This window comes from Callospermophilus lateralis, chromosome 4 (assembly GCF_048772815.1).
Source record: "Callospermophilus lateralis isolate mCalLat2 chromosome 4, mCalLat2.hap1, whole genome shotgun sequence".
In the NCBI taxonomy this organism is placed as follows: Eukaryota; Metazoa; Chordata; class Mammalia; order Rodentia; family Sciuridae; genus Callospermophilus; species Callospermophilus lateralis.
The window spans coordinates 126389365-126533543 of NC_135308.1; the positions used below are offsets into that span (position 1 = coordinate 126389365).

The 144179-nt window shown below is 37.2% G+C and overlaps 2 protein-coding genes across 7 annotated transcripts; both read right to left on the reverse strand.

Moving 5' to 3' along the window:
* Positions 1-40302: 40302 nt before the first annotated feature.
* Phlda1 (pleckstrin homology like domain family A member 1) lies at positions 40303-42412 on the reverse strand. The gene is made up of 2 exons (XM_076853133.1): positions 41193-42412; positions 40303-40789 (listed from the first exon to the last, which is right to left on the reverse strand). Exon 1 carries the CDS (start codon positions 42410-42412, stop codon positions 41219-41221), a length of 1194 nt encoding a protein of 397 aa, XP_076709248.1. The 3' UTR covers positions 40303-40789; positions 41193-41218.
* Positions 42413-53648: 11236 nt separating this feature from the next.
* Nap1l1 (nucleosome assembly protein 1 like 1) lies at positions 53649-86816 on the reverse strand. 6 transcript variants are annotated; one of them, XM_076854887.1, is made up of 16 exons: positions 86654-86816; positions 76760-76796; positions 72068-72153; positions 70581-70683; positions 64549-64690; positions 64209-64289; positions 62953-63081; positions 61976-62047; positions 60886-61025; positions 59933-60078; positions 59818-59837; positions 58226-58348; positions 57480-57509; positions 56911-56961; positions 55876-55919; positions 53649-54593 (listed from the first exon to the last, which is right to left on the reverse strand). In XM_076854887.1, the coding sequence occupies exons 2-15, from the start codon at positions 76774-76776 to the stop codon at positions 55884-55886; spliced, it is 1176 nt and encodes a 391-aa protein (XP_076711002.1). In that variant the 5' UTR covers positions 76777-76796; positions 86654-86816; the 3' UTR covers positions 53649-54593; positions 55876-55883. The 6 variants fall into 6 exon arrangements, 5 of the variants coding, with proteins under 5 accessions (XP_076711002.1, XP_076711000.1, XP_076711001.1 ...); XM_076854885.1 differs by having other exon boundaries at positions 55848-55919; XM_076854886.1 differs by having other exon boundaries at positions 54507-55181.
* Positions 86817-144179: the final 57363 nt, after the last annotated feature.

Below are 144179 nucleotides of genomic sequence, written 5' to 3' on the forward strand. Positions count from 1 at the left end.
AAATCTTTGGGAGAATACAAATGAATTGTGTTGATTCTCTTCTTCTAATTTATTTTTAAGCCCCAAATTTTGTACTAGAGTGTGTTATTCTTAAGGACACAGTCTTTAGATCTGCTCCATATCCTGGTTTCCCTCACTCGCTTTAACTTGAGCAAGTTATTTAACCCACCTAAGAATCTCCATCTCTAAAGTGGGTCTTGAGTTTGTAAAGAATTAGCATAGTACTGAGCATAGAATAAGAGCTCAATAAATGCAGCTTACAAAATAGAGAAAGATGGGCTAGGGATGTGGCACTAAGTAGCAGAGCACTTGCCTAGCATGCATGAGACCCTGGGTTCAATCCCCAGCACTTCAAAGAAAAAGAAGAAAAAGAAATCCTCATTGAGTTTTTCCATTCTGCCGATTTGAAAACCACGTATCACAAAAACAGGATGGCTTATGTAGGATAAGGCCTAGCAGTGCAATAAAGACTCACCACAAAAATTCTATGCACAAAGTAGATTTTGTTGTAAGGAAAGTCTATGTAGCACTCATCCAAGGGGGTTGTTGATTCTGGAGGCGCATCTTTGCAAGTAAGTTTAACCCTATCACATTCCCCTGGACCAGATGGTGGCAACCTCCTGAGACATCAGTGAATGAAGATAAAAATCTGCCTTTAACTGAGGATTCAGGTGGGAATTTGCCAAGATAATCAACAATAACAGGCTTCCAAGGAAAAGGCTTTTGAATTCAAACCCAGCTAAGTGGCAGAAAGAGAGAGAGAGAGAGACAAAGGAAGTTGGAGACCATGGGAACTAGAGCCTGAGTTCCAGTTAACCCAGAGTCCCTAAAAAAATGTCAACCAAGTGGTGGAATCACACAGGTCTCCTTCATCCAGATTTCCACATCAAATCATTTCCTTCCAAAATAAAACTGGTGGGAAACGTTCAAGTAGCGTCTGATAATCTTGAAACAAAATACTAATGGCAATCGTTAAATATCTTATCCCAGCTGGCAGTCACAGACTTGGCGTAGAGAGACTCACCAGAACTTGCCCAAATTAAGTTTCATTATTAGGAATGTATAATTGCTTTCTGAATGAAAACTGAAAACCCCACAAGTAATGATGAAGCTTAAAAAAAAAAAAAAAAAAATAAGGAAAGAGGGAGGAAAAAACCCTCCATTCTGAGTTCTATCAGAGTCAGATAGAACAAAAATGCAAAACAAATTTCAGTATTTAACAAGCCATAAGAAATAAAAGGGGGAGGGGAATAAATAACAAAAAAGCCAAAGAGATAATTGCCAAGTTCTCACAGAACCTACAGAGAATGGGAGGAGCAACACAGAGGCTGACAGGAAAAGAATCTAGAAGGAAACTGTGGGAAAATGAGAAAGTGCCTGGAGGAAGAGCCACGTGTTAGTGGGCGGAGAGATGAAATGATACCCTGAGTTCTGAGAGGAAGAAAAGAGGAGTCTGGTTCAGAGGGAAAGGCCTCCTGGACTGGCTGGAGGTGGTGCTGAGGGCGCCCGGGCAGAGGCAGTTCCACTGACATCATGGCCAAGAGTGGGTGACTGTGACTGTGAACAGTCACAATGAACATAATCATAAAGATCTACTTCACCCCCCCACCCCACCCCCCCCCCCCCCCCCCCCCCCCCCCCCCCCCCCCCGGCAAGAGTTTTCTGTTGTTTTTGTTTCATCTGAGATAATCTGTAGCAAAAGTAACTCCATCTTTTTTTAACTTATGAGGGGAAGTGGCAAGAGCAGTTTAACTTGCCACACTACAGAGGCAGAAGGAGGGCACCTGAGGAAGGGTGTCAGTAAGTGGCTCAGCCAGGCCATGGCAGCTAGAAGCACAGAGACCTGACATCTGGCTCAGCTCCTCCACCTGCCAACCTAGAGCTCTGATGGCCCATCTTCCCCTGAGCTCAAGAGATCACCCAGCACCAGCCACGGCCCCTGGTTAGCAGCTCCCTAAGACGGTCACAGTCCTCAGTAAGGTCTGCAAGGCAGGGTGAAGAACACCACTTTCTAGTCCTTTCCTCATCCTTATTTACATTTTTCTTTCTTTTCCCCTTGGGTGAAAGGATGCAACTCCAGATTTTGCTGTTTGAAAAAATACATCTGCCAACTTGATACTTCTACCTGGCCATATAATAGATATCTCAGAATTATGTCCAAAATTGTGATCTTCCCCTATCCTTCCCATGCAAAAAATAAAAAAAATAAAAATAAAAACCAGAAACAACAACAACAACAGCACAACCCTGCTCCACTTGAAGTTTTTCCCTTTCATTTAATGGCAATTTCATCCCTCCTCTGGCTCTTCTCTGGGCTCACACCCCACGTTCCATCCCTCAGCAAATGCTGCTCACTTACCAGGACAAGATGCCCACATCATCAGTTCTTCTCACTACTGCCGTTATCTCTCTCCTGGATTTTTGCAATAGCCTCTGACCTGGTCTCCCTGCTTCTGCTCTTATCTTCCTACATACAGCAGAGCAGCCAGATGCTCCTTTCAAACTTTAAGAAAGGTCACAGCACCTTTCTCTCCAAACCCTTCCATGATGTCTAGGCTCAGTTGGAGTAAAAGCTCAAGTTCTTACAGTGGCCTAAAACGCTGCACCATCAGTGTGGTCCCTGTTATCTCTTCCTTCATCTCTTTCTACTCTCCCCTTCCTCACTCCACTCCAGCCACTGACCTCCTTTTACTCCCTCAAATCTGCTAGGTATGTCTGTGTTGCCAGCTTTAGGAAATAAAAATACAGGATGCTCTGTAATTTTTTAGCATAAATATGTTCGAAATGGTGCATGACACATATTTTTAGATTAGGTACTATTTACCTAAAGTTCACATGTAACTGAGCTCCTTATTTTACCTGGCATGTACTTATTCCTGCTGCCTGCAACACACTTCCTCTGACATTTGTGTGGCTTGCTCTCTCACCTACTTAAATCCTTTGCTCAAATGTCATTTTCTTGGTGAAGCTGGCTCTAGTTACATGAAAAATGATAATCTGGCACTTTCTGTTCCCTCTCTCTGATTTATTTTTCTCAAAAGCATAATTTATTTAAGTATTCTTGTTCTCCCCTGACTAAAGGGGGTTACACTCTGGGAGGGCAGGATTGGTTTTTACTGTTGTTGCTTTGATTTGTTCTTGCTATATCCCCCAGCACCCAGAACATTATCTGATCCCTAGTAGACCATCAATGAATGTTTGTTAAATGAATGCATGAACACATGAACTCTCAAAGCTGTTGATTAAAAAAAAAAAAAAAGGCCAACAATTTGCTACTAATTAATGATTGTAATACTTTACCCTCCATCCACTTTGCAAATACTGAAAGAAGACTTTTCAGCCTCCTCCAACAAAGCAGCCCCAAAGCAAATCACTTTTTTTTGGCTACCCACAAAAGGGATTATCTCACTTGATGCTGATTTTAAATATGAAAACTCTACACTTTATAAAAGGCATATAATGAGCCAGACACAATGCCACACACCTGTAATCTAAGCTTGGGAGGCCAAGACAGGAGGTTCACAAGTTTGTGGCCAGCCTTGGCAATTTAGAGAGACCCTGTCTCAAAAGAAAAAATAAAAGGGCTGGGGATATGGCTAAGTGGTAGAGCACAAGGTAGACTGGAGTTCAATCCCCAGTACCACTTAAAAAAAGGTATATCACTAATTAGTTTGTTCATTACAGCTTATAAAATACTTTCACTACAGGAACCTGTCAAAGGTCTTCAATGCAACAGTCCCAGATTCAAAAGGAACAAATGGTTTCACAATGGGAAAAAATGGATTCCATGATCATAAATTGCATTTGCAGACAGTAAAACCCAACTCATTAATGAAGCACAACCTCTATGATATTCACCCTGCTGAAAATGACCTCTTAAGAATCTGCCTGAAACTATTGATATTGTGACAAACAACTTATGAAAACCTATTAGCAGTGAATAACTCCCTGACTTTGTATACGTGTGTACATTGTGTGTGTGTGTGTGTGTGTGTGGTTTTAAGAGACAAGTAGCTTGATCACATATCCTGAATAAAGCAAGCCCAATTAATTATTGAACTGGTGTCGGCTTTATAATCATAAAAGTCTCTTTGGTGTTTATATTAAAGCATGAGAAAAGTATACATTTCTTTGTGTTTCAGAGCGAGACAATGACAGCCCTGATAATCTTCAATCAGAGGGGGGTGGGGGTGGGGAGTCATTTAGGAACTTGGCTCATTCACATACTACAAGCCAGATTCCTTAAGTGCTTCTAGAAAAGGCTGGTGAACACAGGTGTGCCTTAGACTGTTAGTGCAGCTGCAGATCTCAGCTTTGGTGTGTGCTGGAGTCACATGGGAGTGTTAATAATTACTTACTGATCCCTAGACCTAGAGTTTCCAATACAATTGATCTAGGGTGGACCCTGGACTCCAGCACTTTTAAAAGTTCTTTAGGTGAGACCAATGAACAGCCCAGATCAAAACTTCTCTTGTAAAGCCTCCAGAAAATGCATAGTGAAATAATCCCTTTTCATTTTCCTATGAGAAGCCACATCTCCAGGAGTTAAGAACTCTCCAGAATACAGTGAAGTAGATGAGTTTGAAGGGGGCAGGGGGCGGGGGGGACTGCTCAGATTTTATCTAAAATCAATGTGTACTGTTTGAAGGGAAAAAAAATAATCCAGGCTTTAATATAAACAAAGGAAGTTTCAGTGTGCAACAGCTCTGGGAAACTCCCCAATTTAACATCGTCTTTCAATGATTCTCTCATGCCATAACTGTGGCAGCAGAAATAATAACTGACAATGTGCTCTTTATTCACACCAAACACACCAGTGGACTTCAAAAGAAAATCAACATTTACAGTTTAATTACTGTTTATTCCCTGTATTCAAATCAGCTTTCTTTGGCCGCCCCCTTCCAAAGGCTTAGAAGGGGATTTAATCATCTGATCTAATTTTTCCAAAGAATAGAAAGATATCATTATGACAGCACACTGAAATAAAATAACTAAACAAATACTAAAGAAATTGCATGAAGGATAATTGTTTTGGGTGTTTTTTAAAAACTTCTGTAAGATAACATGATTCACTGTTTAAGACAATAAGTTAGAAATTGAAAAGACTGATTCCTACTTCTTTTTTTTTTCTTTTTTTGTTTATTTATACATGATATCAGAATTACAATTACAATTACAATTACAATTCTTATTACACATATAGAACACAGTTTTTATATCTCTAGTTGTATACAACGTATATTTACACCAATTTGTGTCTTTATGCATGTACTTTGGATAATAATGATCATCATATTCCACCATCATTTATAACCTCATACCCCTTCCTTCCCCTCCCACCCCTCTGCCCTATCTAGATTTCGTCTATTCCTCCCATGCTCCCTCTCCCTATCCCACTATTAATCAGCCTCCTTATATCAAAGAAAACATTCAGCATTTGGTTTTTTGGGACTGGCTAACTTCACTTAGCATAATCTTCTCTAACTCCATCCATTTACCTGCAAATGCCATGATTTTATTCTCTTTTATTGTTGAGTAATATTCCATTGTGTGCATATATGCCACTTTTTTTATCCATTCATCTATTGAAGGGCATCTAGGTTGGTTCCACAGTTTGGCTATTGTGGATTGTTCTGCTATAAACATTGATGTAGCTGTGTCCCTGTATGCTGTTTTTAAGTACTTTGGGTATAGACCGAAGAGAGGGATAGCTGGGTCAAATGGTGGTTCCATTCCCAATTTTCCAAGAAATCTCCATACTGCTTTCCATATTGGCTGTATATCAGTGACAAATCCTCAGAAAGGGAAATGAGGAAAACTACCCCATTTACAATAAAGCCTCAAAAAATAAAATGAAATACTTGGGAATCAACTTAACGAGAGAGGTGAAAGATCTATATAATGGAAACTACAGAACCCTAAATAAAGAAATCAAAGAAGACCTTAGAAGGTGGGAAGATCTACCTTGCTCTTGGATAGGCAGAATTAATATTATCAAAATGGGTGCTGGGATTATGGCTCAGCAGTAGAGCGCTCATCTAGCACTTGCGAGGCCCTGGCTTCAATCCTCAGCACCACATAAAATTAAATAAACAAAATAAAGGTATTGTGTCCAACTACTTCTAAAAACTAAATATTTAAAAAATATATATTATCAAAATGACTCCTACTTCTTTTTTTTAATTTTAATTTTATGTGGTGCTGAGGATCAAACCCAGTGCCTCACACATGCTAGGCAAGCACTCTACCACTTGAGCCACAACCCTTGCCCCTGATTCCTGCTTCTTAACTGAGCTTTGACTTGGGTCTATTCTAGGAGAATGGAGAGGCAGCAGTGATAGACCATCTACACCAGTGCTGTCCGAGAGAGAGGTGATGCCAGCCACTTAGGGGACGTAACTTTTCTAATGGACACATTAAGTGGTGAACAGAAACAGTGATAGTTTTAGTAATTTATCGAGTTTTAACTCAAGAGAGCCAAAATATTATCATGTAAATGTGAAGTCAATATAAAAAGTCAACAATAAGATTCTCTACATCTTTTATCTTTTTTATACTGGGACTTTGAAATCTGGTGTTTATTTTATACTCAGTGCATCTCAATACACACTAGTCACATTCAGGTCTCAACAGCCACACGTGCATCGCAGCTATGGTTTTACACTGTGCTGGTCTACATGAACGACAGCCTGAAAATTAAAGTGAGCATGTTCCCTTCCGGCTCTATTCTTTTTGGCAAAGAATCGTGAGCTGTGCTACAAAAAAGCTGGGCTTTGTGATAAATAGCACGTACTGGGCACTTTGTCCCTTTTACCTTATGTGTGTGTGTGTGTGTGTGTGTGTGTGTGTGTGTGCTCGCGTGTTTGTGAGGTCTTTGCTGGAAATGGAATGCATTGCTTGGCCCTTTCAGGACTATCATACTTCATGTAGCTTATCATTAGCCAAAAATAAAGACCCTGAGGCTGCTTCTCAGTCATCCCTGAAAATTAACAGCAATTTTCTCCAACATATAACCTATAGAGAAATAGTGACTTTAACACCTTCTTTCCCCTTGTTGGTAATATGGGTTAATCACACTTCAATGGATCACTCCACCTCTATTAACTGCCATATTTGAAAAATGTATACTCCTACTTCATAGGCATCTAAAAGAAGCTTAAGACCTTTTAAGATCCCAAGATGAACATTCACAATATTGTAACAAGATCCTAACAACAGCCATCAGCCTCTTAAACAATGCCAGGGACTGTCATTGTAGGCAATGTTTTTAGACACTTCAGCCTGTACTTCACTTTCAACAACCTATCCAACAGGACTTGTTCAAATATACCCTAAGTCAACTTCCCATAATATCTAGAAGAGACCCAGGCAATCTTTATCTAGGCCTCTCTCCCACACTCTTTGAAGCTACATTATTTCTTAATGACCCTTCAGCCATTGGTAAATACACTGCCTTCTCCAAATCAAACAAAGAGTCTCCATGTTCCCCTGCTAGCGGATGATGTCAGAAGAAACAGAGAGTGAAGGAAACGTTTATATTTATGCCACAAGTCAATACACTGTGGCCCTCACCTCAGCTTTAAAGAAAAGTAAATTAGATGACTAGAAATGGCATAGAGTTGGTCCCAAGAATGGGTTTCAAGAACCCAGTTATCAATTTTGTCATTTGCCAGAATCACTGGAGAGTAATCATAGTGTACTGTGCAAATATAATTTGCCTTCTTTGCAATGGCTTCAGTTTTTCCATGGATGAAGCTTTGCATTTTAAAGAAATTTTGGACATGCAGGGCCCTGATTAAAGGAATAAAGAATTCAGAAAGCTGAAGGATTTCTCTGAAAAATGCAGTCACTATTAGAATGGATTTATGTTTTATGTAGGCAATGTACATAAAACTAGAGTAAGAACCTGCCATGAACTTTCTTCATATGCTCACCCACCACAGCTCATTGCTGCTTGTGTGTCTTACCCATCGCTTTCTAACCACTGGGAATACCCTCGCCTCACAAGTGAACCATAAAGGTAGTGCAGTTTATACCTTATCATTGTTAGGTTTAGGTTCAGGAGGCCACAGTTTCTAAGACTCCTTTATTCCCAATCACAGAACCATTGCCTCAGTTGACCTTGTAATGTAGTTAGGGTTTCCAAAGGAATGCTTGACTGAATTCAAAGAAACACTTTTTCTTCTTAATTCTACTTTAGAAGGAAAGGGGCTTTTCATTTGAGGAAAAAGATCAATTGCATCAGAACAATTTTTATGTGAAATGTCTGCAGTTTTTCTAATTGGGATAAACAGACAAAACCTAAGGCTTTCCATTTTAACCATTTCTAAACATACAGCTCTGTGGCCTGAAGAAACAATCACATTGTTGTGCAACCATCAGCACCATCCATTCCAGAACTTTTTCATCTTCCCAAATGGAAACTCTGTTCCCATTAAACAGTTTCTCTTTACTCCTCCCAGCTACTGACCTCGGCCACTCCCCAGCTCCTGACCTTGGCCACCCCACTTCCTGTCTCTGCATTTGGCTACTCCAGGGACTCACATGAGAGGATTCCCACGATATTTGTCCTTCAGTGTCTGGCTTGATCCACTGAGCATAATGTCTTCAAGGCTCATCCATGTTGCAGTGTATGTCAGAACTTCATTCCTTTTTGAGGCTAAATAATATCCTACCATATCATATACCATATTTTGTTTACTACTTCATCTGTCAGCAGACAGTGGGTTGTTTCCACCTTTTGGCTATTGTGAAGGGTGCTGCTGTGGACCCTGGTGTACAAATATTTCTTTAAGTCCCTGCTTTCAATTCTTCTGTATCCACAGCCAAAAATGGAATTGCTAAATCACATGGTAGTTCTGTGCTTAATCTTTTAAGGAACCAACATGCTGTTTTTCACAGGCACTGTACTAGACCACATTCCCACCAGCATAGGAATATATTTTTAAGTTATAGCAAGATACAAAGAAACAGAAATGTAGGACTTCACTCACTGACAGTAAAAAGCTTTTATTTGTTTGTTCAGTACCCAGGATTGAACCCCTGAAGTGCTTAACCAGTCAAATCCCCAGCCCTTTTGATTTTTTTATTTTAAGACAGGGTCTCACCAAATTGCTTAGGGCCTTACTAAATTGCTAAGTCTGGCTTGAACTTGTGATCCTCCTGCCTCTGCCTCCTGAGTCAGGATTACAGGGGTGCACCACCATGTCTAGTCACTTAACTGCTTTTAACCACTGTTTAAGTTCACTCTGATAGATGGTTTTAAAAAAAAATATGGTAAAAACAAAACTTTGCCACTAATTCTGAGCTTTTCTCAGAACTTTGGGGTTGAAGGTGTCCAGGGTATGTTAGCATCAAACAGCCTTGCAGGCAGCTTTTTTTTTTTGGGGGGGGGGAGTCCTTTCCCTTACCATCCCCCATCTCCCCCTTTCTCTCTGAGCAGAAAGTAACTTTGAGAGAAATTATCAAAAAAGACCCATTTGCCCTTTGAAGTTTCCTCTCAAAAAACTCTGCTTCCTATCTCCCTCATAGCAAAGTAGAATTCCCACCATTTATTAACACACACACACAAAAAAAATGTTCAGAAGTTTCCATAGCATCTTGCTATTAAATGTTCATGAAGAGGCCTTTTTAAATTTTGAAGAGTATTCTATTTTCCTACCCCAGTTATCTCCCACTCTGATCAATCTTGCATCTGCCAACAATTAACTGAATTTAATTTTAAATACTAGCTACACAGACTACTTCTTGCTCAGCTTTGGTTCAGGATTACGATGTTACTGAAATCACTGTTAGTGATCAGAAATTAATTTCTTAATCTGCACGGAGCAAAACACTAAAATCATACAAGTTTGTAAATATTTGTCTTCAACCACTTGCATTTATATGTGTCTCTCCTTCAGCTCACACCTTCCATTACAACATGTAGTACTTAGTTGTATTCCATATTGTTAGTCCCTTAACCTCTGTAATTTCACTGTGTAAACTCCTTCGAAGCAGGCTCTGGATCTTATTTTTCTTCTTATTCTCTAGCTGTACCATAACCTAGCACTCATTTGCTGGTCCGAAGAAAATACTAGTCTAGCTGTACATTGCCTGAGGTTCTCAGAGGCTCCCATGTGGGCATTCAATTCAATACTAAGCAACAAACCCTTTCTCCTAAGGTTCAAATGAGTCTTACTTGAATTGCACACTTTATTCTAGACTTCTGACTCATTCATGCCAACATCTGAGCCACTGATCTGACCATGCTCACAGTGACTAGGTGAGGCAGGTGAGGCACGCTTCTTGCTGTCTTTCTTACACCTTGTTTCTGCAGCATTCCTGGAGTTATTTAAATCCATTTCTGCCTATCTTGAAATTTCCAGACAACATGCTACCAGCAAAGGAACAGCCAGGAGAGAGGAGACACTTGAAGGTGCTACCAGTAATTCTGCAGGGAGGATCCAATTTTGAGTGAGGAATAATTTGTCATCAAGTAACTTTATGAGAAAAAGGAAAAAAGCAGAAAATTCCAAAGTGCACATGACTTCATGATCACATGGAAACTAAACACCTCTCATGGCACCATCTGTGCCCAGCACACATGGAAAGGGGTTCTTTAATTCACAGTGAATCATGATGATGATGACCACAGTGACAATGATGATTATAGCAAATACAGAGCCTTGGATTTCTATTGAGCAAATACCAATTTTACAAGCACTTTAACTTGCCAACAATACCATGCCAACATGTTTGGGAGCAGTGCTGGTGTTAAAGCCTCATCTACTGCACTTAAGAATCAAATATTTTACCAATTAGACTGAGTCAAAGGGATACTAAGAATGCTCTCCATCTTCTATTTTTTCCTTGGAGAAAGCCTAGAAGCACCTATCTTATTACCCTTAAACTATCTGCTTAAGCCTCGTATTTCAAGAATTTGTATGAAATACCATGAGAAAATCACCCAACCCTAACATAACTATGCAATACATCATGCAAACCAGGTCTCTACTATCTGGGACAAATGCTAAACCAAGTAGGTTACCAAGAAAACAGGCATTAACTAAACTGTCTAGAGCAAGCTACAATCTGACCACACAGAAGGTTCTCCTACCTAGACCAGGTATTTCTGATAGACAATGCCATAAACGAAATATACACATAAAAAATAAGTTCTCAACCATTTGAAATACTATATAACTATGACATGTTTTTTAAGTTAGGCCAATTGCACTATAATTTAGAAATTAGCTTTATTTTGGTATACAGTTCTATGACTCTGAACAATTAAAAAGTTATATAATCTCATTACATTCAAGACTATTTCACCACAAAACTATACTATTTACTCAATCATTGTTCCCAACCCAGTCTGTCCCTATAGTTTCACTTGCCCCAAATGTTGTATCAAAGGATCAATCTTTAGCTTTTGAGTCTGGTTTCTGTCCTTTAGCATAATATAGTTGAGATTCATCCATGCTGTTGCATGTGTCAGTAGAACATTCTTTTTACCGAGAAATCATCTCCATGATATAGATTGATATGCCACAATTTGCTCATCTATTCACCAGTGAATAGACACTGGGCTGTGTCTAGTGATTATGAATAAAGCTGATGTAAATATTTACATACAGGTTTTTGTGTGGATATATGTCATCATTTCTCTTGTGTAATTATATAGAAGTGAGAATGTTGGATTATAGAGCAGGTGTATGTTTAACTTATAAGAAACTGCCAGCCAGTTTTTCAAAGTGTCCTTTTTTGCATTCCTGCCAGCTGTGCATGAGAATTCCACTAGCCCCACATTTCTTGCCAGCACTTAGTGTTTTCAGTTTAAAGCCACTAGGTATCTAACTGTGGCTTTAACTTTAACTTTCATGTCCTTAATGATTAGAGATGTTAATATCTTTTTGTTGATTTATCTGTCATCTGTATGTCTTCATGGGTAAATGTCAGTTTAATCTTTAGCCTATGTGATTTTGGATGTTTTTATTGCTTGTTCTCTTATTATTAATAGTGAAAGTCTGTCATATGTTCTAGATAGCTAAAGTATTTTGATGTCAAAAAAAGTGTGCCCATAATCTGTTTCACAACAATGGAAATATTAATACAATTGTGCTTCACACTTAAAAATGGCTAAGACAGTAGATTTCTTGTTATATGTTTTTGCATATATATATAATATATATATAAATTCATAAATTATTTATAAATTCAGAAATTATATATATATATTCAGAAATTTTATATATATAAAATTAAGTGCTCAACCATTTGAATTTTATATATAGTATATATAAAATTATATATATATGAAATTTATATATATAATTATATATAGATAGATTATAATTTATATATATACATTTTATATATAATTATAATTTATATATATATAAATTATGATTTTATATATATATATATATATATATATACAATTTCTGAATTTCACTCTAGGAGTAAGATGGTGATGTGTGCTTTTCCAGAAAATCATCCAAGAAACCAACTGCTAATATATCCTCCTACAGCAGGGACAAATGTATCCAACTCTAATAAGACCAGAGATCTTGTTCCAGCCCAGCCAAGATGAATCAGATTTGGAGATCCTGAAGATGATGAGGTACTTTGGAAAGTCTTGGTGAAAGGCACGATGGAATAGAGATTATTACCACAAAGCACTATGGGATATCTAAGATTGTTAGCACATGATATCCAAGGTTTTTGGTGCAAGGCACTGGGACATAGCCAAATTTCCAGGAATTTCAATTCGCTGCTTTCAAGGAGTCTAGCTGGGGTCACAAAATACAGAAAATGAATCATACTAAGTTGCATACAATGAGTGTCATAGGCAACAGGAGGTATAAAATATAGATTGGTGCAATGTATAACTAATTAAAACAAATTTTAAAAAAATAGAAGGGAGGCCAGTAGAATAGAAGAAGGGGAACAGGGGGAGGGAGTGGAGAGAAAGGGAAGGGATTGGGGAATGAAATTGATCAAATTATACTGTTTATTGTGTGAATGTATGAATATATTATAACAAATAAAAAATAAAATAAAACAAATAAATAAAATAGAATCCAGAGAGGCAGAAATGTCCCCAAAAGGCTTCACAGAGACTTCAAAAGTGGACATGCATAGAAAGCAGTGTGCTTTGGTTTTACTAGCTTGTCCCCTTCAAAACTTAATTGAAATTTGATTGCTATTAGGGTAGACTGGTTGATGAATTAATGATTTAATGAATTAATGAGTTGTTGTAGGAATGACTTGTCTAAAAAAAAAAAAATGAGCTCTCTCTGATTAGATTGCTCTTTCCTATTATGTGATACTCTCTGCGGTGTCATTATGCAGCAAGAAGGACCTCACCAGAAGCCAAGCAAATGTCAGCATCATGCTCTTAAACATCCCAGCTGCCAAAACCGTAAGCTAAATAAACCTCTATTCTTTATAAATTACCTGGCCTCCGGTTGTTTTCTTTTTTTCTTTTGATGTATTAAACCCAGGGCCTCCCAATAGATAAGCACACACTCTACCGCTGAGCTACATCCTTTGTTGGAACTTATGGAGCTCTTGCTAAGTGTCAAATACTACACCTGATAAAATGATTACCTACTACCACTTAGGGTTTTGATAATGACTAAATGCACACAATGTTCCTATGGCTAGCACCTAATACATGTCCTCAGAATTCTAGCTATTATCATTTCCCTTACAATATAGATGCATTTATTGCAATTTAAACTTTTTATTTTGAATTAATTTTAAGCATACATAAAAGTCACACACAAAATAAAAAAAAAACAGAGAATTTCCTGCTTCCCCTAATATTGTATATAACCATTGTACAATTATCAAAGACAGGGAATTAACATTGATGTTAATATTATTAACTACAAAGTAGGCCTTATTCAAATTTCATCAATTTCTGCTAATGTTCTTCTTGGGATCCAAGATCCATCCAGGATCCCACATTGCATTTTCTGTGTCTCCTTAGTCTCCTCCTGTGATTGTCCCCAGTCACCCCTGTTTTTCCTAACCTCAACAGTTCTAAAGAGTGCTGGTCAGAGATTTGTCCAATGTCCCTCTGTTTACGTTGTCAGCTGTTTTCTTGTGGTTAAAGTGAGCTTATGCATTTGGGGCAAGCATACTAGAGAAATGAGGTGTGTTCTTGCCACATCATATTAAGGTCTGGACTTTGTTTTCTAGATGAAGATTCTGAGGCTCATAAGAGGCTACACAGGCAAAGAGTGGCAAAACCTTGAGGTAAAAACAAGTCTGACTTTGTACTATTCACTTTCTCTAAATAGCAACACTCTGAGAAAGCATTAGGAATGGGATTTTCGTGGAAGCCATTGTTGAGGGGGATGCCAAACAAACGAGCTAGGACTCTATTCTGTACAGATCAGGTGGTTATTAAATTATCTTGACCAAGGGCTGGTGGAAGGAAATCTGTAAGACTGCTGAGACAGTGTAAATCCATGGTAATAAGTGCTCATCAGTTTTTCTCCAGATGTGGCCCTGGAGGTAGACATATCAGAAACTTTAAAAAATATAGATACCTGGATCACACGTGAGACCTCTGGTGAACTAGAATCTCGAGTGCAGGATCAAGTTTTTATGTTTTAAACATTTTTCTCATTTAAACATTTTCCCTAGGTGGTTCTTAACACACTAACTCATTCAAATATGGTTATCCCTTGGTCTTTAAAGGTTGGTTCCAGGACAACCACAATACCACCTCCCACGTGTGCTCAAATCTCTTATTTAAAATGCTGTAGCACTTGCGTATAACCTGTACACCTCCTCCCATAGACTTTAAATCAACTCTAGATTGCTTATAATTTGTAATACAATGTGTTATGTAAATTGTTGTGTTGTTTAGAGAATAGTGACAAGGAAAAAAGTCCATATATAGTCAGTATAGACTCAATATTTTTTTCAAAGATTTTTCAATCTAAGGTTGATTGAATTCATCAATGTTGAAAACGTGGATATGGAGGGCTGACTATCACTACAAATATAAGAGAACAAGATGGATTAGTTAAGGGTCAGCAAACTTTAGTCAAGGGCCACACATTAAATATTTTTGGATTTACAGTTTCTGTCACCAGGATCAGTTACATAACTAGCAGGACCCACCAGAAAATGAAAATGTAGGGTCCCATGTTTGAAACTGAATAATTTTAAGACCAGCATTAAACAAGCACTGGACCCTTCCAAGTTGAGGGCCCTTTAGGATTGCACAGTCATGCAGGTGAAGATAGACTTGTTATCTGTCCCAAATGTTTGATTCTGCCACTGTAGCACACAGAACATCCACAGACAAGTAAATGAATGAATGAGCACGTAGCTGCAGAATTGGGCCCAAGTGTGTTGTCTGCCAATGCCTGAGCTAGACCATTTTTCAGCAGATTTGCATATTCCCTTACTGTTCAAAAAGATAAGTAGAAAATTAAAAACACACATACACAAAATAAGATGAAACTGTATATTTGCTGAGTAAGCATGAATTCATAAAGAGGTTTCCTTAGCTAGGTAAAGTAAATTTTATTTTGTATCAGTATTCTTATTTTAATGCAAGAGAATGAACAAGTTGCATTGAATGAGGAAAAAAAATCAGGGGTGTTAAACACTAAAAGAACATCCTGTGGTTCAGGACTTCTCTGATCCAAGACTTGTTTCTGGTTTCTTAATCATGGGTACACCATAATTCCATTCAATTTTATTTCAAAGAAATCTGTAATCTGTTACATTCTACAAGGTTATCCAAAAAGTAAAAACGGTTTATTGTGTTCGAGTCAGAAATCAGATCACCGTATGGCAATTCAGACTCTTCTATCAGAACGATTTAGACAGAATTCAACTGAAATTTGAAAAAAGAAATAGCTACTTTCATCCAGCGATACTGATGGACTTTTCCCCTGATGTTCATATTACATTCCAGTAATAGCACCATGTGTTCTATTGTGTCTGACATGGCATTACTGTCCCCACCATGAAGCATTTCAGACCTTAGTCTTTCTCTCCACTAATAGAATCATTAAAACAACAACAACAACATGGGGACTGGGGTGTGGCTCAGGGGCAGAGCACCTGCCTAGTGTGCAGGACCTGGGTTCCATCCCCCGCCCTGCAAACATGAACAACCCAGCGTGGTACCCATAACCTTTATGAAAAGCAACCAGTTCCGACACATAGTAGGTGCTCAAAAATTGTTTGCTTTACCCTCTTTGGTGATTAAACCACACAAAACCAAGAATTAAAAGAAAGACATTCTGAGTTCATCAGAGGAGTTTTAAAAAATGCTTCCTGGCATTTTTTCCAGTCTTAATTGTTCTGGTGCCCATGGCCATGACTGTTTTAGAAAAACATATGCTGCACAGCTGCAAATGCAAACCTGATTACCTCTAAATTAATATCATGTAGGAGGCGACACTCGCAGCTGTGTGAGAGCCCCAGTGCAACACAATCCCCCCTCAACATTTGTAACTCTTTACTTTGTTATAAATATCTTTAAATAATCATCATAAAAATCTCTGCCCAGGGGGAAAAACAACAAAAGCAATGAAACTCACCACTGCCACTTCTTTGTTCTTGACTAGCTGCTTGGGTTAACCACCACGTGAGGCCAGGGAGTTTTTCCTTTATAATCCTCTGGCTCTGAGGACCTGGAGTCTTCAGCAGCTGAGGGATCCCAAAGGAAGGGCTGCAGAGTCCCTTTCAGCTGTCCAGGAGTGGGCATTTCCAGTGTGTGCACCTCACATCCAACACAGAAAGTTAGGAAAGAAAAATCGCAGCTGGGAATTTCTGCTTAAGGTTCATTTTTCAAGAGCAAAACTAATGTGCCATGTAACGGGAGGGCTGGGGGCAAGGGATCACTTTCTCGAGAGACAACAGTTCTTTTAACATTGAGTACAAGGAAGAGAAAGAAAGAAGGTTGTAGGTATCAGGGTCTGAACAACTTTTGGTTTGGCCCAAAAAAAGACTGATACCTGAGTTGCAAAGAACAATTTAGTTAATCAGCGTTTCATTGAACTTAGGTGCAACTAATCCTCCCCATGTTGTGTAAGAATCTTCCAGGGATCCCCAAAAAACAGTAATAGCATTCCATGCTTCCTACAAGCTTCCGCTCTACAATTGTGGAGGAGGCAAGACATATTCCTCTTAAGCCACGGAGGGCTGAGTGCTCACCGATATGGGAAAGGCTCAAGGCTAGAGGAGTGGAAGAAAAGGAAAGCAGGGGGAGAAGTTGTGACTGCAAGCAAATTACTTAACCTCTCCGAGTTCAGATTCTGTCCTCCCATAGAACAGACATAAGAATGCCCACTTTATAGGTAATTGTGAAGATTAAATGAGATGGAAAAAATGTCGGGCACAAAGGAGGTTCACAAATATTCACTGAATCTGAAGCAAATGTATGGAGAGTCTGGCTGTGAACATGAGCATGTGAACATGGCACTTTCCTTGGGCAGCAAGGAGCCTGAGCCAAACAGGCGCTGCAAAGGCTTTGTGTTGGGCTGTAGCTCAAAGCTCAAGGGCAGTCATGGTTGTGGAGCCAGGTGAAGTGGTACGCAGTGATGGTGAAGGCAGGAGAATTTGCTGGTGTTTGATGCAGAAAGCCAGGGGCTGAGGGCTTCTCTCCAGCTTCGTGGTCTCCGCAGCTCCCTAGGCACAGGTGGACCACATTCTCTCCCTTGCTGCTAAGCATGACCATGTGATCAAGAACCCACCATAAAACGTAGGTAAATATATGTACTCCTTATCAGGACCTGGCACCATAAAACCTCTTATGTACATTCTTCTTGCTGTCTTCCTCTTCCAGCTGATGTGGACAGAACCCCAGAGGAATTCTGAAAGTGATGTGTTAAAGATGCCAGAACCTCTGTCTACAGGAGGCCCTCAGCAACCTGTGAAGCACAGCCTCAGCTCTGACCTCAAAGAATCCAGGACTCTGAATTAAGCTTTCCTGTGCTAATACTCACAGGTCTTTCTGTTACCACAGTGTAAAATAACAACCCAGCTGATACCACCAGGGAGCTGCCTGACAGAAGCAGTGCTACAAACAGCATGGCATACCTGGAACTAAAGAAGGATCATAAAATAGCTGGTGTTTATTGAGTACCTATTAAGTGCTTTATACAATAATAATAATGTTTTCTAATTCTATATGCCAGGAACGGTTCCAAGCACTTCATAAATATTAACCAAGTTTAATCCTCTATTAGAGTTCTTGAATGCAGTTAGAGAATTCCCTAACTCTATTAGGTAGGTCCTGTCATATATTTCACAAAAGGATAAACCAAGACATAAAGCATTTAAGCAACTTGCCTAACTGTCACGGTGGGGCTTAGGCCCAGGAAGCAAGATTCTGGCTGTGAAGGAAGATGTGAGGCACAGTTGAGATAGTAAGATATGCTGTATTTGGGGGGAGTGGAGCAGTCCCTAGCCAGTCCCATCTTGAGTCACTCCCATAAGCTTTTTATATATGCAGGCCAAAGAAGGCACACTGCCACAAGGTTACTTAAGTGAGCTCATGCTCACAAGCAAATGTGTATGACCTTGAGTACATATGCTGAATCAGGGTGCTCAGGACCTTGGCTACATACTAAAAACGACTGGCTGGGAGCCTCAGTAAGGGAGCCTATCTGTAGCCAAGTTGGACCTGCCCTTCACCAATGTCATATACAAGATTTCATGTAGGTGTTTTCAACAACTAATTCTGTGAGGTAGGTATTACCACCCCTATTTCAAAGACAGGAACACTGAGAGTTGAGTAGACCTGAGAATATCTGAGGACATACTTCCAGAAAGTTGATGCTGCTGTGTTCCTTCACCCTGCCACATTCTCTCGGAGTCTGGAGATTTCTTGGGAACTGCAGAGACAGGGGGAAGACAATTTACTGTTATTATCAGAGCTAATGATGCAGTGGGCTAATCTGCCTCTCCATCTTTCATTAGATTTAGTACTACTTTTTAACAGAATAAATGGTGGAGCTTGAAACTCACCAATCTGTTGAATCCCATGCTTGTAATCTCCAGAGGCCCCAAGGCCTCTTTTGCCTTTTTCCTGAGAGAATGGCTATAATCAAGACGAAGGGCCTCCTAGGGCAACAAATGAACAGAGTGATGGGTTGGTTAACCAATGTTTAATGAGGTACTTTGTAATCAATTGCCTTTGTTTTCTATTTTAAAGAAAGTCAGCATTAAAGACACAAAAGGACACTGTAGTCAGGCTCCCATAGCAAGGGCAGGTGGGCAAACAGAGTGAGCAAGAGATACAGCCAGGATCTTTGATTCCCACTCTGGCTTCTTTTCTATCTCTTCACCTCCTCCTCTGCTATTATAGCTCTTCACCTACATCCCCCCACTCCCAGCTTGACCTATATTTAGATCAGCATGGATTAAATAAGTCATTTCCAGTCACACGGATTGATTATACAGTAACCTTGGTGAATTTCAATCCATTACTTTAACAGCTTTGTTTTTGTTTTGTTTTGTTTTCATTACCAGGGATTGAACCCAAAGGCGCTCCACCACTGAGCTACATCCCCAGCCCTTTTTATTTTTTGGGACAGGGTCTCACTAGGTTGCTGAGGCTGGCTTTGAACTTGCGATCCTCCTGCCTCAGCCTTCTGAGCCTCTGGGATTATAGGCATGCACCACAGCACCCGGCAACACCTTTATTTTTTAAAGCTTTGATCTATGTCTTTTCTGGGGCAAAATCTATGGTTTCCTCTTAACTGAATTTCCTGTAGTCCCTTGACAAGTTGAGAGCTAACCTGAAAAGCCTTTAATAGACCCCCGGAGTCACATTTATTAGTTTATCAGTGAATTCATTCAGGGCAGAGACTGTGTCTTACTCAAGTTTACTTACTCATAGACCTAATCAAAGTCCTTGCCAATCAAATTCAAAAGCTTCTGCACAGCAAAGGAAACAATTCAGAGCGTGAAGGGAGAGCCGACAAAATGGGAGAAAATCTTTGCCAGCTACTCTTCCAACAGAGGATTAATATCCATTGATATGAACTAAACAGATAGTTCTAAAATAAAGAAATACAAACAGCCAACAAATACATGAGAAAAGCAGGGTTCAACATCTTCAGCAATCAGAGAATGCAAATCAAAACTACACTGAGATTTCATCTCACTCTAGTTAGAATGGCACTCAAGTATGTTCTCCAAGCAATAATAACTGCTGGAGAGGATATAGGGGAAAAGGAAGACCTGCACACCATAGGTGGGATTATAAATTAGCACAACCACTGTGGAAATCAGTACAGAGATTCCTCAAAACACTAGGAAGGGAACCACCTTATGGCCCAACTAACCACTCTTCAGTGTTCATCCTAAAGAATGAAAATCAGCACACTATAGCCATACATGCATAGCCATGTTTATAGCAGCCCAAATCACAATAGCCAAACTATGGAACCAGCCTTTGTGTCCATCAATGGATGAATGGATAAAGAAAAAATAGTATGCATAACACAATGGAGTTTTTTGTTTGTTTTGTTTTGTTTTGGGGGGGGATTGTTAAAGAAAATGTTTATTTTTCATTTTTGTTGGGTCTTTTTTCTACAAATTTACTTTTTTCTTTCTTTCTTTTTTTTTAGTTATACATGACAATAGAATCCATGAAATATATCTTGTTCTAATTCAAACAATGCAGTTTTCATTACTCCTAAAGAAAAATGTCATTTGGAAACAATGGCTAGAACTTGAAAATATTATGTTAAAAGATATAAACCAAGCTCAGAAAATCAAGGATGGTGTGTTTTCTCTCATGTGTATGAACCACAGGGTATGGAATAAAAAGGGGGGGATCTTATAAAAATAGAAGGGAGACCCAGTAGAGTAGAAGAAGAGGACCAAGGGGAGGGGGAGGGAAGGTAAAGGAGAGATCCTGGGGAATGAAACTGACCAAATTATATTGTTGTATTGTATGCATGTATGAATATGTAATGAATCCCACTATTATATATAATAAAAAGCTCCTGCCAAATAGGAAATATTTGACCAACATTTGTTGATTACATGAACAAATAAAAGGAAATAATGGGCCAGAAGTACACAACTGCGACTCACTGCCCCTCAAATTCTCCCCTCAAACACACACGCACACACACATACACAAGTGCATGCAAACACACAGACAACACACACACACCACACACATACATACACACAAAGCATGCACTTACACAGAGACCACAACCACACACACAAGCACATGCACACACATATACAGCACACACATATGCATACCACACTCACATGCATATGCCATACACAAACACACAGAGTTTCTCAAAGATTGGCTGAGAAACAACTACAAGGAACACTGATTAGGGTAAGTAGTGACAAAAGATGCTAGTCCTTGTTACTAAATTCTTTTAGAAGCAGCTGGAATGGAAATCCCCATCCCTCCCCTTCACTGGTGGAAGTAGGTTAGGGTTTCTTCTGGGGTCTCTCCCTATGTCTCAAGTCAGGCCCCAACCCTCCTGTTGCTCAAGAAGCTCAGGCCTATATTATACATTTCTACAATTTTTAAATTCCCTCCAGTTAGTTCAGAATGTTCTAGCCCTTACTTCTATCATCCTACATAAAATACCATTGCCTCTTATCCTCGCCTCTAATGACTAACAAGATGTCATAGTAAGACTCTGCATAATAAACAGAGACACTATACTTCTCTTCACAATAAAGCTAGTGAGGTCCCAACTGGAAATGGAAATAGAACAGTACCAGGTGGTTTGGTTGAGGTCCTTACTAGGTGCCAAGGCTTTGCACTCACTTCTTCACTTAATCCTCCCAACAGTTCACTAAGCCATGTATTAATATTATTTCTCTTTTTTGTGAATGAGAAACTGAGTCTTGGGGGTTCCCGAGTTACATTGTATGGGCAAGCTTGAACTAAAAGTCCAAAAACATCGCCCTGGGTAGCAGAACATGTGCATTTTCTTGGTTAGCATTGGAATGCCCTGGCATAGGAGATGCTATGAATTGCCAAAAGCCAGGAAGAGCATTTCCCTGCTTGCTGAGGCTGATGTTCATGCATATAGATTGCTATTCTTTGAAGCTGGTCTGCTTTGTTGACAGTCATGCCCAAGTCATTAGCCAACAGGGACTTGGGGAGTAGTGTGTTCTGGGAATACTTCCTGTTAGGTTTTTCCCAGCCTGGCTTTGGAATGCCTCTGCAATCCACTTTGTAGCTCTGGGGGTGGTCCAATATGCCCAGAGGGACTCTGCCTTTGTGCTCATACAGATTCCCAGCACTCAACCTCAAAAATAGCTGAGAGCGTAATAAAATCTCATTGAAATAGTGCCTATTTTTGCTTAAAAACACAAGTCTGGCCTGGTTTCTACAAGTCACTCAAAAAATTATTTTGCTACTTACTTTTTGAATTATAAATCACTGTAGGGTTCTAATCTGTATGCTTATTTTGGAAACACTGAGAAATGGGGTGGGCTACTGGGAGTGCTCTCTTTATGTGAGGACAACAGCCTCCAAGGAGAAACCGCAAAGGGATCTGGGTCTTGACAACAGACACCTGGGAGACGGGATTAGCACTGCCTAGCTAAGCCAGGAGGCAAATGCTGCCCTGTTTTCCTGACAGAGCAGAGGAGAAAGTGAGAAAGAAGAGAGACTGATTATCAGGGAACACCCTGAGGGAAAGGCAGCTGAGGGCAGGTCCTGTATGGACACCCACGCTGATAGCTGCTTTTGAACATCACAGGACACTTTAAATATCACCCACGATGAGGTCTAAAATGGCATCTAGCCCAGGCTTAGAGACGTCACAGGGGGTGACACCATAAACTGAAAAAGCCAGGGTCACCTCTGCAGAACTCAACAGGCACCCCTTAGTCACTGAAGGGACAAACTGAGACCACTATGTCAGAGGACACAGCAGTAGCCATGGCTGATAATGACTTTAATCAAGGATAAGCTGCTAGACCTTCTGCAAAGGAAATGAGGGGAAGCAGCAAGTGTGTGTGTGTGGGGGGGTCAAACCAAAGAGTGCTATTACCATGGCCCAAGTCACGATCACCTCTGTGACCACAATCTGAGTTGTTAAGATTTCTTAACAATAACTATGACGTCAACAAGGACCAGGTCACCTCCTTTCCCCTCCTGCTACCTGTGCTTATCACCTCTGAATTCCCCACTGGGAGGAGACAGGGCAGGGCCAGCTTCACCTTCCATACTCCCAAGGTGAGCCCCAGCATGCCTAGGATCAGGTAGGAACCAGGAACCTCCAGGAACAATGAAGAAGCTGGAAGAAACTGACTGATAGGTCTCATCATGGTAATACCACCCCTGGGGTACAACGCAGACCCATGAGAAAGGCAACGAGGTGAGCATCAGGACAGCACCACTTGTGTGATGCTATAGAGACCCTAAGAATTCTTCTTATTATCATTTGTATTGTTGTCTACAATGCTTATTTTTAAGACATCGAGAAGCAAGAAGACAGGAATGGGCTTTGAGAAGTTACCCAAAACAAGTCATATAAAAGCAAAGGGTGGCGAGAGGTGGGTGAGGGCTGACTGCCAAGATTTGGGCTCCTTTCTTCCTTGTGTTCTGTGTAGCTTGACCTCACCCCCCTTGCTGTCCTGCCCTCCATGGAGCCTTTCTATTCCCTGTGATTCATGTGTTTCCCTTGGAGAAGGCCCAGGTATAGCTTAGCAAGGTGGCGGCCCTCTGGGATGGGGAGATGTTCTCATCACTTCCCCAGGAAGCTGGGCTTGCCGTTGCAGTCGCACACATGATTTCCATTCCCCTCCTTATAAAGCCATGTGTTTTTCTTGAATAAATGCTAAACAAAACGAGTCCACTTGATTCACAAACCCATCATTCTATAACTAAAATGGCACTCAGACTATTTGGCAGGGTGGTCTGGGGAGAGGCTCTGAGGTCTCTGAGATGGCCAATTCCTCCACACTCATCACTGGGAAGTCATACAGGCCATGAGGCTGACCTCCCTGGGACACTCTCTTCTTCCTGGAGAAAGGGCACCCTGCCTGCACTTGACCTCCCCCATTCCTGCTTTCTGAAAAGGGCTGAGTCGACCTCCTGTCTGAAGGAGTTGGGACTCTGGGGTCTCGTAAATCTGCATCAGATCACAGCTTTGTGGTATATTCCACAAAACTGCCCTCTGATCTTGAGAATTTGTTTGAATTTGCTTTTATAAGCTTCTGTTTTCTTATCAGTGAAAGGGAAAGAACAGTATGTATCTGGGAGTAGTGCTATGATAAAGGACCTGTTATAAAGTAAGAAAATAAGAACTTGAGAAAACTGGCAACGATTATGGTTAAAACTTTATTTCCTCAATTGTTCTTCTCTTCAGTTTCATCACTGAAGTAAAACACTGTTCATTAGAGTGTTCAGGCAATAGAGGATTCAGCTTCAAGGAATTTTCTGCCTAAATAAAGTCATTTTTACTTCAGGCCGTGAGGTAGGAAATAGTTCCAGGTCATGTTGGAATTCATGGCAACCTCACCAAGTAATCGTGCACTTTGATCATTCAGCATCTTTCACCACTCTGAACTGGAGTTCTCATTGTACACTTGGGGTGAAAACACACCAGACTGTCAAAACAAACACAAGACCTGGTGAAATACCATGTCTCCTCATATTCTCCTTTTTTTTTCCTAAAGGAAAAAGGGAGAATGGCACAAAGTAAGAATGTGTGCTTCTGTAGATTGATGGAGATTTTTGCAGCCTCTGGTTCCAGGGGATTAAAATGAAGAGATCATGAAATGCAGGTGCTCTTCAGCAGACAGTAGAGACGAGCACTTTCTAGATGTTTTGCCTGAATGGAGACAGGCTTCTCAGCAGAGAACTATGGTTTCTAAACCACTAGATGAACTGGAGAGGTATCTAGAGGTGTAAGTTGGCATGGAAAACTGCTTTCTCAATTCTCCCAACGCAGAGAGAGATTACAAGAAGACACACTCTCTATAATTTGGATAGAAAGTAGATATTAAGAATTAATTGATTCTTGATTTTATTTCTTGCACTATAGGACTCTTGTTAAGGAAGTTAGGGTCTAATCCAACATGATGAGGAAAGCAATATGGAGATACCTTAGAAAACTTGGAATGGAACCACCATTTGACCCAGCTATCCTACTCCTCAGTTTATACCCAAAAGACTTAAAAATAACATACAACAGGTACACAGTTACATCAATGTTTATAGCAACACAATTCACTAAAGCTAAGCTATGGAACCAACCTAGATAGCCTTCAATAGATGAATGGATAAATAATTGTGGTATATATACACAATGGACTATTTCAGCATTAAGATAGAATAAAATAATGGCATTTGCAAGTAAATGGATGGAGTTGGAGAATATCATGCTAAGTGAAGTAAGCCAATCCCAAAAAACCAAAGGCTGAATGTTTTCTCTGATGTGAGGATGCTGATCCATAATGGGGGTCAGGGGAAACATGGGAGGAATGAAGGAACTTTAGATAGGGCAAAGGGAAGGGAGGGGAAGAGAAAGGGCATGGGGGTAAAAAAGATGGTGGAATGAGATGGACATCATTACACTAGGTACATGTATGAAGACACAAATGGTGTGTGACTCTATCTTGTGAACAACCAAAGAAATGAAAAATCATGCACCATATGTGTACTATGAATTGAAATGCCTTCTGCTGTCATGTATAACAAATTAGAACAAATAAACAAATGAATAAAAAAGAATGGAAAAAATAAAATAAATGCAAATTCCAGGAAAAAAAATTAAGTACTAAAAAAAAGAAAGTGCTGTTTTGAAAGGAAGGGTGGGTTAATATCATATTTATTGACCACACTTATTGATCACCTACTATTATACAAAGTACTTCCACATAAATTATCTTTAGCTATGTGAAGCAGGTTTTATTATTCCCTTTTACAGGTAAGGGGAAGTTCACAAATGCTAGGTGAGCTATGCAAACCATACCAGTTCATGAGAGATAAAGCTAAGATTCAAACCCAGGTCCTCCGGCTTTATACTCTTTCCATAGAAAGGCAGTTGGATATAGAAATAACTAACAATTGTAAAATATTGCAGTTAAAGACAATTACTTTAAAGACAAGGAAACCAGAGTCCAGAGAGGCAAAGTCATGCATTTAGGATCACACAGTTTGTTAGCAGCAAAGCCAGGATTCTTTCCACTACTCTCTCTTTTTTAAAAATAAATTTTGTGGTTTACATTTAAGGTATACAGCATGATGCTGTAAGATAAATGTAGATAGACAGGTACAGACATAGAGATTTAGGTAGTAGATGGTTACTGTAGTAAAACAAATGAACATATCCATAATTTCACATAGTTATTCATTTTCCCCTTCTAGGGCAAGAGCAGCTAAAATCTATTCATTTAGCAAAATTCCTGAATACAGTATACTATTATTAATAATAGTTCTTATGTTGCACACTAGATCTTTTGACTCTTTCATCCTATAATTTGCTATTTTATATCCTTTCCTCTTATTTTCCTCCCTTAACTCTCCACCCCCAACCCTGATAACCAGTATCTCTAGACAGTTGATCTTATTTTTTAAAGTCTACATTGAAATGAGAACATGTAATTTTTTTTTCAATTTTTTAATTTGTTTTGTTCTTGGTTTTGGATTTTGTTTTGTTTGCAGTACTGAGGATTGAACCCTGGGCACTCTACCACAGATCTACAGCCCTAGCCCTTTTTATTTTATTTTGAAATAATGTCTCACTACATTGGCCCTTGAACTTGCTAAGTTGACTCTTAAACTTGCTATCCTCCTGCCTCAGGCTGTCCAGTTGCCAGGATCACAAGCATGGGTCATCATGCCTGGCCTATTTTTCTTTCTGTATCTGGCTTATTTCACTTAGTAGATTTCCTCCAGTGCCATCCATGTTGTGGTAAATAGCAGGGCCTTGTCCTTTTTAGGACTGAATAATATTTTATATATATATTTTCTTTTCCACAGCTGCTTTGTCTATTTGTCCACTGATGGACACCTGGGTTGTTTCCACGTCTTGGTTATTGTTAAGAGTGCTGCAATGAACTTGGAATTTCATTTATCTTTTTTTTTTTTGTGGTGCTGGGGATTGAACCCAGGGCTTTGTGTATGTGGGGCAAATACTCTACCAACTGAATTATATCCCCAGACCCCTCATGTATCTTTATGAAGAAATTCATTTCCTGTGGGTATATTCAGAAGATAGATTTCTGGGTCATGTGGTAATTTCTTTAGGAATCTCCACATTGCTTTCTATAATGGCTATACCAATCTATATTCCCACCAACATTGTACAAAAGTTCTCTTTCCTCCAAATCCTCGCCAATATTTATCTCAAGTCTATTACTACTCTTTGGTGACCCTTGGAGGATCTCCCGAAGGACAAGGAGTTCCCAGAACAGAATTTAAAAAATTAGCTGTTCTTCTTAAGAATGAATGGGGGGGGGGAGAATGAGTGAAAAATGTGCATTTCTTCTTCTCCCATTTTCCTGATCTGCATCATGTGGTATGATCTGTGAAAAGTAGTGCAAAGGAGGTCTCAAAGAGAGCTGGCTGCTATAACATCACCCTGCATCCCCGCAGAGACCCTGGCTCTAGTGCTCCAGTTCCTGAGACCCTGAGATCTTTCTTGTATCTCTCCCTTGGCTCCTCCAGGAAGGCATGGAAAGCAACTACATACATGCATTTTAAACTTTAATTTTGTTCTATTTAAATGATTCAGATGTTTAAAAAAACAAAAACAAACAAACAACAACAACAAAAAAAGGGCAATCATTACAAAGATAGTACCATGTCCAAAAGGGAAGTGTAGACTTTAGTAAAACTTATGACAATACCCTAATGAGTCTAAGTTAATGTCTCTAAGTCTAGTCCCATCTCCATGAGAGGCCTGACTTGTATTTCAAGTCTATTACTACTAGAACAGGTTGCACAGTGGCCAGCACAAAGAAAGCACAGTTAGATGCCTGGGTGACAAACCAGTCCCACTGTTTACCGAGAAGTTTCTTCAACTTCCTATCTTCAACTCTTTATCTGTCAAGTAGAGGGTAATAAAAGCTAATTTATAGACTGCTGGTTTCCTTTTCAGTAATCATTCTCGTCTTCTTTGCTAATGCAACATTTGAGATGGAAATATGAACAATTTTAAAAATACATTTTGACCCTCCCTTGCAGCTCTGGATAGCAGACTATAGGAGTCACAAAAATTTCTCTTAAAAGAATTATTTATCTGACAGATATTCCCTTTTGCTCTTTTCCCAACTCTTCTTTCTTCCTGTCTAGAACGCAGATATGGTAACCGGAATTCCAGCAGCCACCTTGGATCATGAGGCTGAAAGTTCTAATACAAGAGAAAGGTAGAAGGGGAGTGGATTCAAGACGACACAAAGTAGCATGGGATCACTCCCTGGACTTCTGGGCTTCACAGAAAAGAGAAGCAGATCTTTATATTAATATTAATATTCTTATTTTGATTTACCTGTAATAACAGTCAAACCTAATGCTGATAAGACCCAAATTAAAGACCTATATAAGAAGAAGTAAGATAATACATATAAAATAAGATAATACAAAACATGGGGTATAGTAGCTGGCATGTATTAAGTACCCAATAAATGTTAGTTGCTACTATGACTACTGCTACTACTAATATTCTGCTGACTACTATGATTACCACTATATCACAATTATTGTGTCTCTTCCTCATCCTCCTTCAGATGTTAAGTTTTTTGAGACAAACCTCTGTCTTACTTTGTATCCCCTGTGTGTTGCACAGTTTTAAAGTAAAAACATCATCTGCAGATAATTTTTTTAATTTAAATCTGCTGAGTGTGGTCAAGCATATCTATCCTTGATAATAAAGCCTAGAGAAAAGACTCCAATTTTTATATCAGGCTCTGTATTCCCTAATTCTTGTTTTATAATTTGTATTGTATTTGTATTGTATTCTGACAGATATTCCCTTTTGCTCTTTATATGTGAATCAGCAAATAGTTTTGTTAAGATGTATTCTTAACAAATGATTATGTCTTTTTGCAGAAAAAAATTAATGCACAAAAAAACATGAAAAAGTCTGACCAGTCCGGTGGAATGGCACATACCTGTAATCCCAGCAGCTCAGGCAGCTAAGGCAGGAGGATTACAAATTCGAGGCCAGCCTCAGCAATTTAGCAAGACCCTAAGCAACTTAGTGAGACACTGTCTCAAAATAATTGTTTTTTTAAAGGACCAGGGATGTGGCTCAGTGGTTAAGTGTCTCTGAGTTCAATCAATTCCCAGTATCAAAAAAAAAAAAGATCTGGCCACCTGAACTCAAAAACCATCTGCCACACCCCACCCCACCCCACAGCACCAGCAGCCTTTGTTATTATGGTAGCTGTCCTTCATTGAACACTAACTGTAAGTTCAGGGTCAGACTAAGCATTTTATGTGTTTTGTCTGAATTAATCCCCACGATCAGTCCCATGGGGAGGTATAGTTACCTCCATCTCTGATGGTGGGTGGGGTTAGAGTACATGAGGAAATGGCTCAATGAAAGCTGACTTTTCAAACTCAAGCCAGACTTCAGAAAATATTCCATAAGGGATATGAACCCATAGAAAAACTCATAAAAGTCTCACTGAGTTTTGCATATTTCCTTTCTCAGAGCCTCATTCAGGGGGGAACAACGTCTTGGAAAGGGAGAAGAAAGTTTAACAATTTTTAAACCATTTTTTGGATATATAACAAATGTCCAAAACTCTGTACATGTTTAATGTATATAATTTGATGTTTTGGGAAGGAGAGCTTAATTCTTCTCTTCCCTTTTCCTTGAAAACCAATCCCCATTTCTAAAATACTAATAACAACAATAACAATGATAATAATGTTCTTAATCACCTACTAGAAACACACCAAAGCCTCAAGGTCCATGAAAGTTTACATTCTGAGAAAAGACTCTTTCCCACCAAAAGGAAATTTCATTGGTACCTGGGGAAAACAGGAACTGAGGACATCATAGGAAAACTTCCTTGCCTTTCCTTTCATTTCCTTGCAAGATCACCTTACTTCCAAGGCCTGCAGGGAGCCCTGGCCTTCCCTGTGTATCTGGAGAACAGAATCCTCTCACCAGCCTCACATCTCACACCTTTTCATTCCATACCTGATTAGTTCTAATTATTATTATTATTATTATTATTATTATTATTATTATTATTATTTTGGTATTGGGGATTGAACCCAGGGGTGCTCTACCACTGAGCTAACATTCTAGCCCTTTTTAGTTTTTACTTTGAGATGGAGTCTCACTAAATTTCCTGAGGTTGACCTCACCCTTGTGATCCTCCTGCCTTAGCCTCCTGAGTAGCGGGGATTACAGGTGTGTGCCACCACACCCAGTTTATTTCTATATTTTAAATCCTCAAACATGCTTTGTCTCTCATCCCAATTCTATGTGTTTATTTCTGTACAGTGTCTGAAGTAATAATCAATTTATGTGCCATGTGTTCAAATCCAGTTGGGGGTACCCTGATTATCACACTGACATGGGCATAAGTTGGCTTAGGACATAGAGAACTGAGGAACCCACAAAGCCTATCCTCCAGTCCTGTTTTACAGTCATTTGGTTCTAGTGGATATTGTTTTTAAAGCCATGCTATAATCAAAGTGTTTTCCCAGGCTCTTGGAGTGCCCGGGTCAAGAATGCTGACAATCTGCTGTCAGAGAGGGAGGCTGTCAGCATCACCCCGCCAAGCCCTCCCAGTCAGTGCTTGCATAGAACCAGCAGGCAACCGCTGCCTTGTGACATGTGCTGTGACTCTGGGAGGGAGCCAAGGGCCATGAATGAAACCTCAGAAAAGGTCATTTTATGAAAGAGGCTATGTTGGCATCACCCAGGACAGAGATAATTTTGAATTAAACAGCAGATTACTGAATTCCCAAGTACGGGTACTTGCTGGGATCCATCTCATTTCTTCCCTTTGTGAGTTCTGAAATCCTCTGCAAGATGAATCCTAAGTCAGAGGAGCACTTGTTTGGGGTTTTTAATGTCTTAGGTTAAAAAAAAAACTGTTATTGATTATTTAATTTGGGGCTATGTGAATGGTATTTGCCCAGCTCCCTAAAAGGGCAGCTGCATGTCTTATCACCTGCCTATTAGGATCTCACAGTGCCTCACCAATCGGTTCATCTCAACTAACCTTTTCCAGGGAATCTTCCTTTTCCAGGGAATCTTTCTGCTGACACCTACACGAAGAGGCTAGGAAATCCAGTCAGCTGCCCCCTCAAGTAACTGTAAAAACATCCAAATCACTTCAACATTTTTCAGCCCCACAGATGATTTCAAAACCTCCAGGATGCCTAACAAGACACACTAAAAACATTCCATGAATATTTTAACAGTCAAAAGATAAAATAAATTCCAAACAGCTTCTTAACCCAGTTTCTAAATAAATGATTTTAAGTAGATTTAAAAATATATATACTCTAACAATCATATTTTGAAATATGTTCATTTCAAAAATATATTTCTGAATTCTTTTGTGAATCTACTCCTTGCTTGAGGTTTTTGTTAACCAGATGGATTATACTTGAAATAACTAAATTATGTCTCTCTTTTTAAAAAACTATGGAAATAAACAACTTGTTTTTACTATTATTATTATTTATTATTGTTTTTATTATTATTAAACCTTTAAGAAGATTTTATATAATAAAAAGAAAAACATATACCTTTTGGGGAAAAGATATGATAAATATTTTTACCTAGATGCTGGAAAGTTTATGCATGATATCTGAAGGTTTCAAGTGATGATTTGCAAGAATAATCACCTTGAATTTACATTCAAGCCTTACAAAGTAGTAGTGTTGTGGAAAGAGCATTGATTGAGAATAAAGGGAGCTGAGTTCGGGTTCTAATTCTGTCTTTGACTTTGCCCGTGGGTAGGTAACTGACTCCTCCCATCTTCATCTTCTTCCTCTATAAAATGGGGAGGTATGGATGAAGCTTTGTTTAAACTCCTAAAATGCCATCATCAGCTCTGATTTCAAATTCACCTCATACAGGTAGAGGAAAGCTATCATTACCTAACATTTTATAGAAAGCAAATATAAACCAGGGATCACCAACTACTGAGACAGTCACAAAACTCAGTGGCAATCTGGTACTTTTTACAGACAAGAATTTCATTTAAACCTCTGGCAGTAATTATTCCATAATGAGCCAGTGAGTTGTGGCAACTATCAAGTTCATTCCAAGCACGAATATGCATCTTATGAGTCTCCTTTACTATCAGAAATGGAGAGTAAGACACTGAATTGTTTTCTCACCAGCAATGAAACTTCACAACAGGAAAGGGACTTGGTACCACCAGAGGCCACTGCTCTGTCATAGGTGTTCAGTCTGGTTGGGACTGTCCCTCAAACCAGGAAAACCCTGAGGAAGTCTGCTCTACTCTGTGCTATTTTAAACCCTTAGATGTCAGGTTCCACACCAAAAACTGACCAACCCACCTTCATGAGCCATGAAAGTTTCTACCAAGAAAAATGGAAATGATAATAATAATAATAATAATACGTATGTGACAAAAAGTATGCATTGGGTGTTACTTGGAAGGATTATTAAAGGCAAGTCTGTACCAATGGTAGTCAAGCTTTATAGAAACAAATATTTCTTTAGTGCTAAAAGTCAATTAAAAAAAAAAAAAGAATATACCCCAAACTGTTACAAATTTGGTTTCTTTGGCTGTGATGAGTCACAAAGTTGGTCTACTCTTATGAGGAGATGAGTCAGCCCTGGCTGGGTAAGTCTCACTACTGGTTAGAATACTATGGCAAAGTTCAAAATACTTCAAACAACTGAACTATCAACCTCAGTAGGAAATGAACTGAATGAACTATCAGATTCAGGAGAAAACCGGAAGTGGACAGTGACATAATTAAAACTTTGAAACACCACAAGGGTCATTTCCTGTTTCAGGATGACCCTGTGGTCATCCTCCTGTCTGTTTGGAAGCAGTGGCCTTAAGGCCCAGCAGTGGATGTTGGCTCACTCTGTTAGAAAGGACTTTGACAGAACTTGAGAATATGCAGCATAACCACACTGATGATTTTTTTCAAGCTTCCACTTCCGGAGTGAACACGTTGGCAGGGAGCAAGCCATTCTCACTTCTACTCCATCTCAGAAGTGGTTAAATGTGATACCTCTAAGGAGCTAACAGAGTAGACTTTTCTGTCCTCAGGTCCTAATAATCCCTTCAAGATAAAATCAGAGCCCCTACCTACAATAGTCCATCCCAAATATCCACATAGCAAAGTCCTCTGGTCCTTACCAGCACCATATTTGATAAGCAGGCTCATTTTAAGGTAAGGCTAACACTCCAGGACACTCCCTGCATGACACTGACTATGGCCTTTTGGGAAAGAAACAAAGCAAGTAAGGATGATGATGTGCTGGTACAACTAATGAGTTCATTATTCAGGTTTGTCTGGTCAGTAATTCTGGACAGTTACAATGTTGTATTTATATGATTCCTTCCACTTTAACATAAATATGTATTTGACTTGGATTCTACAAAAAACTAAAAATTATTTTTTGCTTTTTTAAAAATTACACCATCCTATTTCTTAAAACCAAATTATTTGGAGTAGAATACCCATATGTAGATGAATATATAATATCCAATTCCTCTTAAAATGGTATTCAGATAATAGTGTTTTTGTTTACATAATGCTTTATTGTCAGTGAAGTGGTCAAAGGTGGCTCTGGGACTTGAACTCATGTAGATTTCATTGCTAATTCATAGTATGTTCAGAATCGCTTCTCATGAATAGGTCTATCGTTCCCACTTACACATGAGCAAATGAAGAAGGCTCAAAGAGACTGACAGCCTAATGTCACAAGACCAAGCAGAGTCAGAACTAGAATCCATGCCTTGCTCCTTACAACAAGATGTATGGTGGACATGTTTATTGTAGCAGTATTGAAAACTGAAACTCGCTAGATGGCAATAGGTAAATGAATAAAATATTACATCAACTCAGTAGGATATTATGCTGTCATTAAAATGATGGCTTTAAAACAATGAGGATGGTAGCTACCGTTTTTGGAATGCTTACTTTGCAACAGGCACAACACCACCTCTTTGTGTGAACTAAATTTGGTTTCACAATCCTATGACACAGGTACTATCATTGCCTGTATTTTTATACATGAAAACTGAGGCTAAATCCCAAAGAATCAAGGGCCAAATGTTTTCTCTGATATGCGGATGCTAATTCCCAATAAGGGTGGAGTGGGGATAAAGGTAATTTGGACTAGGCAGAGGGGAGTGAAAGGAGGGGAAGCGGGTATGGGGGTCGGAAGGATAGTTGAATGAATCAGACATTATTACCCTATGTGCATATATGAGTACATGACCTGTGTGACTCTCCATCATGTACAAGCAGATAAATGAGAAGTTATACTCCGTTTATGTATGATGTGTCAAAATGTATTCTACCATCATGTATAACTAATCAGAACAAACAAATACTTAAAAAAAAAAAAACAAAAAAAAACACTGAGGCTAAAATAAAGTAAATCACTTGCCCAAGGGAATTCAGTAAATTAGAACACAACTAGTTGACTCTAAAGCAGGGTTTCTCAAGCTTGGCATGATTAACATTTGGGGAAGGATACTTCTTTGTCATGGGGTATCAGCCTATACATTGTGGGGTACTTAGCAGCATCCTTGGTGTTTACCTACCAGTTGTGAAACATAAAAATGTCTCCAAACATTGTCAGATGTCTCCAGGGGACAAAATTGCTACAGGTTGAGACCATGGATCAGTGGCTAAAGCCTTAAGATAATGGTTACATTATGCCATATACTCCAGCCAACATCACCAGTCTTCAGAGAAATGGTGATGAAAGAGACAGACATGGTCATAGACAGGATTCCCTGAGAAACAGGCTGTGACACTCTGAGATTCAACTCAAGGGGTAGGCAGCAGGGGTATAATATTCTTGAGAATTTCCCCTGTGAGGAAGCAAGAGAATCAGCGCTGGGCAGAGGGAGAGTTGAATCCCCATGCCAACTTGTTGAGACGGGTTCCAGCCAATTCCACAGAGAGCCTGAAGCCGGGATGGCTGACTTCAGACAACAGGGTCTGTCCTTTAATCACTCCCTGCAGCCCACCCCATGGATGTGAGCTACCCACTAGCACCTGGGTGTGATCTAGAACAAGATTAGCTCTTGGGGAAAGCACTCAGTGAGGACATGACAGCCTCCTAGGCTCCCACATCTGCCCTGTCCAGTGGCAATCCAGGAAGGGCACCACAGCTATAGATGAGTATTTTGATTGCATAATTGTAAATGACTTAAAATGCATGAGTGGACCAAGACTGAATAGTAACAAGTAAATTGTCATTAAAATGGTAGTACTACAAATAATTCATTTTCTCCTTTATCAAAGTTGAATACAAGGAAGGTGTCATCATACCATCCTCTACATCTAGAAACAAGTGCTGAGATCTCAGGAAACACAACTCAAAGCTTCAAAATGCCATATAGATTAGTATGACTATGATTCGAAACCTGCTCATCTGTCCTAAGATGCAGGAAGCTTCCCTCGAGAGCAATGCCAGGTATTGTTCTAAAGCACTTTTATGTGTACTAACCTAAAAAATCTCAATAACTCTGAGGTACATAACTCCATTTATAACTCCATTTTATAAAGAAGGAAATTGAATTCCCAAGAAGTTAAGAAAATCAAGATCTACACAGCAATAAGTGATAGAACTGAGACTTGAATCTACATACTATGACTCTCAAATTCTGGCTCTTACCAACTCTGCTTGACCACCTCTTATCCTATATGCATTTATTTCACACAGTGTCCCTGAAGTCCCCCCAACAACAGCATTTTAACTTCTGGTTTTAGTTCTTCTTGAAAGAGAGAGAGAATAATAAAGCTGTTAAATCTAAGACTACACTGAGAGATAAAACAATTGCTTTAAAATTTTCTAGTATTTTAAGATATAAATGCATTTAATGAATGCCAATAGAGATTGTGAGAATAAAGTGATGCTGTTTTTCTTTAGGGAATGAAGTCCCTCTTCTACTTTCAACACAAAACAGGAAGCTTTATAGATGCCAGTTTGAAGGATGATTCTCCTATTGTCAAAGATTTAACCTCCCCGAAGATGTAAGGTTCAAGAGAAAATTGTGTTCAAGTTGATTCATTACGGATCTTGTCTCATCCTCTGGGAAGTATGGAAAATTCAACTCAAATTCATTAACAGTCAAAAATTAATTTCAACAAAAGATAGGTGAACTTTTATATTTAAAAAAATCCCAATTAGTTAAAAAAATAATTTCTAACTTCAAAAGGTCTTTTTCTTCCCAGAATGACCATGACCTTTATGACAGTCAAGCCCTCTAGAACCTTTGTCCAATAGGAACAAGTTTAGTTCCCAGGGAACCAGGCCTTTAAAAGGTCCACAGGCCAGCTGACTGAATAGATGCTTTATTTGAAATGGAATGCATTTTGATAATATGAAAAATAAATCACATCTCTTCAAAATCACTTGAGACACATTTACACAAATTCCAACCACACTATTAAGTTTGCAGTGTGATAGTTTGTAAAACATTTGGTACATGGTAGTACTTGCTTTTCAGAAGCTATTGTTCATGTGTTCTGAAACTTGCAGTAGAAAACTGACAGCTGATGGTGGAATGTAACAAAGACTTTTATCTTTCTTGGAAAACATGCTTCTCCACTGTCCAATCACCAGCAAGCCAGCTTCAGAGCACTGGGGAGTTGTATGCAAATACTTGTAATGACTAGGAGTCCTTCTGTTTCCTTCATTGTACAAGAATGCACCACCCTATCTGTTTTTGGTTTTTTTTCTTTTTTTATTGTCTTTGTGGTGCTTGGGATGGAACCCACTGCCTTGCTAGACAAGTGTTTTACTGCTAAGCAACAGCCCCAGCCTCAAGTATGCCCTAAGAAAACTCCAATGGATCCTACTCCATTTGTCAAATATCCTAACAACAAAGTCACAGATCACTTTGTCACCCAATCCCACATAACTGGATTGAATATTCAACATTGCAGATCCAAAACATCACCCTTCAAAACTGTGTCAAGAATTTAGAAAAGAGTTCCTAAAACCTATTCAACACATTTCCACAATTAAAACATTTTAGGTTGCTTTAGGTTAACAGGTGTATTTCTCTAGAAGGAATCACACTGATGGCTGCAATATCATGATACATAATTTCCAAGTTTTAAATTTATTCTGCTGGTGGTATGTATTGATAAAGCAAAAATGAATTAGGTTTTCTCTGTCTGTCTGTCTGTCTCTCTCTCTCTCTCTCTCTCTCTCTCACACACACACACACACACACACACACACACACGACACAAAAAGCAACTGCTTGCAGACCTCTCCTCATCCCACAAAGTTCTATGGTCGTGGAATTGCTGCGTGCTTGCTCAAGTCTTAGACCCTTCTAAGCCTGCTACTATCATATGGTTAACACCTGCAGCTAAATGATACCACATCACTTTCTGGGGAGGAGGCAGAAAACAAATAATGTATTTGAACAGGCAGAAAAGTTGTTCAGTGTTAGGGCATTTTTAGAGAAACACAGAGCACTTCATGTATGAGAGCAAAAAAATAAAATGGACTTTTCAACTTAAGCCAGACTTCGTAAGAGTATTTACACATAAGGAGAGCTCCTTTAAGCAATACATAGAGTTTCGGTTTTCCTTTTTCTTTCCTTTTTTTTTCCTTGCCATCATTAGAAGTGAAATGATACAAGTTGGCTTGACTCATACATGATTAGAGAATCTCAGCTTGCTCAATGAGGAAAAATGTTCATTTTGAAAGGGCTCTTTTATAGATGTTTATTCGCTGACCTCAACACTCCCTGTAGGGCATAGGCAGATCTAAGTGGATTTCTGCTAAGAAAGAATGAAGGAGTTTCATGATGTTTAGCCTGTCCCTGAATTTGTTGTTCTCAGGGAACTTGAGAGCTAGTGAAGGAAGCACTCAGCGAGGCAAGAGAAACCACCTCCTGGGTGCTGAGGAGTTACATATTTTTTTCTTTTTTCAATCATTTGTCCCTACAAATGGTAACTAGCTGCATTGTAGGCTGAGTGCCAATAAGAGTTCAAGGACAAAAGTTCAATTTCCAGATGGGACACTACTTTTTTTAACTTTTCACATTTGATGTTTGTTTGTGTTTGGGAGGGTGGTTCTATTGGACCTGCCCTTTTGTTCTTTTTCTTGGGTCAGCTGAAAGTATTTTTTTGAATCTTTTTCCATGAAGCTGACTTATCAGGCTTCACAGTACCATAGGTGGTTTGTATCATTTCCTTCCAGGTAGGACAGAGCCACTGAGATATCAAATGATGTATATTTATATTTTTGTTTAGTTTTGTTGAACATGCATATTATTTTTGCTCTGGAAAAATTATTAAGCCAGAAGAGTTTCAAAGTGTTAAAACAATAAAAACCATCCTACTTCTGCTAGTTTCTGAAATTTCACAGTTAAATGCTAAGAGGGATTGATTCTAACTAGACTGCCATAGTGATGGTTAAGTCAATATAAATCTCACAGTAGACCAAGGGACAAGGGCTATGGAAGAACAAGAAACCATGATTCTGGCAGTACCACTAAGAGCCACGGCTATTGTAGGGGGAAAACTGGAGCAGCCAAGAGAAAACTGGAGCATATTTTTTTCAACAATGAGATTATCTAGCTCTGTACATAAGCTAACAACATACAAATGCCTTTTAAAAAAACCTACATCAATCTTAATTTTCAAAGTATTTGGTACAAATGTTTATAACACAATTATTTAGAAGAAAAATCCTCCATTTGAAACAGAGCTGTGGATTAATTGGGGTTATTATGATCTACATGTATTAAAACTACAGTATTATTAGGCATTTCCTAAGTCAGATCAAACTGAATTTAAGAAATCTTTTGACCTTGTCTCTCTGAGCTGTCCCATATACCTATAATGTTTTAAATCTTGACAGTACATTTTCACAACTTCAACCTAAATAGCCCCTAGAAGTGGGAGTTCACTTATGTTTTGTTTTGTGCTATTTGTATAAGTTTTAATTTTCCCCTGTAACTTCTTGGGTAAGAGTTATTATCTCAAAGTTGCATCATTTAAAATTCATTGAAATTCCTTTCTAAATAGAAGGAGAATAAAGACATCTCCAGCATACAATTCTATTTTCATTTCTTGACTGTATAATTTAGCAGTGGTCTACAATGACCATTCCAATTTAAATGCTGGAAAAATACTGACCAAGACACTGTGAAAAAGACACTGGAAAACAGAGACCCATTTTGAAAGCCATGCAGATAGGAAGTGATTTTTAGCCCCAAGAGGATTTGGTACCATCTACGGCTCTTTCTAAGTAGCATCTGCCCTGGTGGATTCTGACCATCCTTTTGATTTAACACAGAAGGAGGTTTGTTCTACCTTTAAAAGCACATCCTCTCTCCCTCACCCCCCCTCAGACTCCTAAACAAATGGCTACTAAAACAAGACTGGGGTTGTTTTCTTACTGAAATCCATTGTTTATCCAGTCCTTCCTTTTTCAATTCTGAGTTTAGCTAACCTAAGAAAACATATAACCCTCTAATTTCTCACAGAACAATAAAAACAGTTGGTTCTTCTAATCAACATTATTTTCTGTATGAAAATAAAAAAATATGACTTCTAGTCCTTTGATATATTTACAAACTATATTTTAAACTATGAGATTCTTAGTGTGCTTGTAGAACAAACTGAAAGGATAAGAAAATGTGGTTCAATTCAAGTGTGCAAAGCTCTTGGTGAAGGGTACTTCAGTATGGACAGGAGCACAAATACTTTTAAACAAGTTGAATGATCCCCCATACACACCCGCCCAACCACACTACATTTTCTAACTGAAACATCTAATGCATTCATATTCAGAAAGCACAATTAAAAGGACTGTTTTTGTTTTGCTTTTTTGGTGCTGGAGATTGAACTCAGAGCCTGGCACTCTACCACTGAGTAGACCCTCCAACCCTCAAAAAGAACCCTTATTAAACCTTCACACAGATTATATAAGCTCCTACAGCGGACCCAGCCCTACCACATATTTAAGACATGACCATTCTGCCATCAATTAGGTTATGTTCTAGATATTTTGAAATCAGATGTCATTACTACTGATTCCCGAAAGCATTATCTTGATCATTAGATTTTCATAATTACACAATTCTGAGCTCTTAGCTTTTTAAAAAATTCTGTTCTACATATACTATATGTCTAAGGAAGAAACCTCAAAAAAAAAAAAAGTAATATCAGAGTTTAATTTCAACAATGAAAGTGTCAGACCTCCTGAAAATGCCTTGGGAATATTGATTGTATTCTTAATGTTTTCCTCTCCACCATCCTTTTTATCTTTTCTAAGATTAGAACTTAATAGGGTATAGGTTTTGGGAAAAATGACCTACATTCAGAAATGTCTTAGAGCAAGTATTTAAAAAAACTAATAAATAACCATAAACCAAAATACATTAAAATAAAATTACAGTACATCATAGCTTCTAGACGGTCCACTAAATTAGAAGATCCTTTCAAAGGTTCATAAATAAAGTCTTCTTGACTCAAAATCGATCCCTGCATTGTGATGAAGAATATGCAGAAAATTAAGAGGAATTGCAAGTTATCAGGTGATGTCCAAACTACTTGGTCTGGAGCAGGGCGGGGAGTCTGTTTTGTTTTTGATCCAAGTGAAGACAATAGAAATCTGCTCGTCCCACTTCCTCAAGTCCTCAAAACCTGGAAAGAAATGACACCGAATGAAGTATGCTGCTCAGAATTCTTAAAGACCCAGTTTTCTTCAGGTAAGTCCAGGGGACAAAGCACACTCAGAAAGATAATCAGATGGCTCCCAGAGTGCCAGACACACAGTTGACAGTGGAACGCACACCACCCAAGGAGGAGTCAGGTTGGGCATGGAAGCTGTCTGCCTGCCTCCCTGCCTGGCCTGAACAACCTCCACCCCCCAATCCTCCCCTCTCTGCCGGGCCATTCCTGGATCCAGCTTAATGTCTTCTTTCCATGTCCCCCAAAACTTGGAATGATTTCTCATTTTCCCACGTAACAGCCAAACCAGTGAACAAGTTCCTCTCAACACCCCCGAGATCCCACTCCTCTGTGGCCCAAGTTGCGAAGACCTTACCTTGTCTGGCCCAAGTACTGCCCCCTTCAGGCAGAGTTGGAGGTGCTGCGGAGAAGCCGGTGGCCGAGTGGCTGCGAGTGCTGTTGCGAGTGCTGTTGCGAGTGCTGTTGCGGGTGCTGTTGCGGGTGCGTTTGTTGGTGCGGATGTTGTAGTTGGTGAGGATGAGGGTGCGGGTGTGGATGCTGATGAGGATGCGAGTACGGATGAAGCTGCTGAGGCTTGGGTTGGGGCTGAGACTGGAGTTGGAGTTGGGGTTGGGGTAGGGGTAGGGGTAGGGGTTGGGGTTGGGGTTGGGGCTGGGGCTGAATCTGCGGCTGCGGAGGCTGCTGCTGGACCAGGTGCTGCTGCTTCTGCCGCGTGGACTTGACGGCCAGGATGGCCTGACGATTCTTGTACTGCACCATCTGCAGAGTGATCTCGGCGTTCCAACCTTGGTCCTGGGGGCACCGAAAGTCAATCTCCTTGCCCTCCGCCATCACCACAGTGAAATACATATACTTGCCCTTGCGCTCCACGCAGTCTACGGTCTTCATGTTGGAAAAGTGCAATTCCTTGAGCTTGACCGGGGGCTCAAGGCTGGCGACAGCGGGGCCACTGGGTTGCGATGGCTCAGCCATCCCCTGCCCGGGCTGTTGCTGCTGTTGCTGCTGTTGGTGTTGCAGCTGCTTGGGCGGGATAAGTAGCAGCCCCTCCTCAGTGAGGATGCAGCACTTTTTCTTCCAGAGCTGCAGCAACCCGTCGCTGCGCTTCTCCAGTACGCCCTCCTTCAGTGCCTTGCAACCGCTGCTCTCCAGCATCCTCCCGGCATAAGGGGGGTCACCGCTTGGCTCGGCCTCTCCTCTTCCTGCCGTCCGGGCTGGGGGCAGCAGTAGCAGCCGCGCGCCGTCCTCGCCCCAACGGCTCCCACGGCCGCCTGCCCGGAGCGCGCAGAGGAGGCTAACACGCAGGAGGCAGAGCGGCGGTGGCGGTTCTGAGTCCCGGCAAAAGGGCAACCGCGTCCTGATACGCCACAAGGTCCTGGAGCTGCGAGCTGCCTGGCTTTTGCCGTCCTCTTGCGAGCGCTCACTGAAGGGCACTGGCCGGGCCCCCTCGCGGCGCTTTTGAATGGGCCATCCTCCCCACCCCCGAGTGACACCCAGCGGAAAAGGCGGCTCCTGGCGCCCGCACCGCGGGGGAAAGCCCAGCTCCGAGAGGCGCTCGGCTGCCGGCGCACGCCTCATTAACTTGGGGCCTTCCCAAAGCCGGCCGCGAACACGCCCCCTGCTTCCCTTGCTCCGCCTCTCGCCACCCACTTGCTTCAGCGCTTCCTCGCCTGGAAGGCAGCACAAGCCCGAGCCCCGGAAACTCCTCTACTCCGCCCTAGGCGCCCCAGCTGCCTAGCGACTGATGCCAACGCCCAAATTGCGCTGAAAGGCCATCCCCTCTGTCCCGCCTTTCCCTGGCCCACTGGCCCACGGGTCCCTCTGCTAACAGCCTCAGAAAGTGAGGATGTGGCGGCCAAGGCGGGTAACAGCTACCAAGCAGTGCCGGGAATACAAAGCCCTCTACTCTGGGGAACCAGCCCTAGGGTTTAGCGCCTTACTCTTGAGATCCCGCAGAACCAGTTTCTTGGTGTGGAGCAGGGAGACTGAAAACAAAACTGATCCTAACACACCGCAAAGTATTGCCGAAGCGTCTGCCCCAGACCCGTATGTAGTGTACAAAGGCCCAATAGGACATCGTACTTTTTTGTTCAGTCATTAAATAGGTCTTGGAATAAATGTGTTAAAGTAATAGGGCTACCGTCTCTTTTAGTAAGGGCAGGAAAAGGTGGATGCATTTGCGAAGGCAGCATTTTCCCTTCCTTCTCTCTGGACCCCAGACGACAGGTAGTAGCTAATCTCCCCTATTCAGAACACAAGCTTTCTCCGTTCCTTGACCACTAAGCCTGCAACATCTCAGAATAGTTAACCAACTACAAACAGGAGAAAATGTTCCCTGAGATCCCACAGTTCTGAGGTACAGCTTGATCTTCCAAACGCCAACTGGCCCTTCTGGTCCCTTTGTGCAAAGGCCTAATGGGTCAGATCTATCTGGAATCTCTGTGAACAGAGAAGGTAATGTCCTACGGGACCCCAGCTCCCTCAGCTTCTACTGCTTCTTGAGAAGTGTATAAACCGAGATCTAGCCTCTGTTAGGGAAACTCATCAAATAAACAGGGAGCGCCAAGTATGCACCAACCCTGAGGAAGATAATTTCGCAAAAAAGAAAAATGAAGGCGGGAGCGGGGGCTAACAGGTCCAAGTTAGCTAGGGTAAGAGAAATGGCTACTTCTGTGACCAAAGTAGAAGGGGTATTGAGCTCCGCTTCTAGTCACATGGCTATAACAAAGAATTCAAGAATAAAGAAGCTTGCAAAGCTGAGCAAATCATAATTCTTTATGTGTTAAGAAATTCGAACAAATTGAGAGACAATCAGAACAAAGGATGTTTTAAATGAAGGAAAGTCCTGAATCTTAATCTTAAAAAACACTTGTATTGGAACATGGTTCTGCACCCATTAAATTGCACTTGACCAGATCTCAGGGCTTTCACATAATTGATTTAGAAGCCTTGAAAGGAGAAGGGCAATTACTGAAATTTTGTAAAGATTTCTAATAATATCATGTTAAAAAGATTTACAATTCTATGTATCAATAACAAACACTATATCTAACATCTCAATTTGTTTCATTCTTTGTGGGACAACTGAGCATTCCAGAGAATTTCTACATGACCAGCTGTTTATATTTTTAACAGAATGACATTCTTTAGCTCATTTAGAAAAGATACATCCTTTAAATCTACAATCTCTTAGGGCAGGTGTCATTGACAAAGACATTTCATTAGGAAAAACATAAACTTGACTGAGTAAAAAATAAGATGTAATCTGAAACCCAAGCCATTTTTTTAGGAGAAAACTCCAGTGTTTGGTGTTAACCTTCTGAAACTTATGAAAATGTAACAAATACATTCTATTCTCCTATATTAGGGCTTGACTAATATTTGAATTAAAAAGCCCTACTTATAACAAGAAACTTTTAAAACTCAGAATTTTCCACTGGCTATTTCACAATTACAAGTACCCAGTTAATATTATAGACCTAATTTTATTAGGTCAAATGAGTCTATAATGTGCTCTAACCACATGCATAATTGGAAAGAAAACTTTGTATAAGAACCTTGTATATTGATGACAACTTTGCTCTTATTTCATCACCAGCAACTCACTTTTTTCCTTCTTTGTTTAGTACTGGGGATTGAGCCTAGGAGTGCTTTACTACTGAGCTACATTCCCAGAAAGGCCAAGGCGCACCCTTTGAGACAGGGTCTTGCTGGTTTACATCAGTTGCAGCATAGGACAGTGTTCATTTTTACCCCATGGATAAAGTTCTCTACTTCAATGGCATCATTCTCAACTTTGTTCCTCCTGTCTGGTCACTATCTCCTAAGTTGTTCCTCTTCTCCCAAGTCTTTGAATATTGAAATACCCCAGATCCTAGTCCTTGGTTCTCTTATTTATACTCATACCCTTTATCTAAATCAGACTCATCACATGCCCCAAAGTCCCAAATTTATATCCCAAATTGTATAAGCAACATCCAGTTGCTATTGTCAAAGAATAAAACAGACTATTAGAATGGCTATATGTGAAAAACTGCCTTCAGTTTGGATAGATTTCAGGCCAGCATTACTCCAAGTCTGAGTTGTTTTTCTTGTATTTCTCTTTAATATTAACTGGGTACTTACTGTAGAGCTCAACATATGGTCTTCCAACATGTTTTATCTACAGCCCTCTTCTCAGGTGATAGTGATCAATCTGTACAGCTGATCAAGTCAAAAACCTTGGACCAGGTTTGCCCTTACCCCAAGCCAAGAGGAGCCCTAGGCTTTTTAAGTATTATGTACTTCGGAGTAGTCAAAATGGCATGTCCATCTGGAATACATATTCTACACTCCAGGCACTTGGGACTCCAAATGACCTCCAAACTGTTCCAGAAAATGCAGTTACCACTGTGTACATGGACAGTTCTATTACACAGGCAACAGTGTCCCCCCAAACATGCAGGAGGCTTTTTGAAACCATTCACAGCTTGGGTGGTGGTGGGGGGGGACAAATGAAAAATGGGACATAGGCTGAGAATCAGATCTGCTTATAAGTTACATTCTGGTGAAAATTCAAACCTGGCTTTCCAGGTTTTTTATAAAGGTATGTTTGTCAAGATTGGACATATTTTTATTTAACAAAATGCTTAAATATTAAGTACATGATACCTGCTTTATACTCTTACCTCAGGACTGCAAATGTGTTAGAAGCATGTCCACCTTCCAGTAATCTTTTCTCAATCTACATTTACACAGCAAATTCCATTGGTTGTACTTCAAAACTATATCTGGATCTGATTTCATCTCCTTCATAGATTACACTACAATGGCCTACTAATTTTTCTCCTTGACTTTATCATTGTCTTACAATGTACTTTAAACACAAGAGTCATCCCAAGCACAAGACTTTACTCAAATGTCAGCTCTCAATGTGGCCTATCCTAATCACTTAAAATTGCAACCACCTGGTTCCCATATAGTATTACCTTCTAACATATTACTGAATGATGATCATTGCATATTCGTTTCCTTTTTTTGAATATACACTCTTCAAGGTAAGGATCAGTTTCTGATGTGTTCTAATCACTTGGAACAATTTTTGGCACACGGGTGCTCATCACAAGGAGAAATTGTTTAGAAGCCTAGCATAAGATCACTTTATGCTTTTGATAAGTCTTACAAGGCATCCTACTTTAAATGTTACCCCAAAACAAGAAACCAAAAAAAAAAAAAACCCTTCCAAACTTGCCATACCAATATATATTTGGTATATTTTTAAAATGGTTAACTACAACACATACTAAGCCCATTATCTTAAATGCTACCATATTCCCTAGATGCTATCTAAATATACCCCACAAAACTGTGAAAAATACTAAGTATCTACTGTTGTCCAGTAAGAGTAATTGAAAGGAAGAGAAACTAAATTAGTACTTGACAACTAACCAAATATTTGCTTAGAAGTCCATTACCAACATGGTTAGATGTAGAACTTGCAAAGTTAGATTTGGATAGAATAAAGATTGAAATAGTTAAAAGCAGCCAGGCATGGTGGAACAAGCCTGTAATCCCAGGAGTTCCAGAGGCTGAAGCAGAAGGAGTCCAAATTCAAAGCCAGCCTCAGCAACTTTTCAAGACCCTAAGCAACTTAGAGGACCCTGTCTCATAAAAAGCCTAAAAGCCAATATTCTATAAAATCAGGTCATTCTCACTGATGTACCAAAGCATAACCAAGTCTCACATTCTGAATACAACTTTTACTTCATCTTCCAAAATATAGATTAATTCCCAAAATGCCTTGGGTGGAAGGTAACCTTTAACATTATCTAGACTTCTTAGATGTATTTGGTTGACTGCTTTTCTAGCTCACTAGTTGATGAACTAACGCCTCCTAGTGACCAATTTGTGCAATACAGCTGAACATAAGGCTGCTCATTTTTAAGATGCTATCATAATCTACTTATTATGTCAATTAGCTTTCTCTACATTTGTCTTGCCAATAGCCTAATTCTGATTTACATAGTCTCAAAGGGCCCCAAAACTTGGTTCATAGGATTATATATATTGCCCCCCCCACTTAGATACTGTTAAGTTACAATTACTTCCCATTGTGGAACATCCTAATTCCTTACCCTTGCATGGAAAGCCCTCACGGAATGAATCCCACTTGCCCCTTAGTTTTTAATCCTTCCACTTAATTTTAAGTGAGCACCAGTCATACATCTACTTGTTTACTGCTTTACTTTCCCAAATCCTTCAGACTTCTTGCGATTCTTCCAAAATTGTACTTCATTTCAAATTCCAATTGGTAATCAGATTTTAATATGTATCTAATTCACTGGCTGAGTGTTTTCACCACTGTACATTGACAGCACTTAAAATGAGGTGTCTAAATGTTTTCTGAATGAAAATATATTACTCAAAACAGGGCAGATAGGCTTAAGACATTTTATTCAGGACAGTTAACAGCTGAGGAGTCTGGTGATGTAGAAGACACTTATGGCAGTGTTTATATTGAAGTAACATGAAAATACGGGAGCAAATGGAGCAGGGTTTTGGCTCTTTATGCATTAAATTCAAAACATGGTATGTTAGAGAGGCAGTAACTCAGTGAGACACAAAAATGAAAAATACTATGATCTCACAAAACTCCAACCACTTGAGTTCAAAACTGTCACATCTAGGTCTTTCAGGCTTGGCAAGCAGAGAGGCAGACATTCTACAATAACACTGGAAGCATTAGTAAACAATTTAGTTTGAACATTGCCTTGGCCAAATAATATCCATCACTCTGCCCTTCATCTAAAAGATTATGAACACCTAATTTCCTTTCCTAGGTCTGCTTCTACTTTGCAATTTTAGTATCTGATAGATGGTCACTTGGACAAATATTCCCATTGAAGGGACTTGATTCCAAGTTGTCATCTTCCTTTCATTAGAACACAGAACGTAGCTTTAATTTGGTTATTATTGATTCTCTGGAAGTAAAAACAAAGTAAATGGGCAAATGTCTTTTGGGGCAATAAAGGACATAAAGCCGTGCTTACAGACAATTCCTCCCAAAAGCCTAAGGATGAAGGAAAAGAGATAGCTTATCAGCTTACTTGGGTGGTATAAATGATCAAGTTACTTTTTAGTAACAATTTGTTGACCAAGAATCAGAAGGTGGAGGTACACAACAGATGACTGTAAAATATATCTGTGGGGTAGCAGGTCCAGAAAGGTAAAAAAAGATTATTTTTAACCAAAAATACAAATAAAGAAATCTTTCTGCAGCAAGTTTCTACACTGCCTCTGAACATTCCAGGAGGGGGAAAAAAAAATAAAGTTTAAAAAAGTCACCAGCCCTAATTTTAAGTAAATGACTATTGGGTGACAATTAATATCTCTAATACATCAAAAACTTCAAAACCTGCAATAACCTCTTTTGCGTAGCCATGGCTCTGAGAAAATAATGTGAGAGAAATTGTGGATAAAAACTAGATCTCTAGTCCTAACTCATCTTTGGGGGCTTTATCCATGATTTTCTAGGCCTGTTTACTTACTTCTAGAATGTAGATATTTATAGGTTCATGTAGATATTTATAGGTTCCCAGATATCCTTGATCCAATAATCCTTTTCTAAATTTTACTCAACCTTTGTGGAAAATGTCTGTCATTGTAACTTCCATTTTCCTATAAGATTCTGCTCTAGGCAGCAAGCACGCCCATGTCTCCTGTAATCACCAGCCCTCCTGTAGCACTATAAGCATAAATCACAGGCTTTCCTTTAAAGGAAGAATACCAATAGCCTTTTGCCCCTGCTGCTTTGCACAGCACCTGGATATAACATTTAGAGCCCCAGCAGACATTATGGATGATAAAGCAACTTGCCAAGGACAGAAGCTTCTCTCAAAACTATTAAGCTCTCACATCAGTTCTGGAAGAACACTCTAAACCACTGTTATTTTTCTTATTATAAAACACACAAAGGGAGAGTAACTGATGTGTAGATTAACTCTGATCTTTAAAATACTTCACATTTTAAAAGCTCTAGTCAAAAGAAATCACCTTTTATTTACCATTTAAGGTTCCTTGACTAATCAAGCTCATCATGAACTCATCAGATACACATCAATGAATCTCAATTGTTCAGCTAAAATGACAAAATATGGGGAAAATTTTTCTCTAAGCAGACATACAATATGTAATTTAACCTTCCTTGTTTCTGGTCATTTGGAAAACAATTACAGCTTTTGCTCTGTCAACACTACTGTAGAATATTTTATTTCCCAAAAACCATAAAGTATGTGGCCACTACAAGATCCCAACTCCTTTTTCAGTATCTTATCCTTCCTCCAGCAGGCAGTAGTCTTTTCCCATTCAATCTGGGTGGGCTTCTGACTCATCCAAAAGAAAAGAGAAATAATTTATAAGACCACCCCAAGAGGGTGACAAAGGGTTAAATGTCTGGCCTGCCAGGTCTTGGAACAGACACGAAGCTGAGACCATACACAGGTCAAGTTCTTACCACATGGCTGCTTAGGTGTCAGCTAGCTTTAATGACCTGTGCATGAAGAATATTCAGATGATTCCAATTTCTAATCTTCAAAAGCTATCCCAGTTGAAGCTCAATAGAGCAATAATGAACTACATAAAACTGGTCAGCCAAAACAATTGTCCTAAACCATGAGGTCTGGGGGGTAATTTTGTTATAATATGTCCTTTACATTCTCACAGCTGTTTATAAAATATTCACAATTTAGCTTTGTTGGTTTTACTGATTTTCTCAAAAATATACAACATATAGAAATGATAACTACAGAAGACTTCAGAATATCTTGGTTAACCAAGGAGACTCAACTATTAACAAATTACTTAATTTGCTACATGGATCCAATATAGGAATATAGCTAGTACATTGCCAAGAGTCCAGATAAATAAACCTTTCATGTTTAAGTTCAGTGATGTAAAATTGGGAGATCCATTAGTAAGTAAGCATCTCTGGAATATGTCATGAACTGGTAGAGTCAGTTCAGAACTGAAGAACCAAAAAAGGTAGGTACTGAATCAAAGAAAAAAATTATGTGTCAAAATAATAAAACTTATGGGCAAAAGCCCGGTGGTAGAAAGTGAAAGGAAATATAGACAAACTGCTCAAACTGTGCAAATGCAGGTTGGATGGGCTGAGTGGTTGCCTTCCAATTCACTCTAAAGGTTCTAGGTTCAACAAGCCAGCTAATAGCAGAAACAGACTCGGCCTCCACTTTTAAAACTTGTAAGACTGGCATAATCAAAGTCTAAAATTCCATCTGATGTCAAGATAGATACATATCTCAGAAAAAATCCTCAATGTCCAGGAACACTGGCAAATATTAGGGTGAAGATAGGCTAATAATAAAAGCATGAAACATGATAAATCGAGTCAGATTTCATTTAGTTTTTAACCTAGATTGTTTCTGGATACCACCCAATGGTCAAAGAAAATATTCCAATATATAAAAACAGGTATTTTTAAAAAGGAATGAAATGAGATTTTCCAAATTTAAAAGCTGAGTTAAATGCTACAAATGCTTTTTCTTTTTTACTTTTTTTTCCATAGCAAACATGAAAAAAACTTTTCAAAATAGGGGCATAAGTTTAGATGTAGGATCAGCATATCAAGACACCTGTTACCTAAGCAAGACCTTTAAAAACAGTAACAAAAAAACCTCAACTAGTTCTGAAATTCTCTCCAAAGTCAATTTACAAAGTGATTTCAACAAAATTCTAAGCATTATCATGTTTAGAAATCACATTTACTAAATTCTCACATAGATGGATAGATAGGTTCCATAAGTACTTTAGACATTTGTTCAGGGACTTAAGGTTTAAATCTAAAATTCCATCTTTCCCATTTTTATTCATCATGTTTTATTCCTATAGAATAACTTCATCTATAATATCTTATTGGATCAGTCAATTTCACTTATTTGAAGGTAGTTACAAATATAGACTTGATAAGACTTGGACAAATATTAAGTATTGGATTGAATTTCAAAGCATTTGATGTACAATTTCTAAGTTTTTCATCTGAAAGGGGCTAAAGAAACACCCCAGAAACAAGCACATCCAGGACCTGCATTCTAAATAACATTGTCCACTGTAAGGAACAGATTCTTAAAGAAATGGCACATTCCAGGACTGGAAAAGAAAAAGCCAATGATGCTCCTAAAATCTTTCTTAGCCATAAAGTATGCACATACTCAAAACCCGATGTATCAAAAGCACACAGGATACCAATCGTTGAATCTGAGACAATAAAAACATCAAAATTAATTGTGATAGTATAAGACTTGCCAATTTTGATTAACTACTAATTAAAATAAGCCTCCATACCAAGGAAAATACAGTGTTGAGGAGGTAAATGGTTTATTATATCTGCAGCTTTCTGTCAAACACGTCAGGAAATAAATAGTATATATCCATGCATATGAGAATACTCAACAAAAGTTAAGAATATACAAGAATTCTTTCAACTATTATAATTTCAAAGTTAGAGGAAAAGTAATTCACATCATTAATCAAAGAGAACCTGAAATATCAATCTGGAACTTGACTAAGGAGATTCACTGCAGATAGGGAGAAAAATTTCTTGATGGATTCCAAGTTTAACAGCTCTGGAATCCCACCTTTTTCACAACTTCTTCACCCCTTCCTTATATCCGTTTACCTACTTTTCAATTTCTTATATATGACTCTGGGGTCATATATACCTTGGGGTAGACTTCGAATGTTCTTGCCTTCCAATGGAAGGATTACACAATCATCACATTTTTGATTCCTCCACCTGAACTGCACTTTACAAAATTCTACTCATTCTTGAAATCTCTGCTAAAAGTACTTACACAATTTTTGAGTATTCTAGCAAAAACCAGAATAACCTCACTAAATTTTTTAAAGCAACAACTGGCTAACTTTATCATGGAAATGTCATTAAATCTGTTAACTTCTGGCATTTGCATTTTGAAGTGCTTATTGCCAATTCCTCCTCCTCCTTCTTTTAGGTGTAAAACATGAGAAATTAAAAAGCCCTGGTTTTATTTGAAGCAATACTACAAAGTTCTGAAATAATAAAAATCAAAACAGGTAATTAAAAGATCAACAAAAGCTATGAATGCTATTTCTAATATGAAAATTTTTTAAATAAGATGACTTATCTCCTGCCAGCAATTTATTTCTAAATTGTTATACCCTTGTGTCTTTTTTTAAAATACCTTTTTATTTATTTTTATGTGGTGCTGAGGATCGAACGCAATGCCTCACAAGTGCTAGGTGAGCAGTCTACCACTAAGCCACAACCCCAGCCCCTCCCCTTGTTTTATACCAAAGAATTTTAGCCATTAAACTTATTTAACTGATAAATTTGAAAGTACAGCAGAATGTCAAATGGAAGAAACACAAGATACACAGTATACTGTTCCAAGTACATAAATTTAAAAATTTCCTATGGATGAACACTCCTCCTTAAAGAAAGTAATTTCATACACTAAGAATGTTCCCATTTCTCCAAAATTACATGGTGGTCAGGTGAATCTTAATCAGTCCAAGAACCTTTTTTTTTTTTTTTTTTTAAATCCAGTTTATATTTTAATATCTGGATTTTTAATTCAGTATACAAAACTACCAGTATACATCTATATTAAGTTAATTTCAGTATTATTTCACCATTATCACATTTACTTAGTGCTTTTAAGTGGTAAATTACCTAATTATGAACACTAATTTTTCAAAACAAAATCGCACTCAAGTATATTACAATGCAGATTTTTTAAAAAACTGAATTACATATCTATTTCTTTTCTAAAGTTCCTACAGAGAACTTATACTTAACTACTTGTTCCATAATTTTAAAATAACATTTGGCTTGGCTTAGTCAAAAATAAAAGGCTAAAAACCTTTCTAAGACTAAATCCATAAATGGACTCAAATTTTAAACCAAGCCTTGAAATCAAAGCAAAGGATATTTTCATTAGTTTAACATTTCTGCATGGCATAAGGTTTTCACAAACAATCTAGTTTTTATCTTCATTTTTAATAATTTAAATAGTAACTCAGATAAATCCACAAATTCATACTGTCTTACAAGCAGCAGTAATAAACACTGTTAATCCAGTTATCTAGGGGCCTTATCATACATCAGTTATATGTTAACCTAAATTCACAGAAAAATAAAAATATTTCTACCAAAGATAATGTCTCCCTTTCATGTTTGTTGTTAAATGAGCTCAAAAGGAAATAGAGGTAGAATCCCATTTTTCTTAGGTACCAACTCACCAATTCCAATAATTAAGATATTTTCACATCTAGATAAGAGTATTACAAATACTGCTTCACTAAACCTATATAAAAGAATAAGAAATTACACAGATGTGACTTTCAGACATCCAGGTTAAACTAACGACTAATCAACTCTTTCTCTGCTTGTCATACTTGAATGACCATAAAATGACAGGTCTTATAAGCTTTTTAATAGGTGACTATATGGGATTTTACCATTTCTAATAGGAAAAAAAAAAAAAAGAGAACTAACTTGATAGTGAATTGGTTAGTGGAAACCAAAAATTAAGCACGTAAAAAGAAAATCTGAAGTGTCTCAAAAGTATCTGTAGCTACATTTTCAATAAAATCTGTCAGAATTATGGAATTCCTTTCTAGTTTTCAAATTAACTCTAACAGGACTAGGGAGGTGGCTCTGTTACAGATTTACAGGTCACAGCGGACTAAGCACAGAACAGCCTGATCTAGACATCTGTTTTCCAATGTTTAAAAAAGTATATTCATGTGTTTTTAAAAAATCCAAATATCACCAGTATATTTTATAAAATTAATTCCAAGTTTTATTAAGGATTTCAAATTACATATTTCAAATTTCTAGAATGGAATAGAACCACTTTGGAACTTAAGAAATGGCATAAATGAACACTGACATTCCCTGAAACTCCAATTTTATAAAGAAAACAATTCCTGTGCAGACCACACCGATTATTTAACAAGATGAAGTATTACTATCTTTTCACTTTGGCATAGCTGTTTCCTAAGGAATAAAACAAAAATAGTGATTTTGTTGCTTCTTTCAATTCATTAAAAATGGGATTCTATCTTTAGATCAAAATTTTTAAATTCAGAAAAAGCTTGTGTTTAGATTGTGGTTAAAAAAAAATTACAGACTATCTAAGTCAAAGCAATCAAAATCATTTTGAAAATGAAGGAAAAAAAACTATTATAATTGGTTAAGGATTTCCAGTAGTTAGTTAAAAATCTCAGGAAAAGGCATGGATAATTCTATACAAATAATAAAATGTCTTCACATTCTAAAACCTTAATACTAAATTTTCAAAAGAAAACTATTACTTCTAAAAGTGAACTTAATGTAATTTTATTAACAGCAGAAACTCAAACCCTCCTGTTGTTACAATTCATTTAGTTCACCCTCACTGTCAGACCAAAAGTTCACCCCCCAAAAATTAACAGTAATAAGCCTGAGGTATTTTAAATGTGGCTCTATAGTCTCAAATTTAATTGCATTCCCCTTCCCCAAGTGGTCTTATTACCACTTTAGTCCCATGATCTCTATAGTATTTTGTTACAGTATGGTCATCTGATACTCTGGAAAAAAATTCTTGGACCTACTGAATAGTTCACTCATCCCATCCAATTTTCATTAAAATAGGGGCCATGCACAGATCTGAAAGAGTGTTGTCTGGCCAGATCCAGAAGAGAAGTGTTTTCACTTCATTTTCCAGTTTATTATGGAAGCCTGGTATGAAAAAAAAAAAAAAAAAAAAAAAAAAAGCCAAATATCACACTTGTGGTACAAAACAGGCCCAAATTTTTAAGCTTTTAACAAGGCTGAGAAACAATTCATGAAATTTAACTTAATATGCCTTAACACATCTGTGAGGTAGTTAAGTAAACAGTACTACCCATTTTAATACACAGTAAACAGAAGCATGGGTAAATGACATACTAAAGCAATAAGAATTAGAATAAACCATACAGGCTTAGGGCTTTGGTTCTAGCCCAAAGGAAATAAAATTTAACTTTTTTGCTTTTTAAAACTATATCACATCATTAAGAGTCTTTTTTTTTCCCCCCTTCCACTTGCTTATGAAGCTGGCATGCTTTCCTTCAATAAATGGTCAACTGGGCACAACCCTTAATCCAAGCCTCTGGTCTAACCTGAATTAGTACAAAATTAAGACATTATCTTGTGAGAACTAAAATTATATTTGACATTTTTATTTTAGGCTGCAAAAACAAAAACAAGCAAACAAACAACAAAAACTTGAAATAGGCTCGTCAAATGATGTAAATTCATCCTTTCCAGGAAAGCAGAAGGTAGATCCTACCACAAAGAAAAGATGCTTAGTTAATGGAAGTTAAAATTACAAGTACACTTTATCAGGTTAATAACCTTCTGAAAATTATTTTATTCACCTCCCTGTGATAACCAATAACCAAATTATGAGTTAGGATTATTAATGAAGTATAATTTTAAGGAAACCTAACAGTTATTGAGTTTGGTCTTACTGGAAATTCTTAACCATGTTTGTTATGTTATGGGTTTTTTTCTTCTCTCAAATGATGAGTTATATTAGTAAAAATTCACTACATTTCTGTAACAAATAAATGAAAAGCACAACTTTGCAAGCAGACTTAAAAGTCACTCTTACTACCAGCTGAAAACTACTTTGGTTCTTCAGGAAAAAAAAATTAGCAAACAAAAAACATTTAGCTTAATTTAACAGTTGTTAATTTTTATAGTTGTATTCCAATAGCTACATGATACAAATATTCCAGAAGAACCAAACTGCAGCAATGAATGAACATGCGTGAGAATTTGTGCATTCAACAGATATAACAGAAAAGCTATAGTTAAAATGCTAGGTAGAACAAATTTGTCTTTAAAATACCAATTCCTTTCCTTTTAAAAAAAAAAATTATTGAGTCTACCAAGAAAATACAAAAACATAAGGCTGTAAGTAAATAATAGTTGTGTATAGGCTATTACAGTGCAGGTTATCCTCAAGGCCACATACATCCTGCTTCACTGTTGCTTGCACTCTGCTGGGTTTTGATCCTTCTGTTAAAGGAAAACAACAAGTCAATCTAATTTCTACCTGCTTTAATGCATTTTAAATAGTAACTAACTACCTTATCACAGCATCTTACTTTTGTAAAAAATTTGCCAAATTAAAAAAAGGCATAGGACAACTATGGCAAGTTATATTATCAAATATTAACAAATTGTTGAAATGCTAAAATAAACTCCAAATTTCACATTGCAGAATTAACTCAATGAGACACACTAATAATCTTAAAAATATAACCAATTTGTCAATCATATTATCATTTATTTTTTGCCTTTTTTTGTATTTGAAGATACTAATTCCATTCATATTTACATATTAAGATCCATTTATACCTATCAAGATTTATTTAACTTGATTTTAAATTAGCCTCTTGCTTGCTTATGTTGAAGTGCTCTATGAATACTTTTTAACATCAAGCAAATGAATGAACAGATCCTACATTTTAAATAATCTCTGGTAATTTACCATTATTTGGGATATGACAAATTCAATTCCTAGGAATGAATGACTCAAACTTTCAGATCATTCCTAAGAATAATGGTGGTTGCAAGAATCTAACAAATAGTACTGGTCACCATTTTCCAAGCATTCTTGCACTCAGATCTCTTAAAATTGACCTTTGTTTATAAGATTTTCTTTGGAGGGAAAACATATAAAAACAAATTAAATTTTAACACTTAAAAACTGAAAAATAAGTAAAAGCCCCAAATAATGTGCCATTAAAATAAAATTGTAGGGTTTACTTGGCAGAAAAATATAAAAAAAAATACAAAGAACCAAAAATAATGCTTCTCAAGGAAAGGTGCTCTGAAGTTTTATGTGAACCATATGAAATGACAGCAGGAATTAGAAAAGGGGAAAAATAAAAGTTACACAGACAATGGGGTTTTATATTATTGACTGTAATGAAGAAAATTAAACTTCATAATCTTACTTTAGCCTGCCACAAATTAAACAGAAAACACCACTAATTCTGCTCACCTTCGAGTCATAGTCTGGATCATTTTCCTCATCTCCTTCTTCTTCCCCTTCCTATATTAAAGTTCAAAATGCATCCATGAAGTAGGTATATAGTAGGAAAAATTGGCTCATAACGTAGGGAAATTTTAATACAAAATTTAATACAAGTTACTCTATGGGTCAACAGATTTTCATGATTACAGAGTTTGGTGATAATGCAATTTAATCTGAAAGCTTCTATTATGAAAAATTTCCCAACACAACTTGAGACATCCAGACAGCTTTTATTGAAAAGATTTACTGCAGCCAACGTTGAAAAAGTTTACTGCAGCTTTTGACTTCTTCAAAGAGCTGATAACCCTGCAGCAGAACAAAATTATTTGAAATAAAAAAAAATGTTGCTGAGTTTTACAATTTATTTATTGAAACCTTATACATACATTGTTTGGCTGTAGAATTCTAAAATCATACTTTCCAAAATTTATCCCAAATCACATAATGATTGTATAGCAAAGAAATACATAAATCACTCAATTTGCTTCTCAATGTCTTAAACACAGAGAATTGTTTGCTCATTTGGTAAACATTACCTCATCCGCTTCTTCACCTTCTTCATCATACTGAAAAGAGAAAACGTGATTAAGTGTGGATGAATAAAACACTTGAGAATACCATCAGTAACAGCCATCATTTTCAACACCTTTTATATCTAAAAGGGGGGAGAGCTTTCTCTTACAGTGAATGATTAAGCTAATCATATATTAGCTTTGGGAAATCAGTTCGGTGCTATCAGACAATTATTACTGTAATTACTAGCCTGTATTGAGGTGTGAAATACATTGCAAAAAAAAAAAAAAAAGCCTAAAACCTATTAGCAAAAAAAAAAAAAAAAATCCAAAACATTAAAGGGTAGCCTAATTTTATCTGTTAGCATCATGTAATATTTTCTTAGAGAAAAATTCTATGTTATCTTAAAACACCAAAGAAGTCCTAGCTGCTCTACATGGAAAAGGCAAGAACAATATTTTTAAAACTCAGGAGAGGCTGAGGCAGGAGGATCTCAAGTTCAAAGCCAGCCTTGAAAACCCTCAGCAACTTAGCAAGACCCTGACTCAAAACATAATAAAAAGGGATATAACTCTGAGATAGAGTGCCCTGGGTTAAATCCCCAGTACCAAAAAAACAAAACTAGGAAAAGATCTATAGGATAATCAGTTATTAGCCTCATTTTGAATTATTCTATATCCCTTTAAAAAAAATTAAATCTAATTTCCTGCTAATTCTGACTCTCATACTCACACCAAACTATTTCATTGCAGGACTCAAATTTACTCACATCATCATCATCATCTTCAATAGCTTCTCCAGTGAAGTATAACACTGATCTCGGGATTATACGCTCACGTAAAAAGTGACCAATTTCAAAGTCTGCAGCAAGAATAGCTTCAGCATCATCATCCTATTTTTTTTTTTTAAAGAAAAGCACAAAATTTAAGAATAAGCTGTAACTTAGTTCGGCATATGTAAGATTCAAACAAAATCAGTGGTAGAGCAATTGCCCAGCATGTGTAAAGTCCTGGGTTTAATCCTGAGCACCACAATTTTTTTTTTTTTTTTAAAGGCCAACTTTATTTTCTACTTTTTAAAAAATACTTTAAATAATTTAAATTAGCTCATAAGTAGTCATCTACATGTGCTAGGTTTATAGAATTTTAATAAAAACTAAAATAAGTTAGCAGACTAGTGTTCATGCTAAGAATAGTTATGGCAAATAGAATTTAAAACTGGTTATCACTTTTTCCTTTGAAAATATTACTGAAAAAAATAAGAAAAAAAATCTCATGCTTTCATAAGTAACAACATTAAGTATATGATAAATAAAAGGACATAAGAGACCACAGAATATCACTTAACACTTCCTAAGGGACAGTATCCATGCAGCTGTAAGGTTTTAAGTCATTATTGCAAATGAGGAGTTACAGAGTCCTACTTAATAAAGACAATAAACCAAGTCAAGTCAATCTTGGATTTCTATTTAATAGCAAAACACAGTACACAAATGACTGACATGATTGAGAAAATTTCTTAGATCTCATTTACGTTTAGATACTTACCAATGAATTAAAAAAAAAAAAGTTTATTAAGCCATCAAGATAACATACACTGATAAACAAAAATGTACTGGGAAGGGGCAAACATGGAGGACTATGAAGAAATCCTAAATGGAGATTTCTTATAAGACTGGTTTTGCCATCAATATTTAGTAATATACTAAAACTGCACTTGAAGACAAACTTCAAGCCATCAACTGATATAAAAATAGTGTGAAGCTCTTTTAATGCTCCTAAGTAGTTCTTACTAAAATTCACACACTCGATTTACCTTCCCATTGTTTGTCCTATAAAGGATGTTTTTAGTAGGCCAGTTAATATTCTTTTGAGACAGAAATACTTTTTGCCATTTGCAATATGGCTTATGCCTCAGTCAAGAGTATTCCAGTTCTAAAGTATTCAAATTAACTTTCCTACACACATAAAACTATTTAAAACTATCTCAATTAATTTAAATTCAAACACATGGTCAACAGAAAAGCAAATTCAAAACATTAACTGGCCTACCCTGCCTGTAAGGACTTATTCACGGTTTTCATTAGATCATTTTGTATACATTTTTGGTTCTTAGCCACAGGCCACATATAGTCACCATATGAAATCATATATCCATTGGCATAACAAACAAAAAAATTTTCATAATAGAATGCATTCTGCTTTCATTAAGAAAGAGTTTTAAAAATTAAATCCCTAATAGAAAGAAAAAAACTGTCTAAAACAAATGCTAGCAGTGACCATCCCACTGTCCACTTTTGATGACCAATGCTTTACTTTTATATGTATATGTAATAAACTGCTCAATAAAAATTAAACTTACCAGATCTCCACTGTCAGGAACTGAAAATTTGAGAAAAAGAAATGCAAATGAGTAAGAAACTAAACAAATTTCATAATAAAATAGTCGCCAATATCGAAACTGAACCTCTACTTACCTTCAGGAGGGGCAAAAAAATTAAAGAAAGAATCATTGGAAACTGTTTTAGTCACGGTACGAACTGTCCCTCGTCCCTTGTGTTTCTGCTTCTTCTTAATGGTTTTCAAAGTGACATTCTTTCCTTTTTTCCAATCTATCTGGCACCTAACAAAACAAAGGAGGAAACAGCACACTTTGAATTTTTTAGAACTGTTCTATTTTAATATCGAATTTGAGAGAAGATAATTGGCTTATTAAATGCTTTCTATACAGCATAATGAGACATTTAATTTCTAAACATTTTTAAAATATACTTACAATTACAAAAACACAGTATAATAAAGATAATAGTGCACTCCTTTGCAGAGAAATGTGTTGTTGTCATGGCAAAAAATAAATCGTAGGAAAATTGAACAAAACATTGTACTGAAATGTTTGGCAATAAATAACACACATATGTATGTATCAAGTACACACAATAGAAATACCAAATATCACAAATAATAAGTACAACAAAGAGATATAACATTATTATGGTCTGGATGTGAGATGTCCCCCCAAAGCTCATGTAAGACAATGCAAGAAAGCTTAGAGAAGAATGGTTATGAGAGCCCTAACCTAATCAGTGAATTAATCCCCTGGTGCAATTAACTGGGTGGAATGTGAAAACCAATACAGTGTGGCTGGCAGAGGTAGATCCCTAGGGATGTGCCTTTGGGGCATATATTTCATATCTGGCAAGTGGAGTCTCTCTGCTTTCTGATTGTCATGTGAGCTGCTCCCCTCCTCAGTGATGTGCTGCCTGTCTTCAAGCCCCAAGGAATGGTGTTAGCTGTCTATAGACTGAGACCTCGGAAACTGACAGTCCTAAAAACTTTTCCTCCTCTAAAGCTGTTCTTGTCAGGTTTTGAGTCACAGCATTGAAAATCGCTAACTAAAACAAACACTGTGAAAGTAGTAAAATTAACTTACCCTGTACAACCCATAATTTCGGGTCCATCAAAAGAAAAAGGATCAGAATCGTCTGGTTCTGACCTCATCCTGTATGTCTTTGTCAACACTTCATTTGTGAAATATTCATTGGGTTCAAAGTGAAATTCTAAGATAAAACTCTTAAAAAAAAAAAAAAAAAGCATAAAAATTAATTTAACTCTTACACTGTGAATTTCAGTGCATAAGTAAATAGCTTAATCTATGGTTTAGTGTATTTTTTTGGGGGGTGGGGGTACTCAAGATAGAACTTAGGGGCACTCAACCTCTGAGCCACATCCCCCACCCTATTTTGTATTTTCATCTAGAGACAGGGTCTCACTGAGTTGCTTAGCACCTTGCTTTTGCTGAGGCTGGCTTTGAACTCGCAATACTCCTGCCTACTCCTGAACCACTGGGATTACAGGCATGCACCACAGCACCCAGCTTAATCTATGGTTTTTAATAAGCATATACAAAATTTTAAATGTTTTCCTAATTTTGAAACATAATATTAAAAGCAAAACAAGGCACAAATAAAATGAATATAGTTTCAATTTACAACTATCACACTTCCGGTCTGACCAAGTCCCCCTTTTTTCTAAACCTCTCCCAAAATAGGCTTTTAAATGAGACTAGAATTTGACACTAGTAAAAGCTCAACCTTAACAATCTATAGCCTATAGTTATAATATTGCCAATTTTTAGGAGAGATTGTTAGCTAATCTTTTCTCGAGGAGGAGAAGGGACCCTCTAATATCATACATTTTATGAAATTCCTATGCACATGATTTTTAATGACTAAGTATTTACTTATTAATATTACCTTGCCATTATTTTTTTTAATCCACTTTAATCCAGGATCATTAACTGTATTTTAAAAACAAGTGGAAATTCATAGGATGGGAAAGGAAAAGGAAAACAGCATAAACAATGGCAATATCCAAATATTTACTACAATTAAGAGTAACAAGTTATCAGTTCCGTCTCACCTCTATCTCTAACTCTTGAATGGCACCTAATTTTAAAAACTTTCTTTCATCTACCTGTTAGCATATGTTACAAAATTGAAAATATTTCAAAGTTCTTTTACCATAGGCTGGCCAGCATCTGAGAACTTCACTTTAATATCTTTCAAGTGCTTCAGAATAGGTTCGTCATGTTCCTTCAAATTAAAATAATAATAAAAATGAGTATCTAACATGGCATTTCTGGATCTGTGTTCTGTTACTACATGAACCCTAGCTAGGATGTAATATCTTTCACAGCAAAGTTTTATATGACAATTATAAACCTTAGGACTCTCCAGATTATGGCCTATACTGAAGCCACTTTATACTATAGTTCTATTTCCACTGGTATAGAAAAAGTGACTAAACAGAGACAAATCATCATACAAGCTAAATAGTCTAAAAAATACAATACCAAATCTAAATAAGGCATCTCTGCTTTAAACATGTTTCTTGATTATAACTGCTGCCTTTACTAGCTGCTTTTTCCTTTTCTTTTTGTTAAAGTATAAATGCAGTAAGCGGTCATTATATTGAGACCATTTTTTTCTTCACATGACTTCCAACAACCAAAAGACATGGCAACAAGTACTATAATACAGACAGTAGGGGTTCAAAGAAATGCTTGAGAAGCAATATTTCCCAAAAAAGTAATATCTGTATTGGTTTTCCAGAGAATAAGACAATTATGAATAAGTTAAACACACCCTTACAGTATTCCTTTAAAATGCAAATTTCACTTGAAATTGTTCTGATTTCAGACTGAAAGGTCTTGACAGCAATACAATTGCAATTAAGATTCCCTCCCATTTGCTATCTCAAAATTAAGCAAAATAAAGAAGGTATGAGAAAGTGCCCGGTCAATACTGATCAATTATTAATGAGATCTTTTTCATTATCTAATATTTGAAAGATTACACTCATCAAAACTGTAATTTTCCTTCTATGGATGACTGCTACTTCAAAAAAACAAGCCTTTAAAGAGAACAATCACCAGAACCATATAAAATTCAAATGTTTACCCTAGCAGGTAAACTGGTATTTTTATGACTAAAATTACCTGAACCATGTCACTGAGCAAGTCAACATTCTTAAAAACAGTCAACCAAAATTCAGGAATTCCTTTAGGGTCTTCTTTTTCTTCATCTTTTTTCTCATCTTCTATCTTGGCCTTTTCTTTCAGCTCCTCCTTGATAAGTAATAGTATATATATATATATATATTATTGAATACCTAAAGTGGTATGTATACACAGTGGAATATTATTCAGCATTAAAAGAATAAAATCATGGCATTTGCAGGTAAATGAATCAAGCTGGAGAATATAATGCTAAGTGAAATTAGCCAATCCCAAAAAACCAAATGCCAAATGATTTCTCTGATTTAAGGATGGTAATCCATAATACGATGCAGGGAGTGGCGTGGGGGGATATGAAGATTAAATAAACTCTACATAGGGCAAAGGGGAAAAAGGGAGGGAGGGATAGGAAAGATGGTGGAATATGATGGTCATCATTACCCTAAGTACATATATGAAGAAACAAAGGATGTGACTCTACTTTGTGTACAAGCAGAGATATGAAAAACTGTGCTCTATACAAGTAATATGAATTGTAATGCATTCTACTGTCATATATAACATTCTCTTTAACTTACAGTGAACTAGATAACTGAAATAATAAATCTATTATCACCAATAGTTAACTTTTATAGTCAATGAACTTCTAGTTTAATTGTGTAAAGACTGCTATTTATCCATTCTAAACCTTAATTTCAACAAAATAAATAACAGCTACCACACCTCTCCCCCCCCCCAAAAAAAAAAAAAAAACCCATTAGAATCAGGAAAACCATTTTAGGAAGATAAATGAAAAACAAAGACTTTAAAAATACAGTAAAAAGGAAAAGCTAACAAAATAGTAACTTGTCTAATGCCTTACCTTGACATGTTCTTAAAGTATTATATTCTCTTTATCAATCAACATTTAAAATAGCAATGCTAGAGAAAAGCAGGGTCAAAAAAACAACACTGGTTTGGTGTCAGTTCTGTCATTATCTGTTGCAAGTTACTTAAAAGTTTCCAATAGAAAAATGGAAACAGTCTTTTGTCTGTCATCACAAAGTTCAAAGGAACACACTATAAATCTATAAGCTTGAAATACTACAAAAACACAAGGAAAAAATGATATTGGGTACAGCTGGTGCCAGGTTGAAGTGGTTCATCTACAATATGCATTTTATAAAAGAAAATATTTCCTAACAATTCTAATATTTATGACAACTGTAAAAATATACTAAAAGAAAGTTGGTACTAACCGAAATTTCCTCTTCTTCATCTGGTTTCCATTCACATTCTTCTTCTGTAGGTTCATAAATTGCATTAATGATCTCAAATCGCTAATTAAAAAAAAAAAAAAAGCTTTCATAAACACACTTGTAACAAGCTTAAAAGTAATGGTTTCTCACTAAGGACTCTTATAGATTTAATTAACAAACATACCACAACCTTAACTGTTACTATTGATGGTTTCCCCAAGTACCTCTAATACCCACTTTAGTAAGCTATACAAAGACTAACCCACCTCACCTCCAAGAGTGTTTATATTTCCAGAGTTTGTACTAATTTTAAATAAAGTAGTAAAGAGAGAATTATTACCTTATCAAATAGAGGCTGATAGAGAACAGCATACTTCCTTTCAAGATCATGAACTTCTTCATAGAATTTGGCTTCTATCTGTGCACATTTAACTTGAAGGTTTTTGAGAGCATTCACTCGTCTTTTAACTACCCTAGGCAAGCTGAAAGGTCACATACAAGTTACATAGCATCATAGTAACACACAAATCACACTTCTTTAATCACCTTAAAATTGAAGCAAAGGAGTGAGTGAATGAATAAGTTCCTATTTGAAGTAAAAGTATATTAAAAGAAATTAAATTGAAAAGATAAGTATATCGACCCTAGACTATATAAAACCAGGTAAAGTAAGTTTGTATTATAAATCATATTGTCAACCCTAACGTCTTTAAATTGTAATCAAGTTCAGAGCTGGACTTGTCATTGAAGGCATCTGAAATGAATAACAATGACTACTTGAATTTTTTTTTTTCCTCATATCTGTCTCACTTGTACCAATTTGGGGAAAGCACAGAATATTTACTTTAAAGAAAATAATATGGTATTACTTTCTATTTAATTTGGAATTACGTTAAATAAGAATATATTATCAACAGAGGGCATAAACTTTTAAACAGATCTAATGAGAAACAATTCATATACGATATACTATGGGCCACTGATTTTTAAAGTTATACTTGGGTTATAAATCAAATTTATGAACCCCTCTACTACCCAAAGAAATGTCACTCAAAATTTACCTAATTTCAGGGAATCTATGCAACAGATGCAGAATCCAGGTTAAAATTTACTACCACAAACAAATTTTTGTGGATCAAACAATTCTCATACTTAACCACTACTTTAGTTAAGATTATTAGAAACAAAAAAATACTGAAAGATAAACTTTCTATTTTATAATTAAAAGTTAAAAACAATATTCTGTCAATATGGTGAACTACCATGGGCTTCTGGCTTTCTCTCCTACCCCAAAATTGCCTCTAGAAATTTTGCCACCAAAGAGAAAACTACTATTGCAGGTGCCCATGCACACAGACACATATACATACACACACACTTTATAAGTCACTTCTGAGTAATATCAAAGGCCATTTAACTGGTATAGGGTGATAAGGTGGTTTGCAATCTGGGGAGGGGATGGCTAGAATATGTAGCATTGAAGATAGGCAGAAAAAAACATTTTTGCAAAGAAAATTTTAAAATCTCTGCTCTTGCCTTGCAACACTGTCTTATATCATTCAAAAGAGCCCAATGCCAGAGTTCCTAGGGTAACAGTCAGTCAAAGCCAGACTACTTCACTCCTCTACCCATCTATCTAGGTATAATAGATCAGACACCAAAGGAGACTGCTTCTCCCCCAAGCAAACCAGAATAATTGCCTGGAATTCTCAGCCAACTCTGAGTCTTTGGCTTCAAGTGCATTCAAGTTATCCCCTCTCTCCAAGAAAATGCCATAGACTACTTCTGATCTTCATTCTTCCCACCAATGTTTGAGTAAATGACACTACCCAAGATGCCTGAGCCCAAAAGCAAAAAAAAAAAGTTCATGAGGTTGAAAAATTCTCCCAGAAGACAACATTAAGTAAAATTGAAAAGATATGAGTTATGGATGACAAAAAGTAGCAACAGCTAAACAGCAGGGGTGACTATTACAAGAAATGATTACAATTTCCCTTTTTTTGAGAAAATCCTTACTCATTAGTGGTATTTATTAATATCAAAAATAAAATTATAAAGGTGTTCAATAGAAAAAAGCAAGTAATCATCAAAAGGAGTCAGACTGATAATGCTAGGTTTCATAAGAAACATTATGAGAAAAAACTTAATTGTAATTAAAAAAAAATTTTAGTTGTAGATGGACAATACCTTTGTTTATTTATATGTGGTGCTGAGGATCAAACCCAGTGCCTCACACATGCTAGGCAAGTGCTCTACCACTGAACCACAACCCCAGCCCTAATTTTTAAAAGTTTTAAGAACTATCAATCTAAAATTTTATGGCCAAATTATTCACATATGAAAGCAATATAAAACTTGTATCAAGAACATCAGGCTTGAAGGCCATACATACATATATTAAAGAAAATTCTTGAGAAGGTAAAACAAGAACACAGGTAATTCCATAAGATATAGGTGATCAACCAGCTAAAATTTTACAGTTGGCTTGAAAATATATTAACAGTAAATTTAATAAACAAACAGGGGTATATAAACCTAGGTATTAATTTATGATACATTACTATAACTTAAAACAGAATGTATTAACTTCAAAACCATCAGAAGACAGCCTGATGGAAAGTATAGGAGGATGATAAAAAGAAATAAGTACAAAAAACTTAAAAATAGAGAAAAATGTCAGTGGTAAATTCAAAGAGAATGTAATTTTCAAGAAGCATGAAGTTGAACTTACTCAAATATCCATACAAGAAGACAAAAAAGAAATGTCAGTCTTAAAAAATAAATAAATAAAAGAAAGCTGAGATAGCTATCATAATATTAAGGGGGGGGGGGGGACAGAATTTATGGCAAGGAAAAAAAAACTAAGTACAAGTGAATACCTCAGTACAAAAGAACAAGATGTATACATTACAAACAGCAAATATCTAATAATACAGCTTCAAAATGTACCATCCAAACTGATAGGATTATAGGGAAAAAACAGATAAACTAGAGATCTTTAACATATTGTTCCAACAAACTCAGATTAAGCAGGTACTCAATAAGCAGAATCAATGAGAACCTAAACAATAAAATAAGCCTGAGCTATTAATTTCAGCATGTCTTCACACCCGACAAATATAAAAGTGTTAAGGCAATAAAAGACAGATTTTTACAAATCAAATAAACCAAACTGTAAAAAGGAATAGAGCAAACTAAACAAATACATGTTAACATTAAAGCCAGAAATCAATAAGAGTAATATAATTTTGATTAAACAAAAATATGTAAAAGGAAATGAAAAGCAAAACTAAGGTTTTAAGAAACATTACCAAGACCAACACAACTAGTGAAACAAATTGAAAAGCAAAATGAAGATTATGAAAAGGAAAATACTTTTCAAAATTTATCATAAACTATACTAGTCAATTTAAAACCCAGATAAAATACATACCAGTTTAGAAGATAAAACTCTATTAAGACACAAAATAGAATGTGAATAAACTGTGTTAAAAGAAAAAAAATGGTGGCCCAGGGGCTAGGGTTGTAGCTCAGTGATAGAGCGCTTGCCTAGCCCGTAAGGCACTGGGTTCAATCCTCAGCACCACATAATAAATAAATAAATAAAATAAAGGTATAATAATACCTATCTATATATCTTTCTATAACTAAAAATGGCGGCCTCAAATTCCCCAAGAGCTCTAATCCACAAACTCCAAAAACCCCAAGTATAATTTAGAAGAGTTGTACTAAATGTTCAAGGAAGAATGAATTCCTATTTCACTAAGGTGTTTCAAAACACAGAATTAAAAAAGTAATTGCAGCTGCATTCATTCATTAGGCAGTTTTGGAGACTTGACTCCAAAGCCTGTTAAATATTACCACTCTGTGAAAGTTTCTTTGTGGAAGCACAAATATACATGCATGCACACATATGCACACAAGCTATTTCACTAATGAATAAGAACAGAATTGTAACTATACAGCAATGTAACACATGATAATTAAGTTTATTCCAGAAAGATGGCTAGTTTGATATCTAAAATATGTATTACCAAAACATACATTATTATATACTGAACAGATTCAAGGAAAAAGCATTTGAATGAACACAGGAAAGGATGGATTAAATCAATAGAAACTGAAGACTGAAGATGTAGCTCAGAGGTAGAGCACCTATATAGTATGGGCAAGGGCCCTGGCTTCAATTACCTGTGACAAACTTAAAGAGGGGGGGACTGAATATAATGGAGTTTTTATATTAATTCCCAATATGACTAGAAATAAGATAAAGATGCTCATCTGTAATGCTAATGTTTAACACAGTCTTTAAAGACAGAAGAATACAGTATGATCTAAGGTAGAAGATTTGAGCTAAAACTGCCATTATTTGCAGATAAGCTCTTTTGTCAGGTCTGGTGGGAGAACATAATTACAAAAACAAATTCAGTAATGTTACTGGATAGAAGATCAACATTAAAACAACAACAACAACAAATCGATAGCATGCCTCTGTATATCAGGAACAGTCAGCCAAAACTACAACAAAATAAAGTTTAAGGAAGCAACACATTTAAAATACACAGAAATGTCTGGGGAAAAAAAAAAAAAAAAAACTCTCTGATACAGTGAAATTATAAGACCCAGAACACAATATAAATATGCAATATTAAAGATACACTTCTCTTATTAATCTACAAATTGTAATTCCTATCAAAATTTTAGTGTTTTTAAATTTTTAAAATTTTGGGAATTCTGATTAACTTAATTGTCAAATATGTGGTAATGTTATGTCAATTTTATGATTGTGTTTGGGGATGGGGAAAGATGGAAAGAAGCAACTTGCCTTGTCAGATAAGACATACTATAAAGTCAGAGTAATGAAGTTATGAAAATGACGAAAGAATACACAAAAAGGCTCATGAAACAAGAGTGTAGAATATTGTGTCTGGGGGTGGGAGGGAATGGAAGGAAGCAACTTGTCCTACTAGATATTAAGACATGACTACACTGTGAAAATAACAACAAAAAGACAGAAAGACCAATGAAAGGAAGTGCTGCTCAAAGACAAATGCAAACGTTTATAAGAACGTGATATGCAATAAATATGGAGGGGTACACAAGTGAAATGGGGGAAAGAAGTTATAGTTTAGTGTTCTAAAACCTAGCCCCCTGGGGTAGGGCACAGATGTTTACTCACACCAAATACAAAGGTGGCTTCTAGAGAGATCAAAGACCTAAATGTCAAAGGTAAAACTATTAGTGAATAGGAAATATGGAAGGAACTACGAAAGACTTCTATACATTTCAAAAATCGAAGCCACAGGCAAAAATTTTTAAAAAAAAATTAAGGATTTGTTTAATGGAAGACTCCAAAGATAAAACCTAATAGAAATTATACAAAATATTGTTTATAATACCTAAAGCCAATATGGGAATAACAGCATCTAGAATACAAAAGGAATTCTGCAAAACAAGACAGTAACCCCAATAGGAAAATGGACAAAGGGTGCAAATAGGAAATCTAAAAGTCTCACTATCTTTATAAAAAGCAGCTCAAAATTCATTAACAATCAGAAAATACAGCAAAGTGAGCCCATAACTCTTAATTTGGCTTAAAAATAAAAATTTAAAAAACCCTATAAGTCTGGATGATGCCAACTGTTGGCAGAGACACAAAGATAAAGCAATCCTCATGAACGGGGCACAGTAGTTCTGGAAATCATGCTAGAAATACCAAAAGCTTGCATCTCCTACAGTACTAATGATCCCACTATACATAATGTACACATCCCAAAGAAAATATGCACCATTTCTTTAAAGGAGATGCACAGGATGCCTATCACAATAGAATCTGTGTTGATGAAGAGAAGTCCATCAAAAGGTTCAAAAAACAAACAAAAAACAGTGGACACATACCACAGAGAACCAAACATTTAGAAGCTAGTAGGTAATGATATACTAGATACTACCTACTTATGTACCAGATACATAAGACCCATATCCAATATAACTAGATCTTAAAATCATAAAGCTGAGTTGTAAGTTTAATAAGATATTCAGGATATTGTTAATTATTATGTCACTAATGAAATATAAGAAATCTTTCTTCTAAATCTATGCATTTCTAACAAACCACTAAACAAATCTCAGAAATGGTTAAGATCAGTGTATCTCCTGTGGACTTAAACTAAAACAAACTTTAAAAGATCAACTCTAAATGGGTGGTTCTAAAACAAAATTCTAAACTTCCAATAATCCTATACTTGGTACTAGTAGACATTAGATTTCCACTATTGCATACATAAATCTTAGATGGTTTAAAAAAAACAGATATACCTGCAATGCTGATTATAGAAAAGATAAATGAGGAGGATGAAAAAGAACTTGTACCTTTCAATGTATCCTGTTGGTGTTTCTACCAGACCATCAAGTCTTTCTTGAAGAGCTGCAAGAATCTGAGGATTTTGCATCATCTGAACAGTCAGCTGACGCGCTTTAAAAAAAAGGGGGGGGGGGCATTGAAAGAAGGCTTTTATAAAAATGTATTAAGCTTTTTTAACAGGATAGTCCAATCATGAAGTTTTCCTAATTGGCCTATATATAAAATGCCTGTGTAATAAGAAATGGGCAGGGTAAGCTAAAGAAAACACACTGTAGGAAAACCCAATGTTCAGGAAAGCTCAGAACAATATTCTCTCTCGTTTCCTATTCTTCCTAGTACCTTGTTTCACCCACCTTGTACTTTGGAAAGCTCAAAGCTTCATCCAGATGCCTATCTAATACTGTTGACAGTCCTTTGAAGGCATACAACACATCAAAAACAAATATAGTGACAGCCTGGGATAAAGACGGAGGAATGGATGTTCATGTTTGTGTAATATACTTGTGTGTATACAAAGGAAGTTAATAGTTGAAACAGTCAAAAGTATAACTGAAGCCAAAAAAGATTTATTATTGGTTTTTAAAAATTATTCAGTCCAAATCTAAGCCAAATTTATGCAAAATTTCTGTATTTACCTATATAATTACACAAAATTGCCATTAATTTTTCCCAATTATGTTCCAGAAGTTCTGATATTAATTAAATCACTGGATAACATACAGCTGTAGTAACTAAAAGGCATTTTAGAAACATCAATAATGTCCACTGAGGACACAGTCTCATATCATTAAAAATACATTGAAAGATGAAAGCTATAAGTTCTAGAATCCTGTCACAATTTACTTTCATCTCTGGTTTAAAAATGAAAACATGAGTCATCTGGTGCTTCAATATTTTTGGCCCAGATGACAGGGTATACCTAGAGCAGCACAATTCCCTACTATTGTCACTCGTTTTAAAATTATGTGCTAAAGTAAATTTTGAATGATTTTTATCTACATTTAATGAACTACTTTCTTCTTGTTTGGAAGAGTTGAGTTTTAGAAAGGCATACATACTTCATGTTTTCTATATTAAACACTAAACATATCAAAGCACTAGCAAAGTCCCCCCAACCCCACCACCTGAAACATTTCTAAATTCAGATAAAATCCACACAGCTCTTTAGTACAGCCATACCATGTGCTGCCCCAGCAGTAAAGGATTTGATGAGTAATTTTAGATGAGTCATTACATTCATTCCTGACTCTTTTTCTCCCCTCATCCTCCCTCCCTCCCTCCCTCTTACACACACACACACACACACACATACACTCCCTCCCTCCCTCTCAAACACAGTTACTGAACTGGAAGTAATGGATTAGTGGGCAAAGGACAATGTAGAAGGGCCCCATTTTTTTTTTTTTTTTTTTTTTTTTAATGAAATGGTACTTTACTCTCCTCTACAAGTCCACTGCCAGCCACCACTGGCTCCTAAAGTAATTTAAAATAATACCTTTGATTTTTGTTTCTTCACCAGTTTCTTCTTCTTCTACTTCTTCAACATCATCCAAATCTTGATCAAGTTCAGACTGTTCTTTGCTACAATATCATAGTATCACACCATGGTTCAAATGTACCAATTACAAAAAAAAAAATTATAAAAAAACTTAAATTCATTTTCTAAATCAATATGCTTTCTTTCAAAGATGATAGGAAATTCAAAAGGTAATTCAGTTTCTTAACTTCATAGGTAAGAACTAACTGGAAGTACATAAACTTTCATTTAAAAGTATCTAACCAATTATAAAGTTTAGGGAAATGTGTTGGTGATATAGTAGTGAGCACAACTGCCTTCCAATTATAAAGTACATACTTCCACCTTTAAAAATGTAGTTTGGTCAATCTGAGGGGAATGTCCTTTCAGGTGGCATATGCTTTTGACCTAACATCATCTACTGAGTTCATTCTTCCTAGTGTGAGCATCCTCAGTTTATATAAGAAGCAAAACACAAAGTCTACCATTTTCTAGCCTACCTTGTAGCTAAATGTGGCAATATGACTGTTTTGGCAGTAAGATAAAAAAAGCAGAATTAGAATAGAACTTAGGAAGAATCCTTAGAGAATAGTAGATAGCTAGGAAGTCCTTTTTTTAATCTCACTTCTTTCCTTCCCCCCTAGAATATGGATTTGATTGCTACAGTTCCAGCAGCCACACAGAATGATGAACACCCAGAAAATGTAAGCCACCAAGATAAGTATAAAGGAGTTGGGAAAAATAGAAGGACCTTGAGTCCTTGATGGCTGGTGGAACAACCATACCAACCTGTAGTCACTATCTTTGGACTTTTCTCCTTTTTCTTTACTTCACAGTAGATATGGAGAAGAACTGTTAAGATATCTAAGCCTACTTCTTGCTTAGAGTAAAATCAGGAGGATCTCATTGAGAGAAAGTAAAAAGATAGCATCCTTCTCATTTAGTCTTAAAGAATCACCAAAAATCTAGTTTTTGAACATGAGATTATATCTAGCATTAAAAAGGGGGATAAAGATACCTAAAATCAGTAACAGGGTCATGATACAAGTCTTTGAATTTGAATTTTAACATTTGGATTAGAGATTTAGTTGCTTCATGTCTAAACAGCATTTGAAAAATTATTTTTCATACAGGAACAAATACTAACTCTCATACAGGCACAAGTATAGAAAAGGTGGTAAGCTAACAAAATCTAGGGCCCTGTCAACTAAAGAAAGAAATTCAGCCCTTAGAAATGATGATTCATGCAATTTGTTTTACTTTGTACAAAGTACTCGGTTTATACTTAGTAAAACATTGCAGAAATAGTCGAGCACGGTATAAACCTAAGTGTATACCTGTCTAAGAGTTTAGAGTCACAGGCTAAGCTAAAGACAACATGGAGCAGCCATATATCTTCAATCATCTACTGAACATCCACATCTTAAGGTTTTAAACACAGGTGCCCACAAACTATGTCAGATGCCCAATTCAGCCCACTTTCATTTGGGTGGGTGGGTGCTGGGGATTAAACCCAAGGGGCACTTTACCACTATATCCCCAGTCCTTTGTGATTGAGACAGGGTCTTACTAAGTTGCTAAGACTAGCCTACAACCTGTGATCCTCCTGCGTCAGCCTCCCAAATTGCTTGGATTACAAGCATGCACCACCGCCAAGCCTGGCTCTCCCACTTCTATTTTTACAAATGGAATTTTTATTGAAACACAGACAAACTAATTCATTTATGTATCATCATAGTCGCTACATGACATGAGTTGGGTATTTACAAGAAATCACATGGCCTAAAAATGTCTAAAACATTTTCTTTTGGTCTCTTTACAGAGAAAAGCTCACTGACTCCTACTTTAAAGAACAAAATGCCCTTTCTCTCAGTCACTGAGGGCTAAGAGGTATCTAAAATTAAATAATAGGGGAGAAAGAAATCAAGGCACCATAACCAATTTATTATTTTTCTAAAAATTTACAAACTGAGGGCTCCCAGGTTAATAAGGTAGTACTGCACAAACTCATATGATTAATTCTGAATTCTCCAAAATGTCCACTAGCATTATGAAAAAGGGTTTCAACAGACAGAAAGACAAGGAGACAATAGCAGCAAAACTCTGGAAGCCAGAAAACAGACAACAGATAATCAACTTCACTTGAGAACTAAAATGTAAACAGTGGGAAAAGCTAAGAACAACCCAAATACAGAGTTTTCAAAAAAAAAACAAGAACTGGTAGCATCAACTACACTCCTATAACTAGGGCTTAAGGCTGAAGATGACTAAAACAAGAGAGGACTGGGTAAAAAACTAATAAGCAGTTAAATCCCTAGATTTTCTACTCCACCCTTGTAGAAATATGGAAGTTTCATCTCTGAAAGATGGAACTTCTGAACTGGTACTGGGAGACAGACACATACATGACTGCTTGCTAACATAACAGAATGGAAGCCAAGCCTATACCCGGATACTACAGATGGAGAAATCACTACTGACCGGAAGGGGGGGGGAGATTCTGGAAATTGGGGGCTTCTCAAAACAAATACCCATTCTAATGATGCTACACTAAAATTCCAAATCAATAAGCCCTCCTACCCAACCTTCAAATTTTCTAATCATCTTTTCATTTTAATGTCTTTCCCATTGTCCCTACCCTTAATCCCTCAACTTAATGCCAATCTTAATGAGCAGATAACTAAATACTAGCTCATATTTGAGGAAATCTCTTACATTATTGAGACTAAAACAAATGGGTGAAAGAAAATTAAAGAGCAAATAGATTATACAGAGGGAAGAAACATCCTGAGAAAAGATACTACCATCAATGAAATGGAACAGGATGGTTTAAAAAAAAAAAAAAAAAACCAGGCACAAAAAGCAAATGAACTTTTTAGAAACTAAATACAATAGAGATTTAAAATCTAAGACTGGAAAAACAAAGTTTCTTTAGTTCTGTCCAGAAAGAACAAAGAAACTAAGATGAAAAATAAAATGAGGTGATTAGAAGACCAATCAAACATATGACATCTACCAGGATGTGCAGAAGGAGAAAACAGAAACAAGTTCCCCAAAAGGTCAAGAATATTCCTTAGAACTAAAAGCTACTGAACTGCTAGATTGAAAGGGTCCACCACTGTCTAACACAAAGAGATAGAATAAGCAAAACAATGGGAAAATTTTCAAAACTCCAAAGCCATAATAGCTTCCAGAAATATTATTTCAAAAATATCACATGCAAATAATCAAGAATTAACTTTTAACTTTAACACAACAACGCTGCAAACAAGTTAACAATGGAGTAGCACCTTCAAAATTCTGAAAAATAATTCCTACCTTAAAATTCTAACTATCAAGCATAAAGTAGAAGTCATTTTCAATCATATCGTGTATCAAAATAATCTACCTCCCTTGCACTCTTCCAAGAAAGTACTAAAGAACCATAAGAAAAGAAAAAGTGTAGAATATAGCAAACTCAAAGAGAAAGAAATGGAAACACCAGGAAGATAGTATGACAACCTTATAACCAGGGTTAAGAAATCCAGATGAGAGCAGTGTCTTTGAGACACAATCACTTTGAGAGACAATATCATTAAAAAGCCTGCTGCCTCTATTTTTTTTTATGCTAAAGACAGTACATAGACATGGGAATACTGGTTCAAATTCTCCAGTGTACTTGTATGTTCTACCACTATGCACTAATGCCTAAACAGCAACAAATAACCCCATCATTTTCCTCACCCCCAAGAGTTCTTTTTAACCTATCATGAACTGGCAAGCTACTATAAAATCAAAGGCAACAGATGTTGGGCAGCTCATCCTTTTCCATTCTCCCCGATTATATTTCTGCAAGACATCCATCCACTCACACTAGAAAACTACCTCACAACTTAAAACTGTTTCCCAAGATACGTATTTCAAAGTGCATAGCACCTTGCCCTATAGCTTTTCCCGAAATGGAAACCAGAAAAGCTTCAGAAAAGCTTAAACCAGACTATGACCCAAATAGTCTCTTGTTTTTACTGTCCTATCTTGGAGCCTTTAACTAACAGTAGTTAATACTGTTTTACTTAACTAAGTTTGGCTTGCTATTCAGCTCTTCAAAATTAAATATTGATTAATGATTTATCGGTAGTAAAACTCTAAAAAGAAAAGCAAAGAAATAAATTAGACAAAAGCCAGATAGTGTTTACACACCTAAAGAGGAAAGGTGGGAAATGCAAGTTAGAAAGGGCAAAAGGGGCTTCTAATAGTAATGTTCTAAAATTAACTTGTGCTTATGTCTTTTTGTTTAAATTCTATATATACATTTTATATACATCTTGTACCTATAGTGTATCTTCCTTTTATATACATCTTGTAAACACTATAATATGCCCATTAAAATAAAAGTAGGAAAATCTCTTGGAAATACACATATGGTAAAAATGGATTCTGCAAGTACTTATGCCCTATTATAGTTCTCAGCACTTTCCTAAGCATACACACTGACAAATGATTTACCATGAAAGTGATTATATATACTGTGTTTTTTCATTGATGTGCTGTACCCAACTTTCATAATAGCAAGTATCAAGCATTAGTCATTACTATACATTTTCATAATATATAATGTATACAGAAGTTAACTCTGATACAATACAAAGTGATGCCAAATCTCTCAAAAAGTATCAACTATTTGCCACTTACTTGTCAATGTCTGCCATGTTGTAGGAACTTCAAATACCTATGGAGAGAAACATCAGTGTTAAAATATTTTTTCAGGAGAATATTGCTTAAAATAAACATGTTAGAGTAGGCTTTTAGAATCTGATATAAAAATTATTATATTAACATCATCAGTAAAGAATTCCTATTTGCTGTAAAAGGAATAGTGTTACCAAAGTCTTTTGTTCAAATTCTTTTAATCATAAATGTTAAATTCTTGCTGAACTTTTAGGCTATTCAGCATCTTTGAACAAATCCACTTCACTTTTAACAGTATTTTTTTTTTATCAAATTCAAGTTAAAAAAATATTTGCTACCTATTGTACTTATGCTTCTGGAGGTATTAAAAAAATAAAGGCTTAGTAATCTCTGCATCACACATCAGCCCTTAAAAACGATTACACATTAATTGTAAAAATCTAGGTCCCAACCTATTATGTCAGACAAACCTTCTGTATCTCATCTCACATGACTGATGTACAACCATTCCCACCATCCCCTGCAACAACCTACCCTGGTAATACTGATTCACTGTTAATTAACACTCTGATTACCAAATCTAAGTAAGTTTAGTGGAAAGATTGATTAAATGACTTAAATTCCTAAGGCTTAGAGAATACTTCTGAGAGAGGGAAGAAAACCTTAAGGTAAATGTGTTATACTTAAGTGAAAAATGGCTGAATGTTAAGTCATCCAGATCACTAAAAAAAACCTAAACCAAGTTTAGACAGAATTCCACATTAAAAATCAAGTTTTCATCTTTCAGCCTTAGGATTAATTCCACAAAATCTTATAAGATGAACTACTCTCATAACAGCATGCTTAAATATTACTTAAGAGTATTTAAGGTTCTGATTTTAAGTCAAGTGGTAATATCTGAGGAGTATTACTGATCTAGTATCTGTCCTTTAATTATAAAGAAAATATTTCTTCCTAATATATCTTTAATATACCTTCCTTTTGTTTAAAAATGTTTCCTTAAATATTTCCTAGTAGTACTGACAAATTTCTTCAGTGATACTGGGCAATTAGCATATATCTACAAAATGTTTAGCAAACTACTGATGAAACCGAATTCAAAAATTAAGAAAAATATTCAATCTTCAAAGAAATGTATTTGGGATTCTAAGTGTCTATCAAATCATTGAGAATTTTCTTTCAACACAGGGAAAAATTTAATAAATCTTCTTTCTTAAATCTGAGTTATGTTCTCATGAACTAGTATTTTTCTGGACAGTTATTCCTGGTTAAAGGAATATCAAAAGCAAAGTTTAAATATATCCATCTCCAGCCTTATTTACTTATAAGAATGTTCCATAAAGAACTACTGAGCGGGCTGGGGATGTGGCTCAAGTGGTAGCACACTCGCCTGGCATGCGTGCGGCCCGGGTTCGATCCTCAGCACCACATACAAAGAAAGATGCTTTGTCCACCGAAAACTAAAAAAAATATTAAAATTCTCTCTCTTTTAAAAAAAAAAGAACTACTGAGCATCTAAGGCCTTGTTTTTCATATTCACCTTCAAGATCCCTCCAAAGCCCCAGTGAACAAATCCTATACATCTTGAACAACTGGTTAAATAATTCTTTGTTGCACAAACTCCTATATAGTTCTATTTCTTTCCATCCCAAGATGTCTCAAGTATATAATTACACATTAGTGTAAGCTAAGGTCTCTCCCAACTTTTCAGATGAGACTCATTACAGAAATTTATATGCTTTTACCAATCACTATTCTTCAGAGTAATATACACAACTTATATGTTATAAATTTATTAGCATGGAATGCACATATAAGGAAATGCTTTATAGTGAAAATGGAAGCAATTCTCAAGAGCTGATATGGAAATGTAAGGTATAAGATATACGGCAAAATCCCATTAGGACATGAATAAAATATAAGTATGCTCATACACGTATATACTTTTATAATATAAACAAAACCTTTACATACATTTTATTGGTGCTGAGGAATTGAATCCAGATCACATGCTAAACACATAACTATGATTGAACCACACCACCAGCCCCTTAAATAAAACCTTTTTTCTATATCAGAAACCTGAAAGTATTTTTTCTTTTTAGTTATATGACAATAAAGTATAATTTGACTATAAAAACATAGAATACATTTTGTTCTAATTAGGATCCCAGTCTTGTCGTAGTAGATGATATACAGATTTACCATGGTGAGAACTCATTTTTCCATTTTGCATTACTTGGTTTTCCAGTATAAAGAAGTTTACTTAAATCAGTAATATTTTTCAATTTCCTGGGTTGGAAACATTAACATATTGTCTAATAAATCTAGCAATTGGAATATAGAAAAATATATGGGGAAAAAAACTCAGAATTTCAGATTTAAATTTTTAGGCCATTTTAACATGTTCACAGAACTACCTTCAATGTCCAGTTTTCAGCACTATCTCTAGATTCTGAACTTTTGAAATAAAACTTTTTAATGAAGATCCAAACTGCCCATTCAAGAAAATTAGATTTTTTGCTTGTGTACATTCATAAAACTGGGCCTAATTTCAGTTAAATCATTATGGTTTATACTACCTTTGAAGCAATCAACAGGGAAACAACTTCTGGCTTCATTTCATCATATATAAAAAGTTAAAAAAAAAATTCCCTCATTGGATTGAATTTATCTCAAGAAGTATACTCCACTCATACGTACAGCTTTATATTTTTATCAGCATTTAAAAATTGTTTTCATCCTATTGCAAAAAAAAAAAATTTCAAGGAACAAATCCATGTTAAAACTTTAACCAGAGTTTGATACCTGGTAAGTACTCTAAAGAACACATGCTATTTTCATCCAATCCATTTTTAATTATACCACTGAACAGTTCTTCAAAATAATAAGCTGGAATGGCAGTTAAAAAATAGATTATTTTAGTCTTGACAAATATACCATGGTAACTTTAAGATACTAATATTAGGAGAAAAAGGGAAAGGGGCATACAGAAACTCTCTGACCTATGTTTACAAATTTCTCGTAAACCTAAAATTAAAAGTTAAAAGAAGAAAAAAAAACAATAGGTCCAATGGAGTGCTCCCCCCCCCCCCCCCCCCCGCCAAAATCTTCATTTTTAACCCCTACCCCTTGCAGCTTCTGGGACAGGTGGCTCTCAGATAATCAGAATACACTGAAAAATACAGGTTTATATTAATACCTACATTGCTTTTTTTAATCTGGTTGACATTATATCAAACAATGTTGGACATAAAACTGCACTCCAAAATCTGTGAAAAACTTTTCATTCCCGATAATGACAAGCTATATTATGCAGATTAATACTGCCAATAAAAAATAATTAAAAGCAAAGAACAAATTTATTAAAATCTTAATAGCACTGAAACATTAATAATATAATACAGAATTATTACTGGTCAAAAAATGAAGGCAAAATAGGAAAATACTTTTGCCCTGAGGTCAACTGCCACTATCAGCAAATGTGAACTCTGGTTTTAATTTGAAATCAAAATTTTGAGCCTATCCTATGAGGAATCTTTATAATAACTTTCTGAAAATAAACAGGAACCCCAAAGTGCTATGTCTTCAGAGATTATAAGCCAGCTCTCTTAAACAAATGGCCCAAATTCATTTCATCTGTGTTGCTGCTCCAAACTCCAAGATAGCGTCAAGTATCCTGGCAGTATACTCACAGGAACTTGCTTATCAAATGTAAGTGAAAAGCACCTGTATTCTAGATCTCTAATAATTCATACAAGTAATTCCCAAAGGCAACCAGAACAACCTAAAGGAATACAACAGAAACCAGCCCTACAAAGACTTAAGAATTATTGTCAATTAGACTATAAACAAACTGTAGACAAAGGCCAAAAAACAACCAATCTTACTAAGTCTAAAAATATAGTATCGGGAACTGTAGGTATAGTTCCGGAATCAAGTGCTTGCCTGGCATGTGCAAGACTATGGGTTCAATGGAAAGGAAGAAAGAGGAAAGGAAGAAAAAACAGTATCTGCAAGAAATAGACATGTATTAAGTTAACAGCAAATTTGGAAAAGAACTTAATATATCAAACTAAAAGGGTCGCCTTTAGTAGATTAAACAAAATTGAGAATTAAGCGAGCTAAAGAAAGCAAAGAAGAACTATTCTAAAACAGAGCAAGAGATTAAAGAATGGAAGTACTGAAATGAGAAGACATTTTAGGATACAACAAAGTCTAAAAAAGATTTCATGCCTGTAATAACAGAGGCTTGAAAGGCTGAGGCAGGAAGATCACCAAGTTTATCAGCAGCTTAGCAAGGCCCTAAGCAACTTGGTGAGATCCTGTCCCAAATAATAAAAAGGGCTGAGGATGTGGCTCAGTGGTTAATTAAGTACCTTGAGTTCAATCTCTCATAGGGAAAAAAAAAAAAAACTTCAAGTTCTAGGAGGAAAAGATAGGATAGGAAACAATACATGAACAAATTAATAGCTAAGCACTTTCCAGAACTGATGAAACAGATACCAACTCACAGATTCAGGGAGTTTTATCAATTCTACTCAAGATAAATAAAAAAGAAAACCATACTTAGATAAATAAGCAAAAAAGCAAGATCCCAAAGACAAAGAAGTCACCTAAGAAAGTACACAAAAGATTAATTTCAAAGGCATAGCTGACAGCTGGCTTCTCTTCAATATCAGATACCAAAAGATAATAGAATTCAAACTTTCTGAAAATAACTGATGATCTTAGAATACTATATGCAAACAAAGTAATCTATAAGAATGAAAACAAAGCAAATACTTCACTTAACAATACCTCCCTCCAAGCATTATCACTGAAATATTCTGTAGTATAATCTTCATATAGAAGGCAAGTGATTCCAGAGGGATACTTGAAAATACATTAAGGAAAAAAGATTATCTATGTATATCTACGTGAAGATTGTGTCTGTTTTAGAGATGAGGACCCATTAGGTTCCCAGGCTCAAAACTCTTGGGCTCAAGCAATCCTCCTGCCTCAGCCTCCCTAGCACTATGACTATAGGCACACACCACCTCGTTCAGCTAAATAAGAATTTTGAAAGAAATAAAATTACCATTGTGAGTGTTAAAACATTAAAATTATCACACTATTTGAAGTCAGTGATGTGAATAAGCACTCCAATGTTTGGTAAGTATGCAAATAGTAATTTCCAGAATGAATATCAAAAGATTAGAAAACAGCATATATAACTTCCAAAATATAGTAATAAAAACACACACTTTTAAAATAAACCTGAAAAGTTGGGCACAGTACTGCACATCAGTAATCCCAGCAACTCCACAGGATGAGGCAGGAGGATTCCAAATTCTAGGCCAGCCTCATCAAGGTAGGAAGACCGTCTCAAAATAAAAAAATAAAAAGGGCTGGGGTAGAGGTTAGTGGTAAAATGTCCCTGGGTTCAGTTTTCAGTACCAAAAAATAAAGAAAAGTAAAATACTCCTGTAAACTTCAGAGTAATTACATTAAATGTAAAAGTAAATGTTCCTATCAAAGATTCTAAGTCAGGCCATGCATGGGGTCACACCTTGATCCCAGTGACTTAGGACACTGAGGTGGGAGAATCACCCAGATAGACTCCATTCTTGGTGACTTAGCAAGACCCTCTCACAATTTTTTTAAAAAGGAGGCTGGGGATGTAGCTTGGTAGTAGAGCACCACTGGGTTCAATCCCCAGTACACAAAAGAAAAAAAAATTTCCCAAGACTGCCTTCAAGAAAATTCAGTATCATTCTATGGATAAGAAATTCATCATCTAGTTTCAAAACCCAGTATGAACCTAATATATTAACATCAGAAAAAAACTTCAAGAGTATTACTAAATATAAAAAGGCCACTTTTTCCAAAATGGTTCAATTTATAATCCAATATATATTGTACAGAAGATCTTAATGGAAAGGCATGGTGATTCCAAACAGTATTCCTGAAAGTAAATCTTAATCCTGAAAATTCTAATATGAAGAAAATCTTTCATTAGAAGACAGGCCATTGACTAAATCAGTCCACAAAATCTGATCATTTTGTGGTCTTTTAATAACCAGATGTCCAGACACCTACTATCAACTTCTTACCATTCTGGTAATCCTTATTCTAAGTAAATTGCCCATACTATCATGATATGAATACAAAGAAAGCCAACATTTATCAAAACATTTGGCCACTCTGTAAGGAACTATAGGCTTTCCTCCTACTTTGGAAATAAAATATTAAGCGCCTTGCTTAGCAACACAATCCTGAAGTAGTTAGGTTTTAAAACCTGACTTTGAAAACAAAAGCCCATTCCACTATTCTAAAAACCAGGGTACTTTCCAATCAGCCTGTTACATAGATTATTCACTAAACTAAATCATTATTCCTTTACAAAAAATGACTACTTCATGATGAAACAGCCAATCACTAAAAAACAAAAATGGTTTAAAGCCAAAGAAGGAAACAATAATACCCCAGGATATAGTTTTCCCTTTACCTCAGACCTCATTCCAAACGAACTTTAAGCAAAAATTTTTAGATAGCACTGCATTTGACTACAACACAACCCCTCAGCTTAAACAGCTTATTTTTTTTACACTCAGTTTTTTCATTTCAGTGCTATCAATAGTCAACCGAGAACTTTGTATTAGACTCCCAAGCAAAATAATTCCTATTTGAGAATACTGTTATCTTCTGTCCAAAAATATCTATAGAGTATCATCTAATCCAATAACAGGGAAACTTATCCTAGGACCCAGGACCTTGGTCAAAACTCATCCTACTTACAAAATTTATCCTCATGGTACTTCCAAAGTTACAAGTACGTGCAGCATACATAACTTGCATAAATATGGCCCAACTACATGGAAGAACACCTCATAACTATACAATGCTGTAGCTTTTCCCTAGAGCACTGTAGAATCCAATATATCAGAACAGTTTAAGGGACATCCTTCAAAAACCACTACAAAAATCACCTCATTTTAAGTCATCATTGCTCAGTTATGTAACCCTGGATAGTTTCTTTAACCATGACATACTGTTTCCTTGTTAAAATATTAATACTACCTACCTTTGAAATGTGAAATACTCATAAAAGAATTTTAAAACAAGGCTTGAATAATCACCCTGTAACTGCTCTTTTATTATTTTTCCATTGTACTTTTGTATTCTTACTTTATTTTAGAAAATGATTATCACAGGCCACGTTGGGGGAGAGGGTGGCTATCAACAGGCACAAACTTCGCAGCAAGCAAAGTATTCAAATAGGCAGCAATAAATGGCAGAATTGGTAACTCAAGGAAGGTACAGAAGCCACTTTCCATGACACCAGTAATGTGTTCTAATGCTGCTGATGCACTGAGGTGTAAAGCAACTATTCCCACCTTCTAACCACCACTCTACCCAACAAGAACTACTTATTTAGATGAAATGAGTTTAAATGGGACTTAAATATTTACTCAAAGTATTAGCCAAGACTACAAGTGATTTCAGGTTTGATTAAACCTGGTTAAGACTCCAAATAGATTGATCATTATTATTTCTATACTGGAGAAAATGGGGGGCTCATTCTTTAATCTTTTAATTATACTGAGAATTTACAACCAAGCAAAATACTAAATAAAGTAACAAAATTTTGTTTTGACATCCTCAGACCTTTATAAATCAAGCATTCTGCTTCTTTTAGCCCCTTCTATAGAAAGACCACTTGTTTTGAAATATTTTAAGAATTTATAATCAAATTAATCACCTGGGGCCAATATGGGCAAATTGAATAATAAAATAAGCTATGGCATTTAGATCACATTACTTCTGCTAGGAGTGTACCAAAAAAAAACTTGTGTAAGGACAGTCATGTGCCTCATTTAGTATTAACTTAGTAATTCGTTCAATTAATGGGTATAATATAAAAAGCAGATATTTCACAATAGATAAAATTTACAAAGATTTGCACACAAGTATGGTGAAGTTTCTCATTTCATTACTTTAACCAACAACTTGCTTGAAAAGAACATTTTAAAATCACAAAAGATTAAGTCTTCTAAATACACCTGCTTATGTTAGCTCCAGTCTTAAAAGTACAACTGCACGGTTTAGATATAGAACATGTATTTCCACTTTAGCAACTTCAAACAAGCTTGAGACACTAAAATCCCTAAAGACCACTGAAAACCTCATTTTCCTCCAGTTTTAAATAAATTACACATGTGTGTATGATTTTTCTCTTATCTAAAGGTAGAACTATTACTTCTAACATAAGGAGCATTAATCTAAGCTGACAAGAAAACAGGACATGGGCTGGGGGTGTAGCTCAGGGGTGGAACTCTTGCCTACCATGCACAAAACCCTGGGTTCAATCCCCAGCATGCAAAAAAAAAAAAAAAAAAAAAAAAAAAAAAGAGGACACAGACACTACTTTCAAAAGATGTTTTGATGGTATTTTCAAAAATAGCAAATTTTCTTTTACACCTCTCCTGAAAATTTGCAACCGGTTTAAATTCTGAGATTTTCAAAGTATAGTGTTTCTGGAACTCATCCGACCAGTAAATCAGACCAGTAATAGTTTAAACCAGGGACTCCTTGAGGACAGCCTGTGCCCGCTTGAGTGATCCTTTGTACTAGCCCTCCCCCACAGGACCTCAGTGGCTGCCTCCTTTAATTGCCAAGAGATTTTTACTGAAATGGAGCACACTGACAAGGTAGCAGGTACTCACCTGGGTTGGTCAGTTTACGTTAACCCGCCACCCCATTCACCTTAAAAATAGCTAGTGAAGTATCCTATTCTGGGAACCTCATTAAAGGAAATAATGTCGGAAAGCCTGTGAGAATCTAAACTATAACAAGCCAAACCCTTTATCGTCTTAGAAACGTTTGAAGGTTTAGACAGATGAGGATCAATCCTTCCCCTTCCCCACTCCTCAAAAACAAAGGTGGGTGTAGACACCCACCTTCCCATCTTAAGTTCTAACTGTATTTGGGACACACAATACTATCTTTTGTTAATAACAGCTAAAATAAGCGCTTTACACGCATTAATTCTTTAAAATCCTGGCAGTGTATCAGCTAACATTCGAAATTTCCTCTGGTACCAATAAAAAGATTTAAGACCAAAGAGAAGCAGTTAAGAGTTGGAAACCCAGGGGACGGGGACTTATGAGCTCATCATTCCTTTTCATACCCTACCAACTCTACAACTTTCACTGAAAGTAAGAATAGCACACGCCCCCCCACTCCCACCTGCTGCAAGGGTCTCCAATCTTGGCCAGGAGGCGGCCACGCAGCCCCCTCACCACGTGTCGAAGGAAGCCGCCGGGGGTTTCCCCGCCCCGCGCGGCCACCGCCCCCAGTGGGCGGAGAGCCCCGCAGCCTCCCCGCCCCCCTGCCTCGGGCCTGGTCCCTCAGCGGCCCCTCCCTCCCTCCCGTCGGAATTCGCAGCCTTCCCGGTTCTTTCCATCCCCCAGCGGCCTCCCTCGGGGTATTACTTTGGGGGGGGGGGGGAACAGAGGCGTCGAGGTGGCGGGCTCGACACTGGCCCGGCCCGCATTCCCAGCGCCTCCCGCTCCTTGCCGCGCGGCAGCCGACTCCTCTAAAATACCCGGGCGTCGCCGCGGCCTCGCTCCCGTCCGCGCGCAGAAGCCGGTGGGGCCCCGAGAAACCTTAGGCACGGTAGGGCGCGCCGACCCCCCGCGTCTCCTCAGCGGCCCCTGAAAAAAGCACCGGTCGGCCCTGGGTCCCTCTCAGGCTGCCGTGTCCAGGCTCCGCAGACCACTCCGGCCTCACCGGACGACCCGGAGGCCCAGGGCAGCCAGCAGCCACTGCTCTCGCTCCACCGTCCCTCCCCTCCGTGAAGGCCGCCCGACCAACTCCACGTTCCCCGTTCCCTTTCAGGCCCCCATCCGTTACCGGCAACTAGTACGGGGAGCCAGGCGGTCGGAGCTGCGCAGGCAGTGACTCAGGGAGGCAGCGGAGACGGGAGGAGCAGGAGGCGGCGCCGAGAGCAGATGGCGCTAAAAAAGACCCGAGAGCCCGCCGCTCGCGCTCATATACAATTAGCGTCAGCACGTAGGGCCCGCTCCGCCGCCCTCCCCCAGGCCTCGTTGTCTCCTGGCAACACGGGCGGGAGGCGGGCCCGGGCGTGGTTGCCTAGTAACAGAACCGTCCTTCTTCTGTGGAGGTCTCCAACCAGCGGGGTGGGCTCTTCCTCAGCGTCCAGCTTGGGCTCCTCGGGTTCCCGCCACGGTCTATCCTCCTCCCTCTATTGAGCACCCCGCCATCTCTTTTCTCTCCTGGCTTCGCTGAAAAAGAAACCGTAACCCCATTCGTAGTCTGGCAGGGCCCTGACCCTCACGTCTCACTCCTGGCCCACCTTGGAGGGCGAAGGGGGGTAGGCAATGAGGATGGTGGGCAGCAGCCCAACGCTGCGCTCGCGCTGCCCTTGACGTTGATCTCTTCTTGGTTCCCATGCCTGTCCTGGCCTAATTCCTTCAACTCCCAGGCCTCTGGAAACCATTTTCCTTCCTCACCTAAGAACTACCGTTCTTTCCTCCTGACTACTTTGGCGTCATCTTCTGCCGGTTTTACTTGTCCTTAGAGTGTGTCCACGCCTTCTAGGGGTGCCCTTCATCTAACTCTCTTACCTAATGAGCAGTCCCTTATTTCTGCTTTTCATTTGATGGATGAAATTAGCATTTTTTCTGTGTTTTCAGCTTACTTTATAATGAGACCATTCAGTATGTCCGCTGTGTCGTCTTTCTAAAAAAAGTAAACCCTATGTAAATCCTAAATTACGAAACTTCTTGGCTAATTTTCAGTTGACATTGGATTGTCTAATAGTAACTTTCAGTGGTTCTCAAAGTGTAGCCTGAGTGTCCCCAGGTCCTTCAAAGAGGACCATCAGAACTATTTCTATAATAATACTAGGACATTGGTAAACAGTATTCATAGGACATTGTTTACCATTTACACTCACACTCTCTCAAGCCTATGGCAGAGTTTTCCAGAGGCTCCCGACATGTGACAAGGAAACATTGAAATAGAAGCAGACAGGAGAATCCAGTCATCTGTTGTAAAACCATATATGAAAGAGCTTTACAGAAATGTGAAACAACAATGCCACTCGTTTTGTTGTTGTATTTCATACAGAAGATTTTTCCTTGTTGCCATTGATTGCTTTATTATTGTTTTTAATTGAAAAACTTCAAATTTTCTAAATGTTAATTTCTAATATAATAAATATAATTATAATGCACATAAAAGTTCTTTGGAATTCTCAATTTTTAAGAGTGTAAAGGGAAAAGTTTGAGAACCTCTTCTCTAAACATTGCTTCAAACTGCCTAGAATCTTCTATATGAATCCTCACATTTAGTAATTATGTGTTCCATTAAAGTACCCAGCTTTTTCTAGGTACCCCCCAATCTTAATGAAATTGGTTCTTTTCCCCGTTCTACAGATGCCTTGGTTTACTTGTTTCTTTTGGTTTTTCATACATGATTCTCTTGTTTTTCTAGCCTTCTTCCCTACTCAATATTGTTATACAGCCAACAAAGATTGTGATGGCATGATAATGGCACTTAGGAAGAACCCACTGTACATGAACAAGATAGACCCATGCTCAATAGTTTATGGCACTGAATCGTTTCAATAGGACCCTCAAGAGTGTTACATTCTGTTGGGAGTGGTGGCACTTGCCAGTAATCCCAGTGGCTCAGGAGGCTGAGGCAGGAGGATCGAGAGTTCAAAGCCAGCCTCAGAAACAACGAATCACTAAGCAACCTAGTGAGATCCAGTCTCTAAATAAAATATAGAACAGGGCTGGGGATGTAGCTCAGTGGCCTAGTGCCCCTGTGTTCAATCCTGGTACTCCCCCCCACCCCTCAAAAAAAGTGTTATATTCTAATTAAAGCTATGCCCAATGCAAGATAATTAGCATATTAAAATGAACTAAACTTTCCATAACCTTTATAGTGATAGAATTTCTGAGATAAAATTGAGATGTTAGCCTGGAATGTTATCTCATTCCAGGAAGCCTCACCAATTTCATGGCTAATTAGCAACTTGTTAATAAAAAAGAAGGTTAGGGGCTTGGGGTGTAGCTCAGTATTAGAATGTGCACTTAGCATGTATAAAGTCCTGGGCTCAATCACCAGTACCAAAAGGTAAAAAATGAACATCTTTGAGATCATAATGAATTACAAAAACAAGTTATATGGTGTAATTTGAAGATGATTAGAGTGCACATTATTGGGAGAATTGATAGTAAAATGTGGTGGATGTACATCATATAGTATTAAGTATCAGAACACTGAATGCAAAATGGTTAAGACTACACAGATGGATCTTTAAAATGAATTGCTCAAATTTGGGGGAAAAAAGCTTACCGGTACAAAATGCTGGAAAAGACATAATACAATGGGAACTCTAATTCATTACGGGGGGAATGCAAAATAGTCCAGTCACTTTAGAAGACAGTTTGGCTGTTTCTTTTGAAGTTGAATATACATTCACCATGTGAACCAATAATTTTACTCCTAGCCAAGTGAGTTGAAAAGATGTATACACACACACACACACACACAATACGAAACAATAATAACAGGACATGAATTTTGATAGCAGTTTTATTCCTAACTGCCAAAATGAAAATGAAAAATGAAAATGTCTTTCTACAGGTAAATTGATAAGCAGTGTTATATCCATACCATGGGATACTAATCAACAATTAAAAGGAATGAGATACTAATTCACTCAACAACATGGATGAATCTCAATTAAGTTTTGCTAAGTGAAAGAAGCCAGCCTATATATTATGATTTTGTTTATATAATACATGAAAAAGGCAACCTCTAGGGATAGAAAACTTTCTATTGGCAGAGGTTGGGGGAGAGGTGAAGAACTGACTCCAGAAGGGTTGCAGAAGGGACTTTTTAAAGTAATGAAATTGTTTCATATTCTATAGGTAGTAGAGAACATAACTTTATATGTTTGTCAAAATCTATTTGCTGTTTTGGAATTTTAAAAAATCAACCAGATATTGGAGAATTATAGGATAGAAATAGACTGACAAATTAAGTATATTACAAATGTATATTTTATTGAAGGGGTAAGTGAAAAGGAAGTCGACTTTGGAAAATAAAGTTTGGATGTTCATTGGATAGAGGCAAAAAGAGCTATATGTAAACATCCTATTATAGTTGGTAAATATCTCATTAGGTAAGCATTAGAAAATATGAATTAACTTTATAGGTATACTAGGACATCTGTATTGGTTTGCTAGGGCTACTATAACAAAATACTAAACTGGGGACTTAAGCAACTGTGATTTATTTTTTTCATAGATCTAGAGGCGAGAAATCTGAAATCGAGTTGTGAACAACTAGTTGGTCCCTTCAGGGGGCTATGAGGGAAGGATCTGTATCAGGCATCCCTCTTTGGCTGGTAGATGGTCATCTTTTCCCTTTATATGTGTGTCTGTGTCAAAATTCCTCTTTTTGATAAGGATATCAGTAGGATTAGGGCCCACTATAATCATCTCATTTTAACTAGGTTATCTCTGTAATAAAGACTCTATCTCCAAATGAAGTCAAATTATGAGGTACTGGGGATTAGGATTTCAGTACATGAGTTTTAGGGTGACATAATTCAACCCATAGTATTAGGGTCAAGCAAATAAGTAAACAATTGTAGATATCGGGAGCCAGGCCCTTCACTATCCTAGAAAATGTCACAAATATGCAGGGGTACCCTGTGGTACTAGATTGAGTCAGAGATATTAGTACAAATTTATGTTTATAGACAGATGATTGTTGGAGTGATAGAGATATGTATCTATATATAACTTAATAAACCTATACCCATTTCCTAGTTCTGTCCACTAAGCCTAGAAGCAGTGGCACACTCATAACAAGAAGCATACCCAGCACATAAATCTTGTCTTCTAAATACCATTTGCCAATTAAAGGAGGGAAAACACCAGATGAGTCTGGAACATTTTATAGTGTTAGAAATAAAAAATTAGGGCGAGAGTAGAGAGAGGAGAGAGAGATGGAAGCTTGTCAAAAGGACACAGGAGCCATCTGAAAGAGCTGGAGCAGTTTCATCAACAAAATAATAATAATGTTGGATTATAACCCAAAGAAGTAAACAAATATTCATGAGTTCATAATGATATAAAAATCATTGCATAAATATTCTCTTACTGTCTCTTTATCATAGATGAGGAAATGGAAGTTCACACGGCCTGTTAGTGGCAGAGCCAGACTGAATTACAAGGATCTTAGCATCAGAAACTCTGCATGCAGCTACATCCTTTCCATCTAAATGGATAAGATGTAGTCCTAGGATTCAAGGAATTCATTTCAAGAGAAATGAGCATGTAAACAAGCATTATAACTCAGAGTATTTGCTTAAAATAAGGGTCAGGCCATCAGAGAAGACTGTGCAGAAGTGACACAGAAAACAAATATTGAAAGAGAAATAAGAAGTGTGAAATATGATATATCAAGAACTATGTAATGTTTTGAACAACCAACAATAAAAATTAATTTAAAAAAAAAAAGAAAGAGAAATAAGAACATATTTTGTGACAATAGATCAGGCATTCCCGGTCAGCACCCCCCACACACACACAACAACAACAACAACAACTCCAGCCATAGGGAAGAAGATTGGATCTAGCTGTTCAAGGTCATGTGGAAAACACAGAACTGCACAAATAATGATGCCTGCCTTTACCTGGGCACGAATTTCACACAGACAAACTTTGGCCAAGTCATCATGAAAGGAGTTGGTATCAAGTGTCTATCAATCCATTTGGGGTCTATTCATCCTCATACTTTCAGGTGTCAAGACCTCACCTTTGTTAGAAGTATCACTATTTATTTAGCAGTTCTAAGGATTGAAACTAAGAATAACCACTGAACTATCCCCAATCCTTTTTATCTTTTATTCTGAGAGTCTAAGTTGCCTAGGTTGGCCTTGAACTTATGATCCTCTTGCCTTAGCCTCCCAAGTAGCTGGGATTACAGGTGTGAGCCACCATGCCAGTCTTCATTTTTCTTTCAATAACTAGGTTTTTCACTTCTTAGTAATGAAAATTTCACACAATTAAAGATGTATTCTTAAAAACTTAAGAGTTAACCTGGATGAGCCAGGTTAGCTCTTAAGTTTTTAAATCTTATGAAATCATCTCTTTTAGAAATATTTGGGGGAGGTATGTTTTTAAAAAATCCATAAGACAGTAACTAAAACAGTAGAAGTTGAAGCCACAAACACCATAATTTACTGCGTGCTGGGCACTGTTCTGTCACCTATACATTTTAGTTCTCACAATAACCCTGTGAAGTAGTTACTAGTAATATCTTTATTTATAGATAATTAACTGAGGTACAGAAAGGCTTAGTAACTTACACAAAGTTGTAATCAATTTTAGTAACTTGTGGATTCAGTAAAATCCAGTAATTTCAGTCTTAACAGAAAGGAATGATACTACTTGTTTTTGTTTTGATTCATTTCTTAATTCAACAAATAGTCTAATATGGCCTAGATAGGTGATCACAAACCCTAAAATCTATAGGGCCAGACTGGAAACATACTGAGAATTCAACCAGGTGTGTACAATAGTGGGAAGTGGTAAACATTGTGAACAACAGGATGTGAGGGATTGAACCTAGGACCTTACACATGTTAGGCAAGTGCTCTACTACATGGCATATCCCCAATCCTATAGGCCTCTTTTTAAGGGGGTAGCTACTCCTCAGATCCAACCTCAATTGTAGTCACAGAGTCAATATTATCAGATTTTCCAATTTTTAAAGAAAAGTTGGAAAAACAGATTTTGATATGAATCTTCCAATTTGGAAGATAGAATGCATAAAATGAGTTCAATTCTGGACATGTTGCATTTGCAGTTAGAAGCCAAGTCTCTAGCAGTTAGAAACCAAATATGTGATTCAGGTAAATAATTTGGGAGTAAAGGAGAGATCTAGAAATCTTCAGCACATAGTTGATGAAGTTGCCCATGGAAAAGGTTTCAATTAAGAGACAAATATGAGGACCAGGAGCCCAGCATTTATATCATTAACAACACAGGAAAAGCCAGGAGGGAAGACCTGGAGTAAAAGGATAGTAAAGGACAGCAGTGTTTGAGATGCAAATGAGGAAGGGGAATGGGTCTTCATTAGTTGAGAAGAAATAGTAGGAGTTCAAAGAACAAATTTTTATTTTAAAATTCAGCTAACACATTTTACTGCTAATCACTTTGATGACTCGAAATTTAAAAGTATTTTACTTCCATTTTTCCAACTTTAGTGACATCTTATTAGCATAACAATTATCATTCCATTTCTCTTAGGGCATTTTGAAATGTCCAGAATACCTAATTTTGTCAGAACCACCTATAACAAAAACTGATTTTTGTGAGAAAGTAATACCTATTTAGGTGTATAATTGCATAGAAAAATTTTTCACATCCACAGGTTTACACTCGACTCACACATCAAAATTTATTTGTAACTTAGACACAACTTTATAGTTAATTTAAGACACTTCTATCAGCAAGGAAGGTTAAAAAATAAAAACAAACAACATGTGAACAAAAAACTATCTTCTCAATTTCCAAGGTAACCAGTACATAAAGTCCATTTTCCCTGAGTTTGGAACCAGTTGAGAGAGCAATCAGGAGGCAGACAAATAGAGATCCAATTATCATCTTTCTTACAGATAAGGCAGGTTGGAGAACATGGCTTTATAGGTGCAGAGGGCTGGACTTGCTAAGACTTCTCTTACTAATACAAGCCCATCACTATCCTGGTAAGGCAGAATGTAGAATGGTTCTGAAGAAAAAGGAACCCAAAAAGAGACTGGGCTTTGCCTGCCCAGTTCTTTTCCCCAAACTCCCCAATCACTTACTCCATCTGCCCTAGAGTTAAACAATTGAGAGGGGAAAATTAAAGCAGGTTTTACTGGTTGAGGAAGTCCTTAACACCAGGGACATGGAGGAGGTTTGGTAGCGCTCCCTATACCTCATCTCCTTTAAAGTACAGTTTCTTTTATCCCCAGGGTCACATTCCCGTGGCTAGTACAGAACTAAACCTGTGCTCCAGACAAATCCTTGTGATTTTAGAACAGGGATTTTCATACTAATCTGGGAGGCTATGCCTCAGAGGTTTATGGTTAAATTAGATAAAATAATTAAAATTAATTCTTTGAGTAGAGGCAACAATGAAATAGCCGCCCCCCCCCAAAAAAAAAAAAAGATTCAGGAGAAGGTAGAACATGGCTGCAACAATGTTACCAACCCACTCTTCCTATCCTAGTAGTCTCACTGTCAAACCAGTTTAGCAAGTCTTGCTTGTATACCACCTAGAGGATCAAATGAGATATTTCACAAATGAATTGTGATACAGTTATTATTTGGGATGAAACTACTATTTCAGTACTTTTAAATAGGAAAATCAGATTATTTTTCTGAATATTTACATTTTATAAGAAGATGCTTTGGAAGCCAGCTGGTAGAGATTGAAATCCCATAGTCCTCCACTTCCTACCTGACTAAACCTGAATGAATAATCAATCTTTCTGAATCTCATTCTGAATAAGTAAAAATTACATGCTATTTACCTAATAACATTTTGGAAGACAACAAAATGCATACCACATACAACATTCAGTGTTGGCTACTTTCTTTTTTTTTTTTTTTTTCTAGGTCTAAGGACTGACCCTACCTGGTTTTACTGAACCATTAAGAAGTTAGATTTTTTGCCGGCTATGGTGGCGCATGCCTGTAATACCAGCGGTTCAGGAGGCTGAGGCAGGAGGATCAAAAGTTCAAAGCCAGTTTCAGCAATTGTGAGGCACTAAGCAAGTCAGTGAGACCCTGTCTCTAATAAAATACAAAATAGGGTTGGGGATGTGGCTCAGTGGTCGAATACCCCTGAGTTCAATTCCCAGTACCCCTCTCCCCCCCAAAAAAAAAGAAATTAGATTTTTTTATTGGTTTGGTGTTTTCGTTAATGCTAAACTGATGACCTAACTAAACAAAAATCCCATGACTCAGCATTATTTAAGAAATTAGTAGCCATCTTTGATACCCCTTATGATATTGTGATTTATGCTAAGAAATATATAATTTTTGTTCTTCTTCCCCAGTTCCTAGCACATAGCGCTAAGACTCCCTATAATTTTCTGAGCAATTGGGGTGCTGGAAGAATCTTTTGTTCTGATATTTGGTCTTTGATCCTAGTACCTGACAGTTCCTAATCCCTTAGAATTTCCTGGGTGACAAGACTGTCTCTTGCTCTAATGATGTCACTCTGTGAGTTTCTCAATAGAAATTGGTCACTAAGAAAGTCCCAGCCATGATTAGAAACTTGGAACTTTAGGTCTACTGCCCCATACTCCAGGAAGGAAGAGGGGCTACAGTTGAGTTGGTGCCAATATGAGGAAGCCTCCAAAGATACCCCTGAACTATAGGATTGGAGAGATTCCAAACTGACAACACACTGGAGTGGCCCCCAAGATGGCTGCCTGGAGAAGGATGTTCTGCTCCCCTTCTGCCAGACCTTACTTCACATATGTCTTTGGCTATTCATCTGTATCCTCTTATTATATCCTTTAATAATCTAATAAACTTGTGAATGTAAGCAAATGCTTCCCTGAGTTCTGTGAGTCATCCTATAAAATTAGGACCCCAGGAGAAGGTCATGTGTATCCTGATTTGGAGTTTGATATTCAGTATCTAATGTCTGTGCATAAATACATGTTCGTCATTCATGCATTCATTCACTTGACAAAATTTTGCTAAGCAGTTGCTATGTTTAGATGCTGAATTTTGTAATGCTGGGGATACAATTGTATAATCTAATTGAGGATATATTGTTATATATGCCTTATATATAGTATAGTAAAAGGAAGAATGTACTATTTAAAAAAAGTACTATTCTATGAAAGTAAAATAACCTAGGATATCAATTTCCTTGTCTATGAAGTAGAAATAATAATATTATTCTATAGGACTGTTAAAATTACTAAATAAGATGATATAGTTGAAATTGGAAGAATGATCCCCATACAACCACAGCCCAGTCAGCCTGGGAAAAATACCCTTTGACAGAGTTTATTATTTACCCACCAAAATTCACTCTCCTCTTCCTCCTTCCTGGGAACATGATTGTCTTCTTAGACAACATTCCTTAGCCTTTCACATATTGAGATGTATGTGTTGCTAAGCTATTACAATTTGGATCTAAAATGTCCCTCAAAAGTTCATGTGTTGAAGGATTGATCTCAATGCAGCAGTACTCAGAGGTGGGTCCTTGGGGAAGTGACTGGATCACAAGGGCTCTAATCTCACCAGTGGATTCATCCATTGATGAATTAATAGCTTAAGGGATTATTAGTAGGTTTAGAAATTTCAGGAGGTGGGGTTCTAGTCAAAGTACCTTTGAATGGCATAACTCAGGCTACCTGTCACGATGTTGTGCCTCACAACAGCCCACAGCAATGAGACCAAGCAACTATGGACTGAAATCTCTGAAACCATGAGTAGAAATAAATTGTTCCTCCTTTAAGTTGTTTTTTTCTCAAGTATTTTGTCACAGTAACTAAAAGCTGACACATAAGTCTTGCCAATAGAGTATGAGCAGAAATTATGTGTGCTGCTTCTAGGGTTCAATTTTAAAGCATTTCAAATGCCTGCTCCATGTTCCCACTGTTTTTCCAGCTTTATCATACAGAGTGGTTTGGTGGCTAGCAGTCTTCGACAATGCAGAGGAAGACAAGCCCCATGGGGTGATAAACAACATAACAAAAAGGTTCCTAAATAGTCTCACAGAGAAAAGCTGCCTTTTAGACCTAGGCTACCTTCTTTATGATGGTTATATGGTGAGACACAAACTCTCTACTGTTTAGGACGCTGTAGTTGGGGTCTCTGTTACATCTGTCTGGCCCCATCCAAGCTGATACAGCCATGACCTAAGAATTCAGCTGGACTTTCACAAGTTTCCAGATGTGTCTTCATGCAACCAGGGTATGGCCATAAGAAGTATGTGACTCGGTGATGAGTCTGCTTCTCAGCAAACCCAGGCAGGTGAAACTGGAGAATGGGAGGTAAAAAGATGAAGGAAAGGAATTACACTGCTCTATAATTCATCATAAAGCTTTGATTCTAAAGTGAGTGAGGCAGCATTACAAATTAAGGGGCAGTTGGGGGGAAATGTTACTCTTCCTCTTTACAAATTTATTGGATGGTTTAGTCTTCAAGAACTAGTAGTATTCTTTTGGTCAGGCAGTATGACAATAATACAGATGGTCCCTGACTTATGATGGTTTATGATTTTTCAACTTTATGATGGTGTAAAAGCCTGAGTATTCCATGGAAACCATACTAGGAATTTTGAATTTTGATCTTTTCCTGGGCTAGCAGTATGAAGTACTACACTCTGTCTGGATGCTGGGCAGCAGTAGGGAGTCTCAGTTCCCAGCTTACCCATGTGATCACTAGGTGAAACAACTGATATTCTACAACATACTTTGTTACTAAGCTATGGTGTTCAGTAGGTAGATGTATTACATGCATTTTTGAGGTATGATGTTTTTTGTCAATGTATAACCCCATTTACACGGAAGACATATTTTGCCTCTGTGTGTGTGTGTGTGTGTTTGTGTTCTGAGAGACACAAAGAAGCAAAAACAGAGACAGAGAAGAGGAACTCCAGAACTAATTGACATGCTCTAAATAATGAAGGAAAAATAAAGAGGAGGTTCTAAAACTCCTTCTGGTAGGAAATCTCAAAAGTTACTGGATTTATCAGTCTGCACACATATCTGCCTGCCTTTCAGAAAGTGGATTGCTAGCTCTTTCTCCTGGGACACCCTACAACCTCATCCCATAGACTTCCACACTGTTCTATGGACCTTGCAGTGATGAAGGCCATGATAAGCAGCCCCAGAGCAATCCCCTTGAATAGCCTAAATGCAGGAAAGGAATAATGATACTGGAATAGGCCTTGTGAGTGGAAGGAAATAGGTAGATCTAGAAGAAGGGAAGAAGGTGAGGAAGTAGAAATAGCGCAGTCTAGAGCTATCCTATCCAATATAGTAGTCACTAACCACATGGACTATTGAACTTTTGAAATGTGCTAGTCTGTATTAAGATGTGCTAGAAGTGTAAAATCCACTTAGATTTCAGAGAACACAAAGAATTAAAGATATTTAATTAGTAATTTTTTATATAAATCATACATTGAAATGTTAATATTTGGGATATATGGGGCTAAAAACATATTGTTAAAGTTAATTTCATTGGTTCCTTTTTCCTTTTTTTTTTTTTAAAAAAAAAAAACATAGCTGCTAAAATTTTTTAAATTACATTTGTGACTTACTTTACATTTCTATTGGACAGTCCTCAGTCCCGGGCTAGACCTGGGTTCATCACAATGTAGACCACAGGCCAAACTCAGCCCAATGCCTATTTTATTTTATTTTATTGTTACTGTGGATTGAGCCCACGGGTGCTCTACTACTGAATTACACCCAAAACCTTTTTATTTTTCCTTTTTTAATTTATTTTTGAGACAGGGTCTCACTAAGTTGCTAAGGATGACCTTGAATTTGGAATTCTCCTGTCTCAGCCTGCATTACTGGGATTATGGGCGTGTGCCACTGTGCCCAGTTTTAATGCCTTCTTTTGTATATAAAGTTTTATTGCAAAATAGCCACACACATTTGTTTGTATATCACTTGAGGTTATTTTCCCCACTATTCAACAATGGCAGAGTTAAATTGCTGGAAAAAAGACCATATGGCTACAAAGCCTATTTAGCATATGGCACTTTATGGAAGAAGTATGCAATTTCTGGTTTAGACTATGAGAATAGTTTTTTAAAACATAGAGTTTAAAAATACTTTCCCTCATATGGCCACAATGTTATGCACCTGTAATCCCAGCTACCCAGTAAGCTAAGGCAAAAGGATCACAAGTTCAAGGCCAGCTTGCCAACTTAGAGAGATCTTACCTCAAAATAAATGAATATATGTATACATGGGGCTAGGGATGTAGCTCTGTGGTAGTGTGCCTCTGGATTCAATCCCCAGTACTGCTAAGAAAAAAAATTATTTTCCCTAACTCCTATGATTTCTTTTAGTAATAGTGATTTTAGGTAAAGCCTGAGACAACTAAGCTGGCTTTAATGTGATGTAGGGAAGAATAAATCTGAGACAATAAAAAATGTGAGAAATACCTCCTTCATTTTTTTGAAGGCATTGGTCCAGAGGCAGCTGCTCTCAAAGAATTTTGGGTGGAGATCAACATCAAAGTGCGAGTGTGTGTGTGTGTGTGTGTGTGTGTGTGTATGTGTGTGTGATATATATATATATATATATATATATATATATATATATATATATATATAGAGAGAGAGAGAGAGAGAGAGAGAGAGAGAGAGAGAGAAGCAGGAGGAGGAGGAGGATAAGGAGAAGGAGGAGGAGGAGGAGGGGGGGGAACAGAAGTGGTGAGAGTCTTGTTTGAATTTAAAATGATGGGAAGTTCCCATGCTGACAGAAAGTTCAAAAGCAAAACCTCTGAAAGCAAACTTTCTATTCTTTGTAGTATAGGACCTCAGTGTGAATGGCAACTGGGGTGAGTGTGGAAGTTACGCTTTTGCATAATGAGTTACATACCACAGGCAGAAGGGTTTCCTGGATAAAAAGTGGAGAGCTGTGGGTTTGTAATCCCATCTCTGCCTTTTCCTAACTGTGTTAGTTCGCTGTAACCAAAATACCTGACAAGGAACAACTTAATGGAGGAAAGGTTTAGTCAATGGATAACCAACTCCATTGCTCTGGGCCCAAGGTAAGGCAGAACATCATGACTATAGGGTGCAGTGGAGGGAAGCTGCTCACCTCATGGAAGCCAGGAAGCAGAGAGAGAAAGGGAAAGGGACTGCAGGGAAGATGAACTTTTCTAGGGTCCCCAGTGACCCCCTAGCTTACAGTTGCTACCCAGTTAGTTCATTCAAACTAGGATGGAATGATTACAGCTCCATAACATAACCATTGTACCTCTGAATACTCCTCATATCCAAACCATAATAGTAACAGTACTGCTCAAGGGCTGGAAAGATGAAATGATATCCTAAGTTTCTCACACAGTGCCCAGGACATGTCAAGAATTCAGTAAAGAAAAAAAAAAAAAAGAAGAAGAATTCAGAAATACATTATTGCTTTATTTAATGAATAAAATGCAGATCAATTTATAGAGAAAGAAGTAGAAATCCTATTAATTTTTTAAAATAATAAGTTTGGAGAAAACTGAAAAAGTAGTTAGAAAGAAATATCATTTCTTTGTTTTTGTTCCTAAGTCTTGTCTAACTTCATAATAAATTAAATGAGGCTGTGTAATAAGAAGTGATTCCTCTACCATTGGGTGATGCTTTTGATTTCTTTCTTGAGGTCTTACTTTCCTCCTGAGACACCTGAATCTGCAGAATAGGTGTTAGGATGAGAACTAGCCCTACACAAAATGAAATGTTACTTCAGCATTGCCAGAAGATTACAACTATCTGAAATTCTCTCTCTCCTCTACTGGCCGATGGTGGGAGGATATTCCAGTTCTTGGGGTCTGAAACCTGCTCCCACATCATTTCAATAGAACTATTCTAAGAGTTGGGCAAAGTAACTGACTCTAGAAGGTCACTGCTATAAAATATATAAGAAGGGAAGGAGACCTGGATGTTTATTTTTACTGGGTATGTTTTGGGGGTTTTGGGGGGTTGTTTTCCTGCTATTGTAACTTGAAATGTTTCCCATTTCTAGTTAAATTGTTCAGACCTGGGATATTGCTATTGCCTGTGAAGGTGGTAGCAGTCAGTGGTGGTGGTGGTGGTGATGGTGGTGGTGATTGTTTATGTGTGACCATTACTGCTACAACCATGCACTAGCAGGCAGTTTGTTTTAACTCTTTTTTTCTAGACATAAAATGCAGAGTCCTCACCCTAAATGATAAAGGGGTGCTCAGCCTCAGTACTTTTCATTTTTATGCCCCAGTGTGTGAAACATATTCCCCAGAAACACACCAACTTCCCCCAATATTTATGAATTTCTCACCTTACAGGGACTAGCAGGAAACAAGCTTCTAGAATATTTTGAGATTGATAACTGAAAAATTAAGACCAATAAGTAAGATCTGCATTTGATAGCAGCTCACACGGGGCCTTTTAGTTGATAATGTTCCATCCACAGTTCTCACTCCTCTCTCCCTCTTTTGTGTTCTCCAAAGATAGAGTTAGGATAGATTCTACCCAGCCTCTGGGCAAACTCCTGAGCTCTGAGGATTTTTCTGCTACTGTGATCAGACTTTTTGAAGATCCTTCCCCTTTCATAATATGTCAATCAAAAGGTTGGTTGAAGCCAAACTTTTCCACCTTTTGGGGAACTGAGATGTGGGACGTCTTGGTCAAAATCTCTTTGTATCATATCTTGAAAAACAAATTGGAATAATTTTTAAAAAATGTTTCTATATTAAGTTATAATCAATTAAAACTATTAAAAACTCTTCTTAAAACACTGAGTTAGATAATAGCAAACATTTATTGAGCTCTTATCACATAATATACCCTATTTCAAATATTTCACATATGCCTCACCTAATATTCACAGAAACCCTTTGAGGCAGCTCCTCAATTCCCATTTTACAGGTGAGGAGATTGAATAGTTTGCTGAAGTTCACACAGGTAGTAAGTGTGAGTCTAGCTCAAAATATCTAAAGTGGTTCATACATAAGAAGCACTATTAGTGTTTTCTAATAGAGAGGCTGCAGAATATGGTTTTGGAATTAGAACTGGTTTTATATTTCTATTTCTATCTTTTACCATCCAAATTATTGGAAACAAGTAAGTTCATCATGCTGAACTTTACTTTTCTCATCTACTTTACTTTTCTCATTTTGAAAATAATACCTCCCTCTTGGGACTATTGTGTAGATTTAATGAGAAAACCTGAAGCGTGCCTAGTAGAAAACCTGGAAATGTAGCATTATTTTTGGAATCAGAGACTATTCTCAGCTGTCAGAATAAAATTACTTTTGACATGATATTATTTGTCAAAATTGCGTTTGACAAGGCAAGAGGAATTATGAAAGTATAGATTTCCATTGATAGTTGGACATATTACTTCCTTCAAATCTACCACCTTAGAAGGATCTTAATATTTTGTATGATTCCAGGAATCAACCCAAATTGGCATCAGAAATTTTAATCAAACTAGAATATTAATGTTCAATAAAACTTTCAGCAATGATGGAAATGTCCTGTAATCTCACTGTTTAATATGATAGCCAGTAGCCACCTGTGAGCACTTGAAATGTAGCTAGTGTGACCAAAAAACTGGAAATCTAGTTTTATTCAATTTAACTTTAATTTTAGGTATCCGCATATGGTTGGTGGCTACTAAATACACAATAATTTTTTTAGATCCCCCTAGTTTTAATTAATATTGTTAGCTATCAATTATTGAACACTTACTCATTACCTGGAGGATAATGTAAACTATCTCACTTAATTCACACAAATCTATGACTAAGAAATAGCATAGCACTTTACAGATTTAGAAAACCAAGTCTCAGTAAATTTCTCATATCACAAAGCCTGGAAATGGTACACTTAGTATAAAAATCCAGATCTATCTGACAGAAAGCTTAAACAATTAAACACAAAACTACACTAATAATTGTTATCAGTATACTTGGGTTATATAATCTATTATCTGCAAAATATCCTCATCAAGGGCTGTGGATATAGTGCTTGCCAATCATGTGAGGGGCCCTGGGTTCCATTCCTACTACCACACACACACACACACAAAAAAAAAAAAAAAAAAAAAAACATTCTCATTAGTTATATATAAACTTTTAAGGAGAGCCCATAAAATATATTCCTTCAAATAGCATTTGATTTTTTCTGCAAAACTGCAGATAAGCTCATTTCTCTTATTCAGCGCTTTTGAGTTGAGTTCAAGAAAACTGTCTCTTCATGTGCATGCTATTTTTAGTTAGAACAAAAATCATATAGCTCAGTATATTTTCCCTTGAGCTTTAATTGCCAAGAAACTGCCAAATCTATCGCTCAGCCATCACAGTGAACTTACCTCAGGTGTCTACTGACATAATTTGTTTACTAAAACATATGGTTATTATATTTTATGAGGTTTATTGTGTGCCAGGGACTATAGTAATGGGCATGGAGTACAGGGGGTACAGAATATACTGTTGAAAATGATAGCAAGTTACTAAGGCAGCCCACAGTTGGATAAGGGGAGGAGATTTATAATGTGACAAGAGCCATAAAAGGTAAATGAATGATGGCATAATCTGACCAGGCAATAGGCCTAGCTTAATGGGTTACTTAATAGGAAGAAACTCTGAAAGCAAACTTTGTGATCTAATCAGCAATTCTATTATGTGCTGATATCACTGCATATAATTTCATTATAAGTACATCATAAAAAATAAAAATAAATAAGAAGCATAAAATTCCTTTTAATTACCAGGGATTGCACTCAATAATTATACTTATTTTTCTTTCACTAAAACTCTCATCTTTAAAATTCCTCTGAAAAATACATAAAGCAACTTAAATATAATAAAAATGAAAATTGAGTTGAAATGATGTCTTTTTTTGGCATCTGTGTTATTAATTTGAAGTAGACAAAGACTAATAAGGTCCTAGCCTTCCGTTAAGAAGATTAAGAAGCAAAAATCATGTCTTTGTGAAATACTTAATTCTTGCCTCAGGAAATTATACCCAAAAGATAACTAAGAAAAACTAGTTTCTCTGGTTTTTGAAGGCTTTAGTCCATTGTCATCATTAAAAACTAAGACAAAAAGTACATTAGGGGTATTTCTAGTCTAGAAATCACAATTTATAGAAACGAATTTTAATGCTTAATTTTCTAGGTAGAGTTCCCCTAAAAGGGGGTAAATGTAAATTTTCACATAGGTCAGCTAGTAAATAGCAGATACAGAAGTCAGCACATTAACAGTAATAGAAATCTGATTACAAAGAAGGCTTCCATTTCTTTCACAATATTGATGCTGTAATTTGTATGTGTCCCCCAAAAGTTGACGTGTTGGAAATTGAATCCTCAAATGCATGTGCTAATGGTTTTTGTAGGTGGGGCTTTGGGGGAGATATTTAGTATTAAATGAGGTCATGAGAATGAGTCCCCCATGATGGTATAACTTTTTTTTTTTTTTTTAAATACTAGGGATTGGACACAGGCGTCTTCTCTCTCTCCTCTTATCACATTTCCTGCCATTCACAATTCACAAACGTATGACTTGTACAGCTTGTGTTATGGTTTACTTAACATTAGGAAAAAAGGCTTTAATGATCTAGTCCTACAACCTAAACAATATTCATTCTATCATTTTGATTGAAAAAGTGTTTTGCATAATAAGTTCTCAACAATTCTTTGTATAAATGCAAACACATTTAGCATTGCAAACAACCATATTGCACTTTGGGGCTGGCTCTTGTTTGCAGGTTGAGTGCTCCCCATGTGTTGAAGGCATTTTTTAATGTAGCTCTCTTCAGGACTGAACAAAATTTGTGCATGATGACCATGATAGTTGGTGAATTTTTTTTTCCCTGAATTCACAAAACCTTTCTACTGAAAGTGAAAGAATTAAACATCCCTACCTTGGACAGGCTAGAGGAAGACAATCTTGTCTATACTGAATCAGAGAGGCTTTTAATAAGCAGCTTTGGGGTCCTGTAGCTGAATTTGGGAGCAGAGACTCAGAGACTTGAATGAATTGTGCTCCTCAATGGAGGAAACTGAACAGTGCCTATGGAGCCTATAGGTTTTGCTGTTGCAGCTCCAAGAAGGTGCAATGTATGGAGGGAGGTTAGTTAAGAGATAGAGTAGGCTGAGCAGTAAGACTGATCCCAAATTATAAAAAGATCTAACACATTTTTAAATGATTCGCCTGTCTTGGGGTAAAAAACAGGAGATGTCATTGGGACCTATGGTGAGGAGCTAGGGTTGTAGCTCAGTGGTGGAGCACTTGCCTTGCATTTGTGAGGCACTGGTTGGATCCTCAGCACCACATAAAAATAAATAAATAAAAAATGAAGGTATTGTGCCCATCTCAATTTTTAAAAATTAAAAAAAAAAAGATCTCTGATTAACAGCTCAGGAATGTTTCCTCAGGTACAAACTGCCACTGACACCCAGAGAACCAAAGACAACTGGGGCTCTTTTAGATAGAACATGTTCTTGGCTTTGGAATGGTCTCTGAGTCCAGATCCTGGAAATGTGGTTAAAGCACAGAAACAGGTAAAAACTGTCTCTAGAAGAGGCATTCAGAAAGTTCAGCAAAAGAATCCCTGTCCGATTAAACTGGGAGAGAGAGTAATGCCTAGAAATATCAGCCAAGAAGTGTTTTGTTTTTTGTTTTGTTTTTTTCAGTACTGGGGACAGAACTCTTGAATGCGCTATCACTGAGCTACATTCCAGCCCTTTTTATTTTTTATTTTGCTAGAGGGTGTCACTAAGCTGCCCAGGTTGGCTTCGAACTTGTGATCTTCCTGCCTCAGCCTCTTGAGTAGCTGGAATTCCAGGCATGCACCACTTGAACCAGGCCAATGAGTGCTTTTATAATCTAATATTAAGTGACAGAAATGTGTTTATAAGGATTACTCAAAGCAAAAGTAAAAATAGCAACTAAAGCATCATCACCTAAGGAGGTTTTCAGTCAGAGAACCAACAATTAAAAGCAAAAAAATAAAAAATATATATTTTAAGATAGCAAAAACTCTTCTGCTAATAGGACTTTGAGTTCTTAAAGCATAAAGTTTTTCAGCTGTTATTTTCAAAGCTGTCTCAATTGCTGCAGCTTTTCTCATAAAATTGATAAATAGCTCTTCATGTAATACCTGTGGCACAAGCTTGCACATTAAAGTATCTTTGCCATTTAAATATTGTCCACTGAATGACTTCTCAACAGTCTCTCTGCTTTTTGAGAGGTGTACTCATCCCATCACTTCCATGGCACTTATCCTGCACTTATTCACATTTAATTTTGGCTCATGTCTGAATCATAAAATATCTTGTTTTCCTCATTAGCAACTCCCCATGTACTTACCTCTCAAGCTGGTTTAAAAAAAAAAAGATTTCTTCAAAGATTTTAAATCCCCAACAAGCAACCAACTAGGGATCTTCAGACATGGAAAATAGACTATTTGTTTACAGTGATCAATATGTTGGCATCAGCTCAAGCAACAAGGATAAAATTTACTGCTTGTAATTCGTACTTAATGTTTCTCTCTTTTCCAGTTTTCTGAAGCATTCCCCTCTTATCTCTAGCCCAACATTTTGAGCCTCTCAGAATTAGTGTTTTATTCTCTTTCCTTCTGGCTTCTATTTTCACTTGCAAAAGAAGAATTTTTAACACTAGTAAAAGCCCTTATAAGAAAAAATAAATGACACTTTGCAAAGAACAAGAAACCTGAAAATTTGGCTGTCATGAACAGTAGGTTCCAGGGGGATGCCACTTAAAGACTGTTTAAGAATGACACCTGCCACTAATGGAAGAAAAGGGACTAGTATTAGAATTGGGATCATAGACTTACATATCTGAATGGAGCAGGATATAATTAGCAACTAAAGCATCATTACCTAAGGAGGTTTCTAGTCAGAGAACCCACATTTAACAACGTATGCTCCATATAAAATTCATCACAGCTACAAAAAAAAAAAAATTCCTCATAGTTTCTGAATGGAACCAGAGAGAAACGATGCTTTCCCACAAAATAAAAGCCCAAGTCACCACTGAATCACTTGTGTTGGTGGCCGCTAGTTTGGTTCATGACTGTTTTCAACTGTAGCAATCGCTTTCAACATTAAAGAGAGCAGAAATGAATAGATCAATCATGCCCCAGCCCAGTGTGCTAGCCACAGGACTCTAAAAATAAACAAATGTCACTGTGGAGAGCTCCAGAAGAGAAATGCTATCTGCCAAGAAAGGATCCATTAGCCCTTTGTATTTTTCCAAAGTCATTACCCAGTGACTAGGGCAATTTACGTGTCTCAGAACTGAGCTATTTGTATTTTGATCCCTCAACAATATTTGGGTTTAGTAATTTTTTCTTAGAAGGGAAGGGTGGGAAGTGCCCTAATTAGAAGTTTCCCAAAATGTGTATGCTTATCTATGCAAAAGGGTGAATATTATATTCCTGGAAGTGGGGCAAAAGGGCTCCTCAAGGGGCCAAGTGTGGAGGCATATGGCCTTCAAAATTACTTGATAAACAGTCTTCAGTTCTTAGAAAGATTGGGGCTGAATGGGAAATTGAGGTTGAGGACCAGAAACAAAAGAGGGAGAGGGGCTTTTAAAAATCACAAGCGGGTAGAAACAGCCTCAGTACAGCTAGAAAACCAGCATTTTGCTGAAGGATATATTTATAACACCTTCTGTTTATGACTATTAATACTGGATTCCCATTTATGGTACTAACATAAACTTTCTTTTTTAAATAAATATTTTAAGTTAAAAATATGAATTGATTTGATGTGAAATGTTTATTAATGTGGTGCTCATAAGTAACAAAGCATCTGAAGCCGGCATGTGAATGGTTGACATTTAGGAGCTACTGGCTTTGAGAAGTGCTCTTGGTTTGAGGGCACTCCACTCCGGCCCCTGGAAGCTGGGATGAATTTATTCACATACTTTCCCCTAGCCTCATAACTCTCAACCATAAAATGTTTGGATGAGAAGCACCAACCTCTAAGAGCAATTGTGATGAATAAATGATAAATGTTCAGTTAGTGCCAGTCTCTTTCCTTCCATTAGGGATATGTGGAGAAAGCAGCAAAAGTCACCCTAAATCACCCCTGCCTACCCTCCTCGTCAATGAAGGTAGACAGGGTAGATGGGGATAAGTTATATAATGTTTATGTGAAAACCAATAGTCCATAGTTGAAGACCAACATATTATATCTGCAAACTGAAGACAGAAAAATGAAGTGTCAACACAGCCCTGTCACCAAGCAGAGTGTTTTTTCTAGGGCACTTGGCTACAGCGACGGGGTCTGCAGGCCAGTTGTGGGCATTCCTAACTAAAATCTCAGGGAATTGTGTAAGGGAGTGTGTGCACACACTGACACAGGGTGCTACACATATACCCACAGCAAGGTAAAGTTTCAGAAAGAAATGTTTAAAGAAAGGTAATTTTGAGATGGAAGAACAGGACTTGTACTATCATTTTCCTTTCTCTCTCTTCTTCTTTCCTTTTTTTTTTTTTAACATATAAAAGTACACCAAAATTCATGCTGAGTTTTCTTTCCTAATTTAGGACTTAGTATTTGCTTTTGACCTCCATGTCCTAAAAGTCAGTCAAATTTTTAAAAAGTGATTTGTAAAAATAAATAGAAGTCAGGTGCTGTGGTTCACACCAGTAATCCCAGCTTCTCAGGGAGCTGAGGCAGAAGGATTGCAAGTTTGAGGCCAGTCTGGGTAACTTAGTGAGAGCCTGTCTCAAAATTAAAAATTTAAAAATGGGCCAAGTATGTAACTCAGTGGTAAGTGGCCCTGGATTCAATCTCTAATACTAGAAAATAATATCACCAACAAATAAAAGACAGCATCTAACTTCACTAATAATAATCAAATATAGGATAAAGTCAAGAAGCAATAGTCACCTATATAAAGGTGAATACAGCACATATAACATATATATGAACATAACATATATACCATAATAACACCCATTATTAAAAGGACGTGAGCAAGCACCTATGTCTTCCCAGTGGGAGTATAAATTGGAAGAATCCTCTGGAAGATAATTTGTAGTGCTGTTGAAATCCCCCCAGACCATGTGTTCTTTGACCTTGAAATTCTCCTTCTGATTCTTTATTCTAAGAGGATAACAGCGACCCTCAAATCTCTATTGTATTATAATTGATATAGCACATCCCCAGACAGCCTAAATGTCCAATAATAAGATCCTAAAATCAAACATGATACAACCATTTGATACAAACATGTACAACAATCTAAAATGATAGTGCTGACGGTGAAGGAACAGTGGTTTTAAATGGAAGGGGAGAAAACATTTTATAGGATGAACATGCCCAAAAGTCAGTGGTCACAAAAGCAATGGATTTCAAGCACATCTGTATGTTGCTCATTCAAGCAGATCTTACTAGTCTCCCTGTAAAACAAAATCACACTTGCTTTTCCTGCTCATCTAGCAGCCTGGCCTCCTGTCTCGCCACCTGCTCCCCCTTCTCATCTGACCTAGCAGGAAACCTGCTCCTCTCAGAGTATCCCAAATGTTTCTGTAAGTCCTCAGTGTGGATGGGTGTTGTGGTCACTGTCAAGCACCTACCTTTTCTTGCTTTCCTCTTTCGTCTCCCACCTGTTGCAGAAGCAGAAGCAGAAGCCTCACCCTGGCGGTCTTGACAGTGCTTGTAGTGAGAAAGCCAAGCTCAGTGCCTGGCATGGTCTCCCGGGTCATGGGAGCACCTGAGGAGTGGCACTTTCTATCTGGAAGCTGCTGCAAGTGGCCTACTCTCTAGCTCCAGGCTACACTCTGCCACTTGGAATCCCAAGGCTCAAGAAGGATTGTTTTAATAATTTCTGAACCCTTAGATTTTGCCCAGAACCTCACCAACAGCATGAAATCACTTTCCATCAGTTTTTGCTTTCTGGTTTTTTGTTTGTTTGTTTTTATCTGTTTTCATCTCAAGGACTCAAACCCAGCTGAGGACAGAGGTTATGCTCCTGGGCCCTCAACAAAAATAAATAAATAAATATCCAACACACACCACCAAACAAACAAACAGAAAAAAAAAAAAAAAAAAAAAAAAAACCCTAACCCATCCATATGTGACTCTGGTTTCATAAACACCCTTTTCTTCCCACTCATCCCCAAATCTTCCCACTCGCTTTCAGTTTTATTTTCTTTTGAAGTTCCAGGAAGCACTAGCTTCACACGTATCTTCAGAAGCTACAAGGTTGATGCATTAAGTCACCTCAGTCATTTTACTTTCACTGATTTCAAAATGCTTAAATCAGTGAAATTATTTTTCTGCCTTCTACTTTCCTTTCCCATTACAATTTTAAAGTCAAATTTGGGGAATGGGTATCCTTAATGAACATCTCCATACCCATCAGCCATTTGTTTATAAAGGACAGTTCTCCCAATCATGAGTCTAAGAAGAAACAAGAATATATCACCAAAAACTAAATTTTCTCTTCTACCCACTTATACTACTCTAATATGTGCATACTAATACTAGATGGTAATTCAGAAGAACATGATTTTAATCAAATCTAATCTGGAATTGACCAAATGCCATTGACAAATCATTTTATTTTTTTTAACCCTTTAAAATGTTTAATTCCATTTTTTTTCACATTCAAATAATTTCTACTATGAGAACAATGTTTAATATTATCTCTGAAAATGCTAACAGTTGCTTCAGAGTTGAAATTTTCATGGATTTCATTTTTTATTTTCACTTATTTTGATTTTTTTTTACATTGAGCATACACTGCTTATATATATAAAATATTGTAGCTTTTAGAAAATATAGAAAAGAAAAAGAAACTTATCCAAATTCAGGCTAGGAAAGACTAAAACCTTTGGAATTGCCATCTCATACTTTCACGTGATTGTAAGCTGTGATCATAAAGTTACTTAACTTGTGTGATTAGATTTGCTATTATGAAGTGTTGCTGCAATTATACCTCACTCCTGGAGTTGCTGCTTAAAACCAGTTTTGCTCCCTCTGGCAATGGCTTCTATCATTCTGTGACTGAGACAGCTCTTCCCTTGTGGCCATAACCAATACCATCTCATGTATAAAATCAGTTTCCAGATGATTCTCCCCTCTGAGCCTCATCTGCTCACTTGTTACTCAGAAGATAACCACAAACTTCAAGGACCCTCTTTTTACCTGCCTGCAGGATCTCCCCCTGGGTCTGAGAGCTTTTCTTGGACCCCAACTGTGCTTCTTTGCATCCTCAGGGATGACAGAGTACAGCAGACAATCAAAAACAGTTCAAAGATAAAATGATCCCTGTTCTACTAACGTGTATTTATTAATGCTGCATATTGTCCTTTTTGTGTGGATGCTTATTATAAAGGGCTTTAAGATTTTTCATATTGTGGATGTTGGTATACCACATAAAGAGATAAAACAGTACCTGGCCAGATGGTGACCTTTTAGCAGCTTAAAATTCTGATGCTAAGCAATTTCCTTCTTAACATTCTCTAGAGGGATTTCCTAGAAAAATTAGTCATCTCTGAGGATAATTCACTTTTCCTCTCTTTAACAAAAGTTGGACGACTGGAAGACATGATGTTGGAACATCAGGAGAATAAATTTCTTTATAAAATATTTGGATCTGAAGTCCCTAAAAACTTTATTTTTAATTTATAAATTTGAGTGTGTTTATTTATTAACTTACCATCTGTGACTGTTTCCTTTTCAGTGGTAAAAATTTAAGAAGAAATATTTACAACTGTAAATAATTTTTAAACAGTGTAGCAATTATTATCATAAATGCTGTTCAAATATTTTCATCACTTGGTGATATTACTAGATTATATCTAATTCTCCTTCTCTTTATAAGCCATTATCTTTATCAGTTTTTTTTCAACTAAGGTCTCTTCTTTCATTTTTTTCTCCAAGAATAGGCATTTGTTTAATCCCATACATTTTTCAATGTCCTGTTGACAGCTAATTTGGATCTTAATCTATGTTTAAATAGTTTTCTCATCAATTAAAAAAACCATCTTTTAAACAAGTCTCATAATTATAAAATAACACAATATATGTGCATTTGAAAAAATAGAAATATAGATACATTAAAATTTAAATGAAATAGCAATGAAAATGAATAATAGCAATGAAATTTTATCATTGAGCAACAGTCAGCATCATTATTTATTTTGGTATATAGTCTTCCCAGCTCTCAGGTGTATAGATAGATATATTAATTGATTGATTTAAAAATATTTTTTAGATATTTTATATGTGTTACCTATTTTTATTTATAATTTATAACATATATTTAAATTTTTAATGAAAATGCTTGCTAAAATTTGGATGTGGTTTGAGTATATCCCCCAAAAGTTCATATGATTCCTGGGGGCTAGGTCTCCGGTATGGCAGTGTGAGGTACAGGAATCGTTAAGAAGTTCCTTAACTGATTAGGCCAGGAGTGTACTGCCTTGAAAGGGATTAACTCATGGAGTCAGTTTTCATAAGAGTGGGTTGTTATAAAGCGAGGTCACATACTTGGTCCTTTGTGCACACAGTAGGTTCCCTTTCTATTTCTCTGTCATGTTGCGAAGCAGCCAGGGATCATCATCATCAGGATGCCAGTGCCATGCTGTTGGACCCTCTGGCCACCAAAATTGTGGGTCAGGTAAAGTTTATTCTATTAGTTACCTAGCCTCAGGGATTTTGTTAAAGCAACACAAAACAGACTACTATAATGGGGTTATAGTATATACTCATTAGTACTGGCTATTCAAATGACAATATGTTCTGAATATTTTACTATGGCTATAGATAAATTTATACATGATAATTTTAAGGGAATTCATACAGTTATTTTTATGACATTCTCTGATCCTTTATTTTTTCAGCCATCAAAATATGTTAATAGTAGTGTTCAAATCTATTTCATAGATTTGTCATAATCACCAATTGCAAACAACATTATTGTTTTCAAGAGTTATTAAAATGCAAGACTTTATGATCACAGGACAGATTCATAGTGGGTTGTGACATCTGCAGGGACTGAATAATTTTATTTTGAAAAAAAATGAACTTCGTTCATACAAGCATTCGCTGTACAAAGACTTATTGAGCATCTATTATGCCCCAATGTGAGCAATCTACACCAAGTTTCTGTCCCTAGAGGAGACAGACAATAATGAAAAAAAAAAACACATTAATATTACTTGTTTAGTTTATCAACATTATCTTTAAAAAGCAAGATTTTCAATTGTTTTTCAAATGCATTATGTTAATGAACTCATACCTCTATTTTTTAAAATATTGTTTAACAATGTAGTGATTCTTTTAAATCAAAATTAGTAAGAAGCTGGGCACAGTGACAAACGCTTGTTATCCCAGTGGCTTGGGAGGCTGAGACAGGAGGATAGTGAGTTCAAAGCCAGCCTCAGCATGAGTGAGGCACTAAGAAACTCAGGGAAGCCCTGTTTCTAAATAAAATACATAAAAGGGCTGGAGATGTGGTTCAGTGGTTGAGTACCTCTGAGTTCAATCCTGAGTACCCCCTTTTCCCCCCAAAATTAATAAGGAAACAATGGGAAGCTATAACTTTTCATGTGTAACCCATTTTATTTTGCCTATTATAATTATAGAGGCTAATAATTTCATTTTTGCATATGAAGAAAATTAGATTTAGAGAAGGTATGGTATTTACATAAGGTAACACAGGCAGTAAAAATCTAAAGCTGGAATTCCCAAGCCCAGGTTTTTTTTTGTTTTTGTTTTTTTTTAATAACTGCGTTTTTTTTTTCAAACTTTATTTTATTTATTTTTATGTGGTGCTGAGGATCAAACCCAGTGCCTCACACGTGCTAGGCAAGCGCTCTACCACTAAGCCACAACCTCAGCTCCCAAACCCAGTTCTTACCCTGCTCTTCTGTCTTACTTCTACCAACCTACTTTAACATGAATCCAGAACTATCCACTCACAGACCATTCTTCCTTTGGACCATTCCCTTTCCTAGTCAAGTCCTCTACTACCTGTATTCTTTAAAAAAAAGAAATAATAATAGCAGAATCCTGTCTCTACGTAAACCTCCCTTCCCCTTCCACAGGGTTGAGTTTAATAGACGCCAAAACTCAATTGCCTACAAAGGTCATCAGCTAATCTGCAAAAGGGAACTAGTGAGATGTAAAGCAACAGGAAGTAGTGTGGTCTGGGAAAGGAGGCAGGCTAACCATACATTTTCAAACAAAACACATCTGTGGACCAGTTGTAGCTTCTGAGATGCCATTTTGGGACCCCTACCTCCAAAGGAGCAGGAATGCAGATTTGTTTGTTTGTTTTAAGATAATAAAAATGACAAGGATGACTAAAATTTTTAGATACTTCCCTTGTGCCAGAAACTAGGATTTACGAAGTCTTTCAACTTGGCCTACTTGAAATGAACTTGACAAAACCATATATTCTTTTCTGCAATACTCAGAGTACTCACCTTACAGCTGCTCACACCTAGCAATTCTGGGCATATGGTTCCTCCCACTGGATGCTTCTCTCCTTCTGCAGGTGTTAGTGAATCAGCAGGTGGGTTAGATCATCCTTCTCCTTTTCTACCCTGGACCATCAGGCTCCTGAGCACTGCTGTACATATGGTGTGGTTATATGGTTTCCTTCACTTGGGGGTTAACTGAAGAGAGTTGGACACTAGGAGAGGAACTCTTAAAGTAAAAATGGCTTTTTAAAGCACCAAGGGGAAGAGATCTAACCACTTAAGATATTCACATGGTGATACTCTTTGGATTTCCCCACTGCTCCTAATTTGCTTCTTTTGCCTTCAAATTTGCATTTTTCTCCCCAAAGTCCTTCCTTTCTCTGATGTCTTGTGTGAATCTCTCTCTACCTTTAAAAACCCCATTGTCTGCACACAGTTAGTGATAACAGCCTATCCTCTTTCCTAGTAGGATTGCTCCATTCTCCCTGTGGCCATAGTTTTCCCAACTTTTGACTCCTTCCATCTGTGATAGTGTTCTGGGAGGAGCCCATTAATGTGGTCATCCCCTGCCTCTTACCCATAGGACAGTCTCTCTACATCTGGTGGTGCCATCAACCATCTACCTGGCCTCTCCAAATAAAGTCGGTCCCTTCGTGATCTCCTCACAAGTGTGCACTGTGCCTGTTGGATCAGATACGAACTCCCTAAAGTATAAAGACAATATAATCATGCCTAGGCAAGAACTAGAAATTTCTGAAAAAAAAACATGGGCTGAAATAAATGCTTTTATATAAATGTGTAAATGTGAGGACAGTGGCAATCAGTACTATATCTAAAAGAGGTGCTCATCACTCAGCCCAGCTGAATGTTACCATAGAGAGATGAAGGTTGATGTAGCCAGAATGCTGTATTTTTAGGTCATATTTGATATATTGCTCATTTTTTTAAGAGCTGAAGACAGTTTACAGACCAAATAAAACCTACCCTTAGGTTTTGTCAGTTTGCAACCCCTACCTAAAACCATATAAACTTTTTCGAAAGGAGAAAATCAAATTTTTCCAAATATCTCCTAACTCACAAAGTCATTTTCTTCCCAGAATCCATGTCTTATAAATTATATTTTTGTACAAAACCATGGTCTTTCCTTTGCTCACTCCCTTCTTGAGTTTGCCTCCAAATTGTTCTCCTTCCTGTTTGGTGGGAACAAGAAAGGTCTGTTTTCTTCATGAAACAAAACAAACCTTTGAACTATGACAACATTCTTTGCCATCAGCCTTTGTTATTCTCATTTCCATTTGAGGAGGAAGGAATGATTTTTTTTCCTTTCACTTGTACTTCTGCTCTGGGGCCCTTTTTTGGTATAGGTCCCCTTCAAGGCACCAGGAGGGCCCCACCAATGTATTCACATGGTCAAATGGTAGTGTAAAGTTGCAAGGGCTAGATATTTTAATCATCAGTGGTTAGGATCATCACATCTTTCCATTCCAGCACCCCCTGTCACACTTCCCCTTATGTCTGGCTGGTTCACTGCAGTGGTTACAGACATTTCAGAGACTTGCGATAAACATTGTTTTGTTTATTGAAACAAATTGTTGTGACTATATATTGCTTTTAAAAAGGGGGCAGGATCGTTCACACAATCTAGACACGTATATAAACTATTTGTGGAAAAATAGCCATAGTAGGTATAAAAATGAGCTATTTGATTATAATCATTTGCTGTTTTTATAGACTGAGCACCTGTGGAAACAAGATTTACATCCACCTCCAAGCACTGTGTCCTTTGAAAATTTCCAATGATTTACATTTCATTTCTGTACTTACTACAAATACTTAGCTTTCTAATTTTTATTCCCTGAATAAAAATTTTGGCTTAAATTACATGTAGTTTTTTTGTTTGTTTAAATTGTATAATTTTGTGTCATGCCTAACCACATGGATATCATGTTCTTTAGATTGCACTTTGGAGCCACCAGGGATCATACTGACTTAGCATCCACTCATCCATAAAAGATGTGTCATGCCAGACATTGTGCTGGACAGTCCAGTGAGAGAATCGCAATACAGACAGGAATGTAAAAAGTGGATGAGACATTGCCATTGCTTCCAAGGACCTCGAAGTCTAGTGCGAAAGACCATGGGCTAGTGGGCGAGGCATTCAGTTAGACTATGTAATACAAGAAGAAAAAGGTAGAAGCCAATTTGCTGAGAAGTCATGTAGAGTACTTAAATATAACAAAATTTGAGCTAGGCCTTGAGGGATATAAAATAACTTATCACAATAACAAATGAAAGAGCGTTCAGGGCAAAAAGAACCATTGAGCGTGATTTAACATTTTGTGTTGGTATAAATGAAGTTGAATAAAATGTAAAAAATAGAGAATCAGAAGAAGGACAGAGGGTGGTCTGGGGTCAAATTATAAAAGAATTAATGAAAAGATTTTTAGTAAGGAAACAATTATACTTGAGAACCAGCTTTATTTGTTTCCTTGAATACAGTAAAACTTTAGCAAAGTAGATCTCTGACAAAATTTGGGAGTCTTAGACCTGAGGTCTTCCACTTAGAGTCACTGAAACATGATATTCTTAGATGCAGTTCAAAATTATATCAGTAAGGATCTAAAGCATAATTATCTAATTCTTATAAGCAGTGATGTCAGTGACAAGTAGTCTGGCCAAAATTTCAGATTTTCAGAAGTGAGTGAACAGTATTCTTTAATATTGGCACCATTAAACTGTGGCCCACTCATCTAACTCCTCCACCTCAAATAAATTCATCTGGTTTCCTACATAGTACTTAAAATCAGTATCATATACATTTTTTGTTACTATATAAAGACTGCAGTTTTCTACATTCACAACATTAATTTAAAATTTAAAATGAAACAAAATTGGTATTTTACGAATTTTACTCACTAGATCCTGAAACAATATTTAAATACATATAAATGTGTATAGTATATAATAAATACATATAAATGTGTATAGTATATATAGTATATACATCTACAACAATTTTGCTAAAAATTTAACTTTCTTTCTTGCTTTTTTTTCCCCCCAGTACTGGCAATTGAACCCAGGAACACTTTACCAATGAGCTATACCCCTAGACCTTTTCCAAAATCCTTCATTTAGATACAGGATATTTTAGATAGCATTTTTGCTGCTGTGACTGAAGGATCTGACCAGAACAACTGTACAGGAAGAAAAGTTTATTTGAGGGTTCATGGTTTCAGAGGTCTCAATCCATAAACTCAAGGTTTAAGGTGAGGCAGAATATCATGGTGGAAGAGTGTGGTGGAAGGAAGCACTTCATATTATGATCAGGAAGCAGAGAGAGGTCCCCACTTGCCTGAAACAAATATATACCCCCAAATCACACCTCCAATTCCCACCTCCTCCAGTCACACCCTACCACTTCAGTTACCACTCAGTTAATCCCTATCAGGGGGTTAATTCACTCACAACCCAATAACTTCTCTCTGAACCTTTTTGCATTGTCTCACATGTGAGCTTTTGGGGGATACCTCACATTCAAACCATAACACTGGGTCTTGCTAAATTGCTGAGGCTGGCCTCGAATTTGCAGTCTTCTGGCCTCAGCCTTCAGAGTAGCTGGGATTACAGATGTACACCACTGCACCTGGCTAAAAATAACATTTAAAAAAATAAATTATTATGATATTATGTTGAATTTCAAGCTAGTTTTCCTTTAGCAAGGAATTAATCATCTAAGTGTTTAAAAAGTGTTTCTATTAACAATACCTATTGCCTAGGCTAAAAACAGTGAGATTAGGCAATACTAGATGTGTTTCTTACCTTATCTAAAGCAAATGCCTCCCTCAACTTTTTAATCTCTAAAGCAAGTATACTTTCAGTGATGGTTTTAAAACTTAAAAAGCCTCATAAATGGTGATAATAAAAAGACATAGCATTCTTATGCAGCAGTATCTGACCGAAAATAAAAATAATTCAGCTGTTGATATTTTTCTCTTTTAGTCAAATTCTTGCCTTCAGGAAGTCTAACCTGCTTCCTTCTTTGTCTTGTCTATGATTCATGCTAATTTTGGTGGCTGATTTAAATTTTTATAATACAATAGATGTAGGCCATGAAGGCAGGTTGCCAGCTGTTTCCAAGAAGTTTTAAATTAAAATAAAGTAGCAATGTTCATTGTTTTCCTTGGAAACATAGGAAATTTCCATTGGATATCTCTTATATTATTGTTTTCTTCTTATACCACAAAGCTCTCCTTATTTGCTTCTTATTAATTCTGCCTTTTCAAATTAGCATTGCAATGTCTCTGCAGATGTCAGTAAGTCTGAGCAAGTCCTCTATCTCCGGAACATGACGTCAAGCCATCACCTGTTTTTGATGCCCCACAGCGTTGTATCCCATCTGAAAGGACAACTCTTATTTTTGCTATATTCAACTTACATTACTCACGCCATTTCAGTTCTGACACTAAATGTGTTGGATTCAATTCTGACCCTATCTATGTGAAATTAGTAGATAAAGGACACAGAACTACAAGACTGTCCCATTTTAGATCCCAGTTCTGAGTTCAAGTTAGCATCTGTTCTTCTGTCCAATCAGCTGTTAATTGGAAATTGCTATAGCCATTCCTTTAGTTTTAATTATTTGCAAGAATGGTTCACAGAACTCACAAAATCTAGTTTACTCAGTTTATTATAAAAAGGGTACAACTCAGGAAAAGCCAGATGGAAAGGTGTGGAGCTTCCATCCCTCCCCAGATATGCTTACCCTCCCAGCCTTTCCGCGTGTTTGGCAAATGGAAAGCTCTCTCTGAGCTTGGGGTTTTTATAAATGCCTTATTACATAGGCATAATTGACTGAATCATTGGGTTCTGGTAATCAAGTCAATCTCTAGTCCATCTTTCCTGGAGGTCAGAGGTACTGATTGGTTCCCACACATAGTTGGTACCCCTGGCAACCAGCCACCACCCTAAGGCTCTTCAATTACCCCCAGGTACCAGTCATCGCATTAGCATACAAAAATACATGTATCCCTTCAGTGATTGCCAGGAAAGGGGGATTATAGGAACCAAATATATATCTTTTTATGTCACACCATCCCATACGTGGATTACATGAGAAAATCTAATGTAGAAAAAATTAACAGTTTCTCCTCCCAAGGAAAGTGTCAGAGCCAGATTTTGCACAGGGGAATGCTACCAATTTTTTTAAAAAGTAGATAATTCAATGTCGTTTAAACTATTCTGTAGAAAAAAAGAAGATGGGGGAGAGGAGGAGGAGGAGGTTGGGGGGAGAAAAGGAGAAAAAGAAGAAGCACTTCCAAATTATCTTTATGAAGGAAATATAAAATATATATCTGACAACACCTACTAAAAAAAGATATAAGCTAGTCTTTCAATTACTGTCAATACTAAATAACTATTAACAAGCAGAATCCAATGGCAATTTGTAACTCTGAAGGTTTTCCCCCATGAAAATATAGATGGTTCCACTCTTGAAAATCCAGTAGTATTTATTGTGTAACATATAATCATGAAAAGACCTATGACAAAATTTAACAAATATCCTAAATAATAAAAGGGAAACTCTCAATAAGAGAAATAAAAAAATAATTCCTTGTTATGTTTGTCTGAGACCAAATACCAATATAATTTTCAGTGGGAAAAACTAAGGAGTTTGTTTTAAACGCCTGGGCTTATTATTGTTATTTAATAGTGTATTGGACAAAAAATAATAAAGACTAGAAATATTACCAATTACTTATCAAAATTTATTATATATGATATAGGTAATATATCAGTTGTAGAAAGATGCACTTATTCATTTAGCTGTATTGGAACAACTAAGTAGCCATCTATTAAAAAAAATGAAATTGAATGCATATCTAACACACACAAAAAAGATACAAGCCAATTATATCAAATATTTAAATTTTGAAAAAATAATGTAATTAGAATAAAAACCATGAAAGTTCCGAAAGTTTAGAGGGATTTTTTTTTTTTTTTTAATGTATGCTTGGAGAGAGAAAGGACTTTCTGATAAAATCTTGTAGAATATTTAACTATAGGACAGGGTAGATCTCCTGAAAACTATAAAGTACTAAAGGGATTCAAGAGAGGTAGAACTTGAGAAGAGCAATAATCATTAAATGATGGAGAAGTTTCAGAGAGCGTATGGAAGCCAGCCTACAAGATGGTCTCAAATAATCCTTGCCTCCTTGTATCATGCCCTTGTCCAGTCCCCTCCCTGAATCAGGGAAGATCAGGGATGGCCCAGTGTGACCAATAAAAGTGACAGCATGTGACTTCCAAAGCTAGGTCAATAAAAGACGTTGCAGTTGCATCTTCTATCTTGCTCTCTTTTATTTTTTTCTCTGGGGGATATCAGACACCAGGCTGTGAGGACAATTGAGTCCTTCTGTGGAAGGCCCAGGAGGAGAATACAGCCCATGGTCAACAATCAGCACCATCTTGCCCATCATGTTAATGAGACAAGTCAAAGGTGGATCCTGCAGCTCCAATAAAGCCTTGACTATCTCCAGCCCTTGCCAGTATGTAACTGCAACCTCATGAAAGACTTCGAGCTGAAACCCCCTACTTAAGTTGCTCCACAAATTCCTTATCCCCAAATCAAAATCAATGAGGTAAAATTGGTTATTTTTGATTTAGGCCATCAAGTTTAGGGAAGATTTCTTGCATAGTAATAGATAGATAATATAGACATCTATGTTTTAAAAAAGCACCAAGCTTATATAGCTTTAATAAACTTTATTTAGGTCTTCAATAAATGGATAATTTTTATACTACTAAAATATCCAAGGGCATAAAAAGAAATACACTTTCTATGAAATGAACATAACCTTGATATTCAAACCAGCGCAATTATAGTATCCAAATGAATAAGCAAAAAGCGAAAGAGAATAGTAAAAAGACAAGCAATTCAACATCAAGGCTGTCTCAGTTATGGTCATATATATTCAGACATTCTATTTAAAGTATTTATGAACTTAATCCAGTAGTGTGTTAAAATACAAAACATGATTAACTAGAGTTTGGTTGAATTTGTTCATCACTAGTAAAATTCATCATTGTAATTAATTAAATTAGCATATTAATAAAGAAAACTTCTCAATAAATCTCAATAGCTACTACAAAAATCACTTGGTAAAATTCAATAACCTGTGGGCACTTTGGCATCTACCTACAGTCCCAGCTACTTGGGAGACCAAGGCAGAAGAATCCCTTGAGCCCAGGAGCTCTAGGTCAGCTTGGAGAAAGAAAGAAATCATAAATAGAGCTTGTAGACAAATGACAAACTCGAGAGAAAAGAATTTGCAACATATTCAACAAATATAACTATCCACATTATTCAAAAAGTTTCTAGAAATCATTGTCACATTAACCATTCCAGTTTTAAAAATGGTCAAAGAGACTGAACAAACAACAAAGAAGAAGTACAAATGAACAGTATGAATAAATTCTTTACTAATGCCAGGGGAATGCAAATTAAAATTAAAAACCATTGGCCTGGTGGCGTAGTGAATGCCTGTAATCCCAGCAGTTGAGAAGGATGGGGCAGGAGGATTGCAAGTTCAAAGCCAGCTTCAGCAAAAGTGAGGCACTAAGCAACTCAGTGAGACCCTGTCTCTAAATACAAAATAGAGCTGGGGATGTGGTTTCGTGGTTGAGTGTCCCTGAGTTCAATCCCTGGTCCCCGCCCCCTACAAAAAAAAAAAAAAAAAAAAAAAAAACCCAACATTGCATGCTTGCTTTTAAAAGAAGCATGCCATAGTTCACAAGACTCTCCCTATTTCTTTCATTCTTTTTTTTTTTTTTTTTTTTTTTTTTTAATGTGAAACCGGGGACTGACCCCAGGGGGTTCTACCACTGATATACATCCCCAGTCCTCTTTATTTTTTATTTTGAGACAAGGTCTCCCTAAATTGTCTATGATGGCCTTGAACATGTGATCCTCTCACCTCAGCCTCCCCAGCCTCTGATTTTTTTCTTTTTTCTTTAGTACTGGGGATCAGACCCAGGACCTCAAATATGCTAGGCTAATGTTCTATCACTGAGCTGGATTACAGTGTGTTGCACTAAGCAAAGTGTGACAATCTATACATAATCCAATCTATAGCCTCCAAAAAAATTACACTGGGGTAGAAGGTTCCCCCAAACAATAATGGCCACATTTTGATTCACTGGGTAGTACCAACTATACAGGGAGAGATTTTTATAATCTGCTCTGCTGTCAATATTTTAGTCTTTGAGGCATATTGTCTCCAGGACTGGCTCCTTGGACAATCTTTTTTATGCTACTGAAATATCCAAGGGCACAATATATCCAAGAAGCACAAAACATAGCAAATAGCAAATCAATGAACATAGCGAATCAAGAGATCCAGGGTAATAGACAATCAGGGACATGGTCTGGGTTTGTTTGTTTGTTTGTTTGTCCCCAGCCCGTGGCCTGGGGTTTAATTCTCCCTGGTGTCCAGGGTTGATAGGACCTGCCCTGTTAGACTCTCCAGCATTTTTTTTTTTTTTTTTTAACAGAGTGCAAGAGTGGTCAGACAGTAGTTGGCATAGTTCACCAGGATATGCCACAAAACTCAGAGTACTGTCCTTTAGCTCAAAGTAAAGAATGTCTGGTCAGGCCAGCAATCAATGTCCATCTCTGAAGCAGACAGACAAAAACAATAACAATTTAACAGTAAACAAAAACAACAAAAATTAGGCAGTGAAACTGGGCATCAGTACCTTCTATAAATTTCCCAAATTGATTTTCTCTATTTGGTCAATACTTTATCAAACTTAGCTTCTAGTTCAGATTGGCAAATTTACAAGTGAATTGCTAGTAGCCCTTCTGCTGTCACACTTTGCTTAGTGCAACACACCGTAATCCAAACCAATATTTAAAGAAAGGAATCTTTAATTTTTAAAAAAATTTATACCTCTCTTCAAAGGTTAAGGAAAACATTCTATGGATTTTTTTTTTTTTTTTTTTTTTTTTTGAAGAAGGAAGGAAACAGGCTGAATACAGGACGGCCAAGTGTTTGTAGACATCCTTGATCTCGCAAGCCTCCTACCCCCACCCCCAAATCCTTGCACATGCACAAAGGAGAAACCTACAGGGATGTTCACGAAGCCCTGTTTGTGAGAATGACAATGGCAAGAAAACCTAACTATCTGTCTGAATGAAGAATGGGTTTAACTATAGAGATTATTATTCTGCATTTTCCAGAACAACTGCTAACAATTAAAGAGCACTTGGCATACACCCTGACCTGCCTGGAATCTTCTGGGTACTCTTTCATTTTATGCTGTGAGAGTTAAGTCAACTCAAACGTGTTGATTGCTGAAAACAGTACTTGGTCATAGCAAGCACTCAGAAAACTTCAACTGGCATCTTTGGTTTGTTTTTATTGCACCATTTTTTCCTACAGCAGCATAAGCATAGTACGACCACTTATCTGATCATCCCCATTTATAAAAAAGAAAACTAGGACAACAAGCAATTAAGCTACTCGCCCAAAGGGTTTGACTTTCTTAGGATTCATAAGCCAAAAACATCAAAAAAGCCATGCCAGAAATCCTTGGTCCCAGGATTATCAAAGTCCTCCTCTCTAGGAATGTTCTTATTTAATTTTTTTTCTTCTCCTTCCCCATAACCAATGGTGAAGCAGAATTTATTGTTATTATTGATGTTGTTACTACTGGTCAAATAAACTGGGCAGAAAGCTAGTAAGGTTCTTTTTGAGGGAAATGAAGGAAGCCAAGTGAAGCCTTGTTCCTGCAGATATGGTTTCCCTGCAGGACCAGCCCCCTCCTCCCATGTCTGATCCTTCCCATCACAACTCAGGGCACAGAATGCCCCCAGCATTCTGTCAGCTCAGCTGGCCTTATTTATCTGAAGGATGTCCAGGTGGTAGGACTTGACATTCTACCAAGGGAGTGAGGTGCGTGTGACTCTACACGTATTTGAAAAAGTTTCCAGATGATTCTAACCACCTCCAAAAAGCCGTTGCTTTCAGAAAGCGTGAAGTCACATCTACAAAGGCATCACACTCCAGGAAAGAAAAGTTGTTTCTGATTTTTTAAAGCTCACAGGGAGGGAGAGAAGTCTTTTATTTTACCTTCAGATCTAGAGGTAAGGCATCTGGCTGTATCAACCGCAGAGAAAATCACTTTGTTCATGAATTTCCATCACCATCACAGACACTAGTAAGACAAATTAGTTCTTTCTTTTCCCCATCACCTGATAAAATAATTTAAATGAAAGACAAAAAAGATGTCAAGTGTAATAATATATACCCACATGTTAAAAATCTAATACAGTTAGTTAAAAGGGCCATTATATAGTGAGTAGAAGCATCCAGATGAGGCCTGGTGAGGCAGACACAGAGTACAGCTGGGGTACTACCATTGACCTTTTTCATGGAGCACTAGGATGTCATTAATCATTTCTAATAATCATTCAAAATAAATTCAAGGTAGACCTGCATTTGAAGGGCATTGGAAAAAATGCAAAGATATGTTACAAACAAAAATATTGAATCTCTTAGGTCTGGTAAAGTTTTCTCATTCATGAATTATTAATGATAATATCTAAAAATATATTTTACACAAGAACCCAAAGCACTAAGCAATCAAAGTCTGCTGTTTCTTCAAATGGCCCTGTCCCGACAGCTAGAGAGAAGATACTATATGTCCATTTCCTACAAAAAGAAATAAGCACACTTGTGAACATCTCTTTCTTTGTCAACATTTGAACTGTAAAATGCTATTAGAAAATTCAGTGAGGATCAGGATATTTTCAAAGAAAACTTCACCAAACATGGATGCTCAGGCATCACCCACCATCCAACTCTGTTTTCAAATACAGTAGGAATGAGGATCCACAGCCTGCACTTCTTTGGTGAAGATGGGGTTGAGCTTTGCTTAGTCTCGGTGGATTTATCGTTTGGATTGCCTCAAGTTGTCAATATTCTTTAAGACACTAAGCTTACATCTCTCAGAACTTTAAATAAACTACAATATTTAACTCAGCTGATCTCCAAATCACATACCCCAGAGAGCAGTTCCCAAAGACATCAGGTCTATATAACAGCATCGGAGAGAAAAAGAAGCTGGATATTGAGTGGATAGTCCATTAACAACTGTTCATTGACTTCTTACTGTATGTTCTCGACTACAATAAGTACTGTGAAAAATCGAGGCAAACTCTCAGAGTATCACTTACTTTTTAAATAATTAATTATTTTTTGGTGCTGGGAATTGAACCCAGGGGTGCCTTATCACTGAGCTACATCTCCAGCCCTTTTAATTTTTTATTTTGAGACAGATAAAATATCACTTACTCTTAGTACTACTACAATTATAAGACAGCAAAAGTCATTCCAAGATTCTTCTTGATTTCCATATCACTATGGATAGAAATCCACTAGAAGGATCATTTTGTTTGAGAAAGTATTGTGAATATTTTTTTAAAGCCCTGAGTTGCTCTGAATGGGAAAAACTGAGATAGGTCTAAACTATTCAAATATTGGGAATTTTTTGGTTTTTCAAAATAACCCAAGGGCTGGGAGACTTGGGAGGCTTAGGACTTGAGGAGAAGTCTGGGATGTACAGACTTAATGCAACACAACCAGAAAGAGCTTTCCAGGGATAGGGGTGGCTGAAGAAATTAAAAAGAACCATGCTAGCCAAAAACCATGTGCTATAATAACCTGCCCTAGGACAGACTGCATGTGTGGTGCTTAGTGCCTGATGAGGGGGGCTGAGTCCACAAGCAGGCTAGGCAAGGTTGAGAAGGGAGCAGCCCCAGCCAGGGACAGGAAAGCGAGAGCTGGGGATTGAGTTTACTTGACACTGATATATAATTTTAAGGATCAATTAATTCCTTCTGAGTATTTCTACTTGTGTTTTAAATCTAAATTTTAAAAAAGTTATTATTAAACTGACAATCAAACCCTGAGCTAGAAGAGTGGGATATGCGGCTGGGGCAAGGGCACATGCTACCCCTGGGGCTAAAGTGTGATGACCCATCTAAAGCACATGGATGGAGAGTGAAAGGGTCCCCCAAAAGTTCCCCTAAAAATATTTGAGTGGTATCACCAGAAAAATGGAAAATAGATGCTATGCAAATCAACTCATAGACATCCACAAAAAATTTCAATGGCACTGGTGTTGGAGGAGAGACAACATAAAACCTTCTGCATCACAGCACATAAAGAATAGGATTTGACCCAAAATGAACCAAATCTATGTAGAAGAAGGTCTTTTATAATGGCATTTACTAACCATCTATTTTATTATAATTAATCTTCTCTTAAAGAGGTATATCAATATGGCATCAGTATGTGGCCAACCATATCCATCATATAATAACTATTTTTTTTCTAGGATTCTTGGCCTTTCTTGTTTTCTTACCTTTGAATTTATTTTTTACTTATGCTATGCTAATAGAAAGATTTTTTAAAGTGTCTCTCTACATTAAGGATAAATATTTTTAGAGGAAGCTAAAAGAATTTTCTCTCCTTGATGTGTAGATTCCTTTCTTTTTTAACCTCTTCTTGCCAAACTCTTCATATCTCCATCTATTCTCTCCAGACTCTGATATATTTAATGCGTGGTAAGAAAGCAACCACTAAGAAAAGATAACCTATACCCAGTTGTCCTGAGTGAAGGATTTAGCACTCTTAAGCACATAAGAGTTGGAGAAAGCCACAGGATGTTGATATTTTCTTCTGTGATGGCATGGCTAGGAATTACTTATCATATGGTTAGAACGTTGAAAATAGTATATGCCACAAAAATGTAATACCAGTAATGTAGAAAGAATTCTTCTCCTTTTTTGAATTGTTCAGAAATCCAAGTTCAAAGAGAAGTGAATAAGGAAATAACCTGAGTACATGGGATCTTTCCTGTAGCTCAAGACTGGCCAGCAATTTTACAAAAAAAAAAGAGAAAAATGCAAAAATTAATAGCTCCTATATATCCTGCACCTAGTTTCCCCTATTACTAAGGTTTAATATTAATATGCTTTGTTTACTGCAAATTATTTACTGAATATTAATTTACTCATCTCCAACATAAAAGTAATAAAGGCAATTATCTGACCTTTTTGAAAATATAGAGTCCAACTTTCCAGTGAATCAGAATATCCATAAGTAAGGCCAATGTTTCCATGTTTTTGGAAAGTGCCTTAGGAACTCTGATGATTAAAGAGTTTGGTACTCACTGGTACAGATTTTATAAAGGAATATTTAACACTGAGGTCTGATGGGAGAGAGTAATTTTTCCCCCCAAAAAAACACAGTTTTGAGTCACCAAGTTACATAAAAATAATGATTTGTTTAATAATCTTTTCTTCTTTGGAAGTATTTCAAATGAGTAAAATATTTTAATCTCAGTGAAAATATTTATAACTTGCCTGGTTACAAATTGAAAAGTATTAGCTAGCAGGCTGTTAGAAAAGTAAAATCTTTGGGAAGTTTATGATTTGAGATACAAATGTTGCATCTATGCTTCTATCTTCACCATATCCCAATAAGGTACACAGACTAAAATACCGATATAGCCAACATTAAAAATAGGAGCATGTCTGAAATTCACACACTTATACACCTCCATGTGCTTCCTGAACCCACCCACTGCCGTCTCTACTTCATCTCTGGCTGCAGGACCAGCCCTTCCCCTTTCCTAAAAAGGCTTTTCTCCTGCCTTCTATAAATGGAGAAACCATTGACACTGTTTCTAACTGTGTCAGCAATAATACTTTGTCCTTTCTACCTCATTCAAGGAGGCCTGGATTCTTTTTGAATGACAGTTTGCTAGTCCTTGCCACATTTGCATGGGGCAGGGGTCAGTACTATTTTGAAGAAGTCTCAGCATGAACTCAACAGATTCACAGAGCAGATGAGAGTGGCAGGTAAGTCACAAGTTGGGTTACAAATTTGTTTTTTACTACATTTTTTAAAAATGAAAAACACTTTTTAAAATTATGTAATAATGTCTGAGAATCCTTCAACCTGAGAAAGGCAGTCATTCTAATGAGCATGGACATTAATGCAACATGGGTCTATTTTTAATTTGCCTTGGTACTTTCCTTGTTTATAATGAGGTTTTACTGGGGACATTTTCTACTTACCTCACCCTCTTCTCACTGATAAACAGGTTCTGGGAATTGTGGTCCTTCAGATAATATTCTCTACTTCCCCAAATGGCTCATGAAGTTCTCTCTTCCTATAAGCCAATAAAATGAAAATAGACATTCTCTGTCAGCTGTCAATCACTTTGGGTGAGTGCTCCTAGATGGGCACTGAAGAAATGTTGTTGCTGAAATGCAACAAGTTTCTGCTTTGCCTGGTGTCTTCTGAGCCAAAGCAAGGTTTAAGGGATGATAAATAATGGGTTGTTGCTTGAGTTCTCCATATATCTCTCCATTTTCCATTTTTCTCTCCTTTTGGTTAAGCCTAGGACAGGTAATAACCGTTAAGACACAACTTTTGGAAGGGAATATACAGTTATGTGGATCAGTGCCCTAAGCTTATACAGGGGGCCTTAGGCATTATTGATCCCCAGGGAGGAACAGACTCAGGGGTTTTAGGCACTGGACCCTTTGGCCCCTTCTGCACTGGGGTGCTCTGCTATTATTTGCTTTATACAGTGAGATTTATGAAATCCTTCTGATGTTAACACAGCATATTGTAGGTGAGAAAAAGGAGATCGGTGATGTGTTGGGCCTTGCTCAAGGTCACAGCAGGTGGCAATTGTAGGGCTGAGGGTAGAACTCCAGTCCGAACTTGTAGTCTGGTATTCTTTTTGCATGCCATTTCCCACTCCGTATCTAAACTGGGCAACTTCTTTTCAAAAGATGCTCATTCACAAGGTGTTATTAATAACTGCTAAGTGTTTGACACAAATTGGAGGACGAGAAGATGAAAACTGTTTGTTTCTCATTTGAACAAAACTATAATATTATCTGGCTTCTAGCTTGGAGTCCTGGCTATGCCCTTCACAAACCAGGTGACATCTCCCTCTGTCAAATAGACAATGAGGCTCAACTTAGATACTGCTCAGTTGTTTCGTGAGCAAGCAGATAACAAATATAGAGCATTACATTGATTATTGTTTTTTTCCTTTGCTTGTATGAAATAAAACTCACTTAATATTCCTGAATGGAAAAATCCCTCCAAAGGAATTGTCTCTTAGCATTTTTGGAAAAACCAAAGGTGGTAATCAAAACAGTGACTATTTACATAGTACACAGCTTGAGTTAATTAGACAATAATCAAAGGACCTGTGTTCTGTCTGCAAAGCATGCATTGAGGTGCAAGGAGAACTGAGAAATGAGCCTTAAGAAACCAGTCGACCGTTCTGAATCTTACAAAGCCTGCAGTACCAAAGGAGTGCCAGAGAAGAATTCACTGGCTATCTTTTAAATGGTAAAGCCACACAAGCACCAAGAACTTCAGTTGGTCCTGAAATTCCCTGCTTCCCATTAGGAGCTGCTTCTAAATGTAGTAGCTCTCCCACTGCTTAATTAAAATGTCTTTCCCAGAACACAAATCTGAGGAGGATGAATAGTTGCCAAATGGGTCCCTTTCTTTGCTAGGCTCCTAGGTAATTTGCCTTCAGCTAACAAGAACTGGCACTGAAAACCAAAAGTGAGACGACAAAGGGCTTTGGACACTGGTTAGGGACTATTACTTGATGTTGGAGTGTGGGATGAGCACTGTGGTGTGAGCTCAGATTATTCCATCTGTAAATTGAGCAACTGCATGTTGGGCAGCTCTGTGTTAGAAGGTAGCCCAAGAGTATTCTGATGAACAGTACTCAAATGTGTGCAAGTTTCCTGTTTCTTTGATGATTATGTAAAGATTATGTCCCATTTATAGAACCAGAAGAAAAAAATAGCCATGGTGTTTGGAAGATTTGTGTTCATATCCCCTGGCTTAGTTGTTAAGTATCTTTGCTGGATTAAATACCGAATTTCTGGTTTCTCATCTGTAAAATGAATAATGGGGTGGAAAGATAGATTAAGGATTTCTAAGGTACTTTTCCAGTTCTAACAGGTTTTTATTTTATGACTAAACATAATGAGAGCAAAACCCTTTTCTTCTTATTGTTTGGATCATTTATATTATTGTCCCATGCATCAAACTCCAAAGGATTTAAATAATACTGAGTCTTCGGTCTATTATTCTTCAATGAAGCATGTGGCAGAAGTGTATGTAGTTTTTGATCACTACCAGGGTTAATAATTCAGTAAGGACTAATTTGTACTACAAGAAACAGACCTGTTACTGTACAAACACACAAGGATTTCTTCTGTGACATAAAGGGACTCTGAAAATAGGAAATCCTGAGCTAGTATTGTGGCCTTATAAAGAAATTTTATGAAGAAGATCCATTGTGTTTGACTACTACCCGAAAGGGTACCTCCTAACTCAGTAATGACTGCTAAGATGCCAACTATTATGTCTTTATTCCAGGAACAATGAACTGCTCCCTCCTTTAACTAGGAAATGTTGTTCTTTACTTGGACACATTGCTATTACTAGGAAGAAAGGAGAGATGGATGTCAAGGAGACAACCATCTGTCATGCTAGTCGCCTTGGATGGATTCCTTGGTTGAAGGTCACTTCCCTAACCCTACAGGGCTTCTCCCAGTATGAGGTCTGGTGATTGAATGAAAGTGGATTAAAACAAATCCTTCTGCTTCCCAACACCTTGAAGCCAGAAAGAGTGCTGGGAGGGGAGCCATGTGTGAGTTAGGAGGTACCCCTGTGGGTGGTAGTCAAACACAATGGAACTTCTTCATAAAGTTTCTTTGTAAGGCCACAGTACCAGCTCTGGATTTTCTTCCTATCATGTGAGAATCCAGAAGATTTATCTTCACAGGTGAAAGCAGAAAATTTATTCTATTGCAGATGTCATTTTGAGAAGTTAATAATTTTGAATTATTATAATATAATAATTATAACAAAACTATTCATTTATTTGTTTCAGGAAAAAACCTAATCATTATATTTTAAAAATATCTTAATAAATGTTTTTAATGACTCTGCTCTTGCTATGAATAAGTCGCATAACTTAGCAACAAGAAACAGAGAGGTGACATATAAAGCTTTTTCTGTACTTTGAAAATAATAGCTCACCCTGGAGCTTGGATTAGGTAAAAGGACCTTACTTCCTGAAGTTCTGTTTTTATCTCAGCCAAGATCTGATTCCCCACACTAGCTCCTACAAGCCACTTACCCACCTTCTTACATTGATTTTTGTTTTGTGTTCTTGTCAAATGTGGAACATGTCTTTGTTGCTAAGAAAGCCTGCATTCCTCACTGCTTTATTTAAAAATAACAATAATCTTAGTTCATCTGAATAGTCAAAATTGCCTAAAGGCAGGTGGGTTTTAAGAAATTGGGAATAATATTCAGTTTAAAAAAAAAAAAAACCCTAAGTAGTTTGATACCTGAAGTCAATTAAGGACAGTTCTTAGACACCAGCCTTCTGTCCTGAGTATTGTATTTGTCACAGATCACCACCCCTGCTTAGGATGGTTAATTTTTTATATCTACTTGGTTAGGTAACAGTACCTACATGCTTGTTAAACAACATCCTAGATGTTGCTCTGTGTGTGCGTGTGTGTGTGTGTGTGTGTGTGTGTGAGAGAGAGAGAGAGAGAGAGAGAGAGGGAGCTTTAAAGAGATTAACATTTAAATCAGTGAACTCTGAGTAAAGCAGATTACATCTCTATGTCCCGGTGGGCTTCATCCATCAGTTGAAGACCTTAGGAGAAAAAGACAGTTCACCCAAGGATGAGCCAAATGCCTTCAGACTCTCCCCATGTCTCCAGGTTGCTCTGCAGATTTTGCCTTGCCAGCATCCGCAAGTGTGTAAGACAATGCATAAAATCTTTTTTTAAACACACATGTACACTCATACACACACATATAAAATATACATTTATCGGACAAGCTTCAAATAGAATACATAGATATCAGTGAGAGAGTGAGACAGGAGGTTTTAAGGAATTGGCTCATGCAATTGTGGAGGAACCAATATGATATATATGTACATGTTGTGTGTGTGTTACATATTGGTTGTGTACTATATGTTATACTATATATATATATAGTGTACATATCACTGTGCTAAATTATAATATTACATATATACTACATATTATAGTATGCAATCAATATATAACATGTATTTGTCATATGTATCCTATTGGTTCTTTTCTTTGGACAACCCTAACTAATACACCACTCCAACTTTTGTCTTATGGATATTTCACATTTGAGAACCAGCCCATTTTTGCTGCTTCTTATTTCTGTAATCCATTTTTTCACAACTGATTGATAAACGTAGCATGGTCTAGAGAAGTAAGGAAGACGAGTTCTGGTGTGAGATTGGATTGGAATCACAGTTCCAAGGTTTTATGCCCTGGACAACCCTCTTACCTCTCTGAACCTTAATATCCACATCTGTAAAATGGTAATGATGCTGTTTGGAGGATTAAATGGTCCAGACAGTAATAACAATAACTAAAAGTACCTACTTTTGAAATGTATTTATTATTTGCCACATGAACATGGATTCTCTTTTCTTTCCTGTACAACCTTAAATGGTAGACATGAGAAAACAGAGGTTCAGAGAGTTGCAGGATCTTGTCCAAGTTCACATGGTTAGCAAATGGTAGATGTAGAATCAACCACACTATGCTGCCTCTGTAACAAATAAAGACTTAATTTGTGCCTGGCACAGAGCAGATGCTCAATATTAATTCCCTTCCATTTTCTTCTTTCATTCCATTTATATGATTACTCAGCTCTTTCTGCTAATGTCAGAGCCAGTGAAAGCAATAAATAAATTGAAAGCATTCAATTTATAGCTCTGGTGCAGTCCGGAATCTGCCCCAAAGTGATTCATTCTGCTGCTTCCTTGGCAGGAATTGAAGCTGAAAGCAGCAACAGCCTATTCTGCCGCAGTATCTTGAGTGGACACAGTATTCATACCTGTACTGGTCACTTAGAGGAGTGTGGTAACCTGCTGGACACAGCTATGTCTGCACTACTGAATTCATTCCCAGAGTCAAACTCAAGCTTGTGCATTTGAATGCATGCCCTGTTGCCTCCACTGTCATGTGTAATTTAGAAGTGGAAAGGCAGAGTAGATGGTGGTCTGACTCTTCCCTCCTGGCTTGGTGCTGCTGGTAGAGCAAGCAGCCTTTCTCATTTGGTTATCTTGGTGTGGAAGCCATGGGAAGTGGCACAAGAATGGCCCTCTCCCCCCACCCCTCTCCTCTTTGAAATCACTGCAAAGATCTGTTCCATTAGTACAAAGAGAACATTTATGCATTTTTAAGTGATTCTTTGGCAAACTAGAGAGCTGTTCTGAGAGGCTACAGACATCGTGTCTGCAGCTACTCATCAAAATAATAGGTGTCTCCTTATAATATTGGTATTCCTGACTGTAACTTACCCTCCTTAAAAACTCGTTTCATGCAAGGATGCTGATGTAGGTACCAAGTTATTCTCTAATTCTAGGGGAAAAAGTTTTGAAAGTCCTTGGTAGTTGGCATAGCACATATTATATTCATGCTTGGATTTTGGTCAACTTAAATAATTTAGAGCCTGAGAATATTCTACAAAGATTGTTTTTATTTCAAGCTGATTTCTTCAGGGCTTCCAGTATGCTAATGTAGAAACCATTATTTTTTAAAATCAAGCTATTTCTATTAAGCAGATTTTTAAAAAAGATGTTTAAAACTTTAGGACTTATATTATACATTCTGATGCAATGAGTAACGTTTGGCATTTGCTACAACTATATCTGCAAACAACGTATGATATGGGGACAAAGTCATAAACATTAGGACTTCAGTTCCTGTCTAATCTCCTGTTCCTCCATTCCTTCCCATTAATACCAAATTCCCTTCTGGGCCATAACACATCATTCTTTTTATATCCTGCATGTGCTACCTTCTTCATCTACAATGATCCCCCTGTCTTTTGTCCCTCTACCTATCACACTTCACAAATTCCTGCTCATTCCTTGACACGTAGAGCAAATGTCATCTCAATGGTTAGGTTTATAAGATTTAACCATGTTGTTGCAGGTAGTTGTGTGTGTTCATTCGTGGGTAGTATTAAAGTTTATGAAGATAGCACCATTGGTCAATTCATTCTTACTATGGTTTGGATATGATTGAGTTTGTCCTCTGTTAGTCAGTTTTTTTATTGCTGTGACCAAGTACCTGAAAAGAACAATCCAGACAAGGGAAGACTTATTTTGGTTCATAATTTCAGTCTGTGATACTTGGCTTCACTGTTCTGGGCCTGAAGTAAGCCATATTATCATGGAAGATGATGTGGCAATGTTAAAAATTGGGAACTAATTAGATCCTAAAGTCATTGAGGGCATACCCTCTGAAGAGTCTTAGGTAGTTCTCATGGGACCCCTGAGTTAGTTTTATGAGAACAAATTTTTATAAAAGCCAGAGCCTGACTCATAAAACCTCTTTGGTTTCCTGTCTAGCAATGTAATCACTTGCTCTTACACATGTTGTCTACCATAAGTTCCTCACTGGAGCTGAGCTGAAGCCCCTGAACATCTAGAACTGTAAGCTAAATAACCCTCTTTTCTTTACGAAGTTACCCAGCCTCAAGTATTTATTTAGGAGTGAAAAACAGATTAATGCACCGGGCGTGGTGGCACATACCTTAATCCCAGTGGCTCAGGAGGCTGAGACAGGAGGATCATGAGTTCAAAGCCAGTCTCAGCAAAAGTGAGACACTAAGCAACTCAGTGAGATCCTGTCTCTAAATAAAATACAAAATAGGGCTGGGATGTGGCTCAGTGTCAAGTGTCTCTGAGTTCAATCCCTGGCACCCTCCCCCACACAACCCCCCCCCCCAAAAAAAACCAGACTAATGCAATTCTATTGAGTAACATATGAGTTATTTCTAATTTTGGCTATTAGAAATAGTAGTGCTATGAAAATATTAAACATTTTTTTTAGTGCACATAGGTATTCACATGTGTTTATACCTAGGAATAGAATTTCAGGGTCATAGAGTATGTGTATGTTCACTTCTAGAAGATTGTGCCAAATAGTTTTTGACAGTGATTGTACCAATTTGCCTTTCCATTAGAATTTTATGTGCTCTGCATCATTTCCCACACTGGTTATTGCCTATCTTTTTAATTTTAATGATTTAGGTGAGATGTAGTTCATCACATTGTAATCTTCACTTTTCTGATGCCTTTGTTGTAACTAATGAAACTTAATTATTACATTTTGTAGTGTGTCCAAATCTTTTGCCCATTTTTCTATTGGATTAGCTACTTTTTAGTAGTTATTTTCCAGTCACTGACTGGATATAAGTATAACAAATATATTTTTTTTAAAGAGAGAGGGAGGGGAGAGAGAGAGAGAGAGAGAGAGAGAAAGACAAGTTTTTTTTAATATTTATTTTTCAGTTCTCGGCGGACACAATATCTTTGTTTGTATGTGGTGCTGAGGATCGAACCCAGGCCGCATGCATGCCAGGCAAGCGCGCTACCACTTGAGCCACATCCCCAGACCAAGTATAACAAATGTTGATTCCAACTTTGTGACCTGCCTTTCACTCTTGTTGTTGACCAGACTTACATAAAGTTCTGTCCTTTCTACTGCACTCAGTGTCACATTTGTAATAAATCAGTCAGTTTTAAATGTATGGAATAGGACCTTGTCTTTTAAGTGGCCCCTTAGCAAACGTGCATCTTCCCCAAACTTTCCAAACATGTGGTCAGTTCAGAACAAGGATTTGGGTCCCTAATTCTATTTCGTTTGCTAGGTTAATATAATATTTAGATATAATATAGATCATCTTACAAATATCCTGAATTCAAGATACTAAAACTGTCAGTTTAGCCAACCAGGAAACAACTGAACTGACAATAAGATCTCAATAAATGAAACTATTAACATCTCTAACAACTAATTGGGTTTCTCCATGATTGCAAAGCCATCTCAGTCATCTACAAATGATCCTTTATTTTAGGCCTACTTTACTCAAATTGATCTAGAGTAGTTTTAGACTTATATAACATGAAAAGTAGCTGTTGACTTCTCTGCAATTTGTTCCCTAAAAGTATATATCTAATTTATATCTATAAAACACTATAATTCCACATTCCCTAATAAAATTAAACTGTTAAATTAAGATTGTAAGGCTAGGTGTGGTGGTACATAGCCAGATATACCAGCCACTCAGTAGGCTGAGGCAGGAGGGTTATAAATTTGAGGTCAGCCTGGGCAACTTAACGAGAACCTGTCTGAAAACAAAATAAAAAGGACTGGGGATGTAGCTCAGTTGTAAAGCACTCTGGGGGTCAATCCCTAGCACCACAAAAGAAAATAAAAATTAAGGCTGTAGATGTTTTCATGACCAATCTGATTTTAGGTTGAGGCAGAAGCTAAGGGTATCTATTGGGTAAGAAAGGTAACAAGTTACTGTTCACACCTAGCTGTGCTTAGGGTACAGGAAATGACTCATTTTTTCTCATAGGAAATGTTCTAGGGCCACTATGTGCAAGGTTATGTAAGTCCCACCATAACATTTGGGATTGTCTGAGGGCCAGTTGCTAGCAGGGTGCCCATCTAGGCTCAAGAAGTAGGAAATAAAGAATAATTCCCATTGGCTCAGACTGGGAATAAAATTCAATGCTTGTACAAATACAGGACATCCCAATCAAATTATTTTAAACAATTAGAGGCTCAGCCTCTTAAAAGATTCTAGATCCAGGTGTCTTAAGTACATTTCCCTGTGCCAGCAACCGTAGGCCTACAGATCTCATGAATCAGATCCATTTTTAAAAGGAAAGAGGAAGATAAGTCAAGTAAACTAGCTCACCTTTACTACCCACTTCTCATATACACCAGACACTGGTATAGTTACATTAACTGCTTTATGGGAATGTGTCATGCAGTCCTGAGGAGAATCCTAAAAGATGGATTTTATTAACCCCATTTTACAGTTGAGGAAGCCAAGGTGAACCAGTGGATCAGAGTCATTGGTTCTGGAATGGAGTTAGATGGTGAAGAGGTCAGAGGACATTTCTCAAAGGTCAGTTGTTAGGTCTGACAAGACAGTGAAATCAGAGAGTCTGAGGGTTCACTCTATGAATGTGGTTTTTCTCCCTGAAACTGGGAGGGAAGGGATTTAATCCAATCAACTAATGTGAAGTGGATCAGACCTCTTTAAGGAAAAGAATATATCTATGACAGTAAGAAACCTCCAAGTGTAGGTTTGAGGAGAGAATGCTAGATTTGAAGAGAGAAGGTGGGATATGACTGACCAGGGTGTCTCATAGATATTCTCATGTCCCTCAGTGGCATCCAGCTCGCCTCTGGAAAGATGAGCAAAATGTCCCACTAACTCAGCCAAAATCCCTGGTGTTAAAGACTTTCTTGGCATCCTGGAGAGAGCCATGTCCTGTGAGCCAATATCAAAGGAATTGGAATTCTCCATTACCTCCGAGAAATCCACTCCTCTGAGTAGACCTAACCCTGCAGCAAAGGAACAAAGAGTCCTCTTTAAAGAACTCCATGAGACTGCCCTCTCCACACTCTTTAGCTTCGAAAGGCCCTCAGGAGAAAAAGGAGACTTTACGGCAGCAAGGGCCCAGGACTCCCCCTCTCTCAACTTGCCAAGAAGGGAAGGAAAGCCTCTTTGGAAGAGTGGTGAATGGAAGCTGGTCTTAGTGGTGTCAAGACACTGGCGGGGATTCTATACTCTGAAATATCCTTTAAGTATTTATTCAGAGGTGTGTCAGCATCTCACCTGGTTGAGACCTGGAGGGCATCGAACTGAGATTCCTATTCTCTATTCAATTCTTCCTGGTCATGCATCTGGCAGAGATTCCCCCAAATTACTCATATAAGGATTAGATAGATGGTAAAGGACATTAACAAGCAACACTGTTTCAGCAAATTAATATCTAAACTGCAAAATACCACTCGTTTCCCTGGAGAGAATGAATTGAGTTCAACAAATCTTCTGCAATGAGATCTCAGGAGAACCATCCTTAATAAATCAGGAATAATATGAGGAAGTGGCCCTAAGAAGCTGATGCAGAGAAAATGGATGGAGAAAGATAGATGCCAGCTCTCCATGCTCATAAAGCATACTCTCTCCACTGTTTGCATTCGTGACTTCTTTCTGGCCAGTGCAAATACAAAGTGGGGAAGCGAAGTGAGAGAGAGGTATGAGGGCGTCAGAGGGAGAGGGAGAGAAAGAGAAAGAGACGAGAACAATTGGGTAAAAGAGCAAGTAAAAGGTAGGTTCCATGCTTAGTGAATGCTTAAATCTATTGATCAATTACAAATAAGTCAATTAATAGATTAAAAAGAATTGAGATAAATTATGCCTATTTGAAAATCAGAGCTGAAAAGGGATTTATAAAAATCGAAAAGTATCAAGACAAAAAGGATTTAAATCTCAGGTTAAGTATTTCAAATTAAGATTAGGAGTTGATAAAAACAGAATAAAACAAAATATTTATCATTTTTAAAAAAAGATTGAGGGCTAGTGAAATAAAAGATGAAAGCTTTGGAATGTAAAGCTATACAATTAAGATGGATCTAAAACCCAGATGATTAAAGAAAAAATTTAAAGTAAGTGTAATTTAAGAAGTAGAAGGAAGGTTTTTTTTTTTTTGTTTGTTTGTTTTGTTTTGTTGGTTTCAAGAAGTAGGGGAGCTGTTAAAAACAGAAATTCAAAATAACAGCAACAACTTGACCAGCCGGCCCAGGCTCATGAAACTAAGAATGAGGAAGCTCTTTGGACAGACCAGGCTTTTCTTTCTCTTGAGGAACATCCCTACTAGTAGGTTTCTTAGCTGCTTATGTATTCATTTATGCATGCCTCCATTCATTCAGTCCACAAATTTAGTTTGCAAAGACTTGGGAATTCAACAATATAAATACAAAGAAGACTTTGCCCCATGAAGCTTATGATGTAGTGGTAGTGGAAGAAAGCAGATAAACAAATGATTACACAAGCAAATTACTAATTACAAGCCGTGGTGAGAGTTAAGAAAAACCTAGGGTACTATGAGCATGTCTGATGTGAACATTAGTAGCGTATATGTTGGGTTGCCCAGTGGATATGGAGGTAGGTGAACGCCAGGTACGTCTTTCAGTGAACATATTTGTTCTGAGATCTGAAAGGTACATTAGGAGTCACCCGAAGCAAAGTAAAAGTGGACGTGGCCAATATATGCCAAGACCCTGAAACAGGAAGGCTTTGGTGCATTTGAGGAACTAAAAGAGGACTGTGGCTGTCACAGATAGCACTAGCAAGGGAGAAGTGTAAGCTGTGGTTGGAGAGAATGGTTTGGAGATGGTTTGTCCCCCAAATGTTCCTGTGCTAGAAGTGTGGTCCCCAGAGTGGTGGTGTTGAGGGATTCAGCCTAATAGAAGGTAATAGGTCTTTACCTTAATGAATGGATGGACGCTGGTTTGGAAAAGTGGGTTGAGTCTCACATGAGTGAATTAGTTCTCAGGAGAGTGAGTTGTAAATATGCAAAGCTATCCACTTACTTGGTCTCTTTTGTATGCTTCTGTCTGCTTCTCTGACATGTTGTGATATAACCAAGGGGGCTCTCACCAGCACAATGCTGTTTGAACTTCCAGCCAGAAGAATTATGAGCCAAATGAACCTCTTTACTTATGAAGTATCCAGCCTCAAGTATTTTGTTATAGGAAGATGAATATACCATATTAAGAATTTTGGTCTTTATCCTAGGAATAATGGAAAGTCATTTGTTTCATTTATGGCACTTAAAACAACTGTAAGAGCAGGAGGAGTGGGGGAGGTTGAGAGGCTTGTGGGGAGCCGGTGGTGGCAGTTGGGCTCTGAAGGTTTTTTCCTGAGGAGCTGTTTTGTTTGGCGTGTGTGGTTCTAAAAATAAAGTTCGTTTCTTTTGACAAGTGGCTCCTGAATTGTGCCCAGCCAGACTGCGGCACTTCATCCACTTACCTGTTTACTTTTTTTGAGGGCCAATGAGGAGTTTCCTTCCTTTGGATGTGGACCACAACCTGTCCTAAATATCTTTGTACTCCTAGTGCTGACGCAGTGGAGAATCAGTAAATATTTTGAATGACCTAATACCAAGTGATTTTGGTAGCACCCTGGCCAAAGTCTAAGTCTTCTCTAAAACTTAGGTTTTTTTCCTGAATGCCTTATTATTACCTCAACAGTTTGCTTTGAATCCTATCTGCTTATGAAAATTGTTTATATTCCATGGCTCTCTCAATGTTTTCACCATCCTTAGCATAGCAACTGAGGTTCTGAAACATTTGGTTACTACAGAGTTTTGAGAATTCTTATGAGTTCTGATTATTTCCTATGACAGTAGCTGGATGCTATTGCTGGTTATTGGTGACAAACTGTAAAGTGGAAGACTGAACTTATTATTGCACATCCACCTGCCCTGATATTCTTTTCCCAAAGAACTAACATATGCAGTGACAAATTGATTTACCACCAATAATTTTGACAAGTCTCAGAAAAACTTAGTAGCACCCAAATTACTGAACTGTCCCCACAAGCAGCAGCACATATAGTATATTTGACACCTGAAACAATTAGGTTTTAACACCTTCATCTTGCATAAGATAAGGTTATAGGGGCTGGGGATGTGGCTCAGGTGGTGGCGCGCTTGCCTGGCATGCGTGCGGCCCAGGTTCGATCCTCAGCACCACGTACAAAGAGGTGTCCGCCAAGTACTAAAAAATAAATATTAAAAAATTCTCTCTCTCTCTCCCTCTCTCTCACTCTTTCTAAAAAAAAAAAAAAGATAAGGTTATATTTATTAATAGTCATGCAATAACTAGGAATTTTAATTCTTGAGTTTTTATTTCATTTTAAAATTAATAATGAAGAATGAAGTTCCATTTTTAAATTATTACTTTAAGTTCAGTAAACTATGTCATACATGACTAAAACTTGTACTTTCTAAACAAAAATATCACATTTTGCATCTTGCTCTTTTAATCACTGTTTAAAATCTTAAATGCAAACAACAGATTTCAGGAGGGTTATAGAGAACATTGGAATGAAGTAAGTTATATTGGGTTTCATTGTTTTAAGTTACAGTGCTGCAATTGTTTATTTAAAATCTTGTTTTAGTGAGGAAATCTGTAGTACTGCAGGAGATAGAGCATCAAACTGCAGCTGAAACCAGCTCAGATGAGTCTGAACCTTCAGAAAGGGATTCTCACAAGATTCTTTCTAGCAGATTCTGCATGGGGCACAGGGAGGGAGGCACACATGAGGAGGGGGGTTACATGAAGAGCATGGGCTGTATAACCAAGTTCTCATTAACCTCCACATAAATACAACGTTCATTAAAGGATAAGTATAGAATATGCTACTTTAGAGCTTACATATATATATTTAAACTCCATGGTAACCATAGCAATAGTCTAAAACCAATGACAAGGCCCCATCAAATATGTGGCATGATATTTAAAAAATAAGAGTTCCCCCAACTCTTCCTCTGGGTTTTAAAAATAATTTCTAGAAATTATTTTTCTAAACAACACACTTTGGGAAAATCTTCAGTAATCCTCATTTTAAAAAAGACTTGGACAAACATCCTTATGTGCTTATCTACTTTTTTCTTTTCTTGCCGTGTTGGGTATGAAACCCAGGCCCTCCCACATGCTAGACAAGCTTTCTACCACTGTTATATCCCCAGACCTTATTCATTTATTTCTTAAAGACAAGCCCTTAAATGTTAAATTGCTGGGTCAAATTGTGTACAGGTTTTAAAAGTCTTTTCATGCTTTTACCCCATCTCAGACTGACTTGTAAACAGGGAGAATAATCACTACCTCCTATCCGATGCTTCCATAGAAACTGTTTCCTTTTTTTTTTTCCTCCTAATGGCTGGATTTAGAGAGTTTCTGGATTTGAAAGTGGACAGGGAAGATTGATGATCAGCAGGATGGGTTCAGGGGAGCCAGAGGAAGCTTTGGTGTAGAGCCAGAGGTGGCCACCTTCATAGGAAGCCACGCCTACCTCCAAATAACATGCTCCCTCTCTCCCAACCATCTGTACTCTTCTGCTTCGGTGGACAAATTCCTAATTAGAGATTATATTCTTCTAAATGTTCCTATCTGAAAATTTCTACCATGAGCGAGGCAAGATTTGATTGAAATTGGGGTTTGAATCTTGAATCACATGGGCACGTTTGGACCAAGGCTGAGGTATCACAATGAAGGACCCGGGCCACATGAAGATAATGGGCACTGGGGACTGTCTGGGGAAGTCCTCAGTGGGGGAAGACTAGAGACACAAAGAAGGAGAACAAAACTCAGAAGTCCAACTCTCCTATTTCAAAGTCACCCAGAGCAAATATATTCTCTCTCCTCTTATTCTTGCTTTATCAAATGACTCTCTATTCATAGGACCTCAAGCTTATTAGCACATTGGTTTCATGAGGTTATGGATTATGTGTGCTTTGATGTGAACTTCAGATTATACATATTATATGTGGCTATTTACTACATAACAATGATGTAAATGATAGGTTGCATAAACAGTGGTGGCCCATAGGATTATATTGCCTAGTGATATTCTTGCCATCTTAGTTTGTGTAAGTACACCTTGAAATTATGAAGCAGTCACCTAACAAGGCATTTCTCTGAACATGTCCCCTTGTCTTTATACATATTACTATATATATATATATATATATATATATATATATATATATATATACATACATACATATACATATATAAAAATATAAGTTCTATACCACCAATTTTTTAAGAAGCAAATAACTGAAACTATTATACAACTAGATCAATGCCAGAATCCATCAAAGGGCTTAAAATAGTACCTAACACAGAACAGTAAGCAACAATTAAATTTTAGCCAGTATTATGCTTGGTGAACATCATGGTTATTATTACAGGTCTCACTGAAGAGGGAATGGGCCTAGGGAAATCATTAATTAGAGTCATTGATACAGTGTATTAACTACACTGATTGTTGGGAATTCTTTCATACTGCTACCCTGAATGAGCATGGGAATCTCTTGCTAAAACAGACAGGGTGAAGGGAGATTGGGCTGTCAACTAGCAACATCACCACAGCCTGGCTTGCTTCATTGGTGAGAACTTGGATGCTTTGCCTCTTGGACAAGCAGAGCTGCTCTGAATCAGACTCTATACTTCCTACCAGTGATCTGTGCTTGGGCATTATAATTTACTTTCTAAGACTCGGGTCCCTCACATGCAAATAGAAAAATAATAGTACTTAGTTTTTAGAGTTGTTGTGAGAATTCAATGAGACGTAAGCAACTAGCATGGTACCTGACCCTTAGCAGGGGTCCAGAAAATATTGGTAATTACTATGCATTCAGCCAGGCTGACCTTTTTCGTGTTTATTTAATTGCCCAGATTAGCTGATTTATCTCACAATTTAACAAAAAGGAACATGCCCTAGAAACTAGCAGTTCATAGTGAAGCACAATTATCTAAGAAGGTCACCTTTAATGGTATTTCAGTGAAACTTTATATCTAGAGGTGCAGACTCAAGTCTATTACCATCTTTCTCCATAGCTGTCACTTATTTTTCCCATTTTTGTACAACTGGGCTATTTCATCAAACTTAGTGCCCACTAAAAGTAGCAGCTGACAAGTGCCATTGTTGTTTCACACAGCACTTGACAGCATTGTGGGCTCATTTGTTCACCTGCTGCCAAGCTGAAGAATTAGAATTCTCCCTTTGTTCTGTTCCAGCTTTAGTTCTTATAAGAACAGACGCAGTGGAGATTCAGGCTAAAGTCAGTTTTTGTTTTCTTTCTTTCTTTTTTAATTAAGTGAAGGTCAAGTTTGCAGGTGAAAGACAGTGGATAGGAGGCTTGGCAATAGAGGCTGAGAAAGGAATGTCATCATTGACTTGGTTTTCTGACCCTGAGACACACCTCTGTCCCTAACTAAGCTTTTAGGTATCTAACACCCTCAGGCCCCAGGCCCCAGGAGGACCCCCATAAGGAGGACTGTACAAAGCCCAGGTAGTTCTGCAACCAAACACCTCCTTCACCTGCTCTGACTTTAGAACACTGTTCTATTAATGTTACTGAGCCCTACTATTAATCCCAGACCTTTGATCTCTTCTGA

Bases quoted from the DNA above. Each gene is read 5' to 3' on its own strand.
- Phlda1 (XM_076853133.1), bottom strand. From the start codon at position 42,412: ATGAGGCGTGCGCCGGCAGCCGAGCGCCTCTCGGAGCTGGGCTTTCCC.
- Nap1l1 (XM_076854887.1), bottom strand. The intron at 64,691-70,580 runs GTACAAGTTCTT...GTGACCTTTCAG, and splicing joins CCAACAGGATACATTGAAAG to CTTGCCTAGGGTAGTTAAAA. The intron at 59,838-59,932 runs GTAAGTAGAGGT...TCAAATTTTCAG, and splicing joins TTTTTTTGCCCCTCCTGAAG to TTCCTGACAGTGGAGATCTG.